This window comes from Podarcis gaigeae (genome assembly GCF_964106915.1).
Source record: "Podarcis gaigeae genome assembly, chromosome: 8".
In the NCBI taxonomy this organism is placed as follows: Eukaryota; Metazoa; Chordata; class Lepidosauria; order Squamata; family Lacertidae; genus Podarcis; species Podarcis gaigeae.
In genome coordinates, this window is record NC_139684.1 from 35765923 (window position 1) to 35910101 (window position 144179).

Here is a 144179-nt window from a genome sequence, read left to right on the forward strand (position 1 = left end):
AGACAGGTAACACCAAGTATTTTGCAATGAGCAACCATTAGCAGACCATACTCTAAGGAAGTGTATGAAAAAGCAGGTTGGCAGATGAAATCAGGCACCATATTGGATTTACCTGTGATTCTTAGATACTGTCTGTCTGTCTGTCTGTCTGTATATCTATCTATCATCTATCTATCTATCTATCTATCTATCTATCTATCATCTATCTAATCTATCTATCTATCATCTATCTATCTATCTATCTATCATCTATCTATCTATCTATCTATCTATCTATCTATCTATCATCTATCTATCTATCTATCTATCTATCTATCTATCTATCTATGATCTATCTATCATCTATCTATCTATCTATCTATCATCTATCTATCATCTATCATCTATCTATCTATCATCTATCTATCTATCTATCATCTATCTATCTATCTATCTATCTATCTATCTATCTATCTATGCCACCCCATAACATAGTTTTCCAGGTGGCTTACAATAAGAAAAACAAAAAGAAAATAAGTCATATAACCATGAGACCAAAAACTATGTAAAGTCAACAGCAACACAACAACACATAACACTCCACAAAGTATCCTTCCTTCCTTCCTTCCTTCCTTCCTTCCTTCCTTCCTTCCTTCCTTCCATTTGATTATTGATTACCTTTTTAATTACCTAACACAGATCAGTCTCCCAAGTCCTTGTCCTACACTCTAACCAGTACAATACACCACACTGGCTTTCTTTAAAACCAGTGCTGTAAATTGGGCCCAGTAACAGCCAAGAAACCAATGCTATCTACTCAAGACTTTGGACTGATTACATTACAGGCAGGTACAAAGGCATTCTGTGTCTCTTTCCTACCTATTAATGAAAGGACGGCTATTGCATTTTAATTATGGATGGCAGAGAATCGTGAGATGCCTGTACTGGAAATGAAGATGAGTTAGGAAGGGTTAGTTTCCTTCATTTTATCAAATAGAACAGTGATCTGTCCAGCGTAGTATGTCTAGAAAGCCAACTTCAATAAATAAAAGAGGTTATAATTCAGAGTACTAGAAGTCTGCAGGGGGACGAAGTACTGTTTTATATTTGTATTTTCATATATTTATATCCTACCTTTCTTGTGTCGTGGAATCTGAGACATGGTTTATTTTATGATCATTTCTTAATTTACATACCACCTAATGCCAATATAGGCTTCTAAGTGGTTTACAAAGTATAGAAACCAATTGTGAAGCATTACAAGATACAAACATACGTGATTAAACTATACAGTAAAACAATCCCATTAGGGCAGCACAGCAGCTAAAACAGGAGACTCAGGTTGAGGAAGGGCCAATGAAAACAGGTGAATCATCGAAAGCCAGCAGCATGCCAACATAGATGAAGCTTCTCATATTTCAGCAGGGAGCGTATTCCATAACACTGGTGTCACCAGTGGAAAAAACCACCTCCACATCACCACAAGCTGATCACTGGGCTGTGGTAAGACTAACCACATTCCATTTGTTGATTTCAGTGCCCTTACCAGAAAATGGAGGGGAAATGGTCTTTCAGGTAACCTGGTTGAGAGTTCTTTCCATGCCATTTCCTGTCCAGGCTTGACCAGATGAACCAGTGATCCCTCTCAGTATAAGGCTACTTTCTATGGCAGTGTTGAGCAATCTGTCTTTCAGGGGAATTTGTTTGCCGTTCTGAATTTCTTATGCTGGAACTCCTGATGAAACTACAAGGAGTTTCAGGATCTAGAGTTCTAAAACCACTGGTCTTAAGTGTCAACTGAAACATGTATTAAAAACAAAGTTCTTTTAATTTCACTATTAAAAAACACACCCTCCATCAACACCAATGATTTTCTCAAGTAATCTGTTATCATGGAATCCTGATGCCTCCACAGTTTAAGGGGTGGCAGCAAAAAAACAGATGACTTCTTTTTTTAGCCATCTTAAATTCAGGGGTAATCTTCCAAGTATTAAATATTCATGGTATAAAATATTTAGATGTCCTGCACCGCTCTGCTCTGGAGAGCTTTACTCTTGTTAGTGAAGAAAGAGATCTTCCTTACATGTAGGGCCAATTGCATTTTTTTATAAACAACAACCCATAGCTGCAACCTCACTTCAGTCTTTGCCATGTACAAAGCTGCAATGGGCAGCGTTTCGAATCGGACTCCTAGAATGAATACAAAATCTGCATCGATGAGGGTTCTCCCTTCTGAAAGCTCATTTTCAGATTAACAAACTGTAGTTTGCTAAGGGTGCTGGGAGTTGTTAGGAGGCCCCTCCTCCCCTGCCAGAGCCATACATCTCTGAGTTTCCTGTAAAAAGGGATTGTTTTTTAAACCACTCTGCAAATTGTAGGGATATAGGCCTCCTAACAACTCTCAGCACAACACAAACTACAGCTCCCAGAATTCTTTGGGGGGAAGCCATGACTGTTTAAAGTGGTGTGCTACTGTTTTAAATGTATGATGTGAATGTGGCCCTAGTGCTTCTATCTCATTTCGAGCCAGTGTGGTGTAGTGGTTAAGAGCGGTAGACTCGTAATCTGGGGAACCGGGTTCGATTCCCTGCTCCTCCACGTGCAGCTGCTGGGTGACCTTGGGCTAGTCACACTTCTCTGAAGTCTCTCAGCCCCACTCACCTCACAGAGTGTGTGTTGTGGGGGAGGAAGGGAAAGGAGAATGTTAGCCGCTTTGAGACTCCTTCGGGTAGTGAGAAAGCGGGATATCAAATCCAAATCCAAACTCATGTTTCTTCCACCCTGCACTACCTGCTGTGTTATGCAGCTGTGGGCTTTTGACCAATATACTGGCATGTCATGTGCAATTTCATTTACAACAGTGGGCGTGGTGTGACACAACAAAGGTCATCGGACAATTACCCCACCCTTTCTTTACATGTGTGCCTCTGTTTTCCCCTAACAGCAACATGAAGGACTGTATGCTGGTATATCACCCCAATTTTCTTCACTTCAATCCTCCAACTTTCCAGGTTAAGAGGGCTGCAAAAAGATTTTTTTTCTGGAATCAAATGACATGGAAATGAGCACTAAACATGAACTATGTTTCATTAGTTACCCAGAAGTGGCCTTTACATCATGTGAAAGCCCAGATATACTGTGGAAATTAACGGTTAGAGAAATGTCAGGGAAATTGAATAAATTGCCATGTTAATGCAGCCTAACTTGTAATTCGCTATAACTTTCTATCAATAGATATAATTATAGCAGAATTGGTTTTGATTTTCCCCTCCTCTTAAGCGAATATTTTCCCCCTTGGTTCTCCTGGTTTTTTGTTTGATTCTCCATATTTCTTTTGTTCTGTTTGTTTTGATCCTTTGGCATTTTAACCCCCGAGTTTCTTTTATTGCTTTTCTTTCCTGCCCCCTCCCCAACTAGTCATCTGTTCTTCTTTTCCAGTTCATTTAATTTTCAATTATCGTTTCCATTTTTTTCCTCATTTGAGCTGATGTGCATCTTTCCCCTTCTCATTCATCTTCAAAGTTTACAGAACTGTGAACTCGGTAGAATTACAGTGATCCGAAAAACATTTCAAGGTCATACACCATATCTGTTGTGGTGAGGTATTTGAGGCTTAGCTTTCTTCAGATCTCTAACACGTGGATTTCTTGTTGGTTAATGGCAGTAGTGTAGTGGCAAATTTAGAAGTGCAGGGTGCCTTCATAGTAAGCACAGCTATGCTCCCTCATAGCCGTCCCCTCACAGCCACACCCACTTCAAAGAACATATAATAATCCTATAATTATACAATAATAATAATTAGGGATGCCTTGCAATGATCAGTGCCGATCTCCATGTTCTGCCTTCCAACCAGATCTTCTGCTTTCTGTTCACATACATGGGCAAATGATTTGGAGTGCTCCAATATATTCCTTTTGGAGTGACTTAATTTGTGTTTTCTTTGAAGCTGCTTTGTACATAACAGAACATGCGCACCATTCTCTTGAAACTGAAGCACCAAGTGTTTCTGGTGCTCCTAAATGTTTAGCTTTGGAGCACAGAGAACAACTCCTTCTCATTGTTGCTCTCATGCACCTTCTCCAGAGTGACGCTAGGAGTCAATCCTCAGTGGTTGACTCACCTCCTTTCACCCTGACTAGTTCCAATCAGCACAAAGGGTGAGAATGGCTGAAAAGCTCCCCTTTCATGCTGCTTGGAAAGCTCTGGGCCATGCTGTAGAAGGAGTAATGAGTCTTCAGTTCCCTCACAAACCTGGCCCACTACACCTCTGATTTACAGTGCAATCTTTTGGGTGACTGTGCTTTCTACTCTATTGGGACTTCCTGCCAGATAAGTGTATATCCAAGCAGGAACCTGCTGTTGGACTTCAACTCCCATCATCCCCAACCAACGTGGCCGGTAGTCAGGGGTGATGGGAACTGGAGGCCAGTAACATTTGGAAGGCCACAGGTTCCTCATCCCTAGTATACAGGATTGCAGCCTATGTAACTCACACCTTGAAGTGCATGGTGTTTGCAGGAAGTCTTAAGAACATGCAAACACAAGGAGAACCTGCTATATCAGGCCAATGGCCCATCTGGTCTTGCAGACTATTCCCACATCAGCCAACCAGATGCCTGTGGGAACCCTGCAAGCAGGAACCTGAGTGCAACACTAATCTCCCCTCCTGTAGTTTCCAGTAAATTTAGAAATAATTGTTATAAATTTAAATGCAATACATCTCACTACATTAGGGAACCTCTAAGCAAGTGGCTTGTCTGCCTGCACAATCTGCTGTGCAGGTGCCAATTGTGGATGGACAGCTTTGAAGTTCTCCTTAGGGTTCTTTGCCTTTAAACTGGACTTGGACCAGCCAACCCTTCAGACAGAGGATACATTGAAAAAGAGGACTGCACTGTGCAAAGCAGGAGATATGGCCACATTAATAATAATACCCTGCCCACCTGGCTGGGTTTCCCCAGCCACTCTGGGCAGCTTTCAACAGAACATTAAAAACAGAATTAAACTTCAAACATTAAAAACTTCCCTAAACAGGGCTGCCTTCACATGTCTTCTAAAAGTACACATTTATTGAACAAGGCTCCCAATTCCAAATTTTGCCAATGCTGCTTTCTGATTTGCATTGCTCAGTATCTCATGTGCCTGGGCACAAAGGCTGGGGGCAATGAGAGGCAAGCAGGAAAGCCAGCTTTTCTCAAAGGGCAGATTTATGTTTGAAAAAGCTGACAAGGATTAGCTCAAATACCCGTTCTTCAAACCTTGGCATGCCACCTTGTTTTCAACTCTCTGAACTTGATTAAAACATCAACAGCAGCGCTCCAGAGCAAGTGAGGTGAAGAACACTTTTTTTTTTTTTGCTCCAAAGCCTCAGAGCTATTAGAAAGATCTTAATTATTAGCCCTGCAGATTTTGACTTTCTCCCTGAAGAAAAACAAATTGGAGTTTTACATTCTTTGTGTGCTTTACCCATTTTGTTGCATAGATACCTAATCTCTTAGCAAAAGTGCAGACGACAACAAATTCCTTGTACATCAACTTTCAGAGTCAGCTTATCAAAACTCACCACATTCCAGGTCCACGTATCAGGAGGTTGGGAATGAAAGACAGCAACTGGGAAGATAAGATGGGGAAGCTGGCTTTTCCTTTCCTATGGATGGCTTTATAGCAGTGTGTACAATGGACTTGGGCACCATGAGGACTAGAACCAAGAAACCTTAAGAATGATAAAAGAGAAGTTAGGTACACCACTAAGAAAGCTGTTCAGAAAGAAATACATAATCTTCTGGTCAAAAGTTATATTTGGCAAAACTGAGGACATTTTTAACAAGAATAATAATAATAATAATAATCACCAACTGATGTGGGGATGTTACCTGAAGAGTTAAAAAATGAGAAATTGAGAAAAAGTGAAATTGACAGATTTGCCTGTTCTGAAGTCTGTGGCAATGAAAAGGAGTTACCTCTCCCCTTTATACCTGCTGTAATCTTGATAATTCTCTCTCTCTCTTTCACACACACACACACACACACACACACACACACACACACACACAGAGAGAGAGAGAGATGCTGTATACTTTTTTTTTAAAGCAACAATACCTCTGCACTAAATGCCAAGCCTGAGTCTCTTACTTCTCTTTCTGTAAAATGGGTCACATGTCTTGGCCTATTTTTCCAACCTTGGGTATATATTTTATTTTGCTTTAGTGTAGTCCGCACAACTTGCTCTGTGCTCTGTTGTCAAATCATGAAACTAGGGAGGTCCCCCCTCCCCCCTATGGATAGCTCTCTGCAAGAGTCCAATATGTTTGCCTCACTGAGGACAACAAGCAACTGCATCTGTGCATCCATATGATTGCTTAAGCTTCTAGTTTTGTAAGATAATTATGGGACAGAAAAATGAATATTCACATGTAAATTCAAACCCTAAACATCTGGGGTGAGTGCACAGTAAGCTGGTGATTGAGGGAGAACTCTGCTCCTCTCAGCTGTGAGATGGCCTGAGATGTAACAATCCCATCAGGGGTATCTGTGTTAATCCATTGCACCAAAACCAACAACAGAGTCTTATTGCTCTTTACAGATAAACATGTTTATTGTGACCATAGCTTTCATGGACTGCAGTGCACTTAATCAGGTTCACATAGTTTTATCCTGAGTTGCAGGTCTATGTACACACGGAGCAAGTAGGGGGGTTGCAAATAGTGAGGCCCCATCTGTACTATACATTCAAAGCAGTAAACAGCTTTCAGCAGGAACTGCAGGCCATTGTGAACTTCTGAGGATTGATAACAGAATAAGGTGGAGGAGATGAACCACTTAATGGGTGCTAGAACTACAGACAGCTTGGCTGCAGGTATCATTAAGGTGGGTTCAGAGTAAGAGAAGTGAATTGGATGTAACTAGAGCCCCTACCAGGCAGATAGATACAAGCAGATCGATTTTCAAAACAAACACGATATCCTTGAGGAGAGGGGTTCTTTGAAGACAGGCTTCTAAGGCTCTGCTGTTGGTCTAGCTGCCTTCACAAGCTGCTTGCTACTCATAATGAACTCCTAAAAAGCAGGCCTCTCAGAAGGGGGCAAAGGGGGAATGCTTTTCAACTGAGCAGGAATGACTGAATCATGAAAGGAGAACCCCCTGAGGATGCTTTCAGATCAAGTCGTTTTCTAGGTCAGTTGTGAACTGCATGGGTAACTTTGCCCCAGAGAGTCAGATGGCTCTGGGGTTGAAGCTCAGCCCTGAAGCTCACAGGGCAGCCTTGGGCATAGCTTGGAGACTTAAGAAACTGATTCTCTTTCATAGCTAGGAGGAGAAGTTAAGGATCCAGAGTTTAGAGAGCTTGGCTGATGGTGCAAGAGTTTGCGAGAGACCTACCCAGGCTGCGACTTACTGATCTCAGAGACAAATCAGAGAACTTGTGGACTGTGAAATCAATGGAGGGACCACAAAGGTCAATTTGGCTGGCTGCAGTCCATCCTGCAGGTGCAATGTTTCCTAAATGTGGAATGAATTGTTTTGATTTCTCAGTTGGGAGGAAAGGGAATTAGCCACATCTGTCACGCCAAAGCAAGCAGCTGTAACAGGAGAGTTATTTTCTATGTTAATAGTGCTTCCCTGAGGATTCTTTGGCCAAGAAGAATAAATGGAGATGTGCCTTTTACTTCCTGTACATTCAGACTCTGGTTTCCAAAGTTTCTGCTGATCTCAGGGACCTTCAGGTCAGTGGCATCACACATGCTTTGCTTGTAGAAGGTTCAAAGTTCAGTCCCTGGCATCTCTAGTTTCAAGGAGGAGATAGTAGATAATGACATAATTCATTGGTCTTATGAAACCCCTCCCTTTAGAGGATAATGTGTATTGCATCACTCCACAATCAAGTGAGCTACCTCTGCTGCATTTGGAGGCTGTCCTGCTCATTCTACTGAGTGGGCCCTAGGCATCGCCCCCAAATTCCTTCCCTAATAGCACCACAATCGCCGTAAAAATTATCAAAATATGACGAGATGTACCGATGTGAAACACAAACCATGCACACATTCTCAGCCTTGAAATCACAGAACCATAAACCCATATTCTCAGGAACAAGCTCAAGACAACATAGCTGACCAAAACCAACAGAATCATTTATCATCATCATCATCAGCAGCAGCACCACCACCACCACCACCACCACCAGCATCAGCATCACTGTTCTTAGGGCTTATCCAGACTTGTCATTGCCCTGCTACTTTTCCCCAGGAAAAACCAATCTTTAGCACGGAATATTGAAGCAAACATGAATCAGCTTTTCTCCAGACTGACGTTTGCTCCAATTTATCACTAAAGAGTGGATTTTCCAGGGGGAAGCAGTGGAGCAAAACCACTTGGATACATGTCTAGGTAGCAAGTGGAAGTGTGGACAAGCCTTTATTCTTAAGACCTGGGAATCAGCACCATCACTTGATTTGTTCTGCAGTGGGGCAAAGCAAGATGGTGAGAGGGCTGGTGCTGGTGCCCCTTGTGACTGATGGGGGCAAAAGGCAGAGAGGATCACAGAAGGAGGAGGTAGAGCCAACAAATTCTAGTTTTGTCCCTACCCTCCTCCCTGAAGAGTTCTACAAGGGGCAATAATGAGACTAAGGAGAAGGAAGCTTTATTTATTAATTTTTTCAGTGCTTTTTTTTCTAGAAAAATAGGTGCTGGTACTCACCATGAAGTTGTTACAGTAAGTGCCACACTTTTTAACAAAACAACAACACCAAAAACAAGAGGTGACGGTACTGCGTAGCCTTAAGTACCCCCTAGAAAAAAAGGCACTGATTCTTTTACAGGTCTCAGAGTGGTTAGTCCAGTGGTTAGCTCCTGGTCTAGTTGTAAGAAAGAAGAAAGGAAGGGCAAGGGTTGACTGAAGGCAGACTGAGTTTTGTGGGGCAGTTCCCCATTCACTTAATGGACCACTAGGCTGAATCCACTTCCCTAAACAAAAACTTTTAAAGGAATAGCTTTAGAATTCACACTTCCCTGAATTTTGTGATGCACTTCTTGTTAACCAGGCTTCTCTTTTATTCGTGCTCCTTTCAAACAGATCACCTCTGAATTCTCTAAGGATTAGAATAACTCTTTGCCTGACATTTAATGCATCATAAACACAGAGCTGAATTTGTATAGTAATTGAATTTTACAGTCCAGCATTAGGAGCAAGTAGACAAAAGCAATCAATTTTCCTCCAATAAAAACTCTAGGAATGTATTCCCCAGGTAGTGTTTCAGAAGATTTCATGATATCAGAAATGTGGGAGGAAATAGATGTATAGATCACCCATGTGGGGTACTTAATAAAAGACTTGGCTGGATCCCTAAATCAGAAGTGCATGGCTAAAGCACACTCTGCAGCAGAGTTTTAAAGTCATAAAAGCAAGCAGCAGTATAGCATGGGAATATAGACTATTAAACCTTTTAAATATTCCATGTAGTCTGCTAGCAGAGATCCCCCATTTAAAACAAATAAGAAATAAAGCCCCAATCAAAAAAGCAGAAATCCATAAAGTGTTGACTGACGTCTGAGCATCCTCAGTAGCTAGGGAATGCTGATGGAATGTTTGGGAAGGGTTAAGAATTGGGGAGAAGGGGAGTTTGAATGGAGTAGCTGGAATCCTGACCAGGCAAGGCTCCACACTGCAACATTTAGTTGCAAATTCCACAAGTTAATCCCTGCAATCACAGGCTGTGCACACACCGTAAATTTGAAGCACGTCAAAAGCATATTTTCCCTACAAAAGAGAATCCTGGAAACTATAGTTTAGCCCACATGAGTTACGATTCCCAGCACCCTTATAACAAGCTACAGTTCCCAGTATATTCTCTCTCTCTCTCTCTCTCTCTCTCTCTCTCTCTCTCTCTCTCTGTGTGTGTGTGTGTGTGTGTGTGTGTGTAGAGGGAAAATGTGCTTTAAATGTATGGCATGTTGGCAGCCGCAGTGTGCTTTACACTTGGTTTGAAAAGAAGGGGGGGGGACCTGTGTCCACGCTAAAGATTTATAGCTCGGAAACATCTCCTGCATCAACGAGCAGGTCAAAGCATATAGAGTGCAAAATCTATACTAATGCTATTAAGAGTAAATGAAAGTTTGGATGTGCATGCTGAGAAGAAGAAAAAGCAGGCAGGCAATGTATACTTGCTATCAACCCTCTTGATGTTTTTCTTATTGACTATGAACAAAACTACTTGGTATTCAAATAGGTGGAGAGGGGAACTTCAAGTGAATGACCTTGGTGATTGTGGTGGCAGTGGGAGGACTGTAGAAAATTAGACACCATGTGCACCATATTTTTTTTTTAAAAATGTATTTTTATTAAATATTTTCTTGGTTTACAAAAGTATGTGCAATGTCTCTCCCCCCCCCCATAACATTTTTCACAGATCAGTTTCATCTGTTGAGACATTAGGAAGAAGAGGGGGAAAGAGGTGGGGGGGGAGGTGAGTGGGGGTGGGGTCAGGTGGCAATGTTTCTATTATACTTAATATATGTGGGGTTTTAAGTCAGCATCGCTTGTGCAGGTTCTCTGCTATTCACTTGTGTTCCTTTGGTGGTGAGAGAGGTTGGGGTTGGCCTAGGGTGTGGTTGTTTGTTTGTGATTGGCTGTGGTGAGCTTTGTTTTCATGTGTGAGTGGGATGGGTGGGTGTTTTGTCTCAGGATAGCCATATTGATTTGTATGCTGTTGGTAGATTCTTGTCATTATCTTGTTGGGCTGTGTATGTGATTAAGGGGAGCCATACCAGGGTAAAGGCGTCTTCTTCTGTTTGTCCCTATGTCAGTTTCAGTTTATTGGTTAATTTTTCTAGTAAAGCTGTTTCCCATACTAGTTGGTACCATTGGATTTAAAGCAGTATCATACAATTTTCAATAATCATCACTTTCCCCTGAGAATCCGGGGAACTGTAGCTTGTTAATGGTGCTGAGAGCTGTTAGGAGACCCCATTCTCCTCACAAAGCTACAATTCCCAGAGCTCCCTGGGAAGGGGGACTGTTAAACTGTTCTGGGAATTAAGAAGATAAGAAGAGCCAATGACCCATCTAGCCCAGCATCTGGTTCTCCCAGTGGCCAACCAGATGCCTGTGGGAAACCTGCAAGCAGAATTTGAGCACTTTCCTCTCCTGTGGTTCCGAGTAAGGGTATTCAGAAACATTTCTCTTTCCAACTGTGGGGGCAGAATATAGCCATTGTCACTTGCAGCCATTGATAGACTTCTCCTTCATGAATTTTTCTAATCTTCCATCTAGGTTGATCACCATCACTGCCTCCTCTGGGAGCAAGTTTCATAGTTTAGCTATGTAGTGCATGAAGAATTGCTTTCTTTTATCTCCCAACATTTCATTGTTTCATTGGATTTCCATGAGTTCTTGTACTATGAGAGAGGGAGAAAAACTTTTTTCTATTCACTTTTTCCATGCTATGCATAATTTTATAAAGTTCTATCACGCCATCTCTGACTTACATTTTCTCTAAAGTAAAAAGTCCCAAACACTGTTCTGGTATGTGCTTGTTCTGCAAAACACTGATGGCCTGGAGGTGACCAAAGAGAAGATTGGATTTGTAACCAAGTCGGGTTTTCTGTCTTGCCTGAGACCATGCCTGCCCCTTAGCCTTCCCAAAATTAATTTCATTCACACTTAGCCTTCTCTGTGATGACACAAGCTTGAAAAATGTCTCTGCTTGCAACAGAGAGCGGGGAAACCAATTACACATGCATTATTGTTAAATCATTTACAAATGTAACTGGTGAGGATGTGGTTAGGTGGTGGGCATGAGAGAGAGTGTTGTGTTTGATAAATAATGTCTCTTTATGAAATTATGCAACTGTTTTTGCCTAAGGGGCACAAGCCCCAATGAATGTTAAGTATGCAGATTGCACAACATCCCTTTCAGGAGGAATCCTGTTTCAAATTACTATTGAGCCATATCACATAATCAGACAGGCAAATGTAGATATGATACAGCCTATGTGCTGGCTATTTTGAAACATGGTATAATGTAGTGTCTAGAGTCTGGGGATTGCCAACTGAAACACACAAATATATATTTTGCTGGAAGCCATCCAGAGTGACTGGGGCAACACAGTCAGATTGGCATCATCATCATCATCATCATTAATGTCTCCTTTTCTAATTACAATCAAATTGTATCTCTCCAGCCCTCGCCAAATTAGAGTCCTTGTGTGTGTGTTCAATAGTTTGTAGCCACCAGTCATCATTGCTCATAAACCTAACCATCTTCTAGGTATTACTGGCTATTATTGAAAAGAAGGGACAATCTTGCACAATTTAGTCATCTCGGCTGTACACTGATGATGTGAACAACTGCTTGTGTGAACAGTTTTTCCTCTCTAGTTGATTCTGACTAACCATTAGGAAAAAAGACTTTCTGATGATAAGAGCTGTTTGGTAGTGGAATTGACTACCTCAGAAGCTGGTGGGTTCTCCATCACTGGAGGTTTTCAAACAGAAGTTGGATGTCAGGAATTATTTAGCTGTGATTCCTCAATTGTAGGGGTTTGGATCAGATGACCTTTGAGGGTCCCTTCCCATTCTATGATTCTATGTATGCCAGCTTGAATTCCATGGTGAAAGAAAAACAGGATATAAATGTAACTAAATAACTCAAAAGTTCCAGTATGCGAGTAACCTGGATCATACTAGACCAAGGATAGGAACCATGATCAACCCAAGGGCCTCAAACTCTTCCAGGCAACCTTCCAGGGGCCACATGCCAGTGTTGGGAGAGGCCAGAGACAAAAGTAGGTGGCACAATGGATGAAAAAGTGACCTTTATACAGTAGGCTAGTTTCTGTGTGCGCGCACACACGGACCCCCTCTCTATCCTCCATTCATACAAACAAGAAACACTATCACAGTTCAAGAACAGTCCAGTCAGGCAAAAACTCTTGAGGTTGAAAGCAGATGCAATGAGGGAGTGTAGTCTGGGAAGAGTCCTGAGGACCAGATGGAGCACCCCAGAGGGCCACATGTAATCCCTGAGCCTAAGATTCCCTACCCATGCACTGGAATGTGACAGAAAGCTGGGAGAGTGGGAAGGATTGTTGGCAGCTAGTGCGTGTGTATACACAAAATACACTGTAAGGATATGCCCAGTTGCCATAGGCGACAAGGAATTCCTTAAAGTCAATTGGGCCGACTGTTGCAGGAAGGAAGGAGCATTCTGTCCCTCTTCTGCACCTGGCATGGAAACAAAGAAGGCAGCCAGATGGGGGAAGTCCTCTCCACCATATCCAAAACACCAAGCTGTTGCAGAAGCAGCAGATAATGCCATCATTCCTCTGCCAGACTCCAGCAGGCTAGTAATTTTTGTGGGAGATCAAATATATATACAGTATGATTGTGTCTTCCACAGGGGTTCTGTTCTGGGGGTGGTGCGAATACGCAAAAATGTGTTTCTGCACCAGGAAAACCCAACACATTAGAGCTATATCCACCTTGCGTACAGTTAATTTGTGAGATTTCAACCAGCCAGCTTTCAACCAAACAAGTTTGAAATTACACAAGTTCATTGCATACATACTATGTGCAATTCATATTAATGTCCTAAATCATCCATTGGCTCTGTGTGTATACAAGAGTCTTGATGTAAATGCAGAGTCAGGAACAGCTGTTGTGCAACCCCCTACAAGCTCCATCACTCATGGAGATGTCCCAAACCTTTTGTCAGCAGGTTATTACATAAGGGGAAGGAGCCTTCTTCCCCATAGTGAGATGACTGGCTGGATCCATCACCCTGGCACACGCCCACACACCCCGAACCACTATCACAACAGCAAACTTACCCTGTGCACATGCCCTATTAAATCTTATGTGGAATAGTAAAGTGCTTTTTTAGAAGCCTGGAACTTTCAGAACTCAACACCTAAAAGGAAGCTGCTTCTGGGGTGTGTGGGGAAACACCCTGAAACAATTCAATTGCTGCCTCCAAAGTCAAAAAACAGGGAGAGAATAAAAACACTGGCAAGTGTTATGGAGAACTGTCTTTGTCAGCATCAATTTATTATTGAGCATTTGTTGGGTCTCTCTGCTTCCACTCCAGCCTGCTGCTGAATTGCTGGTATGCCCTGCAGTCTGCTCTAAGGATGAAGGGCTGGAGGATGCTGGAAAGAGAGAACAAGGGAGAGATTATGTCTAAGCCCTTCCCTCTTCCCTCCCTCCTCCTTCTGTCAGGAGGACCACACTGACAGCCCTCCAGGGAGGAAAAGCGGAGAGAGGGAGAATACAGACTTTGTCTCTCTTTTCAGTTGCCCAAGAAGATTCAGGGATGCCTTCCAAGTCTTTGAAAGGGTCTTTGAGTGAGGGAGTCAGTCTATAAAGGAGAGAGAGAATATCAAGAAGCAGATGCTGGCCAAGAGCAATTTTCTTACATCCATGGAACCAGGGCAACAAATGTGCTTTGATGCTTCTCCATCACCCAGGAATGGCAACAATTCCTCGCAATGTGTTCTGCTCTTGCTGCTGGGGAGACAGCTGACCCGGACACAGCCCGTGTTTAGCGCAGTAAGTAACTTTGCGAAACTTCGTTCTGGAATGCTGTCAGCCTGCGCTGGGATGGATGGCAAGCCGGAGGCAGAGAGGAATAAGACTGGAGGGGTTTTGTGCGTACTCCCCATCAGCTCTAAACCTCTACAAAGGGGTTTGCTTCTCAGCATTGTATGTGTAATTGGTTTCGTGCGATGTCTACTTGAAGGGGAGGGGGACGTGTGTGTATTTAGCAATAATGAGATGGAATTCCAGCGTCAGGCGGTGTCTGTGAAAAGGAGAGGATGAACACCAACCTCAGCCCCACAGTCTGCAATATGGGGATATTGATATTTGGTCTACCTTACAGGGCTGTTGTAAAGGTTATAAGATAATTTGTGTGAAGAAATCAAATGCATACATCGTTGCTGTTTCAGCTTATGGTGGGGGGACATATGCTAACTTTCAGCTTTCTCCTATGCTTTTCATGATTCACAGCAGCTCATCAACTGTAAAACTTCAGGCTTCTCTGATTTTCTAATTGCTTTTGTTGCATCCATGGTAAAATGTAGAAAGGGCATGTTGTAGCTCAGTGACAGAGTGTCTGCTTTGCATGCAGAAGGTCCCATGTTCAATCTCTGGCATCTCCAAGTAGAGCTGCAGTGGGGACCTTCTGGACTGAAATCCTGGAAAGCAGCTGCCAGTCAGTGTCAACAGTACTGAGCTAGATGGACAAATGGTCTGACCCAGTATAGAGGAAGCTTCTGGACTCCCTGTGAATGTGAAATGGAACCAGTCTGTGGATGCTCAAGAGAATCCTCTTAGACACTTGTCAAACCCTTGAGAAGTTATTCACTTATATGTTATTGCCGTTTCTGCTTCTCTCTCTTTTGGGGGTGTGCAAATGTGTATAACTTTAAAACATCATCAGCAGAAGAGCAACATTTACAACTTCCAGCTAAGATGGACAGCCTTTGTAAGCACTGCTGCCTGTTCTCTTAGGACAGACAAACTGCCATCATGTTAATTAATCCCTGAGAGTATCCTAGGTACCACTGTACTACCTAGAAGGATTTCTTGCTGAAATGCCATCATTCAATGAAGTTGGTTTGCAGCAGATTCAGGGCAGGCAAAAATAAATCCTGCCCATATAAACATGATTAACTTATGGAATAGGGATCTAGTGAGGTGGGGGAGGGGAAGTGCTTAGATTTATTTTATTTTATTAGGATTAGACAAACTCAGGATGAGTTGGTCAGCCAAAAGCTTTTGGGCTTGATAGTTAAATAGAACTTTCACATCCAGAGGCACCGTGTCTCTGAATACGAAAGGATGAGGACAAGCCAAAGAAGAAGACATCAGCTGCATGTCCTGCTGGAGGCATCTGACTGGTCTCTGCTGGAAAGTACAGGATTGTAAAGTTGGAAGGGACCTCAGGGGTCATTTATTCCAACCCCTTGCAAAACAGGAATCACAACTAAAGAATTCCTGGCAGATGGCCTTCCAGGCAGATGGAAGGAGAGTCTACCACCTTCTAAGGTAGTCTATTCCATTGTCAAATAGCTCATACCATCAAAAAGGTCATCCTAATGTTTAATCAGACTCTCCTTTCTTGTAATTTGAACCCTTTGGTTCGGGTCCTTCCCTCTAGAGCAGCAGAAGACAAGTTTGCTCCATCTTCCATGGGACAGCCCTTCAGATGTTTGAAGATGGCTATCATATCACCTGTCAGCCTTCTCTCCTCCAGGTTAAACATCCCCAGCTTCCTCAACCATTCCTCATAAGCCTCGGTTTCCAGACCCTTTGCCATCTTGGTTCTCCTCCACTGCACACATTCCAGCTTGTCTATATCCTGGACCCTTGCAAGACTTTGGGCTTGATCCCAGCAGGGCACTGCAACACTTCTGTTCGCACTACAGGAGTGGCTTCTCCACCAGGGTGTTATTGAGGAGGACTTCAATATATAAGCAGATTTGAAGGTTATACATCAAGTTTTCCTAGGAATGAGCTTTGATTGAATCCAGTGGCTACCCCTCTTTTTTATAAAAAAAAATTAGAATGTGTCAGCAGAAACAGCTAAGGTGTGCCATAAACAAAGGGTGTGGGACCTTTTTTAGCCTGAGGGATGCATTTCCTGCATTCTGAAGGTAGCTTCTGGGCAACCTCCCAAGGGCTACATGCCAGTGGTGGGTGGAGCCAAAGGCAAAAGTGGGTGGAGCAATGGATGTGAAATTTACCTCAGTGCAGAAGGCTAGTTTCTGGACACACCCACATATCCCTCTCTATCCTCCATCCAGGCAAGTAAGAAGAATTGCCAGAGGACACACTCCAGCCAGACAAAAGCACTTGAGGCTGTAAAGCCAGACTAGTGAGAGGGTATGGCTCGTGTGTGGTCTGTGGAGAGTCCCGAGGGCCTGATAGAGAGGCCCAGCAGGGCCTGAGATCCCCAATCCCTCCTTGTAAATAAAGGGGTATTTTGTTGTTGGATTTTATTTGTTTGCAAACTGTCCTGGCATTTCTTGTTGAAAAGAAAGCTGGTATTAACATTCCAACAACAACAACAACTGGTTAGGAGAGGCAGATGCTTTTGCTCATGAAGCACATAGCCAAACTGTGGAACTGACTTCAACAGGAGGAAAAGATGGTCACCAGCTAGGGTAGTTTTAACAGAAGATTGGACAAATTGGGGCTGCTAGTACAATAGCTATGTTGTGCTTCTGTTGTCGGAGGCAGTATGCCTCTGAATATAAGTTGCTGGAAATCATAGGAGTGGATAGTGCTCTTGTGCTTGGGTCCTGCTTATAAGTTGTTCACAGAAACCTGGGTGAACAGGATGCTGGACTAGATGGGCTATTAGCCTGATCCAGCAGGGCTCTTCTTATGTTATTGTGTTCCTCATCTCACAATGGTCATGATCCTGTCTCTGTTTTCCCTCCCATTTCCACCTCCCTAGCCAGCTTGGCTCTGATGCTGCTTCTGTGCTGGAGCTCCAGTGACAACCCTCAGAGATGCCTATTCTCTCTGGAGGCAGTGACCACGACTACAGCTACAATTCCTGCACTTCCTTGAACCACCTGTTTCCCATCTCAGTGGTCGAGACTCCCCCCGCCAAAGGGGTCCACTACCAACGGGCCCAGAGGATTTACCACCCAGATCGGCTCGGGACAGTCGATTTGAAGAGGGAGATCATGGTCAACGTTGGCGGCATCAAGTACCTGTTGCCCTGGAGCACCTTGGACGAGTTCCCCGCATCCCGGCTGAGCAAGCTGAAGTTCTGCAGCAGCTACGAAGAGATAATCCAGCTGTGTGATGACTACGATGAAGACACGCAAGAGTTTTTCTTCGACCGGAACCCCAACGTTTTTGGGGTGATTGTCAGCTTCCTCGCGGCAGGGAAACTGATGCTCCTCCACGACACCTGTGCCTTGTCCTTCCAGGAGGAGCTGAAGTACTGGGGGATCGAGGAGTCCAACTTGGAGAACTGCTGCTTCCGGAAGCTCTTCCAGAAGGCTGAGGAGCTGGCCGAGATGCGCAGAGAGGAGGAGATGCAGATGAGCAAAGTGACGGCCTGCGTCCTGGAAGAGGAGACCAAATTTGGCCAGTTTATGAGCAAGCTGAGGGACATGGTGGAAAACCCCCGGTCGGGCCTCCCGGGGAAAATCTTTGCTTGCCTCTCCATCCTCTTTGTGGCCACCACAGCGATAAGCCTTTGTGTCAGCACCATGCCGGACTTAAGGGAAGAAGAAGACAGGGTGAGTAAGCCCCTGTTTTGTATTTATGCTCACCTTCCACTGTCACAGGCAGATGCTGGGAGTTCTTAGGTTTCCTAAGTGGGGAAAGTGTCGTTCCATGCAGAAGGATCATAGCTCAGTGGTAGAGTATCGGCTTTGCGCGCAGTTTCAATTCTTTCCATTTCCAGGTATGGCAGGGAGAGGGCCCTTCTTGGAACCACAAGAGCTGCTTCTGGCCAGTGTAGGCAGTACTGAGCTATATGGACCAAAGACGGTTGCTGTGTTCCTACCACCCTGCTTGTGGGCAATGCATAGAACTCCCTCCCACAGAAGGGAGTGATGCCCACCAACTCAGATGGCTTTTAAAGAGGACTGGATAAATTAATGGAGGAATGAAGCTATCAATGGTCACTAGCCTCTATTATGTCTCCATGGTCAGAGGGAGCAATGCTTCTGCGTGCCGGTTGCTGGAAACCACAAGATGAGAGTGTGTTCTTGTGTTCAGGTCCTGCTTGCGGGTTTCCTGCAGGCATCTGTCTGGCCACAGTGAGAGCAGGATGCTGGGCTAGAAGGGCCTTTGGCCTGATCTAGCACGGCCCTTCTTCTGTTCCTATTACCATAAACATCACCAGTTATATTACATCTGCAGACCTATGTTACATCATGATATTCTGCAGCCAACACTGCATGCCTGCGTTTGGACTAATTCACTCATGCATTTTCCTCTCTTTTGCTTTTGAGTATTGTACCCTTATTGCCTATGCACACAGGTTCAACTGTCCTCATGTATGTATAATGCTATGTCTAATGAATATGCATATGGATGGGGAGGGGCATTGTGATAGCATGCTCCACTTGCATATAGCTACATATAAGGGGGTAGGGGATTTCTCTAGGTGATTGGGTTCCCTGCTTCTTTTTTCACTGAGTCACCTTGGGCCACTCACCAACTCTCACTCTAACCTGCCTTAAAGGGTTGTGAGAAGGTGCAATATAAATACAAAACCAAGAAAATGAACAAACACAGGTCTCTTGGTCCTGGGTCAACACTATAGCCACTGCACCAGGCTGGTTCTCTGCTAATTTTATGGGTTTGTTGTGGTAAAGTACTTCTTGGGAAAGTGTCCTATCTGTCAAGAGTGGTTCCTAAGTGTGGAAGTGAGTGTATGTAGGCAGAATTATTCCCAGCATGAAGACAAATCTAGTTTTTCTAGGGGGTGGGGGAATGAGGTGGTCCAGTGGGGAAATGATCAAATGGTTCATCAATGTATGTTAGAATGAGTGGTTCAACTTTCACGGATTAGCAACAGGGTTTAATTTGAAATGAAGGTTGCAAGTAAGCTCAGTTCAGAGCAAGCTCAGAAACTGTGAAATGAGAGAGTAACACTTTTGCATATTCTAACTGGCTGGTTGGAAAGGAAATCATTCCTGCCTCTGCTAAACACCTTTTCACAGACACCATTTGAATTGTACAGGAACACAGAATAGAACTACCAAACCTATAAACCACTCTTTGGAGAACAAATCTATATTCACACAACAGTGCCTCTGAGTATGTATAGGGTGCCCTTTCATCACCAATGAATCCGTCAAGCCACTGAGATTGGGCAAGATTCCTTAGACAGGGCTTGTGGATGCCTTAAGCAATTATTGGTTTTGCATTTGATTGTTTGTTTGCAAATAAATGTTAAATGGAAAGGAAGCCAGTCCATTCACTACGGGCTATATTGCCAATTTTATTTTTTTTAGAAAACAATCTCGAAAAAATGTATGTTCTTTGTATTAAAAGGAATGAAAAAGGTTACAAAGGTTACAGTTAACCGTCGTTCCCTCCAACTGTATTTATTGTTACATTGATTCTTTTAAAGCCATTAGTATTCACTAATATTTTCTGCAAAAAAGTATTTTTAAAATAAAAAACCCTAAGGAAAGCCAATTAAAGTTTTGGCACAATCTTTCTTTCTTTCTTACAGAACAGCACATGTTTACTCAGACGTAAGTCCCTTTTTGTTCAGTTAGGGTTGCCAGGCCCAGACATAGCCAGCAATTGGCTGTTGGAAACAACTTTGGGCAAAACAAAAAAAGAAAACCTCCACAACAACTTTGCCCCCCTCCCTGAAAACAAAAGCTCAACAACTTTGCCCACAATATGGCAACCCTAGTTCAATGCACCTACTCCCAGGAAAGCATGTTTAGGAATGCAACCTTTGCCTTTTAGAGTGCCAGAATATTCTTTGTAGTTAAATCAGTGTTGTTTTTTCAGTTTGATCCAAAGCACATTTGCTGAGAAGTTAGTATTATGGAGGCTTTTTGGGAGGCTGAGCAAGGAATGCCCACAAGGTTCTCTAAACATACCTATGTGGTGCAGTGGTTTCACTTTGGCACACAAACTTCCACCATGGAGAATCTGTGAAAATCCAGCAGTTGTTGGGCTTCAGCTCCCATCAGCCTGCAACCAGCATGTCCAAGGGGCAGGGATGATGAGAGTTGTAGTCCAACAACAACTGGAAGGCCATTAGTTCACTACCCTCACTGTTTCCTAACAAAGAATCTGGTCTCTCTCTTTATCACTTGAGTATTTTGAAATGGACTTTAGTGGTAGTAACAGCAGCAGAGGAGTAGAAGTAATAATAATAAGAATTCTGACCCTCACCATCTGCCTTTAAGGTACCTGGAGAGAACAATCTTATGAGATACACTGAAGTCATCATTGATGCAAGAATACATTGGTGCAATGTGTATCGAAATAACCACACTGACACCACCACTACCACCAAAACAGTGTTTATAAAGATGTGCACATAAAGATATCTACACCTTCTTCCTACAAGGCATGCAAAATAGTATCTGTGTCAAATGCACAAAACTGGTGATAAAGAGAGAGGAGAAAATGAGCTGCCACCTATGCGCGATCACAGTATTGCTGCATCATGTGAATTAATGCAGAATAGTTAATATCCCACTCCCATTGCGCCAACCTGTACTTAAAACCACAGACAAGCAAATCAGAATCACCTTCCTAAGGTAGCCAGCTGATCACAAACATTCCCCAACCCCACAAAAGCACAAGGCCAGGGCTGGTTAAGAGCAGCCTAAGATGCAACTTTTGGGAAATTTCATGATGCAGAGAAAAGCAACATCACTTCCTAATGTCCTCAGATCAAATAATGGTTGAAGGCAGTGCTGTAGCAGCTGGTTCATAGACACCTTGGAAGCTGCCTTACACCACTGTTCCCTCTAGCACAGCAGGGCCCACACTGACTGGCAGTGACTCTCTAGGGTTCAGATAGGGAACTCTCCCAGCTCTAGCAGGAGATGCTGCTGGGGATTGAACCCGGGACCTCCTGCATGCAAAGCAGATGCTCAACCACTGAGCTAAGGTTCAAAAGCTAGAAACTGTACTTCACAAAGAACTCTAGAAAGCTGGTTTAAAAACATCCTGCTTCTTTTTGCCAGCCTTCTGTCGCTTGGTGTGTTTGAATCGGAGAATCATAAAAGAACCTCAAGGTCATCGTCTCTCCCGTGCTGATGCAGGGAATCCCTTGCTACAACAATCCTGCTGGATGGCCTTCCAGCCTCTGATTAAAAAACCTCAAATGAAGGAGAGTCCATCATCTTTTGAGACAGTTTATTCCACTGTCAAAGAGCTCATACTGTCAGGAAGGCCCCCCCCCTCTAAAGCTGGGGAACCTTTTTCAGCACTGCAGTTGCATTCCTTTGTGGGCAACATTTTGGGGGGCATCCTGCAGAGGAGAGCCAAGGCAAAAAGTGGGTAGCCCCGCTCCTGGCATGTGGCCCCTGGAAGGCTGCTCAGAAGGAAATGTGGCCCTTAGGCTGTAAAATGCTGAGCTTCGGTGAACCGGAGGTCTGACTCAGTAAAGCAACTAATCGTGAACTCAATGAGGCTGAAATCTGCGCACTGCTCTAAAGATGAATTATAACACCAAAGAGGCACAGAAATCCTTTGCAAAGCTTTTTCCTAGCATATGATTCAGATCAGCTAGATGCCTAGCTAGCTTGTGACAACCTAGGGACAAATGAGGCATGTCAGTTTATGGCCAATGTATGCTGTTTTGTAGCCCATGTCGGCCCAAGAGGTGGAAAGCCTCGTGGAACTCAGGCAGACTACTTGTCCAGAGTAAACATGTGTAGGATTAATATCTGCCCATTGTGGTGGGGCTTAGGGATGACTGTCTAAGCAAAAACAAAATAAAGGAGAACATAGCTTCATTGTATATGTCATTAATTTACTTCTCCCCGCTTTTACTATGCATCATGCGGTACAACCAGTACAACTGTTTCCACATTTTAGCGCACTGTGGGAGGTGTGAAACAGAAAAAAGGCTGCTTGATTGCCTGACAAGTCATTCAAAGGGATGCTGAATGTAACTGCACCAATGGCCTGCAATGGAGTTTGGCATTTCTCAGTGAAAACTGTGGACCAGAGGCAGGGAAGGCTAGTTTTCAAAGAACTGGGTGACAATTATCTGTCTGTTACTTGCAATGGTATATCTCTGAATAGCAGAGGCTGGGAATCAGCCTAGGGAAGTGGTTTTCAACCAGTGTGTTATGGCACCCTGGAGTGCTTTGAATGGTGGTCAGGGGTGCCATGGGCAACATTGGTCTCTGTCCCTCTTTCCTTTCCTCCATCCTCTGATGCCCTCTTGCATCACTGCTTGCTAAAGGCTTGCATAGCTGTTTGTTGCAACAGCCCTGGCGACAAGCTCCACAGGCATTGGGTGTCTCTGGGGATAGCCGGGGTGCTTTCCAGGCCCTTGTGGGGCAGCGTGAGGTAGCACCTGTCTTTGGGGGGGGGCAGCTCAGAGACCTGGGATGGCAGCAGCAGCTGCCCAGAGGAGAGGGAAGAGGAGAGGAGGCTGAGGAAATACTCCACAAGGGAGGGTGTTCGAAAAGGGATGAGAGGCTGCCAGCTCTGCAGGAAAGGGGTGACATAACTGGGCTCCTGAGCCCCACAGGGGTGCTGCAGAATGACTGTAGCTGGTCAAGGGAGCCAGGGACCCAAAAGGTTGAAAACCTCTGACCTAGGGAGTGGCTTTTACCTTCATGTTCTGCTGATGGGCTTATGCAAATTATGTGGTTGCCAGCTGCAGGAAGGACAGTGCTGGACTAGATGGGCCTCTGCTCTGATCTAGCAGGGCTCTTCTTATATTCTTACATGAATTAAGTTCAGTGGGAAGAGCTAAGAAAATGGCTTCACTTGTGCCAGACCTCCCTAGAGCATCAGGATGGAACTTATTTCAAATGTCAGGCCTTAACCCCAGAATGTGTCAAATGAGATGTTAATACACCTCACTTTAGGGCTGTGAACTGATTGTTTGTGTGATTCTGTTTGTTGTTTTTTTAAAAGCTGGTTAATCATGTGGTGACTAAGCAATCAAATTTCCATGCTGCATAACAACGTGCACCATCAGATTAAGTTTGCACAGAAGCACAAGTTTCACTGGGTATGCAGCTTTTCTTTTCAGACTGAGGGAGGGAAGACCCAGAGCTCCTGAACCTAAATCCCCACCACCCACTATTCAGTCTTTTAATTCTCTCCCCACAAAAAAGTTGTAATAAGGCTGTTTTTCAATGCAAACACATATGCCTTGGGTCTGATTTTTTTCAGGGGTGGTGGTGGGAGGGTTTAAAACTGAGCAAGCTGTCTGCAACATGTCTTCTGTTGTGGAAGCAGCAAATAACTTTCTTTTACAAAAGGGAAAAGTGCAAACAAGCACCCAGGATATTTGTGCAGTGCCATGGGTCAATTTGTTGAGCAGGTCAGAATCCTTTTAATCCAGGGGCTTTAAGCACTGTGCTTTGCCTCTCCCCCAGAATTCCCACCCACGCATAATATTTCTGGGTTGTTATCCCAAATGCACAGGTTAATTTAAAAATGAGAGAGAAGAGGAATGATTCATCATCATCATCATCATCACCACCACCATAGCAAAATCATCAGAAACAGCACATTACTTTTAAGATCGAAACACTTATCTTTGATTGTTTGCACTGAGACCATAGTTGGATTAACCATAGTACACATAAGTTTCCCTTAATGGGGCAACTAACAAACAAGGGAGAGGGGAAAATAGCACAGAGGAAATGGTTTAGCACCATCCCTTGGTCCTCTGACTGGAATGCATCCCAAATGAAACAACCAAAGACCCCATTTCACTGCTTATTGGGAGTTGAAATTTGCCACAGCAAGGTTTTAAGAACGTAAGAAGAGTCCCGCAGGATCAGACCAAAGACCCATCTATTCGTGGTCTCACAGTGGCCAACCAGATGCCTTGATGAGAAGGATCTGTTCTTACGTTCCTAAACTGCTTTATCCCAAGTCAGACCAATTTGTCCATCTAGATCATTATTATCCCAAGTCAGACCAATTTGTCCATCTAGATCATTACTATCTACATTGACTGGCATTGACTGGCAGTGGCTCTTTACTTTGGTGCATTTACAATGCCTTTACTTTGGTGCATTTAAATGTTCTTCCATCAGTAGTGCTGGAGGGGAGGTTCTGGAAAATATCCTCTTGTCAATGTAAATGCCTCTGTGAATCTGGAGAGGTAGAACCAATATATCTGGTTCTTATGTACTGTTCCTTTTATTAGAATGTACATAAGATTTTTCTGAATCCCTTTTATGGGAGTCCCAGGATGATTGGATGCATTTTATGCCTTTTTACTCCTTTCAGATCAGAAAGCTTCCTCCTCTTCCAGGGTGGCTAAATATTGTGATGCTGCACTGGGGACTAATTTAAGCAAACTTATAATTGTGCTTTCTATATCTGGAATTTTATACCATGACACAGTTACTAATGGTTGTATTGTTATGGTTTCTCTATTTTATTCTGTTTGAGGAATGGTTGAGGGAATTGGATATTTAGGTGGGATTTGTGCAGGTCCCAGCCTCTGGAGCAGGAGAAAATAAGCTTTCTCCATCCTCCATGTGGCAGCCCCTTAGATATTTGAAGATGGCTATCAAATCTCCTCTCAGTCTCCTCTTTAACAGGCTAAACATACTCAGTGCCTTCAACCGTTCCTCATAAGGCTTGATTTCCAGACCCTTGATCATTTTGGTTGCCCTTCTCTGTACACATTCCAGCTTGTACATGAGGATGAGACCATAAAATGAATGGAAAGTCGATTTTGCCTCTCTACTATCTTTGGTCACAGATGGTTAAACCATCCAGTCTCATCCTGCTCCTGTAATCACCATTTAGTAACATATTGGCTGGTGCCATGCCAATTCTCCATCAGCCATTATTTTTTTTGGATCTTAGCATGTGCTGCTATTACAAAACGTGTGAAATTCTGGAAGAGCATTCCAAAACAGTCTTGGTGACCAGGGTTGGGGAGGAAGATACTTGTTAAGTTTCAAAACCAAACCCTTTCTTCTTTGCCTACAAATGACATTTGTTGTATGTTCAGAGGGTAGTTATCAAGGTCAGGAACACATCTGTATTGAGACTGTTGACCTCTGTATTGCTCAGGGATTGCATTCCAGGTGAGCATCATTGGGTGCTTGCTGTCAGTGATGTATAGCACTGCTGACCGTCTCGTTGCAGAACCATGTGCTGAAGTTTCATCCTATTGTTTATCCAAGGATCTCGGGGCAGCGCACATAGTCCTTTGGACTTTAGCCAACAGTCCTGTAAGGTGGACTTGTTACAGTGGTACCTCTGGTTACATACTTAATTCGTTCCGTAGGTCCGTACTTAACCTGAAACTGTTCTTAACCTGAAGCACCACTTTAGCTAATGGGGCCTCCCGCTGCTGCCGCACTGCCACCACGCGATTTCTGTTCTCACTCCGAAGCAAAGTTCTTAACCCGAGGTACTATTTCTGGGTTATCGGAGTCTGTAACCTGAAGTGTATGTAACCTGAAGTGTATGTAACCTGAGGTACCACTGCACTAGTCTTAGAGAGACATTGACTGGTCCATGATCATCTAGCAAGTGTCCTGGTAATGTGGGGATTTGAAGCCAAGTCTATCTGGTCATAGTCAAGCATGCTAGTTGCTACACAACAAGGTCTCTCATGTATCTTTGAAATATCTGCCCTTCTGGCCTTACCTACTTACTCATATCTCTATCACATATATATGGGCTAGTACCACTTCAAATTCATAGCCACACATTCTTTGGAGGAGGCAGTTGTATAATAGTGCTATGCTGAAATCTGTAACACCCATTTCTCAGAGGTTTTCATCTATAAAAGAGGCTTCCATTTGTCTGCCTCATTCTCTTAAGTTTCTTTAGAACCTCAAGATGGGCAAGGTATGTGTGAGTGTGTTTTCTTTCATCCCATTTCTACCCATTTCCCCAGTTCTCTGCACCCTCCCCAGCTTCCCACACTTCCTGATCTGAAAAAGCCCTGTGAAAGGAGCTCCTTTATGATGCCTTCTTGTGGGCTTTGATTAAAAGTGAAGGAACCAGGGAAGGTTGCAGAGCAAAAAACCCTGGTGCAATGATTTGTAGAACAAGAGAGAGAGGACTCTCACAGGCACCACCTGACCACCTCAAAAGAAAGGTCAGTGCACATATACATGAACATGAATTCTCACACACACACACACACACACACACACACACAAAGAGACCCCCCATCCTTGAGAATTTCACCAAAATGTTCTCTCCCCATTGATAATTTCCAAATGCAATTTCTTTTCTCATTAACTTGATGGAGACCAGTGCAGGAGGGGGGGGGGGCCTGCAGGAGACATTTTTGGCACAGCGCTGTTGAATAACCTTTGCTGTTAAATGGTATGACTGAAGAATACCTTCTCAGTGATCCATAAGGAAATGTTAGAATTCTCTCTGAGCCTATCCAGATTCATTATTCAATGAAGAGGAGGGATTCAGGGTTGCCCACAAAAGCCTTTGTGGTTAAATGATATTGGCTTACGACCACATATTCAAAGGCCAAAGTGACCTATTGGAGGTACTTAATTTTTTCCATTTCTGTTCTCAAGTTCTCACCTTGGACAGTTTGATTTAACTAGAGCCTGGGCTTAAATATTCAAACAAAAGCAGCAATGCAGGAAAAGTGACTCAGCAATCCTCATGGCAGCAATGCAGTCAGGGGATTTGAACAGCTCTCGCTTGTAAGAGGGTTGAGGACAAGGCAGATACAAAATGCCTAAATGGTAGAAGGTTCCTCCCCCGCCCGCCTTTTTTCTAGGCAAGGAATTATCACAAGCCACCTCTTGTTAGAAGCTGGATTCAATGGGTTTGCAACTTCACCAAATTAGCTGGTCAGTTACAAACACTGGTTAGTCACAAAGTGCCTTCCATAAATCATTCAGCCACTTGCACCTTTTGAAAATTATTTCTGTGTTACATGCATGCATCACAACTTCATTGCCTTAAAGACAAGGGCCACATCAGCATCCACAACTAATAGAAAGAAAACATCCAATATATATCAACAAAAAGCGCTGTCAGATTGTGGGTTGTATGAGCAATGGTGGCTACTGAGACTCATAGGAAGTGGCAGGGATCACAGCACATGGGAAGCTGCTGAACTGGTGGCCTAATACATCTATAATAAATAATAACAAGGTAAAATGGGTTGTTCCTATATCCCTTTTATATGCAGGCATTTTCCCAGAAGGAGAGTCATGTAAAGATCCAAATGTAGCAGATGGCTGGTAGGAGGGTGAGTCATGAGATCAAGAGATGTTTATTATCTACTCTGAGTTTTGGGAGCCCTGGGAATTGGGGAGCCCTGGGAACTGACATTATATACACATTCCCCTCTAATATAATGTATTTTTGCCACATTGTTGTGTTGAAGAACTGTGCCATAAAATTCAGAGAAGTGTGAATTTCAAAGGATATCTATGTTTTCTGGGTTGCAAGAATTCAAGAAATGTGAATGAGATAGCTTCTCATTAAAATGCAAACAAAGCTTCTCCCTCATCACTAGGACTGGGTAACACACACGGTGTACATTACAACCTCTGTTGAATTTTTCTGATTTATTTTTTTTAACGGAGAGAGACGTCCATTCATTCTGACCTCTTTCTTGTCCCCTTCCGTATGCAGGGCGAATGTTCCCAAAAGTGCTATTACATCTTCATCATTGAGACCATCTGCGTGGCTTGGTTCTCCCTGGAGTTCTGCCTCCGATTCATCCAGGCCAAGAGCAAATGTCAGTTTTTCAAAGGTCCTCTGAACATCATCGACTTCTTGGCCATCTCCCCATATTATGCATCCCTCATTGTGCTGGATGACGAGCCCACTGAGAAAGACAGCAGGCCGAGCGGGAGCTCGTACCTCGAGAAGGTGGGCTTGGTGCTACGGGTCTTACGTGCCTTGAGGATACTGTATGTCATGCGCCTTGCTAGGCACTCTTTAGGATTGCAGACTTTGGGCCTCACCGTCCGGAGGAGCGCAAGAGAGTTTGGCCTGCTCTTGCTCTTCCTGTGTGTAGCCGTCACCCTCTTTTCCCCCCTGGTCTACCTTGCAGAGAACGAATCTGGGAAGATCCTGGAGTTTACCAGCATCCCTGCCTCTTACTGGTGGGCTATCATCTCTATGACTACAGTGGGCTATGGGGATATGGTACCCAGGAGCGTCCCGGGCCAGATGGTTGCCCTAAGCAGCATCCTGAGTGGGATACTCATTATGGCTTTCCCAGCCACCTCCATATTCCACACATTCTCCCACTCCTACTCTGAGCTGAGGAGGGAGCATGAGCGTCTACAGTCCCGAATCATGAGGCTAAAGAACGCCAACACTTCTGGTGAGAGTGACACACTGAACGAGAGTGAAAGCTTCACTACGGATGCAACTGGCTCACCCATCAAGTACATCTACAAAGGATAATGAACATCCTGCTGCAAAATAATAATAATAATCTGTGTACTGTAATGCACAAAGCAAAGCAGTTAGCCCAAGGCTTGCAATTCGCCATTTTCAAATGCAATTGCTTCTGCAAAAGTCTGCCCGGGTGAAGCTTAAAGCACATTGCTGAGAACAGTAACAAACAATGCTCAGGCAGTGCCAGCAATAGCAGGGAGGGTCTGGGGTACTAAAGAGTGCTGATGATGTTAGGAGCCCCACGTAGGAGTCTGGCTTACAGGCTGAGCGAGACAAACACCAAGCTGTGGCCCTAGTCTAGATCAGGGGTGGGAAACCCTTTTTTCAGCCCAAGGACCATGTTCCTTCATAGGAGACCTCCTGGAGGCCACATGCCAGGGGTGGGTGGGGCCAGGGCAAAAAGTAGGTGGAGACAGAGACAAGGGTGAACAGGGCCGGGTGCAATAGTGGACGGAACAACAGTTGTGTGACTCTTTGCCTCTGTACAATAGGCTGTGTTCCAATCATGCAAAAGCCAAAGGTTTCTACATGTGCACATATCTACCAGGAGAAACTAGAGGCTTTATCAAAGTTAAAGGGCATATTTTGGCCAGGTAAAAGCACTTCAGGGGTGTGTGGAGTGGGTTGGTGTGGAGTGTGTGAGGGACAGAGAGGGGAGCATTTTGAGAGCTAGATAGAGAGGTATCCCCTACCCCTAGGATAGGTGGTGATGCATCTTTTCACCAGGTATAAGCATGAGACAACTAACCCATCATGAAGGCTAGCTGAGCAAGATGGCACTCTTCATGAAAGGCTTCCTTACATTAAGGGAGAACGATAATGAGCAAACCAAATGAACAAGACCCTGGAATGCCTTGAAAGACTTTTTGGATATTGACTTTTGACCTTTCCCTGCAAACCAGAGATTGTGTTTCATGTTTAAAATGAGTGCACAGCATCACACAGATCTCACCTTCCCAAAAATAAGTATGCACATTATCATAGTTCCCAATCTCAAGAGTTGCAAAGTCCAGTAATCAAGGCAAGTGGAAACATCATGCCAACCAAATAGACATGGAGAGAAAGACACTCCATTGTTAGGTTAGTACACGAGGTACCATTCATATCACAGGATAGGCAGCCCACAGTGCAATAAAAGTAAGCTATCCTGACCCACTTTCCTGGGAGTAAGCCCCATTTAACTGAATGGGACTTACTCCTGAGTGGACACATGCATGATAGCACTGTAAAGAGACTGAACATGTGCAGTTAGAACTGGAGTGGTGAACATAGCCCAGAAGCCATATTTTCTGGTGGGCAACCATCTGGGGGCCACATGCCATAGGTGGGTGGGCCCAGGTGCAAAAGAAGGCATAAGCATAAATGGAAATTTTGACTTGGTATAGCAGGCTAGTTTTTACGCACATGTGCACCCCTCCATCCAGGCAAGTGGGAAGCATGCTCAGAATTCAAGGATACATTCTGGCCAGGCAAACACACTCAAGGAGAGTGCAAAACAGGGGCTGTAGGGAGTTGTTGTTAGGGAGGGGTGTTTGACCTGGGAAGAATACCAAGGGCTAGACAGAGAGGGGTGGTGCATTTGACTCCCAGGCCTGAGATTTCCCATCCATGAGTCCAAGAGAGGTTACACAAGAATGCAAGACAGATCCTGTTGGATCATACCAAAAGTCTATCCAGTCTTGCATTCTGTTACTCAGTGTGGTCCACCAGAGAAGCCGAGAAGCCATCTCCTTTTCCTGCTCTCACACCCCAGTTGTTATTTGGTGGCATACTAACTGGAGAGTCTATCGCGGCTAACACCCTCTGATTGAAAGCTTAGTCTCCAATCATTTGTCCAATTGCCCATAAATTAATGGCATGCCATGTGAATAAGTCCTTTCTTGATCCTGTCCTGAACCTGCTGCCAATCAACATCATTGGCTGAACCAAATTCCATTTTTTATGGAAGGCCAGTCCTTCCATTAGGCAGAATGAGGCGGCCACCTGAAACAGCTGATTTTGGCTGTCAGGAAAGGGCAGCAAATGATTAGTTGTTTCATTTGTTTTATTAGTGCCAGGAAAGGGAGAGGAGCTTGTAGGATTTCCTGCCTCAAATGCCAAAATAACTTGGCTAGCCTTTGGTACTATGCGCCTTGACTTAATGTCTTGATCCAGTCCTGGGGAGAGGGAGAAAAAATTACACTGCACCAGGCACCAATTTGTAAATTTTACCAGCAGTCACTCTGGTTAAGAGGACTTTACACAGAACTTATATCCAAGAGCTAGATCAGGCACCAATCATACAATGATGCCTGCCTTATTGCAAGTCAAATTATTGTTCCATCTAGTCCAGTCATGTCTTCATTGATAGAGGCATCCCTACCATTAGGCTGAAGGGGGTAGCTGCTCAGGTGCCATAAATGTTGAAGAATAGAGTTGTGTGCTACATGTCTTGCACTGTAGTTCACAGCTAGCCTACTGCTGTGGTGGGTGCTGTCCGGTCATCAGTGCTGAAATAGGATTCAGCTACCAGTCTAGTTGGCTTTGTAACATGGACTTGAGCCTTGGAGGACTGCTTTCTTGCCATTCATCTCAGACGGCAAAATGTATTGGGTCAGCCCTGGCTCTGACTGGCAGAGGATTTCCAAGGTCAGCCCAGCTTCCTACAATCCTTTAACTCAGCGGTAGTCAACCTTTTTTATACCTACCACCAACTAATGCATTTTTCTTGATGGTAAAATTTCCTTACTGCCCACCAGTGCTTGATGGAAGGAGGATTCAGCTTGTGCTTTAGAACCCCCTACTGCCCACCTAGAATCCTGAAATGCCCACTAATGGGTGGTAGGGACCAGGTTGACAACCCCTGCTTTAACTAATGATACTAGAGACTGAAGCTGAATGCAAAGCTTGTGGTCTACAGCTCTTGTGTCATCTACAAAGCCCCAGAAAGCCCAGGAGGAGAAGGCAGGAAATCTTTACAGCAGGTATAGGGATACCCGTGGCCCTGGGAAAGTGGTCACAGTTCAAGGGCAAATATCTTGACTTATATACAGAAGGTCCCAGGTTTAGTTCCTGGCATCTTGAAGTAGGGCTAGGGGAGACCTCTAAGCCTGAAATCCTCTGCCACTCCTTGTAGACAAAGCTGAGCTAAGATGGGCCATTGGACTGACTTGGGATATGGCAACTTCCTAGATATATCTTCCTAGGCAGATATTGTTGAACGCCAACTCTCACTAACCCCAGCCAGCATGGCCAATGGGCATGCATGTTGTTGCCCAACAGCCCCTGGAGGACCACAGGCTCCCCTTTCTGGCTTTACAGTTCCTCAGCTCTTGACTCTTCTCTGATAGTTGGCAGTTGACATCTCAGCTGATTCCAGTTCCATTGTTGATGGCGCAAGAGTCCTGCCCAAGCCCAATGAAGGGCATGTGTGCAGTAGGAGCATTTGGCGGATGGCACCCTAAGCCCTCCGCCAACTTTCACATCATGTTGATTAAATGAGTGACAAACTACAACAAGGCCCCCATTTTGGGAGAGACAGAAAGGGGCAGCAGCGGGACACTTTTGCTTATTTCAGCTGTACAGGCTCTTTGTAGTTGCCTCTGACTTTCCAATGCCCTTTACAGCCATCCGTGACATCAAAGCACTGGAACGGGTTCACATAGAACTTATATATCTTGGCCATTTATAAAATGCTGAGCACTGAGCATATCAAAGAGCTCTCGATGATGCATTTCTGCATCCTTGAAGCCAAAGGCACAAAACACCCATATGCGGTAGCTTTTAAACCTCCTGCAGTCAACTGATCTGTATCTGTACAAGGACTGCACCACAAATGACTTGCTTAGCACTCGGGTTTAAGGAAGAAAATAATAGAGAGCGCTTTGACATGCAGCCTGCCCTCCGTAAACTTTTCACACTAGCAAACAATTTTTCTAACATATAATTTGTTGAGATAATGAAGAAAGAATTTTAAAAAAAAAATGCCTTGTTTATCTGAACTGTGATAACATCTTGCATTGTAAAGGAAATAAATGTCCTAGATGAAGGCTTTTCAATAATATTAACATTTCATACCATGCTTTCAATTGTTTGAAGTGTTCCATCTGCATTTTTTTCTTAGAATCTTTGCAGCAACTCCATAACAGAAGTTTGGGGAAACTGCTGCCCTCCAGATATTGCTGGACTCCAACTCCCATCAGCCTCTGCCAGTATGGCTAATGGCCAGAGATGATGGGAGTTCTAGTACAACAATTTCTGGAGAGGCACAGGTTTCCCAGCTCTGCTGTAAAGTAAGTGTCGCCATACTGCAGACGGGGGGAATAAGGCAGAGAGTGACTTATCTAAGACCTCTTCCCTGGGAAATGATGCATCTTGTCTCCAAAGCACACTCATGTACAGTGCGTGAACATCAAGGTGGTAGGCAGCACACAGCCTGCCATTTCACATGTTGTTTGAATCTCTTCTTTCTTTTCTTTTTTGATAACAGATTGTTGAGCCATTTTGTTTTTCTGGCATATCTTTAATAAAAAGAACAAACAGCCTCTTGGCTTTTAAGCTAGCAAAGAGAGCAGGCTACCGCAGAGGAAATGAACACAGCAACTTCAGCAATGAGTAAGGGTGTGGGGGTTTCAGCCAGTCTCCTTGGCATGGAAACAGGAGTGTTACACAAGTGGGTCTCTATTTTCATCTGTGATGTGTTGGAGGCTGTTGACTCGCTCACAGTAATGCAGTCCCATCTCATGATGAAGAAGATACTCACTCTCCAAATGCTTTCCCCCCCTGCAATCCAGCCTTCTTCTTCTGTCAGCTGAGAAGCACTGGGGGAAATAATGGTGAGTGGATCGTAGGAGACTGTGAAGGCCACCAACTTGGATAGCTTTGAAAAAGGATTAGATGAATTAATGGAGAAGAAGGCTATCAATGGCTACTAGCCACAATGACTATGCTCTGCCTTTCACAGTTGGAGGCAGTAATGCTTCTGAATACTACTTGCTGGAAATCACAGGATGGGAGAGTGCTCTTGTGCTCAAGTCCTGCTTGTGAGTTTCCCACAGGCATCCAGTTTGGCCACTTTAAGAACAGGATGCTGGAGGAGAGGGGACACTGCTCTGATCCAGCTGGGCTCTTCTTAGGTTCTTATCACTTACTGAAAATGTGCAGCAGTTACGTAAATTAAATAAAATGTCCAAGTTAATTGCCAACATCCAATCAATATGGCAAGTAGTTTGCCCCTATTTATCATGACCAACAAGAAATAAGCATGAATGGTGTCAGAAGGAAATATCTCAATGGGGCTAAAGCATTGTACTAGAGTTTCTGGCTTCTTTTCAATATGTTGATTCCATCAGCCTCCATTCAATGAGTTCAGACTGTGCTCTGGTGCTTCTTTTCTTAGATTCCCTCTTTCATGCTGTTTCCCCTTTCTTCTTCCAGAAAGAAGCAATATGTTGAAAGGAACATTTAGTTCTTCTTGTGTAATTTAATTCTGCCTGGTACAGGCAGTTATCGTTGGCAGATATTGGATCGGCCAAGTACCACTGCTCACATAATTTCATGACCATATTTAATTAAAAGAGCAGTTTAGGTGCCTGGCAAGCAGCCTCACTTAGCTTAAAGGCACTTTTTGTTGCATCAACTTCAGGGATGCTTTCCCCATATTTTTTAAAGCCAATGAAGTCCTCCCCAAAGTCTCTACAACATCTTAAATTGGAGAGTGGGAACAGAGTTGACTTAAACAACTTTGATCCTGCATGCCTCAAAGTCTACCTTATCTCCTGGGTTTGGCCTGAAAGCACTGACAAAATGCCAATGTAATGTAGTGGTTAGAAACCTCTGGCCTGAGGGTGTAATTAGACCTAATTTGGCCCATAATGTCATTTCCTCCAAACCACACCCACCTGCTGCATATCTGATGTAATATATGGTGCCAAGTGCAATGCAGGTAAAGATGCAACTCCCTGTCCAAAAGTAGGGTTTTCAGCTGCTGTTGATCAGTTGATTGGCAGTGTCTGGTTTTTGCCTGTGCAGTTTGATTTTACCGGTAACTGTATGGGTAATGGTAGCAGAACTGATTGGTGGTGGCAGGGCTGATCAGTAGCAGGGCTGATCAGCTATTCAGTGGCACCTGCAAACCCTGCTTTTGGAAGGGAGCCATCATTTGCTGATTGTGCCTGCACATTCCTTAGCCTTTGCCTGCCACTCCTGCACTATCTCAGTTTGAGGGAGTGGCTCTTAGATCATCCTCAGTCTCTCTGGATGAGTCCCCTGCAGCTTCTCCTGCTCTACAACCACAGAGGAACACACATATGCAGAACTGGCTACAGGCTCTTTAAAGGCAGCAGTCCCAGGGTGTACAGCCAATAGGTATGGTCAATATCTCAGGCAGCAGGAAAAACTGGGAGCTGACCATGGTTTTGATTTGCCCATTCTTGCCTTAAGAGACTCTTGCAACTGCTACCACTTCCCCAGCAAAGTCCCAGCACAACATGATACTCAATTCAATAAAGCTTTGCTTTAGCCCTGTGCAGTTACTATAATCAATGTGTGTGGGGTGGGTCTGTGCCCCCCACCCCTTTGGAATGTCCAGTATCTGCAAATTGGTTGTCCAGTAGCACCTTAAAGGTAAAGGGACACCTGACCATTAGGTCCAATTGCGGACGACTCTGGGGTTGCGGTGCTCATCTTGCTTTATTGGCCAAGGGAGCCAGCGTACAGCTTCCGGGTCATGTGGCCAGCATGACTAAGCAGCTTCTGGTGAACCAGAGCAGCACACAGAAACGCCGTTTATCTTCCCGCTGGAGTGGTACCTATTTATCCATCTATTTATCTTGCACTTTGACATGCTTTCGAACTGCTAGGTTGGCAGGAGCACGGACCGAGCAACGGGAGCTCACCCCGTCGTGGGGATTCAAACCACTGAGCTTCTGATCAGCAAGCCCTAGGCTCCGTGGTTTAACCCACAGTGCCACCCATGTCCCTTAGCACCTTAGAGACCAACTACGTTTGTTCTGGGTATAAGCTTTTGTGTGCATGCACATTTCTTCAGATACACCCAGAACAAACTTAGTTGGTCTCTAAGGTGCCTGCTGGACAATTTTTTCATTCATTTCGACTGCGTCAGACTGTTGCAAATATTTGGCAACACGGCTACCTACCTGAATGCAAATTGATTATAATATCTATATAGGAGTGGAACCTGCGGGTGTCCATTCCAATAAATGAAGAGTGGAATTGCATAATCCATTTACCACAGATCTTGCGGTGCACAAATCTTACAATTTCCACCTACACATGTTAGGAGCAGTGTAGACATCTTTTGTGCTTGAACACTGAGGACACTGAAGAGCTCTCATTGATTATTTTATAACATCTGCTCAGACCTTGGAACTAATTATTTGACCCAACTCTCTACAAAGATTCTTTAATAGTAGGCAAATCTATGGCCAACTGAATACAATCGATGCAGAGACTCTAGTATGGATAAATTATGATACCTACTTCACAAGTATAAGTACTGAAATTAAAAGGATGACAGCTAATTTCAGAGCTAGATAAGGTGCTGTTGATAGGAAACTGCAGACTAGAGGAGATTGAGTGAAGAGGAGGGAGGTGCGAGACTGAATGAAACGTTCTTGATGACAGAGTAAAAAACTTTTGACTGCATTTCTGAACAGGATTGTTATCCCGTGACTAATGTAGCAAAATCCAGCCTCTTGAAAGGCGCAGCGAAGCATTGCCAAGTTGTAAAACTGGCCAATATATAGTGCTGGATTGAGCTACCTCATTTAAAGTTGGGGAAGAAAGAACAAAAGGTAAATCAGCTTTAAATTGTCTCCCAAAGGAACCAAAGCATCACCCAGGCTTGCTATTAAGCATACCTGCCTTGAATCATGGAGGTTTCACAGTAATAGCATTTTTACAGTAGGAGCTATCAGGCTGGTAATGTGCTACTAGTGCTGTATACCCTATGGTATCTATTTTATTCTGTATCCCCCCCAAAAAAAATTCTAGAGCCCTGTGGCTGTATTTGCATGTAATTTGTTGCATTCTCCGCAACCTGCCTCTCCTCCTTATTATACTTTGCTCTTCCCTAGTGCAAACAGCATAGAGAAACCAGTATCTGGATCAGGAATTGTAGCTTGTTCCTCCCTAACAAGCCACAGTCAATGAGAAATTACTAGCCACAATGACTATGTTTTACCTCTTCTGTTGGAGGCAGAAAGCCAGCTGCTGGGAAAAACAAGCAACTTACACTCAGGTCCTTTGTTCCTACGTAACCCTCAAAATGCAAAGTCCATCTTCAGGTATTTAGTTTACTGTTTACTATGATATTTACTAGACCTGCCAAGATAGGTTGCTTAGCAGAATGTGGGGGAAGCCTGTGGCTCGGTGGCAGAGCATCTGCTTTGCATGCAGAAGGTCCCAGGTTTAATCCCCAGCATCTCCAGGTAGGGCTAGGAAAGACTCCATGTCTGAAACCATGGAGAACAGCTGCCAGTCAGTGTAGGCAACACTGAGCTAGATGGATCAGCAATCTGACTCAGTATAGGGCAGCTTCTTATGTTCATAAATGCAGTATTAAATTTATTTATTTATTTATTTATTTATTTATTTTTATTCATATTGAATTTGCATATCACCCTTCATCTGAAGATAACAGAGCAGTTTGCAACATAAAAATACAAAAGGAGAACACAAAATACACAACTATGTCCTGTACTGTGAGATACTGTGATTGTACAGGTGAGATACTGTTTTTTTTTTTTCAGTAGGGAGAAAATAAATCTTTGAAAGTAGGAAAATTAAACAAAACCATATCCTGCAAAACTCCTAGAGAAGTGGGTCAGGAGGAAATTCATGCACGCTGCTGCCAATCTAAGCCTCAGGAGAAGGAAAGGGGAAGGTCAGAATTTAATCCCCCAAATTCCTGAGTTTTAAAGTAGCCTGAAATCCTAGATAATGAAATCAATTGAGCTTTTGATTTTTATCTCGGTATTTTATATTTCCCTGATGGTAAACTGTTTGCCTTTGTTCTGACTCAAAAGTTCAGTTAGTGCAGCCTGGCAGAACCTGATTGGGATGAAATTATTGTGTAGGAATTCCCATGGCCTGATCCAGCTTTCCCCAACCTGGCGCCCTCCAGATACAAATCTCAAAAGAAAATCCCCCCTGCCTTAAAGGATAGGTGTAATATCTTACTGCCACAAAAGTGCTGTGTACACACAAGAATGCTTTGAATTAATACCATGAAAATATTGCTACATGCTGCCCCAAACACTGAGCAGCGAGGGACTCCAGAGGTTCCAGGTGCTTACTCAGAGTTTGATTTTCTTGGAATGGAGGTCAGTAGAGAGTGTGCTCTCTTTAGGATATGTGGTTTTTATTTACACCAATATATAATCTGAACATAGAATGGAGGGGTTCACAGCATTAACACGCTGAAAGACCATGCTTCTCCGTGAGTCACAACCTTGGACCCAGCACAGAGCAATGAATGTCTCTGTGTCCAGCTCCACATAAGAACATAATAGGAGCCTACTGGATCAGGCCAATGGCCCATCGACTCCAGCATTCTGTTCTTGAAGTAGCCAAGGAGATGCATGTGGGAACCTCATAAGCAGGACCTGAGCACAAGAGCCCTCTTCCCTCTTGTGGTTTCGGCAACTGGCATTCCGAAGCATTTCTTCCTCCAACTGTGGAGGCAGAGCATGTCAGTCATTGTTGGTAGCCACTGATAGTCCTCTCATCCATGAAGTTGTCCAATTCTCTTTTAAAGCCAACCCAGTTGGTGGCCATCATTGCCTCCTGTGGGAGAGAGTTCCATAGTTTTAACTATGCACTGCATGAAGAAGTATCTGTCCTGAATCTTCCAAAATTGGATGTCAATGAGTTCTCAGCCTGTTTTCTACTCAACCCACAACAACTAAGCTCCTATTGTTCTCACCACGTGGCTGTTAGGTGAAGGGGGAAGGCCCAGCCATTAGTCCAGTGGGCAACATCAGTTAGTTGTAGGCTCTTGCAGCCTGGCCCGTTCTTTTAGGATACTGATGAAGGCACTTAAGAATTCTCCATCAGCTTTCAACCCCTTTTGTGTATAGGATCTCAAGAATTGGAAGAGACTCAGGGAATCATCCAGAGTGACTTCCCCTGCCCCCACCCAACCAAGGAGCTTGACACTGGCTGCACTAGTGAAAATTGACTTGCCTTCTGAATATATCTTACCCTATGCCTACCCTGCCCATTCAACATCTATAAAAACATGACTGAAATCTGCCCTTCCAAAGGTACACCTGCAATACGAAAATGATATTTACTTAGTGGGGGGCACCTGAGCAGGACAGTGAAATTGAGGATCTTTCCCATTTAGCTAGATTGCAAAACCAAGACTTTACTGATTTTTTTCCTTTTTCCTTTTACTATTTCTCTCTTAATGAGAAGCAAAGAACAGTGTCCTACTTTTTTGTGCAGATTATGCCGATTTTAATCTTCCAATCATCTGAAAAACTGAATCAGTGCATTCCTAATAACAGCACATAAGCTAATCTCTATGGAAAGCATAGTCATTCAGCCAGGAACAAAACAAACAAACAAACAAACAAAAAAGATTTTCCAGGTTGTATAGCAAGGGTTTAAAGCCAATATTAAATTCTTGCTGCTGTTCTCTCCTCCAATCTATTGCTGTGAAATCAACTTTTTGATGTACATTTCTATATTGTGGCTGTACCATCGGAAGGGCCCCCATTCACCTAACCACAAGAAAGCTACTATTCTTATGCCACAATGACAAATTTAGATTTTTCAGGGTTTTCCATTGCTGTGTTTATGAAATCCTAGCAGAGTTTAGATAGTTTTATCCAAATACAAGCTGGACCCATGGATAAATCCCAAAAGGAGAAGCAGGAACTAATTTGTTTTTCTAGATAAAATGAGATAATCTGTATATTCCTGAGAAGTTTTTTCAGTCTTGATTTTTCAGAACATAGGTGGGAGATTTAATACCGCTTGGTATACGGCATGCATTCCAGCTGCTTCCTGCAGCTGTTAATCTGACATTTACTAGCATTCTTCACTGGTAGTTATCCATGTAACAACACCCCTGGTGATTGTAAATAGTGATTTTTTAAAATGGAGGAAGGTGGAGAGGCAGACTACTTTTGTTGTTCTTTCAAAGAACAATAGTTTGCCTCCAACTGGCAATGTGAGCCAACAATCATGACTCTTCAGTAAGGCTCTTAATGGCTATGGCTGCTTTGGGCCTGGCCTTGCAGGCAGCCCTAGCTCAGGAGAGAGTGGCATCTGCATCTAAATCAGACATTGTATGTGAGTGACAGTACAAAAGCAGCGCCCTTGGAAATGAAGACTAGGAAGATTGGGCAGAGCCAGTTTCATGTAGCGGTTATAGAATGTGGGACTCAGACCTGGGAGACCAGGATTGAAATCCACACTCAGCCATGGAACTCACTGGGTGACCTTGGGCCAGTCATTGCCTCTCAGCCTAACCTACCCACAGGGTTGTTGGGAGGACAAATTGGGGAGGAGGAAAATTACTGGTATGTATGCTGCCTTGAGTTCATTGGAGGAAAGGTGGGGTATAAATGCAGTTAAATAAATGAGGGTAAGGCCAGCAAAGATCCCCCCCCCCAGTTGATTATGTTTTTGGTCTCAAAAGGTTCAGGACATGGGCCACCCCAGCAGTTCAAGCAACATGGCATAGCATCCTCACTTCCTTCTGTAGGCATGTTCAGCTGCCACCTATACTCAGTCCCAGTTGGCTCTACCCAACGTCTGTACAATATGTCATTCCTAAGCACCATACTTTCCCATTGAGACCAAAAGGCCTTCACAGTGGTGTTGAGTGGGGATGCAATTCCCCAGGGTGGATAGGTTTGTGAGTTAATTTTTGACTTGCACACAATCTTGATCTTCCCTCCATAAATTGTTCCTGCAATGTCAGAACCCCTACAGTAGGGGTAGTTGCACTTCTATAGAGCAGGGCAGGGTCTTCCAAATGTCTTTGCCATCCCTCTTCCTGTGCAGCCGCCTCCTTGCTTTTCTGGGTTCTGGACAACTTGCCTGTCAGGGATGGGGCTGAATTTACATTTTAACATGGATCTAAATTATGGTTCCTGAATCAATACACAAATGGAAGCACAGCTATCCTTGGAAATTTCTCACTTCTCCAAACTTAGGAATGCAGTTCTCCAACCAAAAAATGAAGAAGAAGAAGAAGAAGAAGAAGAAGAAGAAGAAGAAGAAGAGGAGGAGGAGGAGGAGGAGGAGGAGAAGAAGAAGAAGAAGAAGAAGAAGAAGAAGAAGAAGAAGAAGAAGAAGAAGAAGAAGAAGACGACGACTTTATTAGGGGAGACTGGGAACAAAAACACACATATTAGTGAAACTAATATACCAAAGATGAATTATGGGAGGAGGGGGATGCTTGCAAAAATGCACATATTAAGAGAAATGCACAAATTTGCCTTTTCTCTAAACTAAATGTCCCAAATGGTGCAATCTTTCCTCATAGGGGAGTTGCTCCACCCCCTTGATAATTTTGGCCACTATTTTCTGAACCTAAGCTGATTATGGTTTGTTTGTTTGTTTGTTTGTTTGTTTGTTTGTTTGTTTGTTGCAGCACAGCTTTACCATTTGGCTTTTATTATTTTTAAATACAACAAATACATATTTTGAATGCTACAAATAAATACCTTTTTATTTGCAAGTTCTTTCAAGGAAACATTATTGAAGAGGGCCCACATTGACAAGAGTAGCAAAGGGAGGGGGCAGAATTAGCTATTCGCCTCCACACACAAAGACAAATTATTTCTTATAATTAAATGCATTCAGCTTTGTCTGTCAGGAGCAACGGAAATGCCAACGAATCCTTTCAGAGCTCTTCAAGGAAGGGGAAAAAAACCCGCTGCTCCTGTGAATTTAAAGTACTGGAATGATTCATGTATTCTATTTTTATCACTCATATCAGATGAAATACTCAACCCAGATTCTTCCAGTGGGCACCTGCAATTAGCAAATGAGCAAGAAAAGTTTAGGACTTTTTCTGTTATTGAAAAGCAGGATTATTTCAAGCAAAATGACCGTGACATTCTGTATTCTCAAGGACTGGACGAGAATAGCATTTTTTAAAATAAAAAGATTAAGAGTTTATGTAAGGATAGGAAGATGGGTAACTGCATCATAACTCGGTGCAATAATTTATTTCTACTGGTAATGGTTGTGGGTGATGTATAAGAATATTTTCGTAGTAAAGAACCGTGTCTGCCATAAAAACACCTTCAGGAAATGGCCTACACTAGAGTACCACTCAGATCCGTGTTGGTACGAGTTTGGCAATTTCATTGATAATCAAAATAATGTTAGAATGATCCATAGAAACAGAATGAGTGAAATGACTGAGCTTCTAAAGAAAGGGCTAGTCTACTACAGGATACCTTTAACGTGATGTCCTTCACCTTCTTACTTTGACACATTATTTTCTCACTTTGTCCCCAGAACCTCCTGGAGCTGTTTCAATCACTATGGAACAGCATTTAGAATTTGCAACTTAGGTGCTTATTTAGTATGCAGCAGAGTATGGAACCCACAACCCCCAGCAACAGAAAGAAAAAATCCACAAAGGAGATCAAGATGATGTTATACAGAGCTATATATTCTTACTCATATTTTCATTTCAATAATATTTAAATGCAGGTATGGGTCTACTCCTGAACAAATCCTGGAAAACCTGAGCAATGTCGGTTCCTGGAAATCTGGAGCAACATGGAAATCAAGGGCATTCAGCATCTCTCAGGATTGAGGCCCTTACATGTGCCAAATGTTAAGGCTAAGGGCACTCAGCTAATTAATGAGATAAGGTTGAATCTTCTTAACTTTATCAGTCAGGGCTTAATAACATCATTGTACCCTCCACATTGTGGGATATGGGTCTTTTCTCCTGGTGTGACTTATTAACCCCAAATGCAAGAACTGCAAAAAAGAGGGGGGGGAGAGGGAGAGCGGGGGTGATTAGTCCACATACTCATCAATCACCACAGCTTATCATCTGTTTAATCATCTAATTAACACAGAACTGCAAGTTTCAATAGTATATAGTATATTCTTCCCACAAACATTGCTGGGAAGGTTAAAGCCAATTTTAAAAGACTTCAATGCACCTTAGAAAGAATATATGTGTTCATCTGAAACAGGGATGGGAACCTGTGGCCCTCCAGATGTTACAGAACTACAACCCATCATTTCCAATCATTGTCTGTGCTGGCTGGAGCTGATAAGTTTAGTAACACCTGGAAGGCACCTGTTTGGAGAAGGCTGCTTTGTGCCATTGTTTCCTACAATCCATTTCCTGACATAGAGGTAGCCAATGAAGTGCCCTCTAGACACTGGGCTCATCCAGATTGCCACTTGTCCTGCCACTTTCCACCAGGAAAACCCAATATTTACAGCTGAATTGGAGCAAATGTCAATTGGCTTTTCCACAGATGGACGTTTGAGTCAATTCAGCACTTTCCTGGGGAAAGCGGTGGGGCAAACAGAAAACCATGTGGACCTGTGCCAAGAAAGCACAGGATAAGTGCAAAACTGTTCAGACCCATGCATTCTAGGCCCAAGACAAGTGGAACTGTGGATGAGCCCATTGTTGGACTACAAATAGCATCAGCCCTGATTATTGGCTGGGGCTGATAGGAGCTGGAGTTTGATGACATCTGGAGAAACGAAGGTTCCCCATTGCTTACCTAAAATATAAAGCAAAACCATAGTAGGAGCTTCTTTCACCCACCCTCCATGTATTCACCCAATGTAGCCCTGTCTTTTCACTTGCAACACACACACCCCAGATATCCCCCCAACAGCCTTGTGATCTTGAACTGTGGATGATTCAGATTCAGAATTCTAGGCTTACACATTGCCCAGGAATCCTGATCATTGTCTGCTTTAAGCTTGCAGGATAAAATTTCCACTCATTACTCTAGTTGGGGAGGTGGAGAGAGGGAAAGAGAGGGGAGGGGGGAGAGGGAGAGCAGAAGCTTTTAATTAAACCTGCCAAATTGTGACTTTCTTGCAACTTCAATGAGATGCCCTCTGGAAAGGAAATAATTAATCAGGAAAGGCTCTCAGCTTTAAAAAGTTATGCCCTGCTATCACACTGGTCTGTATCATATAACAGATTTATGTGGTGACTTATTTGTATGGTGTTGTAGCAAGCTCTTTCCTCTCTCCCTGCCCCCTTTCTTAGATTTCCTAGCTGGGAGATGGGGGACCAAGGTACATTTCTGCCACATTATTGTTACTCATAACAACAGCAGGATATGGGGCAACATATTGGCTGAGTTATGAATCATGAAGAACCAGAGACGGCTCAAATCTCATCTCTGCCATGCATTCCCTTCCACAAGCCCCTTGCTCTCAGCCTCAGTTGTGTCCCCCTCACATCTGAAATATGGGAGTAATAGCACACTTATAAAACTGTAAGGGTTGCAACCAGATAATGCAGAGGAAGTGCTTTGTATACTTGAAACAGCCATAAGGTAAAGGTACCCCTGCCCGTACGGGCCAGTCTTGCCAGACTCTGGGGTTGTGCGCCCATCTCACTTAAGAGGCCAGGGGCCAGCGCTGTCCGGAGACACTTCCGGGTCACGTGGCCAGAGCCAGAGCCGCACACGGAAACGCTGTTTACCTTCCCGCTAGTAAGCGGTCCCTATTTATCTACTTGCACCCGGGGGTGCTTTCGAACTGCTAGGTTGGCAGGCGCTGGGACCGAACGACGGGAGCGCACCCCGCCGCAGGGATTCGAACCGTCGACCTTTCGATCGGCAAGCCCTAGGCGCTGAGGCTTTTACCCACAGCGCCACCTGCGTCCCACTGAAACAGCCATACAAATGCTAATAATTATTGTGATGATTAAGAAAGAGGAAAAATATTAGATCAGAGAATGTAAGCTCCCTGGGGCCAGAAACAAAAGTGGCAAAGCAATGAATGCAAGTTTTATTTTTGTACAGAAGCCTAGTTTCATCACACACTAATCTCTAGCCACCATCCAGGGAAACAGGAGACTAGTAGTCAGGTTGATGGGAGTTGTAGCCCAACAATATCTAAAGGGGTTTCCAATCTGTGGTCTGTGTCTGTGGATTTGTCATTGAAGATGAGCAATGGCACATCCATCACATTGAAAATTCATATTGATTTTTAATTGTATTTATTTTGCTTTTATTTCTTGTTTTACATTTTATTGCATCACTACTATGGAATTAGAACTACTGCAACAGGTGGTAAAATCATTAAGTGCTCCACCAAGACCCTCAGAAATGTTCAAGTGGGAGATGAGGGGTGGGGGGAAGGTTTGGGAACCAATGGTCTCGAGGGCAGCAGGTTGGGGAAGGCTGCTTTGTGGGATCACAAATTGATAGCTCCATTAGTTCCTTCTTATTCTTTCTAACACCCACCCCAACACACCACCTAGCAGTGATCTGTCTTTGGCAATTTTGGATTGCCATTGAAGACTAAACCACAAGCCCAGAAAATTCTTTTCCTTGAGTTTGTAAGGAACTTTTTGGTAATTTGCCCTTTCCTGTTAATGAAGTTTGAAAAGCAATTATCGCATCGAACAGAATGCTAGCAAATGAGCTTTGTGCCTGATGCTCCTATAGCATTTGATCAATGCCTCCTGATCCTTTGCATAGCACGGCACAGATGGTACCTAGAAAATCTCCCTGCAGGCTGAATATCCAATGGAAATAACAGCAGAACTTTTTCAGCTGTCTCTAAGTTTCCCCTTTGGACCAAACTGAAGCTTTGTGACTTTAACAGTAATGATTCCATGGAGATTTATGCTTCGACAAATTCATAGTTCACAGCATACTCTGAAATTCTGGGGTTCAAAAACTTATCAGTACCTCCATACGGAGTTCAGTAAAGGTGAGATCATTTTCCTAATGTCAGATGAACACAAAGCTGCTCAGAATAGAATCATAGAGAAATGTAGAGTTGGGAGGACCAAGAGTTATCTAGTCCAACCCCTGCAATGCAAGAATAGGCCCACTGAAATTAATTAGGCCCTGCTAGGTTGGCAGGGGGACGTGGGTGGCGCTGTGGGTAAAAGCCTCAGCGCCTAGGGCTTGCCGATCGAAAGGTCGGCGGTTCGAATCCCCGCGGCGGGGTGAGCTCCCGTTGCTCGGTCCCAGCGCCTGCCAACCTAGCAGTTCGAAAGCACCCTCAGGTGCAAGTAGATAAATAGGGACCGCTTTCTAGTGGGAAGGTAAACGGCGTTTCCGTGTGCAGCTCTGGCTTGCCGGAGCAGCGATGTCACTCTGGCCACGTGACCCGGAAGTGTCTTCGGACAGCGCTGGCCCCTGGCCTCTTGAGTGAGATGGGCGCACAACCCCAGAGTCTGGCAAGACTGGCCCGTACGGGCAGGGGTACCTTTACCTTTTAGGTTGACAGGAGCAGGGACCAAGCAACAGGAACTCACCCCGTTGCGGGGATTCGAATCGCCGACCTTCTGATTGGCAAGTCCTAGGCTCTGTGGTTTAACCCACAGTGCCACCCACCTCCTCACCTAAGCTTCTCTTAAAAACACCCCACATGACATATAATTCTTATTATTCAAAAAGTGAACTCCTATTCACATGGAGGAAGCCTAAAAGGCCATTCATTGTTAATAACTCGTTCTCGAATTGCCCACCTTAAAAATCAAATTGCACCCCTGTGGGGATGTGCCCCACATTGGGAATCATGGGTTTAAAGCAAGGAAGAGCAAGAGATGGACTGGGAATCTGGAGGTCCCAAACCCTATTGTTTTAACCCATGCAAACCCCTCTTCTAAAAGCAGAGTTGCATTCAAACTTCCAACACTGGTCCACCTGACCGCCAGGTGGTGGGAGGGGACAGACAGGTGACAGTGGCAGTGGCATTTGGGCTTTCAAATTTCAGCGACACCCTGTGTGATGCCAACATTTGCTCCCCACCTCTCGTCTTCTGTTCTAAGTCATTGTTGCGGTGCCTCCTGCAGCGCCTTTTCCATTCAGCGCCCAGTGCAGGCGAACTGGTCTCGCTCCCCTAAATCTGCCTCTATTCTAGTTTTGCCTCCGCTGTCCTCCTTGCTGAGCTCTACAAGGGCAAGACTGAGACTGAGGAGGAGGAGGTGGAAACTGATAGGCAGGGCTACCCTCTGGACAGGCTGTAAGCAAGAAGGCAAGGCAAATGAGTGCTGGCAAAATACAGACTCAGGTTGGAGGGGCAGTGCCCCATTTGCCCTAATGATCCAGTCTCCATGTTTTATGCCTGTTCGCTCCCTCCCCCATCATTGCTGAAATCCAAACCTCCCCAATTTTTGCAGCCTCTGTCAACAGAGTAGAGTGGACATTTTGCCTCAGCACAGCAATTCTAGACTCGGCTGACCTTGAGAGTCTTCAGAGTGGCTGAGGGAAGAACTCGCAGTAGGTCTCACAGCAGGAACCCAAGAATTAAATCCCCTTACAAATTCTGAGCACATGTGAGAGATTTTACAAGAGCTAATTGCTGTCAGGAGAGAAAGGGGACAACATGTTCAGGCCTCAGAATTACTTCGACACATTCAGGAAGCCAAAGTTGCATTATTTTATACCCTGCAGGTTTCAGAGCAAGAAAAAACTGAGGTCCTATGTTTAAAAAAGAAAACAAAAAGTGTGATGCAATCTGTAGGATCCACTCATTTGCACCTTTTTTGTTATCAGAAATCTAATTTTCAAAACAGCTGCTATTTTCAAAACCACCATCAGCACCATAAAATCTCTTAACCCCAGAGTGGGACGTTCATTTACACAAAGCTGACAAATATGTCAAAGACCAGGCTCCTGTGAGGAAGTTTAGCATTGTGAGTCCTATCTTTGCAGGCTGATTCCTCCTGTTACATAAGACAACCTTGGCCCATCTAGTCCAACCTCCTGTTTCCACAGGGTGGAATTTAACTAGATTTTACTCAAAGTAGGCCCACTTAAATTAATGAACACAACTAAGTTAGGCCCATTAGTTTCAGTAGCTCTACTCTGAGTAAAACGTAGTTGAATGCCACCCATGGTGGCCAACCAGATGCCTATGGGAAGCCCTAAAGCTGGAGCACAATAGCCCTCTCTCCACCTGCGATTCCCAGTAACTAGTATTCAGAAACATATTGCCTCTGACAGTGGAGGTAGAACCTAGTCACTGTGGCTAGTAGTCACTGATAGCCTCATCCTGTGTTGATTTGTCTAATCATCTTTTAAAGCCATCCAAGCTAGAGGCCATCAATACGCCTTGTGCAAGAGAATTCCATAGTTTAAATATGTGCCATGTTGAGGCGTCCTTCCTTTAGTCTGTCCTGAATCTCTTCAGATGCTTTGGATTATCCCATGGATTCTATATTATGAGAGCGGCAGGACACCTTCTGTCTATCCAATTTCTCCATATATTTCACCTGCTTCAAGAAGATTGACAAAAGATGTTGTGACACCTCCAGGACTAGATGATGACTGTCAGTTGAATGAAGGTCAATGTTATTAAACAGTTAAAAAATAAAAGAGAAAGAAATATCAAAGGGGGACTACAGCGTGAAATTGCAGCACTAGAATTTATTGATAACTTTCTCCTGTTCATTTAGGAATAATTGGGACCAGGGTTTTATCATGTCCTCCTACCGTGTTAAATTATCAGAGCAAAGCCAGAAAGATTTTGTTATCCCTCATTGCCAATGTAGCAAACGGTCATTGTGCTCATCACTGCGCTCATACCAAGGATGGGAGGCTCCAAGTCCCATCAGCCCCAGATGGCATGGCGAATGGTCAGGAATGATGTGAGTTGTTAAAAAAAAATAAGAATCTGAAGGGCCACAGGCCCCCTATCCCAGCTATATATGTTCAGGCTTTGCATCTCATGCCATTTCCCCCAATGGCTGCAATTTCCCCCATCTAGGATGCAACTACAGCACCCCTTAAAGATGGCTTCTAGTGAATGACAGAACAGCCTTCCAGAGGCAGCCTGTTCCACTGGTAAACAGCTCTGGCTGTTGGAAAGTTCCCCAATGGTTTACTGAAATCAGGATCCCTATCATTTCCAGTCCTATTAGTTCCACTCCTCCTCTCCGGAGCAAGAGAGAACAAGCTTGCTCCATATTCTGTGTGGCAGACTTTCAGTGATCCCTTAATCTTCTATTTTCCATAATCTGCCCCTGTATGCTGCCATTTTGGACATCAGAGCCCTGACACTGGTAGGGCCAGGAGAACAGAGACTGTGGCAGCAACAGAGAAGGAGACGCTGTAATCACATCTCCCTTTCTAAGACCAGGAATCTCTCTTTGCCAGGGGCCACAGCAGGGACGATGAACTTCTCCTTCTGTAGGTAACCTTGCAGGGACCACAGGTCAGTGGTAGGTGGAGCCAGAAGCAAAAACTATTCGGAGCAATGGGTGTGACTCTTACCTTTGTATGGTAGGCTACCTTCCAGCCATGTACAAGTCAATGGTCAAACACACACATTTATCTATCCAGGCAGTCAAGAAGCATTATCACAGCTCAAGGACACATTCTGGCCAGGTAAAAGCCCTTACGCAGGGATAGTAAGGTCTGGGGAGAGTCCTGAGAGCCACAAAGAAAAGACTGGATGGCCACCTTTAACCCCCAGGTATGAGGTTACCCATCCCTGAGCCTAGAATTGCTGGCCTGTGATTCACAGTCAAAGACCTTTCCTGCCTTTAATTAGTCTGCATTTACATCTGAAATCCCCCTTGATATTATTACACATGCTGAAAGCTTGCATCGCTCCCATCACTTTTAATGACACATTGTAAGTAACCTTCCCATGGATATCACAATGCATGGATGTAGAGAGGAGACGATAATAAATCGAGTATAATTTCATCGTTCATTAGCATTGTTATGCTAACAAGCCATAGCAGAAAAATACATCAGCTTCAGCTTCCAAGAACATAACTTGAAAATTAATGATGGGGAAGAAGTTCATGTTCATTTGCATCATCCTTGTTGTCATCCATCTGTCTCAAGAGACAATGGAGTGTGCCTCTGGGGGTGAGTCAAACTGTTGGAGAATTACAGTGCCTGCTGTGGCTGCAGAGACTCATAACTCATAAATGCTGCCTTCTGTGTTGTTTTTGCTGCATTTAGCAGCACCAAGGTGACCTCTCAGGGCACAAGCCTGGGCAGTGGCTTGTATGGAGGTCCTGTGCCTTGCTGAGAGGGACCCCCAAAGGAAAGCCGAGCAATGCATTTGACACCAGCTTAGCTGCAAAAGTTGCCAGAAGGAGGCGCACAAGGAGCCATCCAACCATCTTAGGGACTGCACTCCAGATTTGTGGAGGCTTTACTCCTTAGCCTTTCCTTCTCCCAAAGTTGTCCTGCAAGGCAGTGGAAGTTTAGGATCAGAAATTTCCTCCTTCTAGATGTTCCCAGGTTGATGAGCCCCATCTGCCCCTCATTTCCCTCTGCAGCATGTGCATTAACTGCCTTCTTGACCGTTTGACCTACTATTGGTTACTGCTGGAGGCTGTCTTCACATGTAGGGGACTTTAGAGAGTGCAGTTGACTACTGAATGGGACACAGTTGTGGGCAGACTGAGAAACCGCCACCCACTCTAGCAAACCTAGACTGGGAGACAAGGGTGACACCAGCAGTATCCAGGATCCTTCCTCTTTGCAAGACTTTTGTGAATGAGCTAAGAGTTTGATTACTCCTTGGGTGAGAGCCAAGTTGGGTGGGTGGAGTCCTGAGTGAGAGCCAGGAGGCTGAGAGGGAAGGATGCATCAGAATGTAAATGAATGTAAATGATATTGGCTTATATTTATTACTACCTTTGTATGAATATAACAGTTTTATATCTTTGTACATTGGTAATTGTTTACGTTGTCGGTTGTTGCATTGGTTTTCTATATACTGCTTAGATATGTACGGTATTTTTTAAATATACTAAGTGGTATGGAAATTGTGTTCGTAAATAAATAAATAAATAAGATGGGGAAAATGAGAGACATAGAGAAACTGAAATTGACAGATTCACCCATCCCTACTGAAAAGCAACTGGAAAGCTTGAAGTATTTGTAGGATTTGAAGAAAAAACAAGAGTAGTGTTTCTTCCCCCCCTAGACATCACCATTATTTTGGCCTTAGTCTTGTATCTCATCTCCTACTCCTGAGCTTTTCATTTCAGTGCTATGTGATTCATGAAAAGGCTGAGTTCAGCTTGTTGTTTCCCCTTCTCCTCTGTGCCTGTTGATTTCTAATTATATTCTTTTCGTTAATGTTATTCCGACAACTTCATTTATATTTGAAAGCCCTCAAGGAACATCCCTCCTCCCTTCTAGGCTTATGGATGGGTTCTACTTGCTTTCTCCTTAATACTTTCCACCCTTGACTACCCACATCGTAATTGATGTATTAAAAATTCATTTTCATGCTTCCAAGAAGTTTTGGATTCCTTTGATTCGAGTTGCCGAGACGAAACAAAGAAAATGGTGAGTGTCATCTTAAAATGCCTTCCCGGGGTTTGATGGCACGTCCTGCAAATATTTTAGAACTTGAAATATTTGCAAGTGCCACGTCCAAATATCTCCACTGCCACAAGCTTTGCGCACCTTCAGACACCTTGACCTTTCTCAGCTGTTTCGTGATAGAATAGGAGATCACTTCCTCTAACAGCAAACTCAGGTGATGAGTGCCAACAGAGATGGAGGTGAATGTGGCCACTGGGATATGGAGGAGGCAGTGGGACAACCCTGATGCTTGCAAAGTACAAAAAAAGAAAATGTTGATAGAAATACCTGAAGTGGCAAAAAACAAAACCCAAAGAAACCACCACCAAGACAACGGAAGCTGGCTTACTCTGAGTCAGACCATTAGCTCATGTAGCTCAGTTTTGTCCACACTGACTAGAAGCAGGTCTCCAGGGTTTCAGATGAGGGACATTCCCAGCCCTAACTAGAGATGTTGTGGTTTGAGCTGGGGAACTTCCGCACACAAAACAGATACCCCACAACAGCTTAATGAGGACTGAACAAATCATGGAATGCTGGGAGACGGGAATGGAATGAGCTGATGGATAAGAGCATGGCTGGCTGCAATTGTTTTTTGCAGGGCCCACAATATATCTTATTTTAAAATAACTTTTAGCCTGCTGTTTGGCCAAAAAGGGTTCTTAAAGTGGCTTACAGATCAATAAACAAAGGACAGTACCTGCCCCCAGGTTTACAATCTAAAGACATGGCACAACAGGGAAATGGATTTGGAGTGAGGAGGACAAACTTGGGGACAAGTTCTTAGTTACAGGTTCTTCTTATAAAGCGTGTTCTCCTTCATGGAGAGCACATGTTGCGGTGGGGTCTGCTGAGCCACCCCTCTGTTACCAGGCAGGTAACTGCCTGGGGCAGTGATTGGTTCACTGGGTTAAATACTCTGCACGCAGCCTGGAGCTTTCTCTTTGCTGCGTGCAACGGATCACCCGCCCACCCGCCCTTGAGTAAGGGGTTGTTGCATTGACCTTGCTATGGCTGTCATGGGGTCGTCTGCCGTTGGGGCAGGGGCCTGGTAGGAATTTTGTCCATCTGGCTGATTGGCTGGGCCATTTGGTTTTTGCCTACTGCGTAGCAAATCATCACAACTTGTAAGGTTGCGGTTAGGCATTGGTTATAAATTGGTGGAGGAGGGGTTAGGATAGGCTGGGCCTGCCCCTCCATGGTTGCTGCGGAAAGGGAATTCCGTTAAAGGAATCCTGGGGCTTGCCATCTTTTCGTCCAATCCCTGGAATGGGACTAGGGCCGGCAAGCCTTCGGGGAGCATGCGGATGAGAACTGAGGGTCTGTGACTCAGCTCCATTTCTCCCCGACTTGCTTTCCCCCGCACTGTCTTTCGGTGGTGCCTGGAAGTCAGTTCTGTCCCCAGGCGGGGGGACAGATAGTCTTAACCAATTCCTAAACAACGACTCACGGTTTTGTATTTAAATAAAGTTGTGGCCAAAATTATGCCAAAAAACCTTAAACAAAAATTAAGTGTGCGTTGTGAGTTATTTGGGGGGTGGCTTGGGGACCTCGACACGCAACCAGCCAGGATGGAAAATTTCAAGGACAAGTGCAAAAAACTGGTGGTCTCTCAACTGAACCCCTCATCTTCTGCAGCTTGTATGTGACATGTAATAGAGGGAAGAACAAAATCATTCCATACATTTATGAACAAAATCTTCACCTCTTGGATGAAGAATCAGAGTAGGAAGTTGAGACAGAGCATGGAAGGGAAATCAGCCAGCAGTCAAGGGGGTTACCAACCTTTTCAGCCTTATAGGCAAATTTGGATATCTGAGTGAGTATTGTGTGTGCCACCCCCTCTGGTCACTTATCTCCCACTACCTCAGATCAGCTGCCATGCCATGAGACACTAAGAGAGAAAGCGTGTGCATGCACACACACAGCCCCAGCCCCACTCAGCTTTCCCAAGAGATCTGGGCAAAAGTCAGATCCAGCAGAATTTATCTGAGTCATGAAAAGCACATAGAGCTGAAAGTGGGGAAAAAAGAGCACCACTCTTCCAACTTTCTCCTTCAATTCTATGTATTATTCAAGAAGAAAAACATAACCACATTCACCACCTCATGACCAAGGGGGCAGGGAGTGGAAGAGGTTAGAGTCTTTTAAGGCTCCCAGGGATGACTTCTAAGGCACCACTGAACCCACCGACACAATGTTGGGAATCAGGGCTTCTACGAAAGGAATGACCTTGCAGAACTTTTTCCTCTGGTTCCAATCTCCTTGCGCACCAATGCGCCTCCCTGGAGAGGTTCTTATGTAAAACACAGTTTCACAGCAGGATTCTTGTTTTAAAGAAACCTTCTGAATTGCTAGATCTTACTCTTATGCAGGAATCATAAACGGCAGCTTACAGACTCTGCAGTTTAGTTGCTACACAAGACACGCAGCACCAACTACACAAAGCACAGATAAATTACGTGCCAGTGGCATCTAGCAGATCTAAAAGTAATCACCAAAATGCTGCTTCACTTGCACAAAATGCAGTAATGTAATTTCCCTTTTGAGATGCTAGTATTGAACAAACTGTCCGGCTTTAGAACTGTGCCGCATGACGCTTAATAGAAACATGTCTCTGGTAATAAGAGCAGTCCAATTAGCATCCCTTAGAATAGGCTTCCTCAGCCTCGGCCCTCCAGATGTTTTGAGACTACAATTTCCATCATCCCTGACCATTGATCCTGCTAGCTAGGGATCATGGGGGTTGTAGGCCAAAAATATCTGGAGGGCTGAGGTCAAGGAAGCCTGCCTCAGAACAAGAGAGCTGCAGGTTGCAGGTGTTTATGGTTTGGGGAAAATGGATCTGTGGGCCAAACCCACAAACCCAGACCTGTGCTGGGCCCAATTTGGCTTGTGGGCCAAAGATTCCCCAACCTTGCAGTCCATGGGAAGCCCTGAAGGGGGAAATCATACTGTGGTGGTGGTGGGGAAGAAAAAGTGTGGTAGGTAGGGAGAGAGATAGATGCAGAGTGCACCATGCAATCCTGCAAACTCAACCCACTAACATCTCTGCCCGCCTCCCACATGCAGTGCTTGCCAGATTACCCTCAAGATAATTGCATTTTGAAAGAATGTGCACTTTGTGGTTGTGTGTGAATCCATTTTCTGTTTAGAGTGATTAAAGCAGTCCTCTAGACACAGAATGAAACCTGTTGGGTCATAACAACATAAGAAGAGCCCACTGGATCATGGTCAAGAGTCCATCTAGTCCAGTGTTCTGTTCTCATAGTGGCCAGTCAGATAGCCCAACAGGAAGCCTGAAAAATGGTCCACAGATCAACAATGCTCTCCTCACTTGTGATTCCCAGCAGCTGGTATTCAGACGCATATGACAGTGAAGGCAAAACATAGCCATTGAGGATAGTAGTCCTTGCCCTCACCCCTACCTCCCGCATATGATCACTGGTGGAAATGATATTGACGGTACTAATTTTTACAAAATAAATATATGCATATATGCTGTGGCTGCTGCTTTTTTATCTCTCTCTGTTTTTCCTTCAGGGTGCCTTTGGGCATCAGGAGATGGTAAACTCCCAGGTGCCCATCTGAGGACAGCTGCTACTGCAGCAGAAGCAGCAGCAACATATAGGAAACTAACTGAAGTGATAAAGCAGAGAATGCGGCATTGCTCAAATGTCATGTCAACCCAGGTTAATTCCATCTGGGACAGGGTTTTAAGAGCTCAGGAACAGGGTAACATTCAGCCGATGATCCCCTCCCCCCAAGCTCAAAACTATCCTAAATTACATCAACGGATGCTCTGCTTTTCTCAGAGACCTTCTTAGATGAATACAGAGCAAACCTGGACCACATTTAGGTTTGTGAATGTCAGTATTAGCCAAGGTTCTTGTATATCTTTTTGCCTACCTTCAGCATAATGGTGATAATGATGATGCTTACAATCTACATTGCATTTTCAGGTGTTCCAAGCACACACCTCATCTGCTTATAAGCCTTACACATGGGAGTAAAGTGGTACCTCGGGTTAGGAACTTAATTTGTTCTGAAGGTCCGTTCTTAACCTGAAGCACCACTTTAGCTAATGGGGCCTCCCACTGCCGCAGCACGATTTCTGTTCTCATCCTGAAGCAAAGTTCTTAACCTGAGGTACTATTTCCAGGTTAGTGGAGTCTGTAACCTGAAGTTTATGTAACCTGAAGCGTATGTAACTCAAGGTACCACTGTAATCAACACTCCAAGGAGTCCAACATCTGGAGGGCACCACATTGGCTACCCCTGCTATAAAGTACAGTGGTACCTCAGGTTACATATGCTTCAGGTTACAGACTCCGCTAACCCAGAAATAGTACCTCGGGTTAAGAACTTTGCTTCAGGGTGAGAACAGAAATCGTGCTCTTGCGGTGCGGCGGCAGCAGGAGGCCCCATTATCTAAAGTGGTGATTCAGGTTAAGAACAGTTTCAGGTTAAGAACAGACCTCTGGAACTAATTAAGTACTTAACCTGAGGTACCACTGTAATATATTGCAGATGGGGGGCTGAGAGAGAAGCTTGCTTAAGCCTACTTACAGCGGATATGAGATCTGAACCAGGAGTTACCTTATTTGCCGCTCATCCTTTTGATTTGGACTGTGCTGCACCAGCAACCCTGTCCTCATTGACGAGTACTTTGGTGAAGTATTATATACAGTATGCTGTAACTGGTCCCTTGGGGGCATCCCCTGGAGTATGATACCTCCTCAAAAATATTCATCTGGCTTCTGCACATTTCTTCTTCAGCACACATCAAGTCAAAATTTGCCTTATTTCTAGAGCATTCTAGGGATGTTATTTTTTTCCTGTTTCCCTTTTGTGGATTGTGCCAGCTCTCTGGGTTTCAGTATGACTTTGGGGATTTGATTGTTAATGGTGTATAAGTGGGGCCTGCAACAAAAAGCTGCAATGTGCAGTGGTCCAGTTTAGTGTGCCAGCCTGTCTGCTGGCCAGCCAGCCCCCCTGCCAAGATACTCCATTCTATTTCCCCTCTCCTGTGATTTCCACTGCCAGTCAGCATTCTGTGCCTAATGAGCATGTTTTCAGATCCCCTCTGCAAAGTTTTTTCTCCAATTTCTTTTTTAACCTGTGCTATACTAGGGGTTCCCACAAAAACACTGATAACTTTCTTTTGTGCAAGGAGAGTGTTTTGGCTACAAAAGCGTCCACACTCACAGAATGAGTTAGCCATATAGGAATCTGGATTTGTAGGCCACATTGAATTGTGTCCTGTGCACACTTAAGCAGATAAGGCACATTATAAGAAAGATGACAAATGTGGTGATGTTTCTAGAATAGATAGTAGCCAAATTGAGTTCTGACTACTATTTTGCTACTCCTCCACATGCAAGAAATATAACTCCATTGACAGACCCTCCAAGTGTCCCTATTTTCCAGGGACATCCCTGATTTAGAAAAGCCGTCACAGTTTCTGATTTGATCCTGGAATGTCCCACTTTTCCTTAGGATGTCCCTATTCTCATTGGAGAAATGTTGGAGGGTATGGAGTTATCTGAGCCCCAAGCCATCTGAAGGCAATCCTGTATAGGGAAGTTTTTTTTAATGTTTAATGTTTTATTATGTTTTTATATGTGTTGGAAGCTGCCTAGAGTGGCTGGGGCAACCTAGTAAGATGTGTGGGGTTTAAATAGTAAAATTATCATTATGGAATGGGACGTCCCTATTTTCTATGGAGAAATATTGGACGGTATGCATTGATTATAGTGGGTGTAAATCTAGACTACTCGCATCTCTGTAGTGAATGCTAACTTTGGACAGTTGTTTCTCCAGCCCGTTATTGCAAGGATGCAATTAAGTGAAGACAAAAGATTATAGGTTAATGTGAAGAATTGGTTTGTTGAGCACAACAGCATCCCCAAAGCAGCAAACTGTATTAAGAAAGATCAATAGAATGCAAGTGGCAATTAAGTTTTAACTGAAAGGATATAAAGTAGGAGAGACAAAGGGGCTTAGTAAGCAACCCAATGAAAGAGGCTGCTTTGATGAGCTATGGAAAAACGTGCACAGCCTCCAACAAATGTGTGGTAGCCTTAGTTGGCAATTGACTACATGATATCAGCAGATGAGTTCAAAGGAATCAATGGCCTCAGCAGATTGCCTTCCAAAGCAATTGCAACACAACTTTTTTTTTTTAATGCAGGTAGCAGTTCTTCTATTAAAAACAGAAACTCTTTAATCAACTGGCGTCTTTGCATAAAACATAACACTGAAGGAAAGTCCCTACTGCACATTAATCACATATATTGTTTTCAGTGCCCAACCTCTGCATAACCTTACTCAGATAATCTTTCACCGCAGAATCTACTGTTTGTACAGATGGCTTCCCCCTTTGATTACAGATTACCTGCACAGCATGGAAGTCTATGCTCAAAGCATCAAAATAAGCAGCAGGATTATGTTTCCAAACTTTCATGTGCTGCGGTCAAATAAGAATGGACTGACAATGCTTCTTTAACTAACCAAGCGTGGAAAAGATTCCCCAAGGAAAATAAATCTAAAACAGATTCATTGTCAGAGATGTTTAAACAGAGGCTGGGTGGCTACCATTGAGGGATGTCATAGCAGCTGATTAACATTATCAGCATGGGATTGGACTAGATGATCTCAGATGTACCTCCCATATCTATAATTCTAGTTTCAATCAAATTAATTGATTGCTCTGCATATCCGTCTAGGACAGTGCTTGCTTGCTTTTAGATGGTGCACATACTTCTGCCAGCTGGTGCCATCTGTGTAAGGATGAAGAGGGAGCACCCATTCTAAGCAGCGCCAGGATGGCATCAAGGCAATCTCCTGCAACAATGGCATATACCAAGGACAGGGATACCGTAGCCCTCCAAATGCTGTTGCACTACTCTCCTCATCCTCTGACCTTTGGCCATGCTGGCTGGAGCTGATGGGAGTTGCAGTCCGACAACATCTGGAGGGTCACAGGTTCTGCATCTGTGACATACAATCTAATAGAGAAGGCAAAAATAAAACAATGGTGGAAACGATAAAGGAAAAACATTCTCAATCGACTGGAAACTTATACCCAGCATTTGAGTTATGGGTGGAAAGCTACAGAAGCTGAAAGCTGGCTGAAAATTATAGCACAGGTACTCCAAGGGTGGGGGTGGGGTGGGGGGTGTGCTCTCCTCTGTTCCCATCTCTCAATTAACCTCCATTCTCCAGATACCACTCCATGACTTCATGAGGGGGTACCCTTAGGTCTCATGTTTGGGTCCTGAAATCTCAGAGTCTGGGGTGGAATCTACACACATGTTAAAAACATCGTGAACATGCTTTTTTAAAAACAAAAAAAATCGTTTTGAAAAATGCATCGGATTTGCTATAGCTCACACTCGCCATCTAGTGTCACAATTGTATATTGCACTTTACAACACATTCAAAATGTTTTACTTGCAGCTGGGATGCTTCTAATTTGGCAACCTTGCTTTACAGACATTTCTCTGTGTGATGGTGCCCACTTTTTCAAGGACTTTCTGGTCCAAGTCTAGCTTAAAGTTAAATGATTGCATTTCCATTTAAAATATATTTTATTTCTCTAGCAATTGTAGAACTTATTTTAAAATCTACATCTATAAATATAAATTACTATGTGCAAATGTTATGCAAATCAATGTCCTTTGGGGGGCAGGTGATGTGCAAGTGGCTACCCTATCACTTCTGAGTTTACACCTGCCTGCTCCTGATACCTTCAGTACACCCATGACTCCATTTCCCACAGTGCTCATCTCCTAGCTCTTGGCCCCACAGAGATAGCGAAAAGGGTAGAGTCACACATTGCTGGAGGCCTTTTGATCGCTTCTGATCTCAAATCTAAGGACTTTCTAGATTCCTAATGCAAAGGATACAGAAGATAGGTCAACAAAAAAATGAAAGCTCTAGAGCGGTGCGACCTTTCGCGTGATTCCTATTTTGAGTTTAGACTGTGAGTGCCCTAAATTCTCCTTCCTCTGTGAACCAGAGAGACTACATTCCCCACAATGCTATTCGCCCCTTATGAGGCCACTCCGCTAGATGGTTAAAAACACTCCATTTCCCATAAGGCTCTGACTCTTTCCCAGCTCCTACTTATGAAAGGTTTTATTTTTAATCCTGCTTCTTGACCAGAACGGGTTCCAAAACGCAATTTTTAAATAATAATTAAGCACAACCACATACAAGAAAAGAATTTATATTAACAAAACACACGCACACAAACCTGTCAGGGCGTCTCACGGGGCGAACTACGACTCCCACAATGCATTGCAATCTCTCGACCTCGTCCTGTCCGTTTTGTCTCGCGAGGCCTGAGGCAGGGAAGCCGGATTCGGAGCAGCGATAGAGGGCGGAGAAATCTCGTAGGCGAGGCCGGAAGCGCCTTTTGGAGTCGAGCCTGGAGAAGCGAAAGAGGCTGGATACGGAGAGGAACGACATGGCCGAGACGGACCCCAAGACCGTGCAAGACCTCACCGCCGTGGTGAGTCGGCAAAAAAGGCAGCCGCGGGGAATGCAGGGAGCGGACGGGAAAGGATTTCGGTTGCTATGGAGACCGACTGGGGCCACTTAAGTGGGGGAGAGGGTTGCCATGGAGAAGAGAGAAGCGGGCCTACCTAGCCGTGGGGGGTTACCATGGAGAGGAGGGCAGGAGTGGTCAGGGCGGGTCTGATTGCCAAGGGGGGCTTACAGAGATTGGGGGTGGCACTGGGGTGGGGTGGGGCCTCTGGATATTTGGGGCGGGGGCTGCGGTTTATTTTAATGACTGCTCCAGAGGGAAAAATGTATATGATGGATATTTTATAATGTATATATCTTAATATTGTGTATTTTTGTAATCTGCCCTAAGACACACACACACACATTCTGCCCCCCCCTTTTCTCATATGTACACTATGTACATAACAAATTTATTTACATCCTGCCTTTCAGAATGCAGATCCTTCCCAGGCAGTTTGGAAGTAACAAAGATTCACTAATACCAGTACTACAACAACCCATTAGGGTACTTCCTACAGTGTAGTTGGTAGGGGCAGATGCTGAGGGACAGGGAGCCAATATAGGATTCTGGAGGGCAGGGCTGTGTGTGTGCTGCATGCCCTTGCTAAGTTGGTGCTCTGCCCTCATACCAGTGTTGGCAATGCTGTCCTGTCACCAGCATTAAAGTTGGATTCAGCTGCAGTCCAGTCACCTTTTGTATGTGGTGTAGTGGGGAGTCACTGTCTTGGCCACCTCAGGCTACAAAACGTTGAATTGGGCCCAGAGCATTATGGAAACATATTTCAGGATGCATTTGGTATCCTTATTCATTGGGATCCCACCCTAGCAAGAGAAATTGAAACATCCATATATAATATTTTATCAGTGGTGATGCCGCCACCACCACCACACTTAATAATTTGCTATTTGCCAGCCTGGCAGTTTCCACGAGAAGATATATTTTCACATAACTAACTCTTCAGAACTTCATTTACTGCTTCTTAGCTCAAGTATGCTTCGGACCTTTGACAGAACCCAGTGTTCACTTTCAGAAGTTGTGATGGAAACATTTCACTTGCAGAGCTTAGTATTGGGCAAAACGCCTCCCTTGGGTTAAATACTGCACCTGGGGGCTAAGAAATTAAAATCCTGTGGCCCCAGATAATTTCTGTTTAAAGCAAAACTCTACTTTTTTCCCCTCACCAGGTGCAGACACTGCTGCAACAAATGCAGGACAAGTTTCAAACCATGTCTGACCAGATTATTGGCCGGAATATCCTTTGGGTTTTCCATCTTTTAAACAGAGCTCTTTGTGTGATGTACAGAATGGATGAATTCTATAAATCCCCCAAATGACTTGGTTCCTCCAAAGGCTGTATATTTAAAGCAGCACCATACCACTTTCAACAGTCATGGGTTCTCGCAAATAATCCTAGGAACTGGAAGTATTCAGAGACTCCATCTCTCCTCACAGAGCTGCATTTTCCAGAGTTCCCTGGCAAGAGTGAGTGATGGTTAAAACATTATGTGATGGAGCCTAACTTTTGAGGACAAAGGAAGGGAAGGTAGAGGGCTGTTATATACCAGATAATATAATATTTCTCCCCCAGCCCAGGATTGTCTTTTCTGGCAGCATTGCAGGAAGTGAATGATGATTTCTTGGCATATAGCTACTAGCCATAACAACTTGATGAGTACCGGTCATCTGGGAGCAACTGTAGAAGAGGCCTCATGTCCTGCTTGTGTTACTGTGTTCTAAAGCTGTTAGCGCTTCAGCTGGTGCTGAGCAGTTCTTACTTTTATAAACTGCTTGATTGTAGAAAAGCAGTTTACAAAGAAAATAAAACAATAAAATTATTAGTAAAAAGAATTTAAAACATTCATGAATTTAAAAAAAAACACACACCAAGCAATAAACTAAAAATGCACCACATTTTAAATATCTAGGCTTTCTGAGGGTCAGGTGGTATCTCTCCACTTTTGCATTTCTCTAGTCTGTTTTCTTTAACTCGATTCACTTGATGACATGAGCTGCCGTATTGACGACCTGGAGAAGAACATCGCAGATCTTATGACGCAAGCTGGAGTGGAGGAGCTGGAAGGCGAGAACAAGGCACCTGCTACCAAAACATCAAGTGAGAATCATGTTCAAATGAGTTCAGTGTCTGCAGAAGAAGTTAAGCAGGGCTACATGTTGGGAGCTGAAACTATTTTTTTGGGCTGTGGAAGCGGGCAGGTGGATTGAGAACCCATATGAAGGGGATAAGATGGGTTGCACCAGCACCACAATCTTACATTGCTTTGTTTTCTTCTTGTGGTAAGAGAGGGAAAATACCTGCTGAAATGGGTAAGGAACCCATGAACCTCCCGATGTTGCTGGACTTCCAGCTCTCATTGTCCCTGATGATTGGCCATGATGCTGGGGTTGAGTTGGCACTCAACAGCATCTGGTGAGCTACTAATTCACCACCCCTTTACCAGAAAGAACTAAAAGTAGTCCTGTATTTGAATTGGGTCTGAAAGTATCAAAGAGTGCTAGGCTTGGACTGTCTGTTTTCAAAGGTTGGAACAATTTACCCCTTTGTTTAGAACAGGAGCTGATTCACACACGAGATGCATACAGCTAAAGCTAAATAGGCCTTGGCTTGCTAAACATCTGGATGGGTGCCATGCCCCAGTTTTCCAGAGTGTCTTAAGTTTAATAGAATAATACTTCCTGGAGTATTATTGGCAGTAGGCTGTAAATAGAAGAAATAAATGGATGGCACTTCTTGCCACCAGGTGTAGCTGTGGCTGCGTGGAGAAGAATCTTGTTGATAGAAACAGCTGATAGTAACAGTAGTCACTTGTGTGCTATACAGCCTATAGAGCTATATCTCTTTGAATACCAGCTGGCAGGATACAGCTGTCACCTCATTCCCTGCTTGCAAGCTACAGAGAAATCACTCTGGCCAGTGTTGGGCCTGGCTTAGTGGTCCAGCAAGCTAGTTAATAAGGTTCTTAAACAAGTGGAACCTACCACAAACTGTTGCATTGTGGAGGGCTCCTGTTCAGTGTGCCAGCCACCCATGGCCGCCTCCAGGATATTCCATTACATTTCTCTCCCTGTTTTTCTCCCCTCACCATCTACAAAATCAGCTGGCATTTCATGACCACTGAGCATACTTAGTCCTTTTGGGGCTGTTTTGGGAGCCTCTCCTTCCGTCCATATTTCCCGCCTCCCCCAAGGTTTTCTTGAGAATTCCCCCCTGCCTCTGGATTATTTTGGATGGCTCTGTTTTGGCTACACAAGAACCCCAAGGTCCTTCAATAACCCCAAGGTCACATATGTAGTTCTGCCTCTTGTTTGTTTTCATAACAGCCCTAAGAGATAGGATGGGTTGGGAGGAAGTGACTGGGACAAGGTCATGGACTAGCAACTTCATAGCTGAGTAGTGTTTTTGAACCTTGGTCCTAATCTTGGACTCTACTTGCTACATTATTTTTTCAGTAAAAAGTATTTTTAGATGCAGACTTTGTTAACACTGCTTATGAACATTGGTAGTTTTCTCTAGTAGCATTCTTGTGAATAAATGTGTCTTTATTTTTAATCCCCTCAACAGCTTGCCAATAATCTACGATGGGTGCTGGAAGGAAGCGGTTTTTACAAGCCTACAGGGATTTGAAGACGGCCTTTTTGTTTTCTTTCCTTTGTTTTTCAACTGCTAATATGTAAACGCATTTTTCTACTGCTGTAGAACTTGCATTCTTAATGTACCTTGTATAGCTAGATTTGGAACAATTTCTATTCTGGTTTCTTGTGTATTTGTGGGTTTCACACAGTTTTTCAAAGTAACGCGTTCTATAAACTTCAGTTGTTTAAGCAGAATTTGATGGCATTGCAGAATTTGATAAGAGCTGAATTGAAAATACTAACATTATAAGTGGGCTTTTGTGAGGTCGCACTTTTAAAAAGAAAAAGAAAACATTTTTACTTGTGGCCTTTTTGTAATTATTTTCAGTGATGTGGCTAAAGACTAGTCCTTTCCATCAGCCTGCACAACAAATTTGTCATGTGTTTGTAAGGTACTTTTGTGGACTGGAGTACAAGAATGAAAACATCGTGTTCTAAAATCTGTCATTGTGCCAGTATGTTGCCCTGTTAGTAATGGATTTAATACAACAAGCAATCTGCTCTGGGGGATTTAGGCTGCATGAACCATAACTCTTCTTTTTAGTTTTCTTATTATCAGTCAGTGTTCTTCATGATACCAGCTTGTGGTTTTGGGCAAATGATATATTAAGGTCATATTTCAGTAAGCTGCAGGCAGTGCTGCCCTGGGAATGGGCTTCTGCAGTTGGGAGATATCCCTTTAGAAAGCTAGTTTATTCCCAGGTATGGAGATTACCTGTTTAAACCTATTATTAACTTGGGGGTGGATGGTTTTGCCTTCCTCATAAAATAAAAGGGAAGTATTACTGGGACATCCCAGCAGCTCATCCTGGGCTCCCTTCTTTTTTAAATGGGATGCTGGATGTGAAGACCATCCCAAAGCCAATGTGAATCAGTGAAGGTCCTGTGCTTCATGGGCCTACCTGGGTCTTGGCTTGGTGACTGAAAAATAGCCCCGCCTGCTTCAGGATCATATCCTTTCCTGCACCTTCAATCACTACCCCCTCTTTTCCATGTGTCTTGTGCCCTCCAAGGGAATTCCACCAGTCACTTTTAATAAACACTGGTCAAGGATCTTGCTATTGATTGATCTTATATCCCAGCAGAGTGCAGCAAAGGAGACAGGGCCTATTGCTGCAGGTAGGTGCTCTAGCACAAGATAGCCACAACCCCAATCCAGCGCGCTACAAACCAAATGTCATTTGCACCAGGATAAACGTAAATGCAAATATAACATTTGCTTATGCTAGAGATTGGGAAGCTCTGGCCTTACCACATACTTGCATTGTTCCTGACAATTGGTCATGCTGGCTGGAGTTTCCAACAACAGACTAGAACTCTTAAACAGTGTAATCCTATACATATTTATTCAGAGGAAAATCCTGCTGTTCAGTGGGGCTTGCTACTAAACAAGTGTATTAGGATTGCAGCCTAAGAATCCACTACACTTTGGGTCAACATACTTATACAGTATAGCCTCAGAGTTCCCTGGGAAGAGATTGATTGATAAATCATGCTGGGAGTTGTAGCTCTGGGAGGGGAAAAGGGGTCTCATAACAACTGGAACGCTACGATCCCCAGGATTCTTTGGGGGGGGATCCCTGACTGTTTAAAGTGGCATGATACTGCTTTAAACATACCGTGCAGATGGGGCGTATGATAAGCTCCCATTTATGCTTGCTTTGAATCTTAGCTGCACAGAACTAAGCACAGAGATAGCACAGAGAGGACCTGTCCCATGACAGGCCAGGCTATATGTCAATAGCTGGTTAGCCCCTCCATTTAACTGGCTTGCTTGTGAAAAGACTCAGCAAGCCTAATCTGAACCAGGTGGGATTCCATCTACGTAGCTGTAACTGAAAGAGCCACATAATGGTCCATAACAGGTCTTTATCCACTCAAGGTAATAGCTGTAGGGGGCTCTAGAAGACATTGGGAACCTCATTTATATATTTTCCCAGCAGTAGAACCCCTTTAGGAGTTGAACATTTGTTAACAGGCACCGGGAAATAAAGAGAGGAAGATAGGATTCTTTGGGGTGACTAGCTGGAAGTTGTAATAACCCCCCACCTTGTCTAAAGCATGCAAGATACTTCACCCCTCTGCATCTTCTGTTGTTCACCATCTGTTTGTGCCACTCGTAAAACATCTCATGTCTGTTGTGGTGATAACGTGGACACTTATTACTCAAGGTGCCAAGGAAGTCCTCTTAAGCTGTATTAAGAAAGCAAATGGAGATAGGAGAAAATGCATCGTGTACCACCAGCCTTAGACTTTCCAGTCCTGTTAGAACTGTCTAATAAAAATGCTGAAATTGCTCTAAAATAAGGCTAGATCTGTGTGTAGGACATGCACTCGCGGATCTTGTGTCTTAAGTGAATAACATTTTGTTGGAAGTCTTTGCACAGCGAATAATTATTCTGCCATGGGGTCTGGGGTGGCCAGGGGGATCTGGTCCATCAATGTGGGCTGTAGGATGCTGGACAAGATAGGGCCTTTGACTGATCCAGCAAGGCTCCTGCATTATGTTATTAGCTATAAAAGGTAAAGGTAAAGGTACCCCTGCCCGTACGGGCCAGTCTTGACACTCTGGGGTTGTGCGCCCATCTCACTTAAGAGGCCAGGGGCCAGCGCTGTCCAGAGACACTTCCGGGTCACGTGGCCAGTGTGACAAAGCTGCATCTGGCGAGCCAGAGCCGCACATGGAAACACCGTTTACCTTCCCGCTGGTAAGCGGTCCCTATTTATCTACTTGCACCCGGAGGTGCTTTCGAACTGCTAGGTTGGCAGGCGCTGGGACCGAGCAGCGGGATAATAGCTACTAAATGGAAACTCCATGATTAGAGGCCCTATACCTCTTAAACTGTTGCTGGCAGGCGAACAGCAGGGAAGGGCTGTTGCTTTGTCATTCTGATTCTGAGCATTCCAGGAGCATCCTACTGGCCATTGTTGACCAAAATGCTGAGCCAGATAAGCCTTTGGTCTGAGACAAAAGGGAGTGATTACTCTTACATGCTTATGTGAGGCAGGTATGCTGTGACAGTGCCCCAGTTCACAAATAGCAATAAACCAGCTTTATGTAAGCACACTGATTTCTGGAGAGGAGATTGTGGCCACATTGCTCTTCCAGTGCTACTGTGAGCTAAATCAGGGTTTGGCTTAGTGTGCTGTCCAAAGTTAGGCCCATGGTTTGTCTCACTGGAGAAAAACTGTAAACTGTAACCAGTGTTTGCTCTTAGTTTGCCTGATGGATTCCATACCCATTAGCAGATGGCATGGTGGGGCAATGGTGCTCACCTAACCTCCTGACAGTTGAGCCTCTGATGGTTACCAGGAACTAGAGAAGGAAGGGTGAGGCAATGTGGAATTGCAGTGTGGAATTTGCAGTGCAAACACATCAGCAGGAGTGCCAGATTGGTTCTGCTAATGTGTTTGCACTTCAATGACCTCCCTCCACCTCCCCGGTAAGCAGAAGTGACTGTCAGGTCAGGTGAGCACCACTATCACTACACTGCCTGCTACTGACGACATCTCACACCACCCCAAATCTTTTAACATGCTGGCTGGGAATGATGGGACTTGGAGTCCAACAGCATCTGTAGGGGCACAGGTTCCTTAGCTAAAGCAGGGCAGAGGGGGGTGGAAAGGGCTAGAATGGGAATTCTGATCACAGATCTCTTGTATTAAGTGCCATTTGCCCCTGAGATTACAAGTAATAATAATAATATTATAATAATAGTTTATTATTTATACCCCGCCATTCTGGCTGGGTGTCCCCAGCCGCTCTGGGTGGTTTCCAGCAGAATATTAAAATACAATGATTCAACAAATGTTAAAAACTTCCCTAAACAGAGCTGCCTTCAGATGTCTTCTAAACGTCCGGTAGTTTTTTATTTCTTTGTCATCTGATGGGAGGGCGTTCCACAGGACAGGTGCCACTACTGAGAAGGCCCTCTGCCTGGTTCCCTGTAACTTTGCTTCTCGCGGTGAGGGAACCGTCAGAAGGCCCTCAGCGCTGGACTTCAGTGTCCGGGCAGAATGATGGGGGTGGAGATGCTCCTTCAGGTATACTGGGCCAAGGCTGTTTAGGGCTTTAAAGGTCAGCACCAACACTTTGAATTGTGCCTGGAAACATCAAGTTTGCAACTGTTGTTTCTTTTTTTTGCAGTTCATCAGTTGAAGTAAAAAAGCAATAGCACAGAGCTGATGGTAATCAGCCCACACCAAAAACAATGTACTCCACGATTACACTCAGCCCTGATTCATACACACAAACACACCACTTGATCTCTGATTACTCAGTGCTCCATGACACCCAGCTGGGTGCACCAGCTCTTTGCAATGAAAACCCACTGAGCTACAACTGAAAATACAAAACTCGTTTGTGAATCTGAGTAATTTGGACTTCTCAAGTGGAGTTGTTTTTGTTTTATTTATATCCCACTTTTCTTTCAATGAGCTCAAGTTAGTATACTTTGCTTTCGCTCTCCCCATTTTATGCTCACAAGAACCATGGGAGGTTAAGCTTAAGAATCTGGCTCACCAAATGAGCTGCATGGTTGAGTGAGAATTTGAACCCTGGCATCCCTGGTCTTAGTCCAACACTCTAGCCACCACACCACACTGGCACCTTTTATTTTAATATTCCTATATTGGAAAGCAACCACAACTGGGAAGGAGAGGGTCATCTAAACCAGTGTTTTTCAACCGTTTTTGGGGCAAAGGCACACTTGTTTCATGAAAAAAATCACGAGGCACACCACCATTAGAAAATGTTAAAAAATTTAACTCTGTGCCTATATTAACTATATATAAAGTAATTCTCTTGAATAGGAATCAATTTTTTTCCCACGGCACACCAGGCAACATCTCGCGGCACACTAGTGTGCCACGGAACAGTGGTTGAAAAACACTGATCTAAACCCTCAATTTGGAAAGCATAGATTGATTTTATTTTGTTCATTTGTTTTTTAATTGCACTCAAATCCCCTTGGCATTGTTCTTCCATGACTGGTCACCATCCTTTCTCATTAGCAAATATGTATGCTACACTAAGAGTAGGACCTTTAGTGTGGCAGCACCCATTCCTGGAATGTGTTTCCAGTGAACAGCAGGCAGAAGCCTTCATGACTGACATTTAGGCACCTGCTTAAAACTCACCTGCTCACCCAAGCAATCCCTGATGGGTGATCCAGCTCTGTTGACATATTAACCTCATCTACCCTTTGTGATCTCCAAGTAGGGCTTGGAGAGATCCCTGCCTGAAATCCTAGAGGACCATTGCAAGTCAGTGTAGACAATACCAAGCCAGGTGTTCCAGTAGCCTGACTTGGGCTGAGGCAGTTTCCTATCTTCCTATGACAGTTCTGGTTCCTGGCACAAAGGGACATCTGTTTTCCTCTCCTTGGAGTTTGGCCATAGCTGATTTTATGTTTCTCATCCTCTAGAAGCAAAAATCCAGATTGCAGTTTTATGGCAGATACTGCCCTCTAGTGCACGATGTCCCTATTTCTTGTTTTTAATAAAAAAACAGTCTGTTCCAATTATTTATCTTGTTGCCTTCTTACTCTGAAGCTTTGATGTTACCACTTTAATGGGCCACATGTGGATTTGAAATGTGATCATTAAACTAGGCAGTGTGTTTACCATTAAGGAAGTGAACAGGGCTCAACAAATACTTCTGTACGCCACCGTTTGAACCTCTGCTTTGCTCCGAAGGGGCTCGAGGCTTGCTGTGATCTCTCTCTCTCTGTGGCTCTTTTGAAATTAAATCATGTGAAAGATGAAGGACAGGGGAAGAAGAGTACTGAAAAGGAAGCAGCCGCCATATCTGGGCTGCGATTCAAAGGAGGAAACAGCAGACACCCAGGACGAGATTATAACCCTACTTCTTAGATGTTTCCTGCAGCAACCATGAGTGGGCTTTGCAAGGTTGTGATGAAACCCTCCCTCCAGGCAAAATGAGAAAGGCCTCTGTGCAAAGCTTCTCAAGGAGCAGTGGATGGGCTACTAGCCTCTGAACTTGGAACAATTTGCCTGAACTCTGAGCAGAGCCGACCCAACCATTAGGCAGAGTGAGGCAGTTGCCAAAGGCAGCAGATACTGGGGGTGGGCAGCAGGGTAAGGCGTAGGAGAGCAGAGCTATGTGTGCTACATAACCTACCCTGTGTCCTCTAAGCTAGTCCACTGATTTCAGCAAATGAATTGAGGTGATAACAAGGCTTTTGAGTTTCTTGTGACAGGTTAACATAACAAGCAAGTCAAAGAATGAGGGGAGAAATCAAACATAGGCTGGTTGCTGCTTTCCTTTTTTAAAAAAATGGGGTCCCTGCTTTCACCCTAACAATGTAAACCCTAACGTGTTTACAAGAGAGGTTATATTGGACCTCGGCAAGCCACGGATCTCTCATTAAAGCTATGACCTATCAGACATAAGCATCACTGAGTTCAGTTGAGCTGACTCACAGTAGGCATAGGATAGCAGTTACACAGATCTTAATACATTTCGTATCATTACACACACACACACACACACACACACACACACACACACTGCTGCTCCTTGTGGGGGTGATAATGGGTCATGGATCATTTGTCACAAGAAAAGGGGCCCATCAATTATCCTGGAGCTCTGGCAAATGAAAAAGGTTCAGAGCTGCATTGTCTTCTATCTCCCCTCTCCACTAAGCCATGCATACAATAGGAGACAGAAGCCACTGCCTTTAAATTGGCCCTTTTTCTTCAGTGCCAATGCTCTAGGTCAAAATTCTTCCATATGATGTTGGGCTACACTTCCCATAATATCTTGCTATTAGCTATGCTGCCTGGGGCTGATGGGTGCTGTAGTCCCACAAAACGTGGAGGGCCACGAGTAGAGTGAGGTTGCTTTTGTTTAGGCTATAAACAATTGCCTGGATTTCAGCACTGGACAGCTCCTCCTTGGCCAACATATCTTTGCTTCCAGAGCAAAACTCCCTTAACGTTTTATCGCTAGTTATCCATAAATCATATGTGCAGCCTGGTTGATAAAAGGCACTGGAGACTCTTTAGTTGTTATCTGTTTATCTGGCATCCCATCCTGAATTCTGATATGTACATTTCTGCTTCCCCATGAGTCAAGCGTGAACATATTTCTTGCTCTAAATGATTTGGGAATTTGGACATTAAGCTCTACTCCCAGTGGTGGCTTCTTTTCAGGCTGGCGAAGAGAACTACAAAGTACTTAACAGACCCCCCTGGGGAACTAAAGGCACCATGAGGAAGTATGCTTCTCTGCATTATGCTCCATGGGGTTCATTTAGTGCTCAGTAATGATAGTGCGCAATTATGTCTCTTCCACTCTCTTCCTTTCCAGTTTGTGGTCTGTGCTGTCATAAAAAAGCTAGTCCAAGGATACTCAGATTATAATGGCATGGAGAGGTGGATTCTGTTGTCTGCATAAAAATCTGTGGAGGAAACAAATTTGCACTCAAACTCTTTGTTGTTGTTTTGCTTTGCTTTGGGGCTGTTGTTGTTTTGCATAAATTGTTGTGCTCTTCAGCAGCTTATAGAAGCAGAATGTACTCTGCAAAGTAGCAAAACAATAATAATGGGATGTGAACCTCCTTTTAGTAGGAAAAGTCAAGAAGGTGTACATCAACTTAGCTTATGCTATCGGCTTCTAATAAGCCCACCAAAGGACAGAAAATACTGTCGTGGCAGCCAATTTTCCAGGGGTAACTTAAATTTTTGGGTGTCATTAGTCCCATGGAAACAACTTCATAGGGCTGAGCAGAACAATGAGGCCATGGAAGTGGATCTTGAAGTGGGGCCCAATGGTTTGAGAGATATTGATCTGTACACCAGGGAGGGACTGAGCCAGTTGTCAAATAAAGGTACCATCAGACATCCTGAGAACTGAGGAGCAGCTACCTGACTTGTCTTTGGCACTGCCTCTCATCATAGAAGTGCACCACACCTCTGAGGAGGTGCTGAGGTTGGATCAGACAGTGAACCAAATTTATCAACTTTGCCTTCATCTCCAAGGATGCAGTGCTTGGCTGCGCCAGCATGAGCAAGTCCAGCCTACTTGCAGGAGCACTTGTTTGCTTGCACTCTTTCAAGGCTCCCCACTCTTCAAAGGGGGAGCTCATGGGGCATGTCAAATGCTGAGACAATGTCTTACACTAATGTCTTACACTAGCCATGTATCCTAGAGCTCTGCTATGAACTTCTGAATTGTGTACCCTGTAGTCTAATCTACATCTGGGCATTGTAATGGATTCTGGAATAAACACCTTGGCAACAATTATGCTGTAAGTCAATGATCTTCAAATAGGAACCAGGACACAGGATACCCTGAGGGAAGGCAGAACAGGCCATAGAGCTCTAGGATAAAGATAGGGAGCCTCCAGACAGTGGGCCAATCTGGCCTGGCACGGATCCTGATCTGTAGCTGTTTTCCCACAATCACATCTACCCACCCCATATCTGACATCATATGTGACATGGGGCAGGTAAGGATGTGGTGTCACAGGAATGATCGGGAGCTTAAAAAGAACTTGTCATTGTTCCATTGTGAGAGGGAATCACTAGAGTAGGCTGCATCAGTATCTAAAACTGGGATAACCAGTGCTGTGCCCTCCAGACATTGTTGAACCCCTAGCTCTCATCATTCCTGATCATTGGCCATGGTAGCTGAAGCTGATAGGAGTTGGAGTCCAACAACATCTAGATCTAAAGAGGCCACCAATCTACTCTTTAAAAATTGTGTTTGCTTTAGTAACCCTGAATACCATTGGATGAAGGTGAAATATATATGTAGCAAATGAGTGCACCAGGTTGAGGAAGACTGTAGTAAATATGTATCCAGCCAGTTTAAAAGCAGGCAGGATAAAATCAGAAGTGAGATTATTAACAAAGATGTAGTCGAGAGAGTCCAGTGCTGAAAATTCTGAAAACCTTTTATAAGAAGAGGACAAAATGGAATCTGAGAGAAAGCTAACATTAGTCCTAAATTCCCATAAATTTGTACTAGTCAGTTGGACATGGGGGAGTGTGTTTGTGTTTAAAACAGTTGTTAGACTGACAATTGACAACGAGAGCAAAAGTGGGGGAAGAATGGATGTTTTTGAGATGTTCTCTAGAGCTTGCTGCAACTGAGAGAATTGAATCAAGGAAACTGAAACAGTTGGAGTCTTAGATTAGGAGACATGAGCAGCACATATCTCCCAGAATTACAGGCAAAATCTGCGGCTGTTAGAATGCAGCTTTCATTGGTGCAGAAACTGGGTTAACTTGGCATTCTGATGGGGAGGATAGAGGAGGACAAACTCAAGGTGGTGTACATGGTTCTCCTTATCCTCATTTTACCCTCACATAAATCCCATGAAGTAGGTTAGAGTGAGGGACAGTGACTGGTCCAAGGTCACTGAATGAGCTTCATGACTCAGTGAGGATTCAAACCCTGTTCTCCCAGATCCTAGTCCAACTACTACACCACAGTGCCTATATAGCAGATGTACTGCATGTTAAAAGGTAGGGAATAACTGGTCTGCTTGAGTTTTCAAGTAAAACACTTGAAAACGCCAGCCAAGGTTTTTCCAAATAGAAATGTTTTATGTTTTGATTTCTTTCCCCACGCCCACCCACTGCAAGGATGTTATATCCAGACATTCACACCACAGGGTTTTCTGACCCAGCTAAAGGGAGCACATGCACAATGTCAGATCCATACAGAAAAATGCAGTTTCTGTGACACTTCCCACCACTTTTCTACATTGCCGCTTTCCTAATAGTGGGGAAGGCCTCATCCATAAAATAACTTTAAACAAGGCAGCTCGCTGGTAATTAAAGTGGTAACAGATATGATGGAGAACACTGGGGAGAGCCGGCTGGACGGTCTCTTTGGGGTATTTCATACGCTTTTTTCCAGAACAACATTTCCCTCTCATTTCGGAGAGCTAATTATACATGTGCTGCACACTAAGTGGAAGGCAAAATTAATTGGAAGAACAAAGGCAATTTGTTGCGGATTGGACCACGGCCACCAGCGTTCTTTTCCCTGGCAGGAGAATACGACTCCACTCAAAATGATCTGTACTGAATGGGTATTCAGAGTCTGGTTTCTGCAGACAGGCCGGGGGGGGGGGGGCAACCTCCTGGACTGCTGCTGCCACCCAGTGTAGACAATACTGAGCTAGATGGGCCAATGGGTCTTCCTCCTCTTTCTGGTCCATTTGGGGCTGCCAAATCATGCTGGATCCTGAAGGGGCTGAGGAGTTCATAGCAATTCCCTATTGTTTCCTCTCTGTTCTATGTTGTTGTTTAGTCGTTTAATCATGTCCGACTCTTCGTGACCCCATGGACCAGAGCACGCCAGGCACTCCTGTCTTCCACTGCCTCCCGCAGTTTGGTCAAACTCATGCTGGTAGCTTCGAGCACACTATCCAACCATCTCGTCCTCTGTCGTCCCCTTCTCCTTGTGCCCTCCATCTTTCCCAACATCAAGGTCTTTTCCAGGGGGTCTTCTCTTCTCATGAGGTGGCCAAAGTACTGGAGCCTCAGCTTCACGATCTGTCCTTCCAGTGAGCACTCGGGGCTGATTTCCTTAAGAATGGATAGGTTTGTTCTTCTTGCAGTCCATGGGACTCTCAAAAGTCTCCTTCAGCACCAGAACTCAAAAGCATCAATTATTTGGCGATCAGCCTTCTTTATGGTCTAGCTCTCACTTCCATACATCACTACTGGGAAAACCATAGCTTTTACTATACGGACCTTTGTTGGCAAGGTGATGTCTCTACTTTTTAAGATGTTGTCTAGGTTTGTCATTGCTTTTCTCCCAAGAAGCAGGCGTCTTTTAATTTCGTGGCTGCTGTCACCCTCTGTTCTATAGCTTCATCCAAACAAGATTCTCTTGCTCTTGTACTCCCATTCCCTTTTTCCTCCCTTAGATCCAAAATCCTGTCTCAGTCTGGGACAACCATTGTGGGCTTCTGCCCTTTTTGCATCTATGATATGGGCCAGAATGTTTCCCTTGCCTAGCCTTCACCTCAGCATTCACCCTCTGGCACACCCATGCTTATGATTTGTTCAGGTGCAAGAAGGATGCTATCTTACTTATTTTATTTTATGTATTTATAGCCCGCTTTTTTCTCCAAGGAGCTCCAAGTGGCAAACATGGTTCTTCTACCCCTCCTCATTTAATCCCCACAAGAAACCTGTGAGGTAGCTTAGGCTGAAAGACACAGTGACTGGCCTAAGGTCACCCAGTGAGCTTCATGGATGAGTGGGGATTTGAACCCTGGTCTCCCGGGTACTAGTTCAATGCTTTACCCACTAGAACACGTTGGCTCTGAAACAAGAGATCATATGGCAATCATGAGTAGCTGATTCCTACCCTCACAGAAGGCAAACAAATGCCTTTCAGGAGGAGGAATGAGTTAGAGAGAAAAGGATAAGATGGGAAAGCATGAGAAGAAAAGGGAGTTAAACAATTGACCTAGGAATAGGACAAAACTGAAGTCCAAGAGGCTGTTGATAGGGAAAAGCAGCAGAGTCTTTAATAATTTCTGAAGTAAGATGAAAAAGAATGATTGGATCAATAGCTACTAACCTGTGGAAGGGAGTTAGATCCAGAGGGCAAGAGGAGGGCTAAGCTTCGCTGAAGAAAGAATGGAGGGATAAATGAGCATCAAAGGAAATCAAAAGAAAGTGGGAGGGATGCTACAATTATAAGGAGAGGGACGCAATCATGAAAGAAATGATTATTAGGGAAATGTAGTCAAGGAAAGGATTGAAAATAATTTAAATGTTAATTTGAAACCTTTTTTATATAAAAAAGGGGGGATGCGAATAGCATCTGCAATGGGAGAATTGGGAAGGTACCATGGGCACTGACAGGTTTTACTTTACACTGGCAGAGGCAGTGTTTTCCCCAAATTGCATTGTGGTAGGTAAAAAAAATAATGATGCAGCAAAGGTGTTTATGCATGCCTGTCTCTCTTCACCTGGGAAGTTTCCTCCTGAGAATCCTCGTTTTTAATGGGACTGTATCCTACAGGTGATGGCAACTGGCTCTTTCAGTCTTTATAACGGGTCTTTCTTCTCGAACCTGCAGTCCTTGTTTTCATTCTTGGACTTGGGGAGTTATTCCTGCCTGTTTGGCTGAATCCCCATCCCTAATAGAAACTGAAAGGTCTCTGTCCCATCCTCCACTGAATCCACCGGTCCTTCCTCTCTCCCACAGCAAATTGCATAGCTTTGAGATGCCAGAGTTGATACATCTCCATTCATCTCCAGCACCATGATCAAACCTCAGGAGGCCAATTCTCAGATTCCGGCTCCCCAACAGATTATATCCTCTTTTGCATTTTGCCACAAAGGAGAAGGAGATTTAAAGGATGGTGTCTGTGCATGTGAGAGGGATCCTCCTATGAATGCAATGACTTGTGAAGTTTTTGTTTTTAACTCTCTAACTGAAAAACTTAATGAGATGGCGGGGGTGGGGTGGGGGACTGACAACAACAAGAGCAAGAGTCAACATGGTTAGGTCATGGGTATATTGTTAATAAACAGAGCTGAGCTAAATGCCCTGCAAAGAAAAGCTTTAGCATGCAGCAAAGTTGAAGGTGACATTTGTTGATTTTAAGCAAACTTGCATGCCTCCATTCAGCAGAGGGCAGGGCTGAAACCAACAGATAGGGATAAATACACTTTGTGGTTCCTTGCAAAACACACACACACTCTCTCCTCCCTCTCTCTCTCTCTCTCTCTCTCTCTCTCTCTCTCTCTCTCTATCTATCTATCTCTCTATCTCTCTATCTCTATATCATCTATATCTATCTATTATCTATCTATCATCTATCTATCTATCTATCTCTATCTCTATCTATCTATCTATCTATCATCTATCTATCTATCTATCATCTATCTATCTATCTATCTATCTATCTATCTATCTATCTATCATCTATCTATCTATCTATATCTATCTATCTATCATCTATCTATCTATCATCTATATCTATCTATCTATCTATCATCTATCATCATCTATCACTCTATCTCTCCTGAATGAGGCATCCCTGGAACTAGCTCCCACCATGTGAGTTTAGAATCCAAAGCCATTCTTGTAAATATGAAGAAGAAGCAGGTAAAGAACCTTTTCTCCCTTTTACTGTTTTATTAACCTTTTTAAAGCAATGTTGCTGTCATGAGAATGAAACACAACAGCTGGTGGTGGGACTGGATAGTTTCAGCTTCCAAGCTTTAAACTCTGCTATAACTTCAATTTAAGCAAAGAAACCCAAGAGCACTTTGGTACATTGGGAGAGGGGGCTGTGAAAGGGTGTAAGTCTGGTAGCAAACTTAACACCAGTGGCAACAGCACTCCTAAAAGTTGCCATAGCTTGTGCCAACATCATACATTTTTCTTCATTGGAAGCATTGGAAGCCTTGCCCTGTAACCAATCAGAGTGAAGGCAGTGGTACCCACTCTTCCTCTGGAGTAGAGTTGGGGAATGTGGTCTTCCAGATGATGTTGGATTCCAGATCCTATCAGCCCTGGTTGTCATGACTACTAGTCAGGGATGATGGTAGCTGTAGTCCACCAACATCTGAAGGGCAAGAAGTTAGCCACACCACTGCATTGTGGTGGTTGTTTTTTGCTGCAACAGCTGTCTGAAAACCAAGCCTTATGAAGAACGCTTGAAGGCATTGAGTGTGTTTAGCCTCTTAAAGAGGAGACTGAGAGGAGATTTGATAGCCATCTTTAAATATCTCAAGGGCTGTCACATGGAAGATGGATCAAGCTTGTTTTCTCCTGCTCTGGAAGGTAGGACTCAAACCATGGCTTCAAGTTACAAGAAAGGAGATTCCAACTAAACATCAGGAATAACTTTCTGATTGTAAGAGCTGTTCAACAGTGGAAGAGACTCCCTCAGGAGATTGTGGACTCTCCTTCATTAGAGATTTTCAAGCAGAGATCTCCTTCCAAATCTACAATTCTATTATTCTATCTGCACTGGGAGCATCCCACTTTCTGTTATTATCAAGTCTATTCTGCTGTGCGCTAAGGCTTTTGATGACTTTGGAATCTGCCCTAGATACAGAAGATTCCTTTTTAAGAGTCGGGGGATGCCTGCAAGCATTCGGAGTCCCACTGAGGTGTGGCTTATTTTTGCTTCTTCTAATAAATGATATCAAGCAGTGTGAACCTTTCAGAGCTGTTGTTAAATCTCCTTGAGCTCACTCCAAAATATACAGCACCCTCCATTTTCTGCTTCCTAAAAAGAACAAGCCTTAAATATGCACAAACAAGATCCATTTTAAAACATGGGGAACCTATGCCATAAGAGATTGGCGATAACAGGATGTAGGAAAAATGCCCACATGCTTTCCCACTAGGTGGAGCTGTAGTCATTCCTGAGACACAGCAAAGGGTCTTGCAAAAAGCACCTGCACTGCCTTAAACAGCGAAAGGAGGCAGCGGGGGTGGGGGGGTGGGGGGACTTTTCTCTGTCGTAAATAATACATTTGCAGTACTCACATCAACAAAACTTACACACAGGGACATGCTCTTCAAGTAAAGGCTCAAATCTCTGCCATAATCAAAAGGATATTGAATAGTACATTATGCAGCTTAAAATAGATCCAGAGACCACTTTGCAGTGGTTAGGGTAACAATTGCTCATCTGCAAAGGAACATTTTACTGAGGACGTAAATACCATCTTCCAGCAAGAACTGATGGGGATCCTGTTGGGAAAATGTTGTGATTTAGCTCCTGTCTGATTCTAGTAATTCACTTAGACGTTGCTGAATGTTACCTGCCTATCTCCAAAAATGTAGCAGGGAGTAGAGCATGATCCAGGACCCCAGGAAGGGTGTGAGGTGGGTGGACTTTACAATGGGGCTATAAAAAGGCCCATTTGCATGGCAAGTGAAGGAGGAATCAATCCTTTAGAACAGGGTTTTCCCAACCTTGGGTCTCCAGCTGTTTTTGGACTACAATTCCCATCATTCTTCACCACTGATCCTGCTAGCTAGGGATGATGGGAGGTGCAGTCCGAAGAAACAGCTGGAGACCCAAGTTTGGGAAGCCCTGATTTAGAGGCAGGACTGCAGGTCATTGGCAGGTTATGTTCAGAGATAGAGACTGGGCCAAAGGACACCTAGTGAGTGTCATAGCTTGGCATGGGTTTGAACCCAGGTCTCTCCACTCCAAGAGTGCCTAATATTCAACAGCCAAACACCACCCTTGCCTCAAGCTTGACCTGGATTTATTCTGAATACATTTCTCACCATGACTATATACAGCACCCTTAATCTCCATTGCTCTGAGTGGGATATAAAGAGGAGAGAGAGAGAGATGGAGGTTACAGCATTGCCCCATCACCAGGGAGAACCAGGTACAGATCTCACTGCTGTGAGTCTCACTGGACCAGTTACTACCTGAGCCTATCCTACCTCACAGGGGTGTTGTAAGGGAGGTTGCAATAAAGAGACACGAGGAGAACTGTCACAGGAGATGCAAGTGGGAGCAAGATGCAAGTGGGAGCAAGTGGGACTGCTTGTCTTGCAGGGCCTTTTTGAGGAGGGAGAGGGTGGTCCAAGGGCTTCCTGTCGCGGGAAAGAGTTCCTGGTGGCGGAGAGCAGAAACCGAAGAATTGAAGGAGCCTTTTGAAAAAGCAATAAACGATACTGCGATGGGCAGCAAGGTGGCGCTGGAGGGCAACACAAAAGCTTCACTCGAGACAGAAACTCATCCGCACCAGAAAGGGCTTTTTTTGTTTTGAAACTGAAAGTGGGGGAAATTTTCCCATCATCAGCACCATAGGTGGGAGAGCACATACTGTTCTCGTAATCCGCAATAGCAAAAAATGTAGGCTTACTTGGAAGCACGTCTGCAATAGAATAGAAGGATAAGTCCCCGCCCCCACCCACAAGCCCCCCCCAAAACTGGGCAAGTTCAAGTCCCGCCCCACATCTTCCTTCTTGTGGTTCCTTATCTTTAAACTGGACATGGACAGGACAACTCTTCAAGTAAAGGATTCCTTCAAACAGAGGACTGTCTTCTATAAAGTAGGACCCTTGGCCACTTGACTTTTAAGCACCTTTTTTGAGAAAGAGAGGTCTTCTCCAACACACATTCAGGCATCCCTGCCCACCAGCGCTGCCCAGTTCAGGTAGCGGCATGGTGAGTCTCTTGCATTCCTGCTTGTGTCTTGTTCAGTATAGCTCTTCTTGATCCAAGCATAAGAAGATAAGGGGAGCTTGCTGGATCAGGCCGATGTCCCATCTAGTCTAGCATTCTGTGGCTAACCACATGTCTATAGGAAGCACTCAAGCAGGAGATGAACTCAGCAGCACTCGGCCCACCTGTGATTCCCACCAACTGGTATTCAGAGGCATTGTCTAAATGTTGTCTCTGTTTAGACCCAAATGAATGGAGCCCAGCCTCCTGGAACTTCCCTATATAGGGACATGTTCTTACACAAAAGGGGCTCATAGCAGCAGCTAGTACTCAAAGTGAAAGAGAGGAGTATCTGAGAAGTGAAATATGGAGCTCACAAGTAAGTTAATAACCTTCATCGTAATGTTACCTTTAAAAAAGGAAAAGAAAAGAAAAGAAAAGAAAAGAGGTTTTAATTTCCAGACCTCCACCTGAGATGCTACTTAGGAAGGCGGAAAAATTAAAAACCCAGCAGGCTCTGATGGCACTTTTCCCCAAAGTGGGAGCCAATTAGTTATCATCAATTAAATAAAATTAAAGAAAAGAGATCTGCTCAGAGAAGGAGAATGAAAAATGAAATGACCTTCTGGAAACAAGGGAATTGGGGGGGGGGGGGGAGAGAGTGCCACCAAGGAAGAAAGAGAAAAATAAAAGGCATTTTTAAACTGAGTCAAAATTTACACCTGGTAGAACAAATCAACTGTTGACCATGGAGCCATTATAAACTGATTTGAATTCCCACGCCCCCGTTTTTCACCAACATTTTGGTGTCTTACTCTCCTGGTTTGTACACTGTCACAATCTCTGCTCCTGGGCGTGGTGGTAGTGGGATGGTGAGATAGTGAGAACAGCCACTGATATCAGGGAGGGAAGAGGATCGTAACTGCAGTCAAGTCAACTGCTCGAAGAAAGAACTGTGTGGCAGGAGCCACCCTATCCTTATGTCTTTTTTAGATTGTGAGCCTGAAGGCAGGAACCATATTAGAGCATTTTTTGGCTAAAGGGTGAAGCCTACGTGCCCTTAATAAAGATGGTGGTGATTATAACAACCTGAATAATGGCACTGAACAAGCACAGAGAAGAAACGTTTGTGGTCATTCTGTATTACAAGTCATCCACTCTTGACACTTCCTTGCAGTGTGTAGAAGTGGAGCATTTTGAGATGGGCAGAGGTAAATTCTTCATCAGCATAGAACAGAGTCACTTGAGGCTTTGTAGGGGGGGGCATATCTGACGTGGTGGAGGGGTAGAGGTTTTCTGACATGTTAGTTTAATTTGAGGAGGAGTAAAATTTGCCTCATTATTCCACACCAGCAGAGAGTGATTGAATGTTCCTAGGATGTGCTGTTATATAGGAGCCAACCCCTAAGGGCTAAGGGGTCTTTGTCCCCCCCCCGCAATAAAATATTTGAGGAGGCCACCCCTCCCAAAGTTGATGGGCATTGCCATTCAAATGGTGTGTGTGCACTGTGTCAGGTGATCGATATTGCAGGGCGGGGCTTACCTGCCCACCCACCCCAATATTTTACTGAAGTTGGTAACCTGTGCTGTTAAATATATATTTTAAACATGGGCTGCCTGTCTGACTCACCAGTGGGACATCAGTGGCTGATGCAGCATTTGACCTTGTGCTATGTATGTTGGAAGTTCCAAGGCCACAATTAAGTTGCCTTCACACTGCAGTCAAAGATCTCACCGTGATTAATGCTCTTTCAAATAATACATCTATATTCACTCAAAAAAACCCCGTTAAAATTCTTTAGAAAGGTGGGAAGCAGAGAAATTTGTTTTTGCAAATCTTATACACGTGAGCTGGTTAATGATGTCACAACTGTGTCACCTGCAGCATCCTCCAGGCTAATTGCCTGATGTTTTTCTTCTGTAATGAAGATATTCCCTCCCCCTCCAAATATTTAGGATGGATCCATTCAAATTTATTTGTTAATGGCGAAAAATAATAATATGCAGCAATTCTGGCATTTCATTAGAAGGGCTGGGAAATAAACAGTAGGACTCACTGAAGTGAAGAGTGTATGCAAAGAGCCATCACCAGCCTTGTTGATCTTTGGGTTTAATTAATAATAAGCTGCATCGTTCCGATTCATCATAGCCAGACAGCTTTACAAAATATGCACTTCTGCGGGATCCGAATTCTTTCAGAATGCATTCATTAAACAGATAGCTGGGTTCGTTCACACTCTGTTTGATAGATGAAGCATAATGCACAGTAACAGATTAAATATTATACTTCCTAACCTGTTTTGCATCTAGCTGTTGCTCCTGCAAGATCTTGGCAGTTTAACAAAGAAAACCATAGGAAGGATTTTATTTAATATATTGCATGGTCTGCTAGGAACTGTCAGGGAAGGGACCATCATCACCCTGTGATACAGCACAGCCTTTGCAAGCTGATGGGTTGGGTCCAGGCAGCAATGGGAATAACCAATAACGGGTCAGTTGGGCAGATCATCTCACCTGGTATTAAGGCACCTTCCTATATCCTTATGGGAAAACTCCACAGAGGAAGGTTTCTTATTAGGTGTGTATTCTCACATTTCCTCAAAGAGGCTCAAGATGGCTACATCTGCACCCTTCCCATTTGATCCTCACAACACCTCTGTTATGCTGAAAGATGGCCAAGTGTCCTAAGTCACCCAGGGAACTTCATACCTGAGGGGAGATCAGAACCCAACACGCTAACCGCTATCCCACCCTGCACAAGGGTCATTCATTTCAGTTGTGGTACTTAGCCTGTGCAACAGTGTAGGGCTAGAAGAATATGTGCATATTCGCACCATACATATTAATGAAATTTCGATTAACTACAGGGAAAAAGAGGTAAACTAAGGCTTAGCAGAGAACTACAGCCTTCCTGGTCAAATGAAAGTTACGAACTCTGGAAATAGACTGAATTCATAAGGAATCCTCTCTTAAGGCGAGCCTCTGAGGTAGCCACTTTAGATAGGCAGTCACGCTAAATGACTGAGCAATCCAGTTTGGATGGTTTCTTAATTTGTGCCAAGAGTAAATTGTGAAAAGGGTTGTGCTTTTGAGTCTGGCGCTGGAGGACTCCCAGATTCCAAACCCTCCCTCTGCTGGGATTCTTGGAAAAGCAGATAGCTAGGAAGAATTGATATTGCATATGCTGACTGCAATCTAAATTAAACTTAGAAATGCAGCAATAGAAATGCAAAGACAAAAGATTAAGAAGAAAGCTTCTTGCAAGTGTGTGTGTGTGTGTGTGTGTGTGTGTGTGTGTGTTTGTTCCAGCAATAAAATAAAATATGTCAGAAACCACTGCTAACTGATCCAATTTCCATCATATACAAAATGTTAAGTAAATCTGGCATTTCAAGGTAGGGCTGGGAATGACCTCTTTCTCTTTGAAGTTCTGGAGAGGCATTTGTAGATGGACTGATGGGCTGACCTGGTGCAGGCTGCTTCCTATTTTCCCCTCCATTAAGCAATGTTTTTTGTGCAAGTCATATGGGTCTTGGAATTACCAAGTTAATTTCCCACAATGCCTTAGATTGAGGTCATGTGTCAAGGGCATTGTGGGAAATTAACATGGCAGCTTCCTGGAAGAGCTGCTGACCTGGCCCACTTATGCTGTGAGGGCAAGCACATCACAGGCGCATGGATGGGTCGGGGTGGAGGTCTACTGATGCAGAAACCTCAAACCTGGGGCTTCACTGTCATGACACAGAGAAGCAGCTTTCAAGGGATGCAACCCACTTGTTGCTGTGCAAACCTTTTGTGGTCATCCAGAAGCTTCTTCCATCCGCTCCCCTTCCTTGGACAAAGCAAAGCTGCCTGACCTATGACAGGAGGGGAGATTGGTTTTTGCAGCTTTGACAAAAGCATAATCAGCCATGTGAAATCCGATGTGTTAGCTTGGCCAGAAGCAGGCTGTTGCATGTCAGGCAACTGACTACCTTTGGCTGAATTGCCAAGGGGGAAGATCCTATAATAAATATGGTCCCACAAGCAGGAATGAGAACTGCACATCTTGAGAATATTTGTTGCTTAAGAGCAGAGATCTGTGATACAGGAGTTTTAAAAGGAGAGGAAAAAAACTCGTATATATATATTAAGCATTGGCTGGAATCTTTGGTCACACATTATTTGAATATAAATGTATTTGGGAAGTGGGATTGCAGGCACCCACCTTGGTGGATTCAGTATAATGTCTGGTTCATTCTGAAAATACCAGTTAGCAGAGGCTGCACATTTCAAATAGCTCTGGTGAACAGGTTCTGGGCTGGCTGCTTTTTTGCTTTGGGTGAATTCAAGCAAAGGGAACATCATGTTAGTTTCCCTTATTATTAAGCTAGTCTTGCCGTCCCATTTTCTAATCTTCCTTTCACACCGCAGTACCTGTTGTATCATGGAACTATGGCTTTTTGACCAATATAGCTGTGGGTGTGGTGTGACAGAGCAACAAATTACATCGGACCACATCACTTCTCCTTGCCCTTTCCACACATGTGTGCTTCTTTTCTGCCCATGATAACTGCAGGAAAGAACTTTTTGCTACCCCCAAATTTGTCTCTTTGTGCTCACAGTTTTCCAGGCCAAGTGGGCTACAAACAAATCCCGCCCCCCAGTAGTAATCCAACTGCCATCAGTCCTAGCCAGCATGACCAATGGGCAGGGCTGATGGGAGTTGCCAGCCAACAACATCTGGAAGGGCTGCAAATTCCCCATCTCTTGAGTTTAAAAGACCTATGGTAGCAGCCAGCGCTTGGAAAGACCTCAGCTTAAGGGTCAAACTGCATGCAATGCAAATCATACTGTTTGTCAGTGACTGCATGGTTTTTTATTTTGGAAATAGTGCATTGGGGAGCAGTTGCAGAGTGGACCCAGCATGGAAAACAGGGACGCCGATTTAACCCTTTGTCCCCTTCTGGTACCAGTCCAGAACACTTCTTCCTCCATGCCTGATGTTTGCATGGAGAGGAAAGCTCCCATTTGCTCCAGTCACAGCTGTGGCTTTGCAGCAGAGGCCTGTGATTCAGACCTCTTACAATGCAGAGAAAAGCTGATGATAAACTTTCAACCTTTGCTGAAGAAGGAGCAGTGTTTGTGTGGTATCTAGCCAAAGGGAAACACTAGTAAGCTCATCCCAAGAAGTTACAAGAAAGGAATTTAAGACTGAAACAGCCAGAGAGGAGAAGGAACTCCATAATTTATTGATAAGAATTAAGCCTCTCAGGAAAAACAACAACAAAACAATTACTGTCCCCCTGAGTTCAGGAAAGGGGAGGAGGAATCAGAAATTCAGGAGGAGAGATCCTTTTAACATTTCTGTAAGAAGGAAAGCCCTGAGCATGCATGAGTGTGCACTTGTGTGTGTTCAGCCAACCCTCTTTGGAAGCCTTAAGCCCCTCTTGTTAATCACAGGACTTTTCCTCTCTGCTTCTCAACCGGCATTTTCAGGATGGAACATCTTACCGAACAGCTTGAAGTCTGGCTTGGGAGGAAAGCTGGGCGGCATTTCCGCTGGAGGGAGAAATAAACAGATTTGCTGGATGCTCATCGCTGGCACCAACATGAACTCGGCACTGGCTCCATAGCCAGCAGAGGAGTCACGCTTGTGTTTTGTCTTGTTGCAAAATATGCTCTGATGCCCAGAAGCCAAAACAGGAGGCAGCGGGGCTGGAAGCACCAGAGCAGGGGTGGAGAACATTTCTCGGCCTGGGGCCCATATTCCTGTCTGGGGCACAAGCCAGTGGTGGGTGGGGCCAGAGGGAAAAGTGGGTGGAGCATCAAGTGCAAATGTTAGCTTTGTATGGTAGGATCATTTCAACACACACTCACACACCCTTCTGTATCCTGCAGCCAGAAAACTCACTGAGTGGCGTTGGGCCAGTCAGTGTGCCTTTCAGCCTAATCTACCTTACAAGGTTGCTGTGGGGATGAAATGCAGAGGTAGGAGAGATGGAAAAAGATAAAGTCCCTACCAGAAAAGAATGGCAAATTAAACTGTTGGACTATGCTGAAATACGGGACGCGGGTGGCGCTGTGGGTGAAACCACAGAGCCTAGGACTTGCCGATCAGAAGGTTGCAGTTCGAATCCCCACGATGGGGTAAGCTCCCATTGCTTGGTCCCTGCTCCTGCCAACCTAGCAGTTTGAAAGCATGCAGTGCAAGTAGATAAATAGGTACCACTCCAGCGGGAAGGTAAATGGCGTTTCCGTGTGCTGCTCTGGTTTGCCAGAAGCGGTTCAGTCATGCTGGCCACATGACCTGGAAGCTGTACGCCAGCTCCCTCGGCCAATAAAGCGATAAACCCCAGAGTCGGTCATGACTGGACATAATGGTCAGGGGTCCCTTTACCGTTATGCTGAAATGGCAAAATTGACTGGAAAGCTAAGGAACCAAGAAGACCAAAACTTCAATAAGGAATGGGGGGAGGGGATAATTTATCCTGGAGACCACTTTAAGAAGATGAAAACATTAGCAGGATTGCAATAACACTTGAAATGTAACAAGTACTATGGAGATAATGGAGTTATTAAAAAAAAAGGATTCCTGAAAAAGATGCAGTAGAAAAGGTTTATCAATAGAATGCATGGAGGGGAAGGTGGGAAGTCCAGAGATGTGGAGGAATCTTTTAATTGTGAATGTGTGTTCTGGTATTATTATAATTTTATATTTGTAAAAACCAAATAAAAATTATTTTAAAAAGAAAGAAAATAAATGCAGAAGTAGGAAACCATGTATGCCACCTTGAGCTCCTTGGAGGAAAAGGTGGGGCATGAATGTAATAAATATGTAAATAATCAGAGCTGGATCTGCATATGCAATAGGGAGAGGTGGAAATATGGTATAAATTGTAGGGAGAATGGGGGAGAGCCGTAGCTTAACTGGGAGAGAATTTGCTTTGCATGTAAGATGGTCCCAGGTTCAATCCCTGGGATCTCCAGGTAGGATGAGCAGAGACTCCTTTCTGAAAGCCTGGAAAGCCACTACCAGTTAGTTTAGACAAGACAGAGCTAGATGGACAAACAGTTTGATTTGCTTGAGCAACTCCCTAGACTCCTCGACTGCAGCTGGGTGACACCATGCACCCTCACCAATCAAGTTTCTGATGGACATGTGTCTGATGGACATGTGAGTAGCCCAATGGGTGGGGTAGGTGGGTGTTTGAATAAGTGTCTGCTTTCAGTTTCACCAGATCTCAGAGATCATGATTAGGCAGGTTGGTGGCTGAGGGAAGCAGTAACTGCACAGTTAATTCATCTCCCCAAGATAATGACTATATATATATAGTCATATATATATATATATATATATATGCGCACCTTAAGAAAGAGACTCTGAATTGAGAGATGGCTGGCATTTTACTTCACCCACCTCTTCACACAATGGTCTATGATGTGAGCTGGGCTTCTGAAATGCACTTTACACATTGGCAAGATGTCCTAGTGTGATGTGTAATGGGATGCTAACAATTTTTTGTTTTCTAAAGGACTGGAAGGGAGGTGAGCCCTTAGGGAGACTGACTATTTTGAGGCTTTGCTTTGTCTTCCCAGATTATCCAGTGAGAACAAATACTGAAGCTCTGTTCAAGCAGGCAAGCATCAGGCTTATTCCTAAATGCCACTCTGAGAAATACTTCCAGAGGGCTGTTCATCCCATGGGACAAGAAGTAATTCCCCCCCCCCCAATCTAATTCTTAAGCTGGGTACACATCATACCTTTGAAGCATATTTAATGTACACGACTTCCCCTCCCCACAAAGAATCCAGGAATTGTAGTTTCTTAAGTATGCTGGGAATTGTAGCACTGTGAGTGATGAACTATAGTTCCCAGGACCATCTGTGGGAAGTCGTCTGCTTTAAATATATGTGCACAGAACCTAGTTATAGTCTGTTACCAGGACACGTGAATATAAAGGCTGGGGTTCACTCTTGAGAAAGTCAGATGTGCCATCGGTGTGAAATCAGTAGGAATGTTTAACTGCACGTAGAATTTCCTTTGGCTCTAATGGGGTAGAATGGTGCTTAGCTTTCTTCAGACTGCCTCCAAAGAGATTAAGAAGAGGGAGAGTGAATCAGAGGAGTCATATACACTGAGGTGACTAAAAGGTCATTTTAAACAGGGACCTAGTCTGGCAAAAGGTTGGCCATACTTAGGACTGCAGTCAGGTGTACATTTTCCTGGAGGCAAGCACCACTGAACATGGTGGAAATGACTTCTGAGTAAATGTGTATTGGGAGTGGGCAACCTCTTTGTGCATGGGTCGCAGGGTCAGGAAAATCTATCAATTTCAGCTTCTCTCCGTTTCTGATTGTTCCAGTCATAAGTTCAGTACTAAACATTTACACACCAGTTCCTTATTATTTTTCTTTTTCTTTAAAAAAAATGGCCTTATGAAAATCCATCAGCATTTTAGTGCAAATTTCTCCTAATACACATTTTTTTGTATATCGAAATTAACCTGCTATGCACATTTTTTGCAAAGGAATTTTCTCTCATAGAATGCATTTTTATATGTCAGTTTCAGTATTACAGTACATGCATTTTCAGGCAGATTTCACTCTGATATTTGCATTTGCTTGGCTGGAGAACAGCATTTTAAAATGGGAAGAAGTGTGAATTTCAAAGGATCACTTTGCCTCAATTCACATGTTGTTTCAGAATTCTTAGGTTTGCCTTTAAATGCTGCTGAATTGAATTTTTCCCCATCCATAGTAGCTCATAAAAGCTACTCCCAGTTTTAAAGCTCCTCTCCCCAGTTTTAAAGATTTATTTATATTCTTTTCCTCAAGGAGCTCAAGGTAGCATACATGTCTGTCTGTCTGTCTGTCTGTCTGTCTGTCTGTCTGTCTGTCTGTCTCCCTTTCCCTTCCTCCCTCTCTCATGCACACATACACACAAAATACACACTCATTTTCTCTCCCATTTGACACTTTAAAAAAAAGGAAAACTGGATCATCCTTGTTCATAAAAATATAAAACACACAAATGATCCAGTAATGATAAAGTGATACAGTACCAAATTAATACTATGAACTTTAAGCCTATAATAACATTGTATCCATGTATTAATGAAATATGGCTATAAATTGTTGAGCATGGGGAAATTGCATTTTAAACTCATACAACATCCCTGTGAGGCAGGTTAGGCCAGGAGAGACTGGTGTGTTGAGATTTACTGAGATTATTCAGCACCGTTTTTAATGTACATATTTCCACATCATCATCTCTCTCTCCTCCTCCTCCTCTCCCCCATCCAAAAAACATGATTTCCAAGGTCTTGGCAATCTCCTCAAAGATTAAATAATAATAATAAAAGAGATGTATTTGTAAGATCAGATTAATGTTGCATTAGATCCAACTGTGCCAAGTGTAATATTTTCCTCACTTTTTCTTTTCATGGGAAATTACGAAATACATGGATTTCATTTATTTACTTATCTCGGCACTCATTTAATTTTGTAATTCAAATGGAAAAATATATCCCTGGGCCCAGAGGCTCAGATGAGTTAACAGGAAAAGGTGACCTGCAGATGTCAACAATGTAAATTGCAGCGCAGGGCTTGGATGTGACTCCCTGTAATCCATATAAATTACTGCTTGTGAAATGTAAAGAAGTTAATATGCCAAAATTGGCAGAGAGGAATAGACTTGTTTTCAGCAGTATGCGGTGAAAATAATAAAGTAACAAGTTTCTACCGTCTCTTCACAATAGCACCTGAAGTTGATACAGTGGTACCTCAGTTTATGAACTTAATCCATTCCAGAAGTCTGTTCTGAAACTGAAACTATTCTTAAACTGAGGCACACTTTCCCTAATGAGGCCTCTCACCACTGGTGCCCTTCCACCATTCGGATTCCGTTCTTAGACTGAGGTAAAGCTCTCAAACTGGGACACTATTTCCGGTTTTGCAGAGTTTGTAAACTGAATCATTCTTAAACCAGACTGTTCTTAAACCGAGGTACCACTGTATAAGCTTTGATGGCCTTATGCTTTGAAGTTGTCCATAAACGTGGTCAATAAAACAAATCAAGGCCACTACCACTCCATTTTATCCTCACAACAACTCTGTGAGGTAGCTTAGTTTGAGAGATAGAAAGTGACAGGCCCAAGTGAGTTTTATGGCACAGTGGGGATTTGAACCTGGGTTTCCCATGTCCTAGTCCAACACACTGACTATCAACTATGGCACTGAGCCTTGTGACAAATTGCAATTTTTGGTTTCAGTCTCCTTTTGCAATCCCTTATTCAAGGAAGGCCACTTAAAGATTAGTTACAGAGCCTCCTGGAAGGCTGAAATGTCCCTCTCCACACCCCTCAGATTCTGGATATTGGCCATTTCTGGTGCCAGATTTGTGACCATTTATTCTTTCCCTTGCAGATACTGGTCTGTTTGCCCTACACAGTGTGCAAAAGGGTATTGCAGGCAGATGACAGAATGTATCCCATGGAAGATGAGCAGGTCAGCAAACCTCTGATGTTGTGGATGGCATTCCTGATGGAGGAAAGATGCTACCAGAGGGAAATGTCAAGTGCTGTGATTCCTAAACTTTCGGGGGGGGGGGCACAATCCCTTGGTTCCATAAACTCATCCCCAGTTCCCTCCCCACAATCCTATACATAGCATTATTCAGAGTATGGGTTTGCACAACCCACTAAGGAAGATTATAACACAATAAAATTCAAAACACTAACAATGAATTACACATTTATTCAAAATCCAATTAAAACTATGTAGTTTAATTAATTCAACAAAACTGATGAACTGGATCCAGTGATGCCAGCTTTGCAAAATCTGGTGATTGTTTACATCTCCAGTGCCCCCTGCCTCCTCCCTTGCTTCTTAGTGCCCTCCCAGGTAATCCTACTGCTTTCCAGGGGGCAGAACCACCCATATGTGCACCAATAACTCAGCCCAACAACCCTAGAACGAAAAGTGATATTTCTGTTTTATCCGTTTTCACCCTGCTTTTAAGTACGACGTGGTGACTTGTCGTCTGGCGTTATACATTCAATTACCATATTTGTTGTACCTATGGCCTTAATAACTCCAGGAAGTGAAGGGAAAAGATCCATATTGAAACAATTAAAGCATGCAAGCTCATTACGCGGGACCTTAAGCCACCACCGATCAATACTTTTGACAGGTGAGCGATTGCCGTCATGATTGAAACACCTCAACATCAGGGGAATCGGCGACCAGGGCAGAGAGCAAGCCTCAGTGTCCCGGAACCTTCTTTGGCCTGTGTTATCTTCATATTTCGTTCGCTCTCGCTTGCAAATCATAATAAGGGTGGTAAACTTTTTGCAGGTGCCCGTGGGGAATAATTCACAAGACAAATACGTTCCTAGAGGCTGAGTGAACAGCATTTTGTTCACCTTATTACAGTCTCTAGCAGAGGCCTGACATATTTTAAATCCCCACCTAGGCAATTCCTCAACACTGGAACAGCGAGTTACATTTCATTTTCTGCTGAGTGTCCCTTATTATTTAGCATGGGAAGGAGTGTAACAATGCATTAATTTGCACGGCTCCCCCCCAACCCCCTGCTGTGCAGAAAAGCCAAAGATGTTCAAGTAAATACTTTTCACCCTTTCCTTCCTTTTGCTGATGAAGCTAGCTTTAAGAAATAATCCATTTGCACAAAATGTTCCAGGTTTACCCACCATGGTACATCTGTGCTGTGAAGACTACACCTGCTGAGTTTCTGCCTATCACATGGCTGATTAAACCATGGTTGATCCCTGGATTGATATGGCCAGTGCTTTTTTCCTGGGGGTACGCAGGGGGACACATACCCCTAAACATTTTGTGAATCTAAGTTTGGCCTCATTGAGGGGCAGTATTTCAATATGAGTAGGAAAATGAGAGTACCCCTAAACTTTTTTAAAGAAAAAAAGCACTGGGTATGCCTCTGGGACCAGTTCTGGATACTGCAGTTTGAGAAGGTTATCAACAAGCTTCAATTAGTCCAAAACAGGGTGACAATGATGGCGAGGACCCTGGAAACCAAATCTTATGAGAAGATGTTGAAGAAATTGAATATGCTTAGCCTGGGCAATAGATTATTAAGAATTCTGCTACATAAATGACAGAATAACATTTGTGCCCTGCTGTTCCAAAGCAGGGGTGGCCAATGTGGTGCCCTCCAGATTGTTGGTCTGCAGCCTCCCATCAACTTGGAGCCATTGGCTATTGCAACTGGGACTGATGGGAGTTGGGAGTCCAACAATCTGGAGGGCATAACATTGACTTTTCCAGCTCCACTAGGCCAGGGAATGAGTGTGGCTTAGGGAGAGTCCTGAGGATCAGAGAGAGGAAAGGGAGCAAAAATAAGGTGACGTGCCAAATTTTGACATCCCAACCCCACTGGTTCCAAACCCACCTTCTGATGGAATGTGTCCCCCACAAAGATTACTCCTGAAGATGTGTGGCTCTAATAGAAGAAAAAGGTCCATCCTCTCATGAGCTATACAGTTTCAATCAGATTCTGAACAGAAGAATGAAAGCAGAAAGCATCTTGTGGAGGTGGACCCATTTATTTTTTAATCCAAAACTATTCCCACCTCCCAAAAAGATTGACAGCTTGCCCATCACCTTTCTCCTTGGTCACATCCTTATATTGATCCCTGTGGTTCTGAGGAGCCTACAGAGGTCCACAAGGAAAGTATTTGATAGAATTGTACATGTTTGTTTCAGCTCAAGACAAGACCAGGAAATGATGTGACAGAAAGCTTGAGATGAAAGTGAAGAGGAGAGGAAATGTAAGAGGAATTCAGACTTCTGAAGGCTCCAAAGAGATATGGATTTCAATTTGATGTTCAGCTGATGGTTTAGCTCTGCTCCTAATTTTAGACTCAACAATCGCTCCCATCGCTCCTTCACTCTATCTTATCTTCTTTAATCAAGAATTTCTATGTATGTATCACTCTAGAGAGTTGAGCAGTGGTGGGGGAATTCACCACATTTCCCCACAGCTCCTGGCTTTATGGTAATGCAAGCATATGTCTCTATAATTTATTCACTAAGCATGGGATTGGAGTGAGTGGGAGGGCAGGAAAAGGAAGATAAGAAGGTCAAGGCAATTCAAGGTGATGGTTGTAGGTAACATGTGATTTGGATAGTCTGGTGAGAGAAGGAAAAATTGAAAGGCAACATGTTGTAGTGGATAGAGTGTCAGACACTAGGGCTTGGGAAGTGAAGGTTAAAATCCCCACACAGTCATAAACCTCAGCAGATGATCTTTGGCTATTCAGTGCATCTTCAGTATATGATGAAAGCTGTATAAGGAAGTTGTCAGATGCAGCTCTGTGGGGAGGGAATTACACAACTTAGGGCCCTCTCCTGGGACATTGCCACCTAAGCTTTTGAGGGACGAGAGACTACCAAGAGGTTCCCCCCTGCTAACCTTAACACCCACAAGTGTCAGTAGACAAGAAGGAAGCCTTTCAGATATTTGGGCCCTAATTTGATTAGGGCAGGCATGGCCAAACTCGGCCCTCCAGATGTTTTGGGACTACAATTCCCACAATCCCTGAACACTGGTCCTGTTACCAAGGGATGATGGGAGTTGTAGTCCCAAAACATCTGGAGGGCCGAGTTTGGCCATGCCTGAATTAGGGCTTTAAACCCGAGCATGAGAACTTTGAATTGCGCCCATAAATGAACAGGCAACCAATGCAGCTGTTTTAAAACAGAGGTTACATGAGATCTAAATGAAACCCCAGTCAATAATCTGACCTCTGCATTTTGAATCAGCTGAAGTTTCCAAGTTGTCTTTGAGGGCATCCCCATGTGGAAAGCAATGCAATAAGTCCATCTGGAAGTTACCAAAGCATGAACTACCATGGCCAAGTCATGAGTATTGTGAGGGTAAAAGTGAGAGCTGGGGTAGAGGAGAAAGCTTTGTATGCCACCTTGCTTTCTGCGGAAGAAGTTGGCATATAAATGTAATAAATAACTTGAAAAGTCTCAGTGGGTGCCTTGCCTATGAGCTTCAGTGACTGTTCTGCTTGCAAGCCTGTCATCAGTTTTGCTTCATTTAATCACAGATGCGTGGGGTGGGGTTTTTTTATATGGGTCATGGTACGGGGGGGTAACCCTCCTCTGTTGCAATCACCCCACCAACAACAACAACTATGACACACACATTTATAAAGCAATCACATAAAGGAAACCCAAAGATGTGATTGCAAGTGCCACATATACTTGGAACCTTCAGCACCCTTAATTCTGCACTGGATTTATGCATTAATGTTTACCGTTGTGCTGCTTTTATAGACAGCCACTTTTAGTTTGAGATGTGATTTTCATGAGGTTCTGTTATTCACCTATTTATTTATTTATTTATTGGCTGTCTGGTTTTCCTTCTATCTTTTTGGTTGTATTGTTTTTCCCCTTCACAAGCTGCTTTGACGGCTTCTAACAGAAAAGCAAGATAAACAACAGCAACAATAAAGAACAACTTAGCCTGGGATGCAAACTAATATGTCAGCTAACCATTCAGAAAATGCCATGTATTTATTTCTGCTTATAGGATGCTTGTCATTAACTTAGCATCCAGCAGTGACCAGGACACTAACTCAGACGCTACAGTCAGGGAAGAGATGTGGCTCACTGGTAGAGCACTCGCTTTGCATGCAAAAGATCCCAGGTTTAATCTACATACAACTGGGATAGAGGCTCCTGTCTGAAACCTTCTGCCAGACTGTATGGATCAGGGGCAGCAAAACCTTTTCAGCTCAAGGGTTACATTTCCATCTGACTAAACTTCTGGTGGCCTCATGGCAGTGTTAGGTGGGGCGAGAGGCAAGCGTATTTGGTGCAATTTTCCATTTGTACAGTAAGCTAATTTATACACACACACACACATTTCTCCATCCAGACAAGCAAGAGCTATTATCAAGGGCACATTCCAACTAGGCAAAAAAAGTATGGGTGCACAGCAGGGCCAGTAAGGGATGTGGGCTTCGGAGAGTCCCAAAGGCCAGATAGAAAGTCCTGGAGGGGCACATTCAGTCCCTTGGGGGTGAAGTCACCCACCCCTTGTTTAGACAGGACTGAACAAGATGGATCTGTGTTTTGATATCAGTGTTCCAGTACCAAGGTCATCAGTTCACTTCCAACCCTGGGAGCAAGCGTCTTGCTAGGAGCTGTCCTTGGTGCTGAAACCTGCCTAGCTGTTCCATGCCCCTTCATCCCTTCCTTGCGGGCTTACTGGAGGCACTATGGGAACTTGGATACAGTGGTACCTCAGGTTAAGTACTTAATTCGTTCCGGAGGTCCATTCTTAACCTGAACTGTTCTTAACCTGAAGCACCACTTTAGCTAATGGGGCCTCCCGCTGCTGCCGTGCCACCGGAGCACGATTTTTGTTCTCATCCTGAAGCAAAGTTCTTAACCTCAGGTCCTATTTCTAGGTTAGCGGAGTCTGTAACCTGAAGCGTCTGTAACCTGAAGTGTCTGTACCCCAAGGTACCACTGTACCAAACTGGATGGTGCTTTCAGTTGACCAGCAGAGGTCTTCTTAAATTTACACACACACACTGCCTGATTCTCAAAATAATAGATGTTCCTCCAGTACCAACAGTAGGGGGTTTCCTTAAGCTATTGCTCATAAATACTGTTTGAGTGAACTAGGAGGCTGAGACCAGGCCAACACATTTGCTGCAATCAGCAAGTGTGTGCAATGGGGGATGACTCCCTGAGGAGGAATGGCAGGGCCAGCATCTGCCACCTGAGCCCATTGACTCGCTTTACGTAATGATAGGGCTAGCTCTGCAAGGAGGCATCTCAAGATTGTGTGTGTGCGCGCGTGTGTGTGTGTGTGTGCGCGCGAGCATGCTAGGCTGTGAAATATTAGCTTATTCACCATCCTCCAAACACTGCCTGCCCCAAGCAGCAGTTATTGCACATGACCACAAAGTGAATCAAGGAACAAAGCGGCTCAGGTTACCAGCCCTGGCCTTATTACATCTCCCAGATGAAAAGGACTCTGCTGAAGTAAAACCAGTGTCATCTGTATTGAATTTTCCTGAACCAATCTGCCTCAGGTCTGTAAGATTTGTTATTGATTTGGTAGAAGGGCCTTTATCTCTCTCTCTCCCAATTTATTTTTTATTTTTTTTTTTTAAATAGCAAAACCATTTCTTTTGCAACTCTGAAAGAATGCATAAAGGAAATCCTTTTGACCCCCCCACTGTGTGGAATTATCCTCCTCAGATATTATAATAGCAACTGCATGCCAGCTCACTCCAGGGGAGATCAAATGGAACCACGTATAGGGTAGGTATATAGAAAATTGCCCTTTAAGGGGGAAATAGGAAAATATAGGCTGAGCATGTAGTTCTAGCTCTTACAAACAGCAGAGGGTAAGATAATAACCCTATTTCTGGACTGGACCATGATAGGAGATTGGGGGGGGGGGTCATATGAATGCATATTATTTTAGGCTGAAAAGTCAGCAATCAAGCACATTCAATGGACATAGAAAACTTGATGCCATAGGTAAGGATTCTTGCCTGACAGTGGACTCCCTTTGAAGTAGGGATGGATGAAACCCTCAATTTCAGTTTCTCATTTTCCCAGTCTTAAATTCAGTTCTCTCTGTTTCCATGCTTGTGATTTTTTTAAAAGTCCTCATTAAAACTCATCAGCATTTTAGTGCTAATTGTTGGGTCACGCTCACTAATATATGTATTTTTATGCATACTTTACCCTAGCATATGTATTTTTGTACATATTACTTCACAGGATAACTACACTGGAAAACTCAGAGAAGGGGGCATTTTGAAGGCTGTGTTCTGTTTTGTGTATTGTTTCAGAAGGTGTGAATTAGCTAAACTTGCCTTCAAAAGCACACTGAGTCAAACTTCTCCTCCATTCTCAGGGTGTAGCAATGAGGAGGAAGTGTTGACAGACGGAGTCAAGAAAGAAAAGTCTGATAACACTTTACTGAGCAAACGGAACAAAACCAGTGTATAATTTGAGAAGAAAGGAACAGAGAGGTTTTGTCTTTCAGTTCAGACTTTATACAAAGCAGAATGATAGTCAACTAAAACATACAAAGTAAAAACTCCCTCAGAACTACACAACCAATGAGACCATATTCTCCCTCACTAAGGATCATGCTTACACAGCCTGGTTGCTAAGCAACACCACCACCACACCCTCTTCATTACTTGAAGTACTGATAACAGAATTAACTCTTAAGCTACACAGTGAATGATCTCTGCTGCTGCATTTCAAGCTGGAAGAGGGGTGACAGTATGGAGGGTGGGTTGCCCAAGGTTTCTCTAAAACTTGGAGCTAATGCTGAGCACAAGCCTCAGGCCCGAGTTGATTGCCTGAGGGGCAAGGCAGCATGGGAAAAAGGGGACTGAATGGCCTTAAACCCCCCTACAAGGTTTAGCTTAGACGAATGTCATAACCCTCGTAAAATGCCAAATAAAGCTGTGATATTATACCCCACGAACGGTGCCTGCCTCATCCTTGCCAATCGCGACCTCTGAGTATAATCTGTGCTTTTGAAAGCAGGTTTGCAGCAAAGGAGTAATTTTAGCTTTTAGGAATGGTCATTTTCTTTTCAGGCAATAAAAAAGGCTTTTTGTGTTGCCCATTAGCATTCCCAGGGAGTTCCTCTCTCCAAAGTCTCTGGCTTAGAGAAGTTAAGGGAACAGCAGCTTATCTCCCCCAATTCTACTGACACTTGGGTTTTTCATAAAGCTGTGTAAACGTCACTTCAGTTCTTTCCCCCTTTAAAAAAAAAGGAAAAAAAGAAATGAAAAGTCTAGATGTTGAAGAGAGAAGTCTGCAGTCGCTTCGTTTAAACACACATCTCTTCTTATCTATAAAAGCAAAGGACAATTGCCCTTTGCCAGTAAGCAAACATACGCTCCTTTGCTTTCAGAAATAAGATTCCAGAATCTGGACATTCTCTTGGGGCACAGGGAACAGATGATAAGAAAATTGCAATTCTGAAGACAGCCTCCCCCCTATTTCTGTTCATGCATGGAAGTTCTTGTGAACCCCACATGCATAATTTTGAATACAGGTAGCTCACAACTTAAACAGGGGTTATGTTCCTGGTCATCACACATACCTGTATAAGTAAAATGGCATAAAGCCAGAACACCCCCCCCCCAAAAAATGTAAAAAACCCACACCCCAAAACCTAGAAAACTAGGGGGGTGACCTAGAAAACTAACAAATAATTCTGTAGTCTGAAGCTCTGCCAACTACCTCCTCCACACATCAAACCCCTGTTGTCTCTCCAAACCCTCCACAAATCTTTCTCCTCCTCTGATCACCTTCTCCAACTTTTCTTCCACAACCAAACACTCTCATGAAGGAGTTACCTATATGCATACATGCAAGGCCCACATTCCCTTCCAGGGGCCACATGCCAGTGGTATGCAGGGCCAGACTCAAAAGTGGGTGGTGCAGGGATTGTGAATTTTCCCTTTGTACAGCAGGCTAGTGTCTATGCACCCACACAAACCATCCCTATCCTCCATCCATTCTATTCTAGCAAGAGGTATTATCTGCTTTCAATGTCACATTCCAGACTGGCAAAAACACTTGGGGTACAAAGCAGGGCCAGCAAGGGTGTGTGTGGCCTGGGGAGAGTTCTGAGGGCCAGACAGAGGGTTCCTGACACCTGACATAAAAGCACTACTGCTTTCACACTGCTACCTCCAAGAAAGATAATTTAAGACTTTCGCCCTGTGATTCTATGGGTCCTGGCATCAGGTCTCGTCAGTATTAAGAGACAGCTCTTCTTAGGTAGAGATATCTGATATCAAATCACCCCCTACCACCACAGAAAGGTCCCTCACCCTTTTGATATCAGCAGAGTTGAAAGGATGTGTGTCACTGAAGGACTAGGGTAAGCTTGGATCCAAAGGATGCAACCAGAGGCACCACCTTGCAAGGGAGATTTGGGTGGGTGAGGGGTAATGGCATGCATGTGACACCAGGACTTCGAGAGGAGCCAGGCGGCAGAGGCCGAACATAGCAGCAGCACGGCTTCAGTGGCCGGCAGCTCCTCCTCTTTGGCGCTTGGCTTCTTCCTCCTCCTGCTGCTGCTGGTACTGGCTGGGGGCTCCTTCCCTTACATGGCAGCAGGAGGAGGCAGCACCGGTCATGAAGCCATGCCACACTCAGCTCCACAATCAGCCTCTTGTTCCTCCTTCTGCCACAGCCACTGGCCAGGAGCTGCTTCCCCCTCCATGGCTGCAGCAGAAGGATGAGCCAGCCACTGAAGCTGTGCTACACTTGGCTCCATGCTTGGCCTCACCTGCCCCCTGATGCGGGGGCTCCCCCAAATTATTGGGGGCCCCTAAAAAGCTGGGCCCCTAGGAGTTGGCACTTATGAATGCAATGCATTCACATTCCTTCAAGATCCCCATACTGGAGATTAAGCTACACCAAGGAGTTGGGTGGCACCTTACTGTTATAGACTAGTGTCCGTTTCATCAGATGCATCATGGAGTATAATCCTAATTTGGCATATGTATAGATGTTTGTAGGGGAGGTATATATCCACACACACACAGGGTTGGCATGTGAACTGCAGAGCGGGACAACAGTTTTACATGTTTATAAATGAAATGCAAACAGCATTGTCCATGACAATTCAATTAGAGCTTAAAATGTTTGCAAAGTAAACAGCCACCCTTCTTCACAACAGTAGTGATAACTTAATAATCAGTATTGCTGAATAGTTTATCTGCTGTGGTGTAACAGGAGCCTTTTGTGGTGGCACCCAGCTGTGGTGGAACAAATTACTTTGCTCATCTTAAGGTGAACAACAGCATCCTGTTAGGCTGAAATGTTTTCCTACTGGCTTCTGGATACTGCCATTTCTGAGGTTAGATTTGTGATACCATTCACTGAGACTGGCCTGTTCATCCTGTGTAGAATGTAGAGTGGCATAGTGAAAACCCCTCTTGAAATTAGATCAACACAAATTGCTGTCCAGAGATGCTGGGTATGCATGCTTGCTTTGCAAATGGACAACACATTGGGGCACCAGGTGGATTTGAGTGAAACATACAGGAGACCACCCAAGAAAGAAGTCACAGCTCACTCTTGCAACACAGCACAGTTCAGTTAGTGATATGTACACAGTGCAAAAGCAAAACACACAGATGCATGGGGTTTTGAAGTTGACTCTAATTAATGCACACCAGCAACATTTACAGGGGGGAATCGGTAATTTTGTGGTGCAAGTACAATAACTACTAACCCAGCCAACAACCCTGGTATTTATACATGAGCAATTGATTCATGCAATCAAAGCACCCTTTGATGGATTGCAGTGCCCCGTGAAGAAGGGTAATCATTTTCAAGTGGTAACTGCAGCAATTAATTGGGAAGATGAAGATCTCAGTCCATATCACTGGAAACAGATGAATGAGGGCAACCATCAGAAGAGAACAGTGATGGCTTTTGAGTGCACTTTAATCCTTAATATCATGAGATCATGGGTGTATGTGTGTGTGTAACCTGTCTGCAAATATCTACATACCACTTTCCGTCTGGAAGTCACTTGGTTTGTGCATTTCTTAGTGCTCTGTTTCAAGTAATTGGTTATGCAGCTAAGAGAAAATAAGAATCCTTCTTAGGATAACAACAACAACAACAGGTCCAGAATAAGAACATTTTTGGGTCTAGAATAGGAACTTCCTTGGGTTCGGAGTAGGAACCTTCTTGGGTCTAGAGTCAGAACATTCTTATGTCTAGAGTATGATAATAAGAAGCTATGTTGTTATCTGTTCTTAGTTGTGCTGGATCAGACCAAAGCTCCATTTAGACCAACATCATCTTTTCTACAGTGGTCAGCAATTGCTACCAAGAGGCCAACAAATAGAGCTTGAAGTCAACCATTCTATCCTGCTGATGCTGATTAACTCAACGGAGCTTCCTTCTTAGTAGACAGGTATAGGATTGAGTTCAACTAGTACCATCATGGAGAACTTTCATTCTGATGTTCTGCAGACTCCAGAGTGTTTGACTCTGCAACATTATTTTAACAGTGTTAAAAGACAATTTAGGACTGGGAAGAGAAAATAAAAAACTTCAGGAACACAGGGGACAGTTCATCAGTCAAATCAAATCTGATACTTCAGAGCTGCTTCTTCAAAAAATTCTTAGGCCACATGAAGCAAATCCAAAAGAGTGACGTGCAATGGGAAATCATTAAGAAAATAGAATGAGAAATGGGTAATATCCTAAGAGACATCAGTAGATGAGAAGTCAGAGAAAAGTTGCATTCATTTAGCAGCATTGAGGTTTGACACTCACACAAACGCATCATTCTTGACCCCCATCCAAAAATTGGAATTGTTTTATTAATCTGCTTTACTTTTAGAAACAGATAAGCAAGCAATGATTCTGGATCTTACTTCATCTTACTCATGTGTCCCAATTACATCAAGGTATGTACTTTGAATCTACTGGGGAATTATCTATTCTTTGACATCCCACTGTGGCCATTACTGTCAAGGTTTGCAGGAAGTATGTACAAATGATGCTACTGTACAATTGATTTAAGCTTTGGCGGCAAAGACAAATGGAGCGACAGCAAATTAATTTTAAGCACAGTTCAGAAGTAGTTTTTTTGCTACTGTTGTGGGGCAGGGGGAATAAAATTGAATTGTCAAGGCAGTGTCCGTATAACCAGATCCCTCCTTCCCTAGCGAGGATTTGTTAAAGGTGACCTTCAGCATGTGGCCTTGTTTATGTTTGTGGCTTAGCTGGTGGCGTCATGGTAAGGCTTCTTCCATAATAGCATACTACTTTTCAAAAGATGTACTGACACAATGACATGTGACATATTCAGCAGCGATCCTGCTCTTGACACAGCACAGCCATTTGTTCCACCATATAGCCACTCAACCTTCATTCTCAAGATTGCTGGTTTCGCCATGTGAGATGTCATTAAGAAGAATAACTTGAAGCAGATGGTGGTGCTCACCTGACCTCCTGACAGCTGTTGCTAATGTTTACTAGAGAGGAGAGAGGGAGGTGGTGGGGAGGTCAGTGTGGTGCAAACACACAGGCAGGAGCACTGAGTTGATGTCAGTGGTGCACTTGCACCACACTGACTCCCCCATTGCTTTATTTCTCCCTGGGGTGAACATGCCAGCCCAAAGCCAAGACATACTGCCTGAAACAGAAAGCAGTCAGACGCAGAGAGAGCAGAGAGGCTTGCATACTTCTCAGACAGTTGAAACAGGAGGGTTGTCAACCCCTCCTCTTTCGGGAGCTGGCAGGAATGCAGCTTATCTACTTCAGCAGAGTGGACTGGGGAGCAGCCAGCTCTCGCAAGAAGCACAGTCATGCCCGGCACAAAGGAGAGTGAGCAGTTCCTCAAAGGAAGAGGAAGCAACCAACACCATTAGTCCCAAAACTAGGTGAATAGGGAAAGTCCTAGAAAGAAAACAAGCCCTAAAATGTAAGGGTCAGAAGAAGGGTCAAATATTCTGCAGCAAAAAGAAGCACTCTTCAGAAGGGTCAACTTGACTGTGATAAATGGATGTTCCAATAGAGTGGTCAGAGACTAATTGCTACTTGCAATAAATCTACCGGTTAATTACATCTTGTGTGCTGTTATCAAGCCAGCTGACTGCCCATGCCTGACACTCTCCCTCTTCTTCCCAGTAATCAGCAGCAATAGGAGGTCAGATGCACATTGCTGCTCCACCATGCTGTCCACTACTGCTAATAGACATGTTATCAGTGAACATAGCACCTTGTAGAGTGACATAGCTCAGTGGCAGAGCACATGCACACTGTCTAGTCACTCTGTTGGGTTAAGAACTTAGATGAGCCTGCTGGAACAGGTCAATGGTCCATCTAGTGCATCACTTTGTTCTCATGGTGGCTGACCGGATGCATGTGAGAAGCCTGCAAGAGCACTGTGCCCATCTGCAATTCCCAGCAACTGGTGTTGCTAATAGCAAGGGACCCTTGTTTGGTAGTTGAGTACATACTTTGCATGCAGAAGGTCCCAGATGCTTGGCACCTCCTATTAAAAGGTTCCAGCAGTAACTGAAGGGAAAGACCTAAGGGATGGACCTATGTGTGCAACAGAAGGGACTCATATTTCTCTGGATTCTATGATGCAATTCTCCAACAAAAACTGTACAAAAATGTGCACATAAGGAGAAAGGGTACATAAAAGGGTAAATATTTGCAAAAACAAGATATACAAATGTACGATATTAGGGGAAAATGTTTGCCAAAATGTACTATACTAGGCAAAACCACAAACAAAAATAGGCATACTGTATTAGGAGAAATTGCACACTAAAAAAACTGATGAACCTTCATAATGACTCCAAATAAAATTCTCAAACATGGGCAAACTATCCCTTGCTCTTTGCCTCATAAAGTCAAGGAGGGAATTGCCCACTTCATGAACCAGGGTCCTAGGAGACAGAAGGAATGGCTGGAGATATATCTCGTAGGCTTTTTAAAGACACAAATTTGCTTTCCAACAACATCTGGAGGACACCACATTGGGTATCCCTGCGCTAAACACTGCATAACACCAGCCCAAATCCAGCAGCATGAAAAACAGAAATAGAAATCTAATTTCTATTAGTGCATCACCAATGTTGGTGAAAACAGCAAGGTAAGTCTTTTGAACTGTATCGTTGATGCCTTCCTGTCTTTATTTTTCCGCTCTCCTTGTTGACTGACGATAGCAAGGCACCGCCATCTTTGGAGCTTATTTCAAGACACTGGCATGAAGCCTCCCTTTCTTCAGCTATCCATGTTCCCTGCCATCTCTTGACCTTGCCTCAATTATCAGCTCCTGCCTCCAGAGAGATCCATAACCGCAAATCGATCAGCAGGAAACAGAGGTTAACGAGAAGGTTTTTTGCTACCAGACTCCACTGTTACTTCTCTTATCATTTGAGGGCAGGGCAAAGGGCTGCTTGCTCTTGGCTTGTGTGATGAGACACACTGCTTTCTTCCAAAGCCGTTGTAGGCTTAGGCACAGCTCACCTGCTTATCTTATAATTTGCATCTTATTTTCCTTCATGGATCTCTAGGGTGGCCCTTGAAGCTCAACCACCCAATGGTTATTTAATGCTATTTTGGGGGGAGAGGGATCTGTTTATATCCCAATTTCTCCTCCAAAAAGGTCTTCAACATGACTTCTTTTGGAGTGGCAATATCTGCTCAGAGTGCATTTACGTAAATTGCTAGGAGTTTGATGTGGGGTAGGCTGTATGCCAAGACTCTTCTAATTCCTGGATCCAGCAAGTGTTGAAATCTAAGCAAGGATTCAAATTCTTGGGATAGCCAGGCTAGCTTCTTGGTGGGGTGAAGGTCTAAGTATGGATCATTAAGATAACGAAGGAAGTGGCTCTGTGCCAGAGGAGAGATGGGTTGGTCCACCTCCCCTCCCTCAATTCACTGGTAGTTAGAAAGACAAAGGCCAGTGTTAAGAGTTGAGAGTTGTGTGTGTGTGTGTGGTGTAAGGTAGAAGCTAGAAGCAAGGCACACTTACACCACAGCAGCCCTCTTACCCCACCCCGGGCTCCAGCATCCCACGCTATGCCACTGATGCTTTTGAATATCAGTTGCTAGAAACCATGGGATGGGAGGGGGCTCTTGTGCTTGGGCTCAGCTTGTGGGTTCCTCACAGGCATCTGTTTGACTATTGTGAAAGCAGGATGCTGGACTAGATGGCCAATGGACTGATCCAGCAGGCTCATTTTAGGTTTTTAGGAACAGAACTTTCAAGAAAACAAAGGAGTCAAAAGACAAAGGGCATAATAAAATGGGGTCTCCTGCTTTAGACCCAGCAGTTATTGACTACCAGTTTTGTAACCAAGCATTTTCCCCTTTCTGTGCACCAAAAAGGGCAGAAAACGCACTCTCTCTCTCTCTGTGCAGCATAATTGCAAATTGTTTTCTTTATACTTGTAGATCTATTCAGGGCAAAAAATAGATGGTGCTCATGAGTGTTTTTACAATCTTTCTTTTCACAGCCCGTTGACAAAACATCCAAGGAAAACAACTTTGAGCCCTTCTATAGTTCTCAGATATTTTAAAATTAATTCTGTTGGGAAAGGGATGTAGGACAATGAAAGAGGAGGGTGTAACTTGGCAAGTTTTCTTTAAATATTTTCCCCCCTCTTCTTTTCTGGCAGGTTATTTGCCGTTTTATTACCCAAACCAAATGTAATCATGGATTTTGTATTCACTTCCCCACCTTAATGTTTCCATTCATTATGCCTCCTTTTTGTAGCTAGAACGTTATCTTCTGGAGAAAATTATAACCCTCTTGGTCTGAGATGAACACATTTTGCTTTAAATTGAGTTCAGAGTGGTTTTAGCACCAGATATGGCATTTACTGCAAATTTACAGCAATCCAGAGGGGGAAAGCTTTTAACTCACTTGATTTCCACTTCTCTATCCCAATGGAGGAAATTTTTTAAAAAACACAAAAAAACCCATTTGGTATCTAATTTCCCTTACAATGAAAGCAAAGTCTCTGAACCATTGCTTCAGAATGAGAAAACTCTTTCCCCAACAAAAGCAAAACCCTTTTGCAGATCATGGGTGTGTTGGACTGCCCCTTAAAGACTAGTACATTATACATTCATTTCCACACAGAACAGGAATGTTTCCACACTGGTCACTTATCGTGGAATAGTCACATTCTGTTTATATGCTTTTTACAGGGCATCTGCATATCATTAAGAAAACACCCCCTTAATTTTTCCTTCTTCAGTTTTTGGGTTTTCTTATTTCATACCTCAACAAAAACCTACTTTTAAAACTTAATATAATAGCTGTACATTTTCACCATCTGCAGATGATCCATCCCTTTGCTGTTCTGATGGGTTATATCCATTATAGACTGCTCAGCCATATTCTGGGTTTGCTTCAGCCATTTCCTTCTCTATGGTCTCCCCCTCTCTCACCTCTCTAGGAATATGAGTTTGTCTTTTTCATCTTCTCTCCCTTCAAGTCCTCTTCCTTTTTTAAAATTTTATTTTAGAAGGTAGTAACTGATTATTTCTAAACTACTCCTTGAACATTTTTTTGTAGGGTTGAGTAGAGTGGGAGACACTGACTAGAGCTAATGGGAGTTGAATTTCCACCAGTTTTTATTGATAAACTACTGATGTTTTTACTGAAGTTTTGGTAGTGTTATGTTTTTATGCCAACCATTATTATATATTTTGTGAAAGTGTGGTTTATAAAATTTGAAAAATAAAATTACATCTAGAAGACACCATGTTGCCTATCGCTGCTCCATGTAATAGTAGGGTTGTCTAAAGCACAGAGCCTAGGGCTTGCTGATCGGAAGGTCGGCAGTTTGAATCCCTGCAACGGGGTGAGCTCCCATTGTTCGGTCCCAACTCCTGCCCACCTAGCAGTTCCAAAGCACATCAAGTGCAAGTAGATAAATAGGCACCGCTACAGTGGGAAGGTAAATGGCGTTTCTGTGTGCTGCTCTGGTTTACCAGAAGCGGCTTAGTCACGCTGGCCACATGACCTGGAAGCTGTCTGCGGACAAACGCCGGCTCCCTCGGCCTATAGAGCGAGATGAGCGCACAATGACAGAGTCACCTGTAACTGGACCTAATGGCACTGGTGGAGGAAGAGGCATGCGGGGGGTGTGCACTGCCCCTGGCAGCACAATCCCGGAGGGGTTGCATCGTGGCTGCCCCCTTGTGCACCTATCCATAATTTAGCATAATCAGAGTAGTCCCACTTGAATGAATACACATTACTAATTTATGTTTATTAACTTCAGTCAAACTTAGTTGGACACACACCCATTCATACCTATACCTGTATATATGCATACATATATGTGTTCTTACGACTGTGGACGAGAGAAGAGAGCCCAGCAGGGAATGGAATGAACATCTCTGCCACTCACCTTACAGATTCATTTCCATTCTATGTTGTACTAGATCTTGCTTTGTTCTGTTCCTTAAGCACAAGTGACAGACGATATTAAATTCGTAAATTACATGGATTTCATCCCTGTCATGGGCAAATTAGCTGATGGGCTTTGCTACCTTGAGGCTTCTTGATGGCTTTCAGTGCTGCATGTTCCAAAGAGTTCACATTCCGTTGCTTCACTGCCCCGGTGTTGTCCTTTCACTTCTTGTAGACAGGCTGAAAGGTCTATCTGTTAGCTTTTGCCGTGTTGCTGGAACAAGAACACAAAGAAGTAAGGAACTTGTTTCCAGTGTACAGCCTGACAGGCATCCCAGAGGCTCAGTCGCAGTGAGATGAAGGTTCTCAGTGACATGGCAAACCAGCGTCTGAGCTGAGCCCCTCCAGGCTGTAGGTAAAGACCCATGCTACTGAATGCTGTCACATGAAAAAACAAAAACAAAAACCTGCTTTCACATAGAAAGCTACTATGGACGAAGCTACAGCTTTCTCCCAGAGACCTTGTTGAACAGGAGAAGAGATTTTCATTTTGATTTCCCCAATTTTTTTTGTATATAGAAGTATTCACTCATGTAGAAGAGCTGTTTGACAGTGGAGCAGACCACCTTGGAAGATGGTGGACTCTCCTTCACTGGAGATTTTTATACAGAGGTTGGATGGCCATCAGTCATGGATTCTTCAGCTGTGGTTTCTGCATTTCAAGGGGTTGGACTCAATGACCCTCTGGGCCCCGTACAATTCTACAGTTCTGGAGTGATCCTGCCAGGAGAGGTGTGTTTGTGAATAGTGGACTTCAGCTAACAGGGCTGCTCCAGACCAAGAGATTGTATCCTCAGCATACATTTAAAGCACCACGATGCCTCTTTAAGTAGCCATGGCTCCTCCCAGGAAATTCTGGGAGCGGTTCTTTGCTAAGGGCACTGAGAGTTGTTAGGAGACCCACATTCGCCTCACAGAGCTACAGTTCTCAGAGTTCCCTGGGAAGAGGGATTGCCTGTTAAATCCCTCTGGGAACTGTAGTGCTGTGAGAGGAATAGGGGCCTCCTAATTCTTTGGCCACATGGAAAAGAAGACTCCCTGGAACAGACCCTGATGCTAGGAAAGATTGAGGGCACTAAGAGAAGGGGGTTACAGAGGACGAGATGGTCGGACAGTGTTCTTGAAGCTACTAACATGAGTTTGACCAAACTGCGGGAGGCAGTGGAAGATAGGAGTGCCTGGCATGCTCTGGTCCATGGGGTCATGAAGAGTCGGACACGACTAAACAACTAAACAACAACAACAACAATGATTCTCAGCACCATAAACTACATTTCCCAGTATTATTTGAATGAAGCCATGATTGTTTAAAGTAGTATCATAACACTTTAAGTGTATGCTGTAAATGTGGTCTTGTTCTGAAGCAAATCAGCCATCTGTCCCATTAGCTGAAACCCACTACAGTGGTACCTTGGGTTAAGTACTTAATTCGTTCCAGAGGTCCGTACTTAACCTGAAACGGTTCTTAACCTGAAGCACCACTTTAGCTAATGGGGCCTCTTCCTGCTGCCGCACCACCGGAGCACAATTTCTGTTCTCATCCTGAAGCAAAGTCCTTAACCTGAAGCACTATTTCTGGGTTAGCGGAGTCTGTAACCTGAAGCGTATGTAACCTGAGGTACCACTGTATTCATAAATGCACACACTCCACAACTGAGTTGCTTTTTCTTCAGCTGCAGATCTCTGATACACACTCCTAAAGAACCTGAAAACTTCTACTCTATACAAAGCAATCTAGTCATTCCCAATAGTGTACACTGTTTGCAAACTATCACCCCTCTTTCACACCGCTATGGCTTTCTCCAGATCCACAGATCTCTTCCCCTTTAATTGAATTGTTGCAGCAGAATCCCTAGGAAGTCATTGGCATCATCATGCTTCACTGATCCAATTACACTTGCAAGCTAATAGGGTTTACCCCCATCCCCAAGCACCCACACAATTATAACTCTAACCAGCGGTGGAAAGAGACCAGGAGTTTCTCCTGGGGTTCATGCTACAGATAGCCCAAAGAACCCCCAGTGCGGGGCAATTTAGATAATTGCTGAAAGAAAGATGATGGGGCATATTTCAGTTCGGAGGGCAGGGATTTACAAATGACAGAGGGTCTGACAAATTTATACACTAGTGTGTCACATATTGAGCAAGATTAGAGTTTTGCAGAAATCCAGGCAATAAGATGCTACCATCACACTTGGAAGGTGCCTTCTGTTTCATGCCCAATCTTGGTGTTATGGATTCCTTTCTTAGGTATGTTCCAGGTTAATAGCCCATAATGCAACACACACCGTGCAAGGATGCCCTTGGGTCTGGTCTGAAACCGTTAGCTACTGCAAAATGCTGCAGCTAGGCTCATGATGGGAACAGGCCAGCGCCAACACATGACACCAGTGTTTAAAGACCCAAACTGGGTTCCCATCTGCTACTGGGTCAGGTTCAAGGCTATTGTACTAGTGTACAAAGCTATGAACAACCTAGGCCCAAGGAATTTTAGAGGCTGCTTTATGCCACAAGTCTCTCGCTGATATAATCTGGGGGAGCATCATTAGCAGCTTGCTGTGGACCAGAAGCACAACTAATGCCAGTGAGGAGTCTTGCCACCAGTGGAGCAGACCCAATTTTATGGAACTCACACCAGATGGAAATCAGGCAAGTGCCTATGAAAAGCATGCAAGCAGGACCTGAGCACAACAGCATTCTCCCCTCCTCTGGTTTCCAGCAACCAGAATTCAGAAGCATCACTGCCTCTGGCAGTGGATATACAGCATTGCCCTTCTGGCAAGAAGCCGCTGACAGCCTTATCCCCCATGCATTTGTCTAATCTGAAGCTATCCAGGCTGGTGGCTTTTTTTACTACCTCTGGTTGAACTAAATCATTCATCAGCCTTAGGCAGAATGGCCATTGGCTAGAGAAGATGGGAGTTGTGGCACTGGGAGAGTCACAGGTTCCCATTGTTAATTTGTCGCAAACAGTAGTAAAACTTGAAAGCTTCGTTATCACCTCATTCACTGGCCAGAGAAAGGAGAATACACCGGTTGTGCTCTGGCAGATGGCAGAGGGAGGAGAGAGAGTCAATGGCTGAAAGCACCTTGGGGTTGTGGAGCCTCTTTCTAAGGAATCTGACATCAGGTGTTGGTTCTGCTGCTGTATCTGAGTGCCTGGCCTTTGCCTCCAGTTATGTCCTACTTGAATCTATTTGTTTAAAGAGACTAATACATGTCCTTCTACAAGTTTGCAACACAGTTTACAAAGAACAGAAATCGCAATAAAAACTGCTTAAAACCAAATTAAAACATTAAGACATTACAACTTTAAAGAACTGGGGAAGGGGAGGCAATTAGCATAGATAAAGCAGATACAAAGCAGCATAAAAACCATCAGCAAATCTGCTTTAAAAGCCTGGGAAAATAAAAGGGCCTTTGCCTGGTGCAGAAATGCCATCTGAGCCTTATTGTAAAAGCTGATGTTGCAAAAACATCAGCAGAGGACTGTTAGGATGCCATGCTGAACCATGGGCTATCATTGCATGCAGTACTGTTTCCATTCTGCTGTACATCGTCTTCTGCTAAGACCTACATTATCACCACCACCACCAGTGTTATTATATTTATTACCTGCCTTTCACACTGAGGTCTTACTATCTGCAGTGGTATAATGCTGTCATTTATGTAATTCATCACGCAACATGCAAAAGCTATGTGAGTTACGTTGTCACTACATTATTCCACCCCATTGTGTTTCATTGCAAAGGAAACACAATGCAAAGTGGCAGGGGGTTGAAACATAACCAATTTCATATCGCTTGCATTCCTTGAAGAGTATATTTTTAGGAGCCATCTTGTTTTAAACTGTTTTTAAGATTGGGCTTTAATGTTGTAACCTGCCCTGGGACCTTACACTGAAGGGCAGGCAATTATTATTAACAACAACAACAACAACAATACTGAGAGCAACAGCAGCAGTGAAGACCAAATTTATTTGCTGAATCAATTTCCATTCTGCACATGGGATGAATGAGCAAACCGACAATTTCTGCTCCTGTTTCTTTTCATCAGAATTCTCTGACACCCCAATATCCCTAGTAAAAAGGTAAAGGTACCCCTGACCATTAGGTCCAGTCGTGGACGACTCTGGGGTTGCGCGCTCAGCTTGCTCTATAAGCCGAGGGAGCCAGTGTTTGTCCGCAGACAGCTTCTGGATCATGTGGCCAGCATGACTAAGCCGCTTCTGGCAAACCAGAGCAGCACATGGAAACGCTGTTTACCTTCCTGCCGGATCCGTACCTATTTATCTACTTGCACTTTGTTGTGCTTTCAAACTGCTAGGTGGACAGAAGCTGGGACCGAACAATGGGAGCTCACACTGTCACGGGGATTCGAACCACCGACCTTCTGATCGGCGAGACCTAGGCTCTGTGGTTTAGACCACAGCACCACCTGAGTCCCTAATATCCCTAGTAGTTAGATGTAAAACAAAACAGGGGTTAAGAAAACTCAAATGCGAATGTTTCCAATATGCTCCTTACAAATATACCAGGGATAGAGGGGAGGGTAGAAACAACAGCCTCAGGTTTGCTGTTACTCACCCGTCACAATAATAAACCAAGGGTTGCCAAAACACCCAAACCAATTCTATAGGTCTCCTATGAGGAAACTGAACTGCTCAGAATCGGCAAAGAAAGCTATTCCCACCTGTCACATGTACTTGTCTGCAAAGGAAGATGATGTTAAAGGCAATGGAGCTAGTCAACGGATGGCAGTCCAGCTTCCAGATGTTGAGGGATTAACAACCAGAGGGATAAACTGTGCTCTTTTGCAGCTCCCACAACACCTGGCTGACTAGCAGAGCCAGAAGGTAAAGTTCAAAGGCCTGGCATCTTGTACCTTTTAAGTAACTTTAATCCAGGTCTTTGGTACCTTTGAAGTACGCATATTTTGGTATGCATCCATTCCTCCCCAGAAGCTAACATATGTCATCTTATATTCCCAACGAGGACTTTAATTAAGCTGTCATCTTTTCCGGAGCCACCGTTAACAGTTATTCGTCCAGCTCTTCATTAGATCTGGATTCCGTTTTCATTAGCTCGCGCCGGCTGTTGACTTTATTCTCTGACCCATCACGGTACAAAGAAGGGCAGAGATATGACAACTCACTCAGAAACCCCAACACAACTAACAGTTTTCTCGTGACAGATGCCAAAACGGACTTGTCAGAAACTAACTTCGTGGCTTCAGCTGTATTAAATGCTGCATTCATTTGCTTGGATGATGAACGTTTGCTTCCACTCTGGGCTTTCAAACAAAGCACGGTTTATGCTATGGTTTTACTTTGTAAACTCGACAGCTTTGGAAAATCCAACACGGGTACACACACAAGCAGACAGTATATAATATAAAACAGTTGCATATATTCCTTACCCCTGTTGTAAAGAGGTGGGAAGAGCTGGAAGCTTTATACAAGAGCAGAGTTACTCAAGAATCACCAGAACAGCTGTGGTTTGGTGGGGCCTGCTCTACCATGAGGCAGCAGCCTCAGGTGACAGGTGCTATAGGGCAGGGAGTGGCATTGCTGTGTGTACTTTGTGGGGTTCCTCATACTCCATGAAATAGATTTTATGTGTTGAGGAGAGAGGAGGCAGGCAAAAAGCTCAGGTGGCATTGAGCAGTGTGCTCCTTAGGGGCCAGGTCTGCTGCTCCTCCTTGCTGTTCCCTGCCTGCCGCCTGAGGCAACTACCTCACTGAGTCTCATGAGTGGGCCTACCCAGGTCAGATGCTTGCTGAAGCAACATTGGAGCCCTGCCCTGCTGCCAACCTTGCATTCAGCTGGTGCTCCTGTGCCTAGTGCTCACTTCATATGTTTTAGACTTTATTGGCACATATTTCCACCCTTTGGCACATCTTCCTGTCTCAGGCACAGCTCACCTCCAGGGCAATATCTCTGGCAAGTTGTTAAGTGTCAGGGAAAATTAGCTCTCATTGTCTTGAAGCCTTCCAAGTGAAAGATCTACTACTTCAAACTTCAGCTCCCACGATGTAGCCGGGATGAACATCGACACTAATCAAATATTTAAAAACCTAAATTGACGTTGGCTGGTGAGAGGGGAGCAACAAAGCAGGCTGACTTGATTAAAACATTTTGCTTCAAATGGAAAATGTGGGCTTTGCATTTTAAAAAAGTTTCTTCTAAGACCAGATTTGCATAATTAAGCGAAGGCTCTCCAGACGGCCTCCGAAGCATCCCCTCCCCCTCTGGGATGACAAGGCTGTTGTTCGGGGGGGGGGGGGGAGAAAAAGAAAGAAATGCTCTGTTCTGTTCGAAAGTACACAGAAGTTGCCATTCCCTCAGTACCTGCTGTTTCTGAGATGAGTGGTAGCCATTTGAATATTCAGGTGACCAAAAGGAGAGAAAGAATTGGATGCCATTTCTACTTCCCGCTATGCTTCCAGGAAGCTTTAATTACAGGAGTGATTGAAAGAAAAGCTGGAAACAAAACCAGCTTAATTTGAGGCATGAATGCAAGCCCATTTAAAACATCTTAATTGATGGAACAATTAAAAGGCAAGCAAACAGAATAAGCTTTAAAAAGGATGAGGCGGGAGGTGAAAAAAGCAAACCCACAGGAATGGGAAACAGACGGCTGACACAGAGCAGACGTAAATCGAATGCAAAGTGCTTCCAAGAGTTCTCGCATTTCCAGGGAAAACAGTAGAAGATGCATACGGTTATGTCAGATCCCCAATTCTACAAAAAGTGGGAAGCTCCAGGTATAGGGAGCAGGGCTGGTCCCACCATTATATCCTACACAATATCATAGCAGCCACCCACCTGGACAGCTTTGAGAGAGGATTAGATACATTCATGGAGGAGAAAGCTACCAATGGCTACAAGCTCTGAATGCCAGTTTCTGAGAACCACAGCTAGGGAGAAGGCCGTCATGCACAGGTCCTGATTGCGGGCTTCCCATAGGTGCAACTGGCTGGCCACTGTGAGAACAGGATTCAGGACTGGGTGACCCTTTGGTCTGACCCTGAAGGGCTCTTTTTATGTCCTTGTTAGGCAGAGTAAGGTGGAAACTTCAGGTGGCCATTGGTTGTGGGTGGAGACAACAGTGAGATGGTTGGAGTGCAAAGCTGTGTGTCCACCCTAGTCTGTTCTGCACCACTCTAAACTTGACTGCAGTGTGTCAAGATACTGGGCTCATGCATTTGGTTCAGTAAGACACTTAGGCTTCTGGGTAAGAGTTGAGATTAAAAGAAAGCAGACCCCCCCCCTTTCTAGTTGCAAGCACTCATAATTACTTGCATCTGGTAATCTTGTACCAGGCCTTCAAGGTCCAGGTGGCCAGTCCATTAATTGGGGAAACATTATTCAGCTCCAGTCACAAGAAAACCGTAGACTCTCAGTTCTGGAGAGTTACAGCTTCAACATCTTCTGATTGGCTGAGAAGAGTTGAGCTGGTTGCTATGCAAAAGGCCATAAGTCATCTACCGCACACCACAGACCTGGCTAGCAGGTGGGTGTTCCCTTCTCATTCCTCCATGTGCATCTCTCTTGAAGTGGCATGCTCGGTGGAAGATGACCATCCCAGATAGGACCGTGCCACTCTTAAGTCAAGAGCATATGATGGCAACACTCCCCTGCCAGAACCCCCCCCCCCAAACTACAACACTGTAGTTTGTTAAGGTACAACAGTAGTGGAAGCTCCCAATCTCCTCATAGCCATCCTAGAGAAGGGGGCAGGGAAGGGTAGCTTGAGGTATATAGCAGCTCATCCCTATAATACTAAACTATGGTTTAATCTTTTATGTGCTGTGTATGCAGTAACTAACATAAGCAAAAAAATAAAAAATTGTCCAGCAGCATCTTAGAGACCAACTAAGTTTGTTCTGGGTATAAGCTTTCGTGTGCATGCACACTTCTTAAGATACACACATGAAAGCTTATACCCAGAACAAACTTAGTTGGTCTCTAAGGTGCAACTGGACAATTTTTTAATTTTATTTTGAACCAACATGACTACCTACCTGAATCTAGTAACATAAGCAAAACGACACGTAAAGGTCTTGATGGATGTACAGTCTCCTCTATTCTGGTGCACGGAGCAAGTTTTTGCTGACTGCTGCCACCCCAGGAAAGATCTAGGAGTTTTAGGAGGTTGGGGTGAATTTTCACAAGGAAATGACTGCTATTAAGATTTATTTTCCTCAAGCACGGGCTGTAAAATAAGGGAAAGCTACAGATCACTTGCTAAATAAGTAAGAGTGGTGACTTTGTTTTAAGAAAGGGAAGGAGGGAAAATGGTCTGATATGTTATTACCATACAATTCTGCTATTGGGGGTGTGTGTGTGTGCAAGTTTAGCTGAGGATTTCATAGGAGTTGCTTGTCTTTTAATAGTGAAAAGAATCTGTATTAAGACAGACTGGGGAAGTCCTGGATCTCTTTACATTTTGCAGCATCTTAGCTGGATTGTAATAATAATAATAATAATAATAATAATAATAATAATAATAATAGTTAGAATATAAAATAACTATCAGAATACTAGAAAACATCCAGCCATATTATTTCTTCTATACACAACATACATAACAAGTATGCTTTTTTCTGTATGTACTATTTTTTCCAGTTTTAAAAACAAGCAGATGGGCAGATAGGATGACAGGAAAAGGGGGAGAACCATGTATGCCATCTTGAATCCCTTGAAGAAAAAGGTGGGATATAAAAATGCAATAAATAGATGCAATACAGTATATAAGCCTTGATAAGTGCTTGGAACCCCAGAGTCTCTCACTGCTTGGAGATTGGGGTGGATTGTATCAATACTTAGCACCTAACTGGCTTCCTTGGTTCAGAAAAGGTCCCCGCTGTCACAATTCCCAGGGGCAGATTTCTGTGTCACTCAGAAGCAAGCCCAGTTGAATTCCATTGGGAACTGTGGACCCTTGAATTCTGTGATTTGGCTCAGCGTGTTGCCAATAGTTTCTGAAAGAGCAACTGCAACCTCTTCTCCCTTGATATCCATCTGCAAAACAGGCAGCTGTTTGAGAAGCACATCAAATGAGCCTATTAGTATTAATTGTGGTGCTTACCTAGCTCACAAGCATTTCTGCATATTTAAATCATCTTTATAAAACACTTTGCCATCCCGGATGAAAGGGAGGAGCAGAGAGCAGTACGTCTGCCCGACAATTCCATTTGTTTGACTCGCTCAGAGATGTCTTCATGAATCCATGCGCAGAAACAAAGGAGAAATGGTGTCGGAGAACAAAAGCCTTTGATTATTGAGAATGAAGCAGAAGAGCAATTAGGTGTTTTTTTCAAAGAAAAAAAAATATTCTTTAATTGCTTGAGCCTCTAACACAGCCTCCGTTTGTCTTCCTTTGTAATAATAATGTTGTCTTATTTTTGAATACCCATGGGCACAGAGGAGGGGAAAAACCCAAACTAGTTTCAGTTTAGAAGTGTACAGTTGCTTGAAGACAATAGATGCCTGGGTTGCATTTAGCCCCAGGCGAATCCATCAATTTCAGTTTCTCAGTTTCTCTCAGTTTCAAGTTCAGTTCTCCACATTCCCACATCAGTTGATAATGATGACAATCATTCAATTTATCACCCAGCCTTCAGCCTAAAGTCCCAGGGCGGATCACAACACTGAAACACAATATTAAAAGCAGTTTAAAGACAACTTACAATTATATAATTCTCATGAAAATACATCAGCATTGCAGTGCAGATTTATCCTAAGACTTACTTCTTCTCAGTATAAAAGCAGCTTCCATTAACATCACACATTTTTGCATATTATTTCCATTGATGCGTATGAATTTTCATGCAAGCTTTATGCACATATGACTTGGCTGGAGAACTGCACTTGTTAAAATTCTCAGAAGGGAATGTTTCGAAGGATGGTGCATCCCTGTTTCTATACTGTTTCTGAAAGTGCAAGTTAGGTAGGCTCACCTTCAAAGTGCTTTTGTGTGGCTAGAAATGTGTCCTTCAACTGTGATAATACCTCTTGCTTGCTGGGAAGGATGGAGAGATAGTTGGAGTGTGTGCTTAGAAACCTCTGGCTTTTGCACAGCAGGAATGCAGCCTGTCATACAAAGGTATGAGTCACATCCATTGCTCTGTCCACTTTTGCATCTGGCTTCACCCAACATGGGCATGTGGTCCCCAAAAGGTTGACAATGAAAGGACGTGGCCCTCAAAAGGCTCTCCCTTCTTGTTCTAATTCATAGCTCAATCTCTCAGCTTTTGCACTACACCTATACCTGTGCCTTCTCCAACAGACCAAATCTCAGTGGTTTAAGAACTCCTGGTCTACAACCGTAAGTTTCTCCCAAATGCCAGCATCTGATCAAATTGCTCTCCAAAACAAACCAAACAAACAAACAAACAAACAAACCCATCTGTGTTGGGATGCTTTCGTTGGGTGCCTTACAGAACTCTTCCAAGTGGCCTAATTTAGTTATAGCCATTCAATTTGAAGGAGTCAAGAGGAAGGAAAGATTGCTCCCAAAAGGTTGAAATTAAGGTCATTGGTAGACAATGTAACAGCCTCCGTCCTGAAACCGATTACTTCTTGTCAGGTCTTTTGTAATAAAGGACTTTGATTTCCAAGGGGCTCCAGGTCATTTATCCTCTGAGAAGGCTAATGTTCAGGCAGAACTTCACCCGCATTGTATTGAGCTGTTAATTTAACCGCTCTGCTGTTATGTTCAGAGGCAGGGAAATTGCAGATGACTGTGCCAAATTACAGAAGTATTCTGAAATCTGACTCCTGTGACCTGTGTTCCAGTGGAAATTAATTTGGTCCAGAATCTGCAAACAGAACTTTAACCTTTGCAAAGTTGGAGAACCTTTGGAAGGGGAAGTGGGGAAAGAGAGAGGGAAATGTCATCCAGCAATCAAAGACTGAATGCCATCAAGCTTTCCACCCATCCACCTCAGACCTTTCAAGATTGTAATTCTGCAGCTGGGTAGACCCAGGTTCAAATGCTTGACCAGCAACTGCAATAGCCCTGGAATGTGCAGCCCTTTTCATGCATCCAGACCAGCTATGCTTGCTTTCGTTGAGCACATTTTCAAGTCACAAAATTAGCCCCGTGTATACTTTTGGCAGATTGCTTCCAGGGTGACGGTGAGTTTTGTTGTGTGTCAGTTTCCTAATACAGTGCTGTCAACAAAGTTGCCAACTGACCTGGAACAAAAACCAGCCTGAAATGCTCCTGTGCTCAGAAGCTATCTGGGGAACAATTATGTGGCGGAAGCTGGGCAGTGTCACTAGTTCTGCTTCTGGATTTGGTCTCAGGGGATGAGTGCTTCAGAGGAGGGGCTGTTCTTTATTTAGGGCCATGATCATTATGTTCTACCTCCACAGTCAGAGGCGGTGAATGCCAATTGCTGGGAATCACAGGTGGTTAGAGTTGTTGTGTTCAGGTCCTGCTTTGGGTTTCCCATAGACATCTCATTGGCCACTGTGGGGATGCTGAACTCAATGGGCCAATGTCCTGATCCAGCATGCCTCTTCTTATATTCTTAAGGGCAGGACCACCAGACTCACCACTGACATTGGCTACAGATTTAAGAACATGTGCTTGAGATTGCTTTCCCCTCCTACCTCTCATTCCTTGCCTCTTATCTTCTTAGATTGTGAACCTAAGGGCAGGAAGTGTCTAGGAGCTTATATCTTTCTGTAAGCTGCCCATTACCATCTGATAATAGCCCTCCTCAAGTGTTTGCTGCAAACCTGTCATGGCCCATAAATCCAGCACCAATTCAAAGAGGTAGGCCAAGTTCAGGGTCCTGAGCTGATTGCTGGAGATCAGGAGAACACAGTGCCTAAGTCTGTCAGATGGAAGCCCCCAGAAGAACATCCCAGACCACCATTGCTTGTTCTCACAGTGGCCAAAGTTATAAACTAAAGGAAGAAGAAAATGCAGCCAATTGGCTTAGCCTTCCGAGGCCGAGGTCAAGTGTGCCCAGATGTCCCCTTCCCCTCTGCACGAACCTGTCCGTGGGAAACCTGCAAGCAGGACCTGAGAATTCTTGCTTCCTGCATTTTCTAGGAACTGATATTCAGGAACATTACTGCACCTGACTTTGGAGGCTCTGGCACAGCCATCATGGCTAGTAGCCACTGATAGCCTTATTTTCCATGAAGGTAATATTATTTTAATGCCATACAAGGTGGTGACCATCACAATCTCTTGATGGCAGCAAATTCCATAGTTTACTTACATGCTGCATGAAGAAGTGTTTTATTTGGATTCCCTGGTGTTAAGTGAAAGGGAGAAAAAATGTTCTCTAGCCACTTTCTCCATGCCATGCATAGTTTTACAAACTTCTGTCACGACACTTCTAACTCTCCTTTTCTGCAAACGAAAAAGTCTTTGATAAATTTCAAAGCTAGTTCAGGTCAACCCTATTGAGGAAGCATTGCCCTTGCTCAGAATCAGGTTTGTTCATTCTTAGTGATGTTGCTCCACAGCCAGATCCAGTTGTCTGTGTGATGACATCCTCTTTGCATTTTCAGTTCCTTACCTAATGTCCTCTTGGAATGGACTTCATCTTTATTTCCACAGTTGCTGCACACGGGGTCTTCTTGAACAGAGTTGCTGATCTTTCTTTTATATAATTTTTTTCCCTTCCAGTAGCACCTTAAAGACCAACTAAGTTAGTTCTTGGTATGAGCTTTCATGTGCATGCACACTTCTTCAGATACCTTTTCGTGCATGCACACGAAAGCTCATACCAAGAACTAACTTAGTTGGTCTTTAAGGTGCTACTGGAAGGGGGAAAAAATTGTTTTGACTATGGCAGACCAACACGGCTACCTATCTGTTTCTTTTATATAACAGCTTCCTAGGAAGGCACTTGATTGGGAAAGTCTGTTTTGTAGTTTCGGAATATAGGAGCTGCTTTCCAAATTTCCTAGGGAGGCACTAAATTGGGAAAGCCTCTTTTGTACTTTCAGAATATTGTCTTGTATTTTTTAGATCTATATTCTTTTTGAAGTTGAGGGCTAGGGATAGAATTAGGCGGTTCCACACCCCCGCCCCACCTTTGCCACTCTCAACATGTCAGAGATCTCCTTGCTGCAGCAAGTTCCGCCACACTTAGGACGGCTTACATGTTTCCTCCGCCCCTAGTCTGTTGCTATTGGCCGCGACAAGACATGGCGACCTCAGTAGTCCAATCCCCTTCTTTGTTTTTCTTCCGCCCCCTGAGAGTGCTAAGAGGAAGGCCTGCAGCCCCATTGACTTGCCAGAGTGTATACCGAATTTGGGATTCCGACAAACGAGGGGAAAGGTTCGCTGGGCTTTATAATGCGCCGCGCGGGGCCGTGCGTGGCATCGGCGCAGCACCAGCTGTTCCGCCACCTCGTTCTCCGCTCTTCCGGCAGGCCGCGGCCTAGCGTCGTCGCCATGGCAACCGCAGCCTTCCCAGGCCCGACGGCCATGGAGGAAGCTCTGAGCCGCGCGGTCCCGCCGCTGCCGCCTTACGAGACCCGGGAGAAAGTGGCGGCGCCAGCCGGGGCCGCCCTGGAGCAGCGCAGCGCGGAGTTCATGCGCTACTACCGCGCCCTGGAGAGCGGCAGGCCGAGGGCCGAGCTGCTGAGCCGCCTGGCCCGCGACTTCGGCGTCGAGCACGGCCGGGTGGCCGAAGTGAGCGGGAAGGTGGCCCGGCTGCTGCAGCAGCAGCAACAAGAGGCGGCTGGGGAGAAAGGGGAGCACGAACCCGGCGCCCTCCTGCAGGCCGAGGACCGGCTCCGCCACTACCTCACGCCGCGCTACCGGGGCCTCTTCCAGCACCTCGGCAGGCAGGAGGGCGGCCTCCGCTTCCTGGTGGAGCTCCGCAGGGACCTGCTCGAAGCCCTGGCGGCCAGGGAGGCCGAAGGGCCGCATGTCAGGGTGAGCCCCGGGAGGGTTTTCCTTTCCTTTCCTTCAAATATGTATGTGTAACTCAGAGGAGACCAGTGGAAAACACAGAGACGCAAGTTCGCCGTGTCTATTAATTTCAGTGTGTCTACTCTTGAATAAGGCTTAGTTGGTTGCAGCCCATATTTCGTACCGCCTACTGTTACACATCTCGTAAGCGGCTTACAATGTATTCATTAATTGCTTTATTTACACCCCGCCTTTCTCCCAGTGCAAGACCCAAGGCGCCTCCCAGTATTAATTTTAAACAGATTAAGTTAAAGCTATTTTTATTTAAAACAACAGCAACACACATATATCAGTAATATGTGGTCTGAAGGGAGGTTTGTTTGCATGCACAGTAATGGGGAAGGTAGACATCCTCCGAGCTCCAACTCTTCTCCTTTAAAAACAGCCTTGCAGGCAGAAATTCATTGAAATTTACCGTAATTATTATTAGTTAAAAGGCATATATCACTGTTTTTTTCCTGCACCCATAGTTCTTCAGTGTTTTCACTTTGGGGGTTGTCTTTGTTATTTTTGAATATGTCTCTTATTTTTATTTAAATTGCTTCATAAACTTGTTTATTATAAGCCAGAGAAATTTAAGCTATTGGGATGGCGAATGTATACAACAGCCCTGTGAGGTTGATAAGGCTGTCTTAATTTTTAAAAGTCATCTCAACCAGCAGCCATCAACATAATCTTGTGTCAAAGCCATAAGTTAATGATAAATTGTGTGAAGGACTCTGTCTCATCTGTGCTACTTTAAGTCAGTCTTTTTGGGCAACCCCAAATTTTAGTGCTGTAGAGGTAAAAACAGTATTCAATTGAACAGCATAACTTTGAGGTAGGAGGTGAAGGAATCAACGGTGCAAAGGGAGGTGTTATTGACAGCTTACATCTCCAGTCAGTTTTTCCTCTGACTGAAGACTCAGTGTAGTCCAAATCTGCATATCTTTCTAGATTGCACATTCCCCAGTTTTTTATAGCTCTATTTCTGTGCTGCTGCAATCTGATACACTGAAATTAAGCAGGTGATGACCTTCCTGGAACTTCATGCCAAGAACATCGCCTGGTTTCCCTTTGTGGCAGGCTGCTGTTAAAAGTATGGAAGTGAGGCCGGCTGCAAGAGTGAACAGCCTGACAAGCTTTGGAAATGTCATGAAGCCTACCAGTTTGATCTGACCCACTCTTTACTTCATTGCCCTGGGAGTCTTTGCTCTCCATTTGAGTGAAGTTTAGACTCCATGATGTGATTGCATTTTATTCTGCTTGGGTGTTGTTGTTTTTAACTAGATCTGATGGGGCATTCTATAGATGCAGATAAATGCTGGTAGTGAAGAGAAGGCTCCCCGTGACAGAAGTTCCCTTCCCAAAATGTTAAAGTTGATGAAGCCAGCATCAGGGTCAAAAGGCTCATCCCCACTGTCCCCTTCATCCCATAAGGTTTCAACACCTCAAGAGGACTATTACTACAACTTATCCTACCACAAAATATAAACTATGTTCTATTTCACACTTCCCAAACTCTTCAGTCCTACCTCAATGCCTACTCCTGCACCGAAGATCAGGGTTCTAAATCTTGTGGGGAGACTACATGAGTACAGCAGGCTCCCTGCCACAGAAGTTCCCTTCCCAACATATAGGGAAAAGTTTTTTAAAAATTCCGGAGAGTGAAAATTTGACACATATTTGTTCCTTATATGTATGGGATGTTAGACCAGGGTGAGATGGGGTAAATGGGGGCAGGTTCATTCATGCAATATGTGGGAGGTTGTGTGTGGAATGGTCACACAGTTATGTGTGTAAAATGTCTGATACTCATATACAGCACTGGCAAACACGCTTACTAGGGCAAAGTTTGTGTGTCAGTGCCAGGGTTCTGTTTTCAGCTGCTTCAGATCAGCACATGATGTGCTAATAATATGTTTGGCCTTGGCAATGAATGCTGAATGAAACGCAAGAGGTGCAATTCAACTATTTCTGCACTAGCCTTGATGTTAGGCAAGATACATGACATATACTCTAGATTTTAAGAAGTTTGACCAGAGAGTCTGTTGAGAAAAAATGTTTTTGTAATACTTTTTATACATGCCACTTCATACACCTGGACCAGTGTCTATATTTTTAAAGATTCTGCTGCATATTGTACAGCTCATACTTGTAAGAAACAAGCTGTTTATAATTACAAGTATTACATATCTAGTTCAGAGTGTAGGAATAATAGTCAGAACACAAGTCCTTCATCCTTCTTCACTGGTTTGTTTCAGCAGTATCCTTTGGCAGTGGTAGGCTGGCAGCAAATGCTGATCCCCAGCCCCCTGGACAGAGACATTGAATAACACTACTGTTTAGTTCCATTATTGTACAGATGCTGATGCTTTCTAGAAGCTTGCTGCTTCTGCCCAGATATTGGTACCCTTTTCCTGGACCTAAATTTTTTGGCTGCAGCTCCTCTTAGCTAACTAGTAGCCTTTCTAAAAGATGGAAGCATCAGCGGTTAAATATTTTCCCCATCCACATAGATACAGTTTAGCAGGAACAAACAGAATGTTCCCAAAACCTCATTTTAAAATGACAAACTGTGCTCTAGTTATATGGGGTTTTATATCTGGTTAATTCAGCACTACAAATTGGAAGCTCCAGAAGCCTTATCCTATAAACCTGCTTTAGTAACTTCAGTCTAAATAGCTTCCTGTAGAGTAGCAGTTCTGCCACATGTGTCAGGAGAACAGTTAATCCTTGTTGAAGATCCTGCTTTTGAGCCATCAAATGGCGTTTTAACATATCTTGTTGAGCTTCTTACATGCCCAAGCACTGATCAAGTGAGTCCTCTTGTGCTGCATTAGTATGCTGCAGCCAGGGCAGGGCAACAAATACTGGTGTAGTAGAGTCAGTGACTGCTGAGGTGGCCTATTGTGAGTTCTGGAATTTTCATACATAATCCCAGGAGCTGCTACAGCATCTTGTAGGATGAGGCCATCACCAGCAATAGTTTCCACACGTTCACAGCATTTATTTATTCTCTCCCTTAATGGCACTACTTCTATCCAATGCATGACTGAGTATATTGCAGTCATAAATAAGATTGTTTGGTCATCAAGATACAAGTGCTGTTGGAATATGACTGAATTATATGTTTTTAGACATGATTTGTAGTCCTCATCTTGCTGGTCTTGCTAGTGTGACCGAGGCTGAGGTCATTGGAGCCCTACTACTCATGATGAACAAATTGTCCTCGGCAGCAGTAGAACTGTAGCCTGTTCCTATAGCTTGGAGCATATAAGTAGAAATGTTGAATGTTGCATTATGTGAACAATGAATAGTGGAGTTTATATCGAGAGAGAATGCACATCCCTCAAAATATGGATAGATTTGTATTCAAGGATAGTATTCTAAGGTTAAACAGTCACCAGGATCAAGAGCAATGGCCCAGAGAAAATGACTCTACTCCTTAGTGACTAGTTGCTAAGAAACAGTAAATGTCTTCCTGCTGAATTTGTGGAAGATGATAGATTCTTGTGACCTAGGTACAGCACTTCTATTCAGGCATATCTACCAGCAAAAGTTCAACTGTACATTTTATGGTAAAAAGAATTTCCCTGAGAGTATAAAAAATGTCCTTTGGTAGCACGGAAGACCATCTATTTTTAAGCGCCAAGGAGATTTTGCTTTTCTTTCAAGGCATGATGTGCCCCAGAGCTCCTCTTTAAGTCTCATCGCCTATAAAGTTTTACACATCTCCGTAGTCAAAACAATAGTAAACCATGTGGACAGCACAATAATATTGTTTCTAAAAATGGTCGTGACACCAGTATCTGACTAAGCAGTCAGACCTTTGCAAGTGAAACGGGGATTGTAGAAATTCTAGCTCAATATTTAAATAAGGCAAACAGTCAAGAGGAGATTTTGCTGTTATTTATATTTCAGTGAGGACAATAACTTTCAAAGTGCCCTTTACAAGGAGCTAACAGCTTGAAATTCTGATTTTTTTAATTGCTCATTTAGGTTTACATGCATCATGGCAACCCTTGTGTGCTATTACATATCCATTATAGAAGCTGACATTTATTTATTTATTTATTTATTTAGGTGATTTATATACTGCTCGATATTTCAAAGACATCACAGAGTGGTTTACATAATAAAAACATCAGAAACAAACACAGAAACTACAATAAAAATCAACATTTTAAAGCAGCACAAAACATATGGAGACCATATTGCCACTAGTAGATCCAAAATACAGAAATATAACAGAAGCAAGCAGCCCTGCACCAAATATAGAAGTTTGCATGTACTCTCAGTTCTGCTGCTATTATCTCCCTTTACCACAGGAACATCCAGATCCACAACTGCAACTTCACTAGTAGTCTTCAAACGTTAATTTAGAGAAAAGGTAGTTAACTCCAAGTAACTAAAATTAATGACAACCTGCATTACAATATTCTGAGTTTTTCTTAATGGAGGTTAGAAGAACTGCTTTAATTTTTATGCATTAAGTCAATGGTTCACAACTGATTGTTTCTCCATTACCCCATCATCCCCAACTTAAATTGGGAAGGAGGGCTACCCTTTTGTTCTAATGAAGCTTCTAATGATATTATATTGTCGCACATTAGAAACATCCTCATAAGCAGAAGGCTGTCTGCATATGACTGCGCAAGAATCACTTGCGTTGGTCCAGGATTAGGTAACCCAGAATATATTAAATTGTGTATTAGGAAGTAGAAGCAGCATAAAGCAAAAATTATTTCAGACTTTCTTCTCCAATAATGAGCTTATATAAGAAATGCATTGACCATACTCATTAAATATGTTTCTTAGGTTTTTGGAAAGAACAATAATTTTCTGCTTCATATGTGATGCTGTAGAAATTCTATCTGGATTCATGTCTTGCCATCTGAGCTAGACTTCTTGCAAAGGACAAGAATGTTAATTCTGGAGGCATTAGGTTTTCAGTTTCTCTTACTGATTTGGAGTTAGTAGACTCAGAACTGTAATAGGTTCTTCCTGATCATAATGTGTTTGTTTTATCTACAGCAGACATGCTGCTGAAGCTTTTCTGCTTTCTGTGGAATATTTGGGGGATTGTAGCCTTGACTTTTCAATTGCAAGGCAAAGGGAACACTTCTGTTGGATTAGAATAGGAATCCACAGGCCTTTTGAGCTTGTGGGCACATTTGGAATTAATGAGAGAGCATAGTGGGCTCCCTCACAAAGTGACTGATGTGGCTTCTCTCTCCCATGCAATACACCCATCTCACAAAATGCATTTCTTTCTCTCCCTTTCCCAGACAAAACAGCTGTTTTACAAAAAGCAAATTCTCCCTTTGCCAACCAACTTATCCTTTCTCATCTGTTTCTTTCTCCACAGTCAGCTATGCATACATGGACTCTCTTGCTCCTAGATGCTCTTCCTTTCCCCCTTTAGCTATCTGCCTTGCACTGAGGCACAGCTGCTACATTGTACTTTTTCTCTTTGGCATCAATGTGTCCTGTTTCTGGTAGCTTCCGATTGGAACTGTTTTCTTTGCTGATGGCAGCCAATTAGGAGAAAGAACAGTTCTAACTGACTACCCCCAACAGATATAACTATTATCTCTCCTCTTTTTCAAGTCTTCTGGCCAATCAGAATGGTAGGAGGGCAAAGCAAACAATTTGGGGGAGGGGGAGGGAAATGAAGCAGAAATTTGACTGTTGCCATTATAATTTGTAATTTGGCCTGGATGTAATTAAAAAGCTTGGTGGATGCTCTGATAGGATTCTGAGGGCACCACCATTGGGACTGTGATGTTAAATTTATGTGATATTTATGACACTCAGAACATAATTTGCATACAGAAGGGAAAGCACCAAACTTGATATTGCCAATTCTGAAAAGAGAGAGTTAAAAGACATAATTAAAGTAAGTACAGTGGTACCCCAGGTTACAAACGCTTCAAGTTACAGACTCCGCTAACCCGGAAGTAATACCTCAGGTTAAGAACTTTGCTTCAGGATGAGAACAGAAATCGCACGGCAGTGGCACGGTGGCGGCATTGGCGGCGGCATGGCAGCAGCGGGAGGCTCCATTAGCTAAAGTGGTGCTTCAGGTTAAGAACAGTTTCAGGTTAAGAACGGACCTCCATAACGAATTAACTTCTTAGCCCGAGGTACCACTGTATCTGTCTTAATGTGGAACAGAATAGTTAATTTAAGTTTAAACAAAATGTGTGTATCTGTGAATGAAGCGTTTAGAGCTAGGATATAAGATTGACTTTTGCTGCTCTGGTGTCTTTCGGGAGACAATAATTAATTTAACTTAATGCCATCGATGGATTACTGTAGAATGAAGTATGTCTATGGTGTATACTACTCAGAGCTAGTATACTAATCCAGTAGTGAATATAGTGTATAAAAGGATAATCTGTTGTTTTTGATAGAAAAGCTTTCATTTTGGGGTTTTGGAAGTAATTACCTTGGTCAAGTGAAAACTCTCTGATGTATTCCTTTAAGTACTTCATTTTTTATTCTTGTAAGAGCATTATGGCAGATGTCTGTGCTTTGCTGAGATTGTTCTGAGATCTCAGTTCATGAAACTGTGCTGTGCATTTTTCAATAAATCATCAGGTAGGTGAGGATGTCTTGAGTATTTGGTAGCGGCAAACTACCTCATCACCCTAATGTCTCCTGCTGGTTGAATTGTTGTTTTCTGTAAAATATCCCACTATATTTATTTGCTTAAACTGAGGTCTGTGGCAGAGGAATCTAAACAGTATTTTTATGGATTACCCCCTTCAACAATTTGCAGACACTTAACAAATACACCCTCATACATGGTTTCAGAGAATGTTAAACATTTGCTCTGTATTATAGCAATATTACCATTCAAAAAAGAAGGAATTGCTAGCTGTAAAATATTTCAAGAAGGATTGTTAGCTGTTCTCTATTCATCACAAGCCTCAGGTCAGTCTCCACTATTTTGTGTTTATTTTAAAATTACTTAGTCTGTCCCCCACCCCATCCCCAGTAAACTTGTTTTTAAGCATATACTTCATACAACAATGCAGTGTTGGGAATTAAACTCTAGGGGATTCTTTGGAAAGCCAGTAACTGACTGCACTAGAAAATGCTCCCAAGGTCATTCTGAGTCTAGCCATAAATTGCAGAAAATTCAAGTACCAAGACAGGCAGGAGAGCTTTTTTTAAAATGCTTCCCAAGAGGTTGAGTTGCCTTGATGCTAAACCCTCAGCAGTGGATGTCCCTTTGGAGCAATGATGCTCCAGCTGACATTGCAAGGGGTGATAACTTGTGGCAGCTGTCATTTACTACACTGTTCATTGGTGGGTGCCTTTATTTCTATAAACAGACACTTTTGTATGGGTTTTTAAATGTTTTATTCAGTTTACATTCTGCACACCAGTTGAAAAACATCTTACTATGCCAGAGGACTTGCAAGGATGTCTTTCAAGGTCCCTCACGGTTTGACATGATTTCATCAGTGTGAACAGGGCCACAGCTGCAGGGTATCTTCATCTCCTTTCCACCAACCTCCTAGTCCACAAATGTGTGGCAGTAGGAGGCATAGTTTTGCCTGATCCTCCATGCATTGGCCTTAAACAGTACAGCAGAGCTCATTATTGGCCATTGGCTAGGATGGGCTAGCAGACAGGTTACCTAAGCTGCACTTGAGAAATACTACTGCAGGGATCAAACATAGCTTCTTGCTTTATTTATACATACATAAATAATTTTTTTAAAAAATAAAAAATATATAACTCCTTGACTCCTTTTTCTGTTTTTGGAAAGGCTGTTATCTAAAGTTAACACATAAGCTGGTGATTGCATCACATTTAATTATATTTCTTCTGTCATGTCCTTATGGCAGAATTCTCCAGGAAGTATATATAGAGTAGGCTGTGAAAGACCATTCAATTTAATTCAGTTGAAAAAAAGTGATTGCCAAAACATGCAAGCAGTGTTCCTGTCATCTGAGGTGAGGTGGGTAGTGACCAGAGAAAGGACCTGCTCAATTATAACACTCAATTTATGGACCCCCCCCGCCCAGCTTCCAATAAAGCTTGCATGGCACCCACAATTTCAGGCACCAGGCAAAGACCTCTCTGTTATTAAATCTTGAGCTTTGGCCCCCTTTAATCTGTTACTTTAAAAATCTGTTGGTTATTGTTGTTGGATTTTAAAAATATTGACGTGTGACTTTACTGATCTCTTTTCTGCATAGAAATGCTTCAACATAATAATGAAATAATACTTATTTGGGTGAAGACTAGTCATTATAATTTATATTGAACATAATGGAAGACTAAGACTCTAGTCCTGTAGGCATTTACCTGGGAGCAAATCTCATTGAACTCAGTGGGGGTTTCATTTTGAATAGATGCCAATAGTTTAGTGCTGTAAGCAATCCTCTTGGTTGTCATGAAACAATGTTGCTATGTTGCTTCTACTGCTGAATTGATAAAATGGTTTCCCCCCTCTTATTTTTAGGAAATGAATGGAGTGTTAAAGAACATGCTGTCAGAATGGTTTTCCACAGGATTCCTAAATTTAGAGCGAGTTACATGGCAGTCGCCTTGTGAGATTCTTCAAAAGATTAGCGAGTAAGTGCCAAGAATTGCTGGTGTCTTCTTTTTTAAGAGTTCAGGAAGTCATGTGCACATGCAGATTCAAGGTTGCATGACAAAATAAATCTAGGGGAGAGAGCAGACCTTTGTGAGTGTCTTCTCTCTGTGTTAAAATGTAATTGTTATTTTTTCCCCAGTAGTGAAGCTGTACATCCTGTTAGAAACTGGATGGACATGAAACGCCGTGTTGGATCTTACAGAAGGTGCTATTACTTTGCCCACTGTGCAATACCTGGTGAGCCGTTGGTTGTTCTGCATGTTGCACTTACAGACGAGATATCTAGCAGCATCCAGGTATAGTTGCTCGACTTAATTTGTGAAAAATTTTGTTGCACATTAATCATCAGGCCTTGAGCATGTGACTATGGAACACTTCCAAGCAGATTCTTGGAAATAAAGTACCTAAACATAATCAAACAGTATTTTCTAACTGAAAACTTGTGATTGAAACAAATGTCTTAATATAACATTTCAAATAATTCCATGAAAAAATTGCTTTTGTGAGCATGTTAAGTAGCTCATTTGTCTATACTAACCTCTGTTAATCATTTGTGGTCAAGAAGAAGAAAAATATATAATGAATAATAATTGTTCATGCAGCTTCCATGCTTAGTTGCCTAGAGTGAGTTGTTGCTCTCTATTGATGACTAAGGAAGTGATTAGCCTGTCTTAATACTATTTCTTAGATGTCTCTTATTCTTTTGTTTACTAATATTTTTGAAAGTCGTCAAACAGAGCAGCAAGTGCTTTTATGCATGTTATCTTTAGAAGTAAGATTTTTTTGTGAAATTTCATGGAACTGTCCATAGAGATAGTAACTAGAATTAAGGTAGATTCATAGTTACATGTGGTGTCCAGATCGTCTGAACCAGAATTACAAAAGCAAGATTAATGTAGATTTGCAAACTGATTTGAATTAAGGTTTATTTGTTAAAGCATTTTATATACTTCTCTTTGTCCTGTTGGGTTTCAGAACAGTGTATGAAGTCTGAATTGACAAACCATAGTTGAGGCTGTTGCTCTGCCTTCTGGAAGCCGCTTGAACACAAGGTTGAGAGGGCTGAGTAGTAGCAAAACACAAACAAACAAGCAGCTCTGAACTATGGTTAGTGCAAGCAGTAGTTTGGTGTGATGTTCAAATTCAGCCAGTGTAGCAGAGAATTAAATAGTTGTCATTTTAGCCCTGTAAAGAGTTAGGCATTAGGCTACTGCTCATTCTTCACAGCAATATTACACTCTGTTGATGAAAATAGGAGACTTAAGCAAACTTTGGCCACTGTCCTGAGACTTTCTTTAGGCAAACAGAAGGGCTTGCTCATGCCCAGTTGAGCACTGACATCTTGTGTTTTCCTATTATCAAGCCCTAATGCTGCACCATGAGCTGCTTGTTAAACTCTCAACATGACAGCTGAGTATGCAAAGAAAGTCTTCTGGGTCACAGGATTTTGGCTTATGTAGGATTCAGTGGGTTATAGAATGTGTAATTGTTGAATTTTGATGGTGATTGCAGTTACTAATGTTACTTATGGTTAATTTTTCTCTAGGCCATAGTGAAGGAGATTCCCCCCTTAGAAGTTGAGGATCTGAACAAAATCACCACTGCAATTTTCTATTCAATCAGTTTGACTCAGCAGGGCCTGCAGGGTGTGGAGCTGGGGACGTACCTCATCAAGCGAGTTGTTAAGGAACTGCAGGTATGTGTAAAAAATTGCCATTTGGTAATAGCACTAGAATCAAATTTGTATTTACAGTGGTACCTCTGGTCGCGAACGGGATGCGTTCTGGATGCCCATTCGCAACAGGAAAAGAGCACAACCTGAAGCACCGTATCTGCACAGATGTGCGGCGCGATTTGGCGCTTGTGTGCATTTGTGAGCGGCGAAACCCGAAAGTAACCCTTTCTGGTACTTCTGGGTCGCCGCGGGATGTAACCTGAAAGAACGTAACATGAAGCAAATGTAACATGAGGTGTGACTATCTTCATTTCTTCTGGGGCACTTGTACTTGAAATGCAGTGTATAGGAACACAGGAAACTTCCTTATGCAGAGTCAAATCATTGATCCACCTCGCTCAGTATTATCTGCATAGAATAGCAGCAGTGTTCTAAGGTTCCAGGAAGAAATCCTTTGCAGCCTCACCTTAAAATACCAGGGATTGAACCTTGCATGCAAATCATGTGCTCGACCACTCTGGAATGCAAGCCAGGGACCACAAGCCACGGGACCTTAAGAGTTTGGCCCATGCCCACCTCCTCAAAGAACCCTGTGGAAATTCGCAAGGAAACTTAAAAGTATGCCCCAAATTAGCAGTGTGTAGTGTTCACCCTACTTTTCCAGACTTCCTGATAATGAGATTCCTGTGTTCAGAAACTGCTTAGGTCAAATTCACATATTGGAAGAGCCAGAGTGTGACTTTCCCTTCATCAAGTGTGTGAAATGAGGCATTCTGAAAGAGCCCCAACATGGTAGGATTGTGAAGATCATCTCCTGGAAAACATTTTTATTATGATAAAGTAACGTTTGTTAACTTGCTACCAAGGTGTCCTGTCACAAAGAATCATTTATGTCATATCTAATGAATGTGAAAATCTTACTATAATACTTCTACCTCATCTGTTAACTTAGGTTTCTGGAAATGACCACTCCTAGTGGGTTTGGGATTGTTCACTTGGGTTAAAGTCCACGGGTTTTTTGTGTGAGCACTGTATGCTTTAAACCTAGTTTAAGGCAGATGCTTCGGAATTTGTCTTAAGAGTGCAGCCTACTCATTTAAATACCAAACTAAATTACTTGGTACTGCTCCATTTGCTGGGGTTCATTCCCATAGATACTAATGTGTTGTAATACATTTCTCATGGCTGGATGTGAAATATCCTTTGGGGAATAAACAATGCAGGGAAAATAAGATATATCATTATTTGCTTTGTTTTCTCTCATCTATTTGATTAATTCCAAATCACTTAATTTCAAGCTTCTGTAACTTTTAATTTCCCAAGAAAAAGAGCATGTTAAATTATTGCCATCATGGCTGTGTCAGAATGTGAAGTGACATACTTTGAAGTTTGAACTGGAATGGTGGAAATTTTAACCATTTGAACCCTGAGATGTTTGTGAACTTCAGTAACTGTGGGTTAGTTTAAGAGGAGAAACAAGAATAGCTGGGGCAGTTCTGTCACTAAAAGGACATGAGTGCAAATACAATTGTGTGTAAAACAAATCACAACAAAACACTTTTCTAAATTAATTTTTGTATTTGGGCAGGGACTCTGACAAAGCAGTGTAGAACTGTGTAGAGCTCTCTTAGCATCAGCAAATAGACTGATATTACTTTAGCTCAGTAAGAGCTAAGCAAGGGACAAGTGTCTTATCAAGGAATGGGGACTCTTCAGTTACTCTTGCTTCTTAAGGCAGCTCATCCCTTTATTTGATATTTGCGTATGTGGGTACATGGCAGGAAACCCACACCAAGCTTTCTTAGACAGCAGAAAATAATCAATGTAACTTGAAAGTTTAACACTTTACACAAAACCACAGCCTAAGTTTTTTGAAAATGTAATGTTAGAAAAAAGAAAACTCGCTAGGCAAGTTCTTTTGTAGAAAGCTTGAGGAAAGTAAGTACAGAAAAAGGAAATGTGTTCCTTTGCACACAGCTTCTTGTGGTTAATTTGTAGCACGTAAACAGTCTCTAGATATATGATCAATATGAAATATTTAATCATTTTCCTGCAGCCTTTGATGTGCCCCAGGTTAACCACAATGGGCATCTATCTAAGTTGCAAAAGGAACAGGGTTACCTAAGATGCTGCACTTTTTTAAAAACTAGGCCATTCTCCAGTAAAAATTATTCAGTCCTTTATCCATTCACTTTAACCCAGTGTGACACTTCTGTCTGTAAATGCCACTGTAGCCTCAGAAACTGCATTTCAGCTGCCACTCTTCATAAAGGTAGCTGCAAACATCACCTATTAACATGTCATGCTACTAGATCACAAACAGTGTCCAGGATTGGGAGCATGCAGTCATTCTAGTAAATATTTTTTTGTGTGACAGCAGGCCACAGGTTTTGATTTCTGTTTCCTTTCCCAGGTATCAGTAGGAATTAGCTTTAAAACTTTGCAATGCATCTGATAAAGTGGGTTCTATCGGATAAAAGCTTATGCTGCAATAAATTTTAGGCTGTAAGTGTGTCATAAGACTATATGTGTTAAATCTTCGCAAAGTGCAAGATAGGACCAACAAACCAAGCTTATTTTAAGGAGGAGTTATTCTGTCTGGTGAGGCTGTTGGCAAGGACTGCTTTAATCTGTTATAGTCAGGATAAAGATGGTGGCATTGCTTTCTTTTCCCCCTTGCCTTGGCTAATGCAGTTCATTGTTGTTTTAGATGAGTCACTGATAATAGAAAGGAATCTGCAACCTTCTACAGAAGCAGCAACAAAATAAACCCAGCATCTACTTCTTAATGGAGTGTGGGTTTCTGACAAGGAAATAAACATTAACGGATCTCTACTAGCAACCCTGGAAAGTAGCACATCAATTTAGCAGCAGCATAAATGGCCATGCTTTACTGCATCTATTTATTATTTTCTTCAGGAACTGGCCACATAAGATAAGCTTCTAAACTCAGCCATTTATCAGATATGAGATACTACAAAAACTAGGTCGTTTTGCCAGTTTGTCTTGTTATTTCTTAAAATAAAAGAAGCACATGATTGCTTTTCTTATCCCTCCCCCCATTCCAAATAGATTCTGCCTTAATAAATTATGCTGAGGTTTACTCTTTTTTGTTTGTAAACAAAAGAAATGCTATTAAAAAACACATCAAGTTCTACATACAGGAGAGTGCTGTTGCACTTACATCCTGCTTGTGGGCTTCCTATAGCCACTGTGGAGGCAAAGTGCTGAACTGGTCTGACCCAACTGTGCTCTTACAGTACTAGAATCATAGAATTATACAGTTGATCCAGAGCTTTCCCATTTCACCCGTGTGGACTATGCTGTTCACATAAATACTCTGTGTAGGTTAGAGGCACCTGAATTTTTAGCTACAAGCTTTGTTATAATGGAAATAAGAATGCCTTACTTCCTTGTCCAGACTCTTTATTCTAAAAGATGGCTTCAAGTCTCTTAACTCCTACCTCTTACTACCAGTCACTTGGTATATGTTAAACTCAGAGTTTGTTTATTTAACTCTTATTTTGTGTGAGATAGACAGAGGAGAGGGAGGCATATTGCTGCTGTTCCCTCAAATTGAAGATTCCTTTCCAGGGTGACTGCTACTCTGAATTCCCCACAGTTAATCTTAGTCTGATGAATGGAGACATTCTTTCTCTGCAGAGGATGGTGTGTTTGGGGGTGTACTGTTGTTGCTGTCCTGTTGCTAAACAGATTTAAACTGTCGATAAGATAAATATTTTTGTTCCCCAAGCAGTTTGGCATCATCTGAGTTTTTCAAGAGAAGTGGTTGCTTATCTCACATACTTGGAGCGGCATCTAATAGTTGTTATAGAATGGCTGATCAAGCCTTTATAGTACGGAAACTACCCTGCTGGGAGCTTAATTTACTACCTCAGTCTTGGGATCTTGAGAACTTGATATGTTGGGCAGAGGATATTTATTTCATTAGACAGAAATGAGAGATGAGGGATTTGTATCTTAAATGTTTTCCCACCTCGGTAGGTATGTTTTCCAACTGTGTTCTGAAATGGTTCTAAAAGGATATTAAACTCACATAACCAGCATGCTCTTGACTTAAGGTCCCATTCTGCTCATTTATGAAGGTGATCTGGTCTATTTCCTTTGCTGATTCTAAGAAATGATTTGGCCAGTTTCTGGGAAAACATAGTATGTGTTCTTGCTATTATCCTACTGAGATGATGATAATAATAATAATAATAATAATAATAATAATAATAATAATAATAATAATAATAGATTGCTTTTCTTTATAAACTGAAAAACTGCAGGTGGAATTTCCTCAGATCAAAGCCTTCTCTACTCTGTCTCCCATTCCGGGATTCACCAAATGGTTCCTGGGCCTTCTTTCTTCACAGTCCAAGGAGACAGGCAGATGTGATCCTTTCACAGATCCTGAATATCAAGAAATATCTGAGATCACAGGAGATCCTGCTGTTGAAATTCTAAAGCGCCTCTTAGCAAACAATGAATGGGTGAGGTCAGAAAGACTGGTCCGAGCTTTACAGCAGCCACTTATGAGACTGTGTGCCTGGTATCTGTATGGAGAGAAGCACCGTGGCTATGCCCTTAACCCTGTGGCAAACTTCCATCTTCAGAACGGTGCAGTGTTATGGCGTTTGAACTGGATGGCCGACACAAGCCCCCGTGGCATCACTGCCTCTTGCGGAATGATGGTCAACTATCGCTATTTTTTGGAGGACACTATGAGTAACAGTGCTGCATATCTTGGAACTAAACAGATTAAAGCCTCAGAGCAGGTTCTATCCTTAGTAACTCAGTTTCAACAGAACAGCAAACTTTAAATAAATGAGGCAGCTTAAAAAACAACAAATGCCTGTTTAATTAAATGAGAGTCATGTGGTGTTTGTATATAAAAAGCGGGAATGTTGCTGATAAAACCAGCAGACACTGTCCCTAATCTCATCAAGGATTCAGTATTGAACTGCCAGGCCATTCTTGTTGCATTGACATGCTTTGCCAGAGAGGAAGAGCACATTTATGTTCTGGATGATACTTCCTGCAAACTGAAAGAGCTGGGTAAACTATACTTAGTGAAATGGCAAGCCAGTGGTGACTCCTATGAACTGTGTGTTGTCCCTCGCCTTGCTCACCAAATCAATAGCCTTGTTTAATCCACATCTTCAAAAGAGTCGCTGAACACCTGAGTGCTCTGACACATTAAAGGGAGAGGGAGATCAATACCAGAGTTACTAGATAAAAGGGACAAGTAAGGAAAGACTTTTTGTCCAAGTGCACAAACAAAACAGCATCTCATAGCACTACTCCAATAAGATGTTTGTTTTACACACCCTTCCCTTCTGTTCTATGCTAAACTCTTTGATCAGGCCAACCATGTTGGCATGGCACAGAATGCCACCACTTGAGTTATAGCTTTGCTAGGTCGGAGCGTGGAAACACCTTGGTGTGGGTGGGTGTTTGTTTGTTTGTGTATTTTGGCTCATCTACTCAAGTGCTCTCCAGATAACAAGTATATGGAATGAAGTGCCTGCAGCTTTGCAGTAACTAGTTATGATTTCAGAAGTGAAATCAAGAGTTCGAATATCGAAGAGAGAAAAGTAAGTTGTAATGTGTTTTATGACGTTTACACACTTGTTTTGAATATAAATGATATTTTTTAACTTGCAGAATTATTTATTTATTAATCTGAAATGTTCTACATTAAAATAAGGTTTTGCCATGAAAACAGGCCCTCTCTGTTTTTCATGTGATGCAGCTACTTTAGCTAAGTCTTTAACAGAAGTTGATTCTGTTGTACGGATCCTCGCTACCCTGCAGTTTAGAAGACATGAAGGTGATGGAGAGCCTGGAATCTGCGTCTCAGAACATGAAGCTTTCATTTTAAAAGGGGCATGTTATATTTGGAAATGTGTGGCCTTTGATTTAGTTGACATGCAAACCAGCTTCTGAAATTCTGCCTCATCTGAATGATTTTTCAGGTCATGTTGGGCCTCCATATTTCCCATGACATCCAGGCCTCAGACACCCTTGCTTTACTGCAGTCTTTTTAACGGTGCACACATGCCTCGTGCTTAGGTGTGCACTTTCCTCAGTTCTGGGCAATCACCCTTACATTCACTTTTCAAGCCACTGCCTTCTCACTCACTTTAGATGCACAAAGGCCTGGATTACACATAATGCTGAACTTACTGTGTATTGAACTATGGCTTTTTAAACCATGCTTATTTTGATCATCTGAAGCCAAGTTTTATTGTTGGCTCACAAACAGTTTCTTTTAACCCAAGCTTGGTGCTGTGAATGAAAACAATACCCTTAACTATGGTTTGCTAGCCACACCAAACACTTGCCAGGCTTTGAAAGAATGAGGCAAGAATAGCTATGAAGCAAACCAGACTTTGGAGAAGAATGCTATAGTTTGATGTTGGGGGAGGGGCGGACACACAAAACTCATAGTTCATTAAACAGTAGTTGCCATGGCTTTATGCATATATGCACCGATCCTTCTCTTCTTTGCTAGGTGTGCTTTCTCGCTTTCTGGTCTGCACTTTTTGTTCATTGTTCTCTTGTTGAAATTGACTCTGAGTAGTTAGTATGTTCTTAGTTTTTAGTGACAAAAAGCTGTTCAGACTAATTTTACCCCACTAGTGAGTTCTAGGTCCAAACCACAGGACACACATGTTCATAAAGTTGGTGGCGATCCCTAAGGCTCATCTAGTTGCAACACCTTGGGCAAACTCCCCCCCCCCCCCAGTTATTTTCGGCAATCACACTTCAACTTGGGCCAGTTAACTGTTTGTCGCTGATAACAGTTTCAACCCCTTTATGCCCCTTTGCTTTATTTGGGGAGAAGGCCAATGAGGTCTTCCAGTCTCCGAGCAGTTTGACCTTAACATCCATTATCATTGACATGCCACAATAGATAAATGCCTGCTGAATGAATCTCCAAGGCAAGTGGCTAACCTGTGGCCCTTCAGATGGCAACTCCCACCATCCCTGATCACTGACCGTGTTGATTGGGAACGGTTTAGCCCCCTGCTCTAAGAGAATACAAATACAACCTGGGAGGAAAAAGTCTCCTTGTGGAGTGCTGCTCTTCAGGGCTCTGCTCTTTTCTATTCTGCTTGTCTCCCTGCTCTTTCTATTCACCACTTCAATTAAGTCATCATGACATGCCTACTGAGAATGTTCAGGATTAACTGATGTATTTTGTAGGCTCCTCCCCTTAAATCTTTTTTGTTCCTTTTCCTTAAATATTTTTTGTCCTTCTTTGAACCTTGCGCTTCCCCAAGTCTTCTGACGCCTACCTCCTATGCATGGATAATGGCATTTTGGTTGCATAACAATCCACACTTGGAGAATTGAGTTGGATATTGGTATATATTCTAGGTCAGTTGCCTCATTCTTGTGTGTGTTGATAAAAACAGCTGCTCTTAAGAACCTTCTAGTGAGCATCTCAATGGAATGATAAGAAGAAGAGGAGGAGTTTGGACTTGATATCCTGCCTTTCACTCCCCTTAAGGACTCTCAAAGCATCTAATAATTTCCTTTCCCTTCCTCCCCCACAACAAACACTCTGTGAGGTGAGTGAGGCCGAGAGAATTCAGAGAAGTGTGACTAGCCCAAGGTCAACCAGCAGCTGCATGTGGAGGAGCAGGGAAGTGAACCCGGTTCACCAGATTACGAGTCCACCACTACACCATGCTGGCTCACTCAAAGAGTTTGCATTCTGTATATATCACCCATAGCACAAAGTCAGTTTTACCCATCATCTGGCCTGACAGTGGCAGGGAACCTTTGCTATAAACCATCTTTCTTTTCCTCCAAAAGTACATAATTGCAATCCAGAGCTATGTCACATAGCTAGCAGGCATGCAGCAGTCCATCAACAAATCAAAAGAAACTATCCAGATACCAGTTAAAAACCTTACCAGCAGCTCCTGATGGAGAATGAAAGTGTATCTGGGGAGAATTGTTAAAGGGAAATTAAGTGAGTCCCTTTGCTCAACTTGGAGAGTAATGTTGAAGGCTATGCCAGAAGACAGTATTTTAAGTGCCAACATAGCACTTTGTCAGCACCTGAAAGTCTTGTCTCTCAGCCACTGGATAAAAAGAAAATAATGCAAAGTTTTGGAACAGAACTGTAGCTCTCCCTCCCCCATCCTTGTTTTTAAACTCCTTTTTTTTTAGTATTCAAAGATCTTTATTGAAACTTAACATATATACCGGTACATAATAACCAAAATTCCCAATGATTCCCTCACATAAAATATAATATGTAAATTACAACAGCTACATAATTATACACTTAATTATAAAACCTACCACCCACCCTCTACTTCCCTCCACAGCAATTCAACTTCTTTATGTTTCTTTATACCTTTTCCCCTTGAATTCTATAATAAATTATTTTTGCTAAATTCTGATTTTTCCTTTATTGGTTTTGTTATTGTGTACATTTTTTTATTCTAAGCCTATTAGCATGTCGTTTTTAGAACAATATTTTGACATATAATCTTTGAAATACTTCCACTCCATTCTTAACTTTTGATTTGATTGATATCTTATAATTGAGGTTAATTTTGCCAATTCTATATATTCACTTAATATGCAAATCTCAGGACACATCAACAAAGGAAGAGTGGACTTGTTTTTAAACTCCTTGATCAGAAGCAATGGAAGATCTGAAGCTTCTAATACTTAGGGCTGTTGACCAGTTAAAGAACTTAGTTGTCTGAATGCCTGCCTCTTGATTTGAATAAAATTGTAGAGCCTCAATATAGTTGCCTTTTTGACAAAAGGAAATAAGTGGTAAACAATACTACAGTACGAATCATTTGAAGGAAGGGGGCTGCAGATAACTTTCTTTTCATTTTTCTGTCACAAACTATTATCAAGAGAGCACAACAGTGTAATTCCTTCATGTAATTCCTTCATCAATGGACAGGGGTAGGAATAGCCACTTAGCCAGCATGTGTATCTTTTCCCTTCGATATCATGATTCTTTTGGTTAAAATATTTGCAGTGGGTAACAGCTACCGTAAATGACCCCTGCCGAGCCTTTAGATCTTGCTTCCTACTGTCCTTGTAATCACCAATGGAGCTGCTTCATTGCACTTCACTGTTGTAGAATAGTTACTTGACAAAATCAACATACTCTCTCTGGGCCCTATTAAATATGTCTTTGCAGTGGATGGTTGCTGAATTAAATTCCTTGCAAACTTTGTAAAATGCAGGTTGCTGTGTTCCTGCTGGGTTGTCTACATGTGTAGAGATTGTCTGGTGGTTGAATTTATCCATTTAAAATGTTTATAACCCACCCTTCGTTGTAAGTGAAACCAAAGTGGAAAAACTAGTGCAGCAACATCTGGAGGGCAGAAATTTCTGACCATTGGTCATACTGGCTGAGGCTGATGGTACTTGGAAGTCCAGCAGCATCTTGAGGGGCACAGCTTCCCCCACCCTGGCATAGAATATCTGCTTCCAGTGTTAAGTATGCTATATAATAGCCATGGAGGTAAATTCCTTGTCTTTAAAGCTCAGTTTAACAGTTGCTTTACAGCTTTTTGATACGTTACAAAGTGCTCAGGCTGCAAATAGATGGATTTTTACAAGATCAATACTTGTATTTGAAAAGGTTTTTAAAAAATCTATTGAGCTTCAAATGAAATTATAGGCTTTACAAGCCAAAGTTCTCAGCTATGTTTTCTCCAACATGAATGCAAACTAAATCTGTAATTGTTTGACTGACGTAGTCTTCTATCCAAGAACTGACCTACCTGAAACCTGCTTAGTTTTAATAATGTAAGTCCATTCTCTGGACCCACTTATAGAATTCTGCAACACCAAATTCCTTACCTATCATAGTTTCAATTCTCATATTCTAAGGCAATGGGGTGGGGGGGTGGGAATGAACCATGTATCAAATGAACCTCTCACTGTGCGTGTATTTATGTGGAGAACCAGGTATTGATGAAGTACAACTTACATCTGCCCCAGCAAGCCTGGCCAATAGCCAGGGATGTTGGGAGTTGTAGTTCAGCAACATCTGGAGGACCAGAAGTTCCCCACACCTAAGATTCTTCAAAATCGCAGAGAACGGCCTTCTCTACACCGGATACCTGATATCCTTTATAAAATTTGGAGATACCAGGATCAAAGTTTGAGCTTTCTACAGACAAAGCATTTACTTTACCACTGAGATATCCATTGATCGTTAACTAACTAAAAGTAGTTAAAGAAGGGATTTTACAAACTGGTGATGACAAACTAAACATTGAATGAAGCATTCACTGTGTTTGGGTGCTCTAATCCCCCAGGTGAATAGAGTGCAGGAGCTCTGCCCACCCTCATTTCCCTCCCCAACCTTAGGGCAATAGTCTTCAGCTTGGAGATTATTATACTTACATAGGTTCCCCAACTGATTTCAAACCTTGGAAGAGCAGAATTCTAAATTTGGTAGAGAGCCTCTACGAGTAAAATGGGCCCCCTGCTTCAGAAGTTATTCCTCTAATTTATGGAGGGGGATAAAGATGGTGACAGTGGATGGGTGAAACTGGTTTACTCATCCCTGCTCTCCCTCATCCCATGAGAGATAGGATTGCCTCAACAGGCCTATTGTCTCTGCACTCCCTACTGCACCTTTACAAGAGAATCCTATAAGAAGGGTACTGCTGGATCATGCCAAAGGGCCCTCTAGTCCAGCTTTCTTTCTCACAGTGGACAACCAGAAGACAGTGGGAAGCCCACAAACAGAATTTGAGTGAATCAGTACTCTCCACCTCCCAGTTTCCAGCAACTGTTTGTTTATCCATGTTAAATCACTGTAAGAGTCATGCTGGATCATGCCAAACACTTCTTCATTGAGCGTTCTGTTGTCGCAGTGGCCAACTGGTTGCCTGTGGGATGTCCATCAACAGGATATGAGCAGATCAGTCCACTCATGTTTCCTTAGCAACTGGTATTCAGAAACATGACTAGTAACCATTGATAGCCTTACCCTCCAATGATTTAAAAAAACCCTCTTAAAGTCTCACGGTTGCAAAATTCTGTAGTTTATGAGCTGTGTAAAATAGGAGGTGTTCCCCCGCCCCCGTCCACATTTAGTCTGTCCCGATTCATTATCTGCACCTCCCAAGGTTGCATATGGCTGTAACATTTACATGCTGGCCTTGTAACTGTCGCTGTCAAAATAATGTTTTTAGATGGGTGTCCCTAAAATGCTGCTGCTCATCCAGGAGTAAAATTACATCGGACGTGGCTGTAGGACATGACACATCTGTCTGTAAATGTGCACCTTTCTTTGTTAGCTCTCTTTTTTTTCTTCCCCACGCTGGTCCCATGGCCTTCCTGCCAAGGTATAACAACGCTCTTTAGCTTTCAAGGTGAATTGCAGCACTGTTTGCAAAGGTGACTGTTGCTGTGAACAAAGAGCTTTTATTCGTGGTGCAAAAATTTCTCAGGTTTGAGAGGTTGTTCTGCTTGAAGTAAAACACTCCTCCCTACCTTGAAAGCCAGGGTATACTCTATTTTTTAAAGTCGCATTATGGGCTTATAAAGTATTCCTTCTGATGCCTGGGCTAAGCTTGAGTTTGTGAAAGGTGAGCTTCCAGTGTAAAGAAAATGGAAAAGCAGCTTGTAAATTGAATATTTGTCAATCACGACCCCAAACCAGCATAAAAGTGAGGTTTAGCTCGACTGGGTGGAAATGAATAGTGCACCTGTATCTTACAGGAATCTTCTGCCCTTCTGCCAGCTTTGCCCTCCAATCCTTCTCTTCCTCCCTCCCCCTGACTTTTTTTTTTTGGCCAGCCTTCTGTTGTTTTGTGCTTTGGAAAGAACTCCCACTCTAGGTTAGCTCAGCTCTCTAGGTTAGCAGCAGTTCTCTTCTTTGTACTAGAAAGGTACACGTAAATAAATTCCAGCAAAGCAAAAGATGAGGAGCTGGCTGTACAAGAGAATTATAGGCTAGGAACATAGGCAGCTGCTTTGTACCGAGTCAAACAATTTGCCCGTCTAGCTCAGCATTGCTACAAAGACCAGCTGCGGCTCTCCTGGGTTTCAGACAGAAGTATCTCCCTGTCCTACCTGGAGATGCTGGGTCTTGAACCTGGTACCTTCTGAATGTGTAGCAGATGCTCTGTCACTGAGCATCCCTCATGCAAACCACTTTTGAATCTTGCATAAAGTGTTAAACACACAGCTGGTTTACAGAAGCCTGGCCTGTTCCCCACCATACATGGCCTTCCAACTGGGTCACAGAGTATATTGATTTGAGTTAGCACAAATGTTGTGTGTCTTGCCACTGCATCTCCACTATAGGCTATGGACTTGTATAGGCTACACACTTTGCTGTCTATTCTCCAACCCCAATGCACCTACAGACTTCTTCCTTCGACCAGCAGTCAGCTAAATTGTTCACCTCATCTGTTTTTCTGATAATTGGTGCCAGGTGTTTCCAACAGAAAATTATTTGTCAGAGGATATGATGCTGTATTAATATTTCTCCCCTGGCTAAGCCAAATGCTTTATGCAATCTTTATCTCTTATCCTCCCGTCAGTCCTGTGTGTGTACTCAAGATCACATAAGCAGCAAATCATTGCTCCTTAGCACTCTCCTCTATCATGTATTGAGACTTGTTTAAAGCAGCCTTTCCCAATGTCTGAACCTATAGCGTGAATAAAATGTGTGCACGCTATGTATTGGTGCAGAAACATGGAGCAATTTTACTTTTAATTGCTGCCAAGGTATGACTTGGGACCTTCATATGCCCCTGACTTACTTTGGTTCTACAGATGCCTGCCAACTTTTCACAATGCATTTTGAACCTGGGCTTAACCTAGTAATCTTCCCACTGTCAACGTTCAGAGCTGGAACTTAGAGAGAAAAATAGAGAACTATGCAGTTGAGCTGGCAGGGAGGGAGGGAGGGAAGGAGTGCCCTTTTATGCCTTATTGAGCATCTGTAACCATCTGCCACTCACTGAGCATTAGGTGGGAGATCCTACAGAAGATTCTGCTTTAGCATCCCTCACTCCACTGTCCACACCCAAGAAACAGGGCCAAGATCTTCAACACCAGCAG

General features: G+C 43.4%; 3 protein-coding genes and 2 long non-coding RNA genes across 7 annotated transcripts; 3 read left to right on the forward strand and 2 right to left on the reverse strand.

The window, feature by feature from the left end:
• Positions 1 to 13985: 13985 nt before the first annotated feature.
• Positions 13986 to 17835, reverse strand: LOC310850961. Its single transcript, XR_014567511.1, has 2 exons — positions 17695 to 17835; positions 13986 to 14118 (listed from the first exon to the last, which is right to left on the reverse strand). It is a non-coding gene; the product is annotated as an uncharacterized lncRNA (long non-coding RNA).
• On the forward strand, positions 14132 to 98382 carry KCNG4 (potassium voltage-gated channel modifier subfamily G member 4). 3 transcript variants are annotated; one of them, XR_014567507.1, is made up of 4 exons: positions 14132 to 14518; positions 17433 to 18231; positions 28265 to 30420; positions 98361 to 98382. XR_014567507.1 is itself a non-coding variant. In XM_083752934.1 (3 exons), the coding sequence occupies exons 2-3, from the start codon at positions 17488 to 17490 to the stop codon at positions 29045 to 29047; spliced, it is 1527 nt and encodes a 508-aa protein (XP_083609060.1). In that variant the 5' UTR covers positions 14132 to 14518; positions 17433 to 17487; the 3' UTR covers positions 29048 to 31042. The 3 variants fall into 3 exon arrangements, 2 of the variants coding, with proteins under 2 accessions (XP_083609060.1, XP_083609061.1); XM_083752934.1 differs by lacking the exon at positions 98361 to 98382 and having other exon boundaries at positions 28265 to 31042; XM_083752935.1 differs by lacking the exon at positions 98361 to 98382 and having other exon boundaries at positions 17437 to 18231; positions 28265 to 31042.
• HSBP1 (heat shock factor binding protein 1) lies at positions 59867 to 64152 on the forward strand. The gene is made up of 4 exons (XM_083752942.1): positions 59867 to 60043; positions 61246 to 61312; positions 62058 to 62174; positions 63642 to 64152. The coding sequence occupies exons 1-4, from the start codon at positions 59999 to 60001 to the stop codon at positions 63650 to 63652; spliced, it is 240 nt and encodes a 79-aa protein (XP_083609068.1). The 5' UTR covers positions 59867 to 59998; the 3' UTR covers positions 63653 to 64152.
• LOC310850960 lies at positions 70737 to 71966 on the reverse strand. The gene is made up of 2 exons (XR_014567510.1): positions 71603 to 71966; positions 70737 to 71136 (listed from the first exon to the last, which is right to left on the reverse strand). It is a non-coding gene; the product is annotated as an uncharacterized lncRNA (long non-coding RNA).
• Positions 98383 to 120009: 21627 nt separating the features above from the next.
• MLYCD (malonyl-CoA decarboxylase) lies at positions 120010 to 136824 on the forward strand. Its single transcript, XM_083752933.1, has 5 exons — positions 120010 to 120786; positions 129287 to 129399; positions 129561 to 129717; positions 130968 to 131117; positions 135389 to 136824. Exons 1-5 carry the CDS (start codon positions 120202 to 120204, stop codon positions 135920 to 135922), a joined length of 1539 nt encoding a protein of 512 aa, XP_083609059.1. The 5' UTR covers positions 120010 to 120201; the 3' UTR covers positions 135923 to 136824.
• Positions 136825 to 144179: the final 7355 nt, after the last annotated feature.

Coding starts and splice junctions, on each gene's coding strand:
- KCNG4 (XM_083752934.1), top strand. CDS start 17,488: ATGCCTATTCTCTCTGGAGGCAGTGACCACGACTACAGCTACAATTCC. Junction 18,232..28,264: donor TAAGGGAAGAAGAAGACAGG/GTGAGTAAGCCC, acceptor TTCCGTATGCAG/GGCGAATGTTCCCAAAAGTG.
- HSBP1 (XM_083752942.1), top strand. CDS start 59,999: ATGGCCGAGACGGACCCCAAGACCGTGCAAGACCTCACCGCCGTG. Junction 60,044..61,245: donor TGCAAGACCTCACCGCCGTG/GTGAGTCGGCAA, acceptor TCCCCTCACCAG/GTGCAGACACTGCTGCAACA. Junction 61,313..62,057: donor TGACCAGATTATTGGCCGGA/ATATCCTTTGGG, acceptor AACTCGATTCAC/TTGATGACATGAGCTGCCGT.
- MLYCD (XM_083752933.1), top strand. CDS start 120,202: ATGCGCCGCGCGGGGCCGTGCGTGGCATCGGCGCAGCACCAGCTGTTC. Junction 129,400..129,560: donor ATTCTTCAAAAGATTAGCGA/GTAAGTGCCAAG, acceptor TTTTTTCCCCAG/TAGTGAAGCTGTACATCCTG. Junction 129,718..130,967: donor AGATATCTAGCAGCATCCAG/GTATAGTTGCTC, acceptor ATTTTTCTCTAG/GCCATAGTGAAGGAGATTCC.